This window comes from Diadema antillarum, unplaced genomic scaffold (genome assembly GCF_040938485.1).
Source record: "Diadema antillarum isolate AM-2024a unplaced genomic scaffold, OU_Dant_1.0 scf00000180, whole genome shotgun sequence".
NCBI classification, from domain to species: domain Eukaryota; kingdom Metazoa; phylum Echinodermata; class Echinoidea; order Diadematoida; family Diadematidae; genus Diadema; species Diadema antillarum.
In genome coordinates, this window is record NW_027271069.1 from 677,501 (window position 1) to 805,000 (window position 127,500).

At 38.8% G+C, this 127,500-nt stretch overlaps 6 protein-coding genes across 6 annotated transcripts; 2 read left to right on the forward strand and 4 right to left on the reverse strand.

Moving 5' to 3' along the window:
• Window positions 1-4,577: 4,577 nt before the first annotated feature.
• Window positions 4,578-11,678, reverse strand: LOC139723001 (uncharacterized). Its single transcript, XM_071634279.1, has 5 exons — window positions 11,573-11,678; window positions 8,815-8,863; window positions 7,594-7,677; window positions 6,720-6,821; window positions 4,578-4,709 (listed from the first exon to the last, which is right to left on the reverse strand). Exons 2-5 carry the CDS (start codon window positions 8,836-8,838, stop codon window positions 4,578-4,580), a joined length of 342 nt encoding a protein of 113 aa, XP_071490380.1. The 5' UTR covers window positions 8,839-8,863; window positions 11,573-11,678.
• A 7,377-nt stretch (window positions 11,679-19,055) lies between these two features.
• LOC139723064 (protein PTHB1-like) lies at window positions 19,056-48,467 on the reverse strand. The gene is made up of 23 exons (XM_071634338.1): window positions 48,339-48,467; window positions 45,842-46,013; window positions 44,511-44,658; window positions 43,630-43,694; window positions 42,737-42,850; window positions 41,647-41,900; window positions 41,161-41,248; window positions 40,188-40,283; window positions 39,257-39,386; window positions 38,366-38,547; window positions 32,739-32,815; window positions 32,189-32,245; window positions 31,338-31,440; window positions 30,754-30,861; window positions 30,019-30,159; window positions 29,499-29,594; window positions 24,791-24,963; window positions 23,215-23,367; window positions 22,688-22,870; window positions 21,644-21,839; window positions 20,784-20,865; window positions 20,122-20,354; window positions 19,056-19,204 (listed from the first exon to the last, which is right to left on the reverse strand). Exons 2-23 carry the CDS (start codon window positions 45,948-45,950, stop codon window positions 19,056-19,058), a joined length of 2,937 nt encoding a protein of 978 aa, XP_071490439.1. The 5' UTR covers window positions 45,951-46,013; window positions 48,339-48,467.
• Window positions 48,468-50,700: 2,233 nt separating this feature from the next.
• LOC139723002 (2-oxoglutarate and iron-dependent oxygenase JMJD4-like) lies at window positions 50,701-59,562 on the forward strand. The gene is made up of 6 exons (XM_071634280.1): window positions 50,701-50,974; window positions 53,055-53,220; window positions 53,531-53,662; window positions 55,669-55,936; window positions 56,852-56,995; window positions 59,059-59,562. Exons 1-6 carry the CDS (start codon window positions 50,719-50,721, stop codon window positions 59,560-59,562), a joined length of 1,470 nt encoding a protein of 489 aa, XP_071490381.1. The 5' UTR covers window positions 50,701-50,718.
• Window positions 59,563-62,936: 3,374 nt separating this feature from the next.
• On the reverse strand, window positions 62,937-72,239 carry LOC139723065 (U6 snRNA-associated Sm-like protein LSm5). The gene is made up of 5 exons (XM_071634339.1): window positions 72,125-72,239; window positions 70,062-70,157; window positions 67,847-67,874; window positions 66,340-66,412; window positions 62,937-63,242 (listed from the first exon to the last, which is right to left on the reverse strand). Exons 1-5 carry the CDS (start codon window positions 72,159-72,161, stop codon window positions 63,210-63,212), a joined length of 267 nt encoding a protein of 88 aa, XP_071490440.1. The 5' UTR covers window positions 72,162-72,239; the 3' UTR covers window positions 62,937-63,209.
• A 6,015-nt stretch (window positions 72,240-78,254) lies between these two features.
• On the forward strand, window positions 78,255-114,447 carry LOC139723066 (DNA topoisomerase 2-alpha-like). The gene is made up of 33 exons (XM_071634340.1): window positions 78,255-78,670; window positions 83,358-83,588; window positions 84,673-84,760; window positions 85,552-85,615; window positions 87,358-87,503; window positions 88,189-88,286; window positions 89,219-89,431; window positions 90,286-90,459; window positions 91,182-91,283; window positions 91,620-91,757; window positions 92,572-92,628; window positions 93,503-93,742; window positions 94,197-94,433; window positions 94,934-95,042; window positions 96,053-96,162; window positions 96,929-97,021; window positions 97,799-97,913; window positions 98,373-98,494; window positions 99,358-99,506; window positions 100,077-100,308; window positions 101,120-101,319; window positions 101,764-101,902; window positions 103,343-103,538; window positions 104,548-104,783; window positions 105,247-105,330; window positions 105,968-106,177; window positions 106,917-107,040; window positions 109,770-110,012; window positions 110,362-110,739; window positions 111,402-111,518; window positions 112,093-112,218; window positions 112,870-112,964; window positions 113,971-114,447. Exons 1-33 carry the CDS (start codon window positions 78,632-78,634, stop codon window positions 114,163-114,165), a joined length of 5,100 nt encoding a protein of 1,699 aa, XP_071490441.1. The 5' UTR covers window positions 78,255-78,631; the 3' UTR covers window positions 114,166-114,447.
• Window positions 114,448-125,092: 10,645 nt separating this feature from the next.
• Window positions 125,093-126,960, reverse strand: LOC139723003 (uncharacterized). Its single transcript, XM_071634281.1, has one exon. The coding sequence runs from the start codon at window positions 126,857-126,859 to the stop codon at window positions 125,093-125,095; it is 1,767 nt and encodes a 588-aa protein (XP_071490382.1). The 5' UTR covers window positions 126,860-126,960.
• Between the last annotated feature and the right edge of the window lie 540 nt (window positions 126,961-127,500).

Sequence of the window (127,500 nt, forward strand, 5' to 3'; positions counted from 1 at the left end):
TTGCTCAAATTTGCAATTTTTACTTTTGTGCCCTGGAGAAGAAAAACAAAGGTGTTCACTCATGCGTAAAATATCTCTTTTTGTTGACCTACCAGTTTGATAGCCAATTAAATTACCTTTGATATGGTATATAATACATAAGCTTTTAGCTAAATTTTCTATGAGAAATATAAAGTTGAAAAAGAGTTTACTTTCTTTTTTTGCTGAGTGTATATGTAGTGCATGTGTACCATGTCATTAGTAATTCATGTAAACATGTAGGCAACACAGGAAAACAACACACAACTGAAACGCTTGATGTTTCATAAAGCACCAACTTTTTACTTTTTAATATTTCCTTTTTCCCCCTTCTTCCTGCTATAATCTCCATAACCCTAGTCTTCATCAGCAATGGTTCAGATTTTTGTGTAATGTGTTCAGCGAGTCGTTAAACAGTATCGACACGAGGAGTCACTGAAATTAGCTATGCGATTGTATACATGTTAACACGTGGGGAAAATCAGCCGGCTGATCACTTATATCTTTGATACACATCGTTGTATACTGACAAAATCATCTTTTGATTGTTTAACAAGTCACTCAAGTAATGCCTCCTTCCTACAAAAGATTGACATTTGATAAAGCTCGAATGAATTTGTGCCTCATGTGAAGATGCAGTAAACATATGCTCCATCCTTTCTACATTATTCATCTGTCGTACTTTATTCTTTCATTTCAGATATCAAATTATAATGTACTTTAAATAATCATCAATAACATTAAATACAGTAAATCATGTAGATTTGTTTCAGTACTTTCACTGGCAAGCGGTATACAATGCATATTACTTCAGGCCATGTGGGAATAATGATGTACAGTGTACTGCACAGGGTGTACTGTATCTATTCATATACATATATGCCTCTTCAGAAAATTGGAAGAGAAGTTTGGAACCTGGCTGAAGGTACACTGATGAACACTTCAATGCTTGTTTCCACGAATTTTACTCATTGCAAGAACAGAATCATTTATCTCTCACAACCAGTTATGCATGATTTCCAAAATTTCCAGAAGATAATCAATTTGACACAATTTCTCTAAAATATATACACAACTGTATAGGAAAAAGTAAAATGGAGATAATGCTTGGTACATTCAGATGTATATGGAAAGACATAGGGCTTCTAGCACACCAACAAATAGATCTACGACATATAACAGAATTCGCATCATTAGGAAAAAATGTTTCAATGTCATATTCATAAAATATTTGAAATTTCATCAATATTCATGATATCTAACACAACACACAAAAATAAAGATTGATACAGTGGACTCCCGTTACAACAAAGTGCTCGGGACCAAGAGTTTTCTTATATCAAAATTTCACTATAACCAGAACAAATTAACAATAAAGAACATACAGAGCTAATATTGTTACAGCCTAAATTTTTACCTCATTGTAGCTGGAATTTCGATATAACTGTGTTTGTTATAACAGGAGTGCACTGTAATTGCCTTACATATAACTTTTGCATAGAAGTGTAACACAAGCACTATAAATTTTCACAAGACACACACGTATATACAGTTGCTGTTCAAGGCATACAGTTGCTGTTAAAGGCAGCTGACAAATGTCTATGCTACGCCACACACATACTGTACATGCTATCAATGAACAAGCAACTTTTCATTTTCATCATAAAGGGACGGCATCTGATGTCATGGTATGCACATGTTGCATTACTAATCAATGCATTTGCGATGTGTTGTCAAAAGCATGTCAATGCACATCATTCTACAAATTGACCATTACGGTACCAATAAGTCACTGTAAGAATTTATAACTTTTCATGTAAATTACTGAAATATTCCACATGAAACAAGTCTTTAAAGCTTGACAGTTACATAAATACAGTTAATCTCACCCAAGTACTTCCTCCCAGAACTTGAACAATGTTTCCAGTTTAGCATGCCTGTACAGTGATGGGGCATTAAACTGCACATTGCTTGAATATGAGACCGTTCTGGAGCAAATAATTTTCACACAACAATAGATATATAATGTACTCTTAAATAATTCCCACAAGAATTGGAACAATCATCCCCCGACATTCCCACTGATTCTCATTGATCATTTACTAGCCATCCCCTTTAAATCAACCATTATAACTTCGAACAATCAAGAAGCACTTACAGCAAACTGCATTCATTGCAACTGTAGTACTGATTTTTAACCTCTTTTTGAAAACAGGTCCCTGGACTTCACTCACGCACTCACTCACTCCAAGATGTTGACACTTGGGTCTCTTCTTAAACAGAACTTAGTGGTCTCGTGTACAAGTGTACCTCTATCCGTCATCCTTCGATGCATTGCAAATGATGAGTGAGGCGCTACAGCATCAACCCATCAAGTCATGGGAGAATCGTGCTGCTGAAATGATCATCTTGCCCTCATTAAATATGCAAGTCTGAATATTACTGCATGTCTTCCATTTAACAAATAGGAAGGAAAATAGGAAAATGATTACACTGTATATATTTATGAAATCTGCACAAATATTCCAGGAAATTTACCCCCTCCCCCCACCCCATAAAAAAAAAAATGACACTCTTGAAAAAGAAATAGTAACTTAAATCCTTTAGAATGTGACATTAACTTATGAATCAGTTTTACATTTAGTCATTAGAGAGCTGTAGATTTTGACGCGCATACGTTTGAGCCGACGCTTGCGCTGGACGTTCTCCTCTCCCTGCGTCGTGTGGAAAAGTAGCTTTAGATTACGCTGGGACGCAACGAATAAAAAATACAGTCGCGCCCCCATATGATCAGTGCATGAAGAAGCTCTCTACGTCGCAAACTGTGCGGACGTGAAAATAGCCCAGTACGCGTAGTAAACAACTCAGGTGACGCAAGCTAAAAATAGATTGACTTTACGCGCGCTACTGCGCAAGCTCAGATCATGTTTTTTTCCTTTGAACGTCCGCGCGTCTAAAGTCTAAGGCTCCCTAATAATAAAAGGCTTTAGAACATTCTATTTCTGAGACAGAAACAAACAATGAATGAACAATATATGAACAACACGATGGATAGGGAAAACTACCATAAAGATATACAGAACAAACAAAAGAATGCAGTTTTGGAGACTTTGGGGATCAAATGTTGCAATTTCAAAAATATGCTGACACACCACAATGTTTCATAATTTCAGTTAATCTTTAGGCCTTTAAGCCTTTAGGAAATTATGAAGTCCCACCATTTTCTCTCACTCCACAACTATAGCTAACAGTGACTAGGACCCCGTTTACAGTGCGGGGCTGGGCCTAGCCGCGGCCGAGCCGCGACCGAGCCCAGCCTCAATTGCGAGGCCGGGCCCCGCAATTTTGTCCGTTTACACTGCCGGGCTCGGCCGTGCTTTTGATTCAAACCTTTCGATATTTTGTCGTAGTGGCACTCTGCTTGTAAACAAATGCAATTTGGTATTGTCTGGTTTGGTTTTCAGACACTTTGCCAAATGAATTCCGTGGCGACGAAGTCACCGTTCGGGCAAAGGCCTTTGCCGAAGGGAAGAATCCTTTGCAGGACAAAACCACCTAAAACTATACTAGTTTTCGACGTTGAGGGGGTTAATATCCTGAATAGCGAAAGATACAGGCAGAGGGTTTGGAAGCCAGACTAAAATTGGCCACGCAATTGGCCGCGCATTTGGCCTAGTTTGCGTTTACACCAAGAAAAGGCCGGGCTCGGCCATGGCCGAGACCACCTCCAGAGCGAGGCCAAATGCGAGGCCAATTTTGACCTCACATTTGGCCTTTTGCGCATTTACACTGAAGCGGGGCTGGGCACGGCCGCGGCCAAGCCTCGCACTGTAAACGGGGTCTTACATAAGTAGCTTTATCAAAGCAGTTGTCATCATACAAACCATATCACTTGCACATCTTTCAGCATGGAACAGGGTTAAAACGGCTCTGAAATTTCTGAAACGCTATGCATAGTAAGATTGCAAAAAGGCATATCTTTGGAGCAAACATTTTTGATAGTGTTGCTTCAAGGTAATTTTCCAAAATTTACACCACATAATTCTACATTGCTCATGAATGCAAAAGGGAATGGATATATGCATTCTTTCAAGTAATGTTTTCTGTCACAGTGATAAAGCTCAATTGTTCAGTCAAGTAGCATGTAAAACACTAAGCATGTACAATTTCCCATTGATAACTATCTATGTGTGTGCATGTTCTCATTCTTATGAAGAAAAATAAAGCCGTCAAATTAGGGAGGATTTATATCAAAAGTCATTATCTTGATGACATATCAGCTTGGAGAAAACTTTTGAAATATTTTGATCTCTTATTACTGGCCATCCCAATTCTACTTTCTTTCAAGTGATTCAAACTAGTAAGGGCTACTTTACATGACATATCAATTATATGATACATGTATATAAATATATGGCTTTGTTTTTGTTCTGAATCAAGAAGCATCTGGCAAAACCATAATTCTATAGGGGAAAATGCCCACAAAAAACCCCAAACAAACACATGCTTTCATCGATAGTCAAGAGCAACAAAGAAAAGTGGATACGTGAGAGATGTTGTCACGGAGACTGGCTCTGCGCTGCCTGCTTGGCATTGAGCATCTCCAGGACGTGATGCATTTTGTAGAACTCTGCGTAATCCCTCGCTGTCTCATGTCTGTCACCGGTAGCCTCTCGAGGAGAATCTGATTTCTGGAAAAGTTGGTTGGCAAAGAAAAGATGATAATACAATACAATAAAACATAGGCACACATGTACACTATACTATTTGAAACTAAATTTATACTAAATTGCATGCTCATTGGTCCCATTCATAGTGGAACTCCCCAAAGAGGGTTGGTTTTCCGTATGGCGCGCTATGAACATAACTGCCATATCCGAACTGGTTCATCTACAGTCACATGCATGTGTGGGTCTGGACTACTAGTATTATAAGAGAACATTGTTTTAGTGGTGGGTGTCTGTTTGTTTTGATTTGTTTGGGTTTGTTTGTTTGTTTGTTTGTTTGTTTTTGGAGGGGCGAGGGGAACTTTCTGTATTGTTTATTTGGGATTTCAATTACTATCAAGATGGTTACATCAAAAAAATTCATGAATCTACTGACACAAGCTTGAATAGTTAACATGTAAGCAGTTCCTATTCACGGAAAGCAACAATTATGTAAATTACTACATATTACAGAAATAGACAAAGGTTATGATTCATATGTATTGTGTGTGTGTGTGTATATATATATATATATATATATATATATATATATATATATATATATATATATATATACAATGTACACCATTTCCACATGCAGACTGTTTTATCAAGCACTCAATGATAATATCCAGATTGTCATTTCAGAGATGGAATTGATAGGCTGCGAGACTGATCACATTACAATTCTTGTTCTGGTTGATATAAGGCTGCAACACCCTCAATTGCTTTGCTAAATACCCAGTGAGCTCGATACAGCTCTTGGTGTTTTCACATACCCCATTTATACAGGGCATTTAGACAACTCCAGGAGCGTTCCTGAAGCACTCTAAACTCTGTATGAACACACAACTGTAGCTCTAAAGTACTCTAAATCATGCTCATCTTGAGGATAGGTTACGTAGAACTCCTGAAGTGCTCTAACTCCTGTGTAAATGGTTACCAACATATAGAGTGCTGTATGCTGCAACTGACAACCATATTTATGCTCTATGCATATGTTCAAGGTTACCAGGAGAGTTACACCTCTCTCAGGCACTTCATGTTTGGTCTGGGCTAGAGGCCACTCTCTGTATGATCACAATCAAAGGGGCAAAAGTCAAAGTGACTTTGCATATGTGACCCGCTGCAACAAAAGGGTCCTAAAGTCGCGGGAGGACAATTTTCTGAAAATGGCATGACATTATTCCCTTACTCTTCTACTTTAATTTCATATGTAGCACAACTCATAAAAGTACTCGGTTGCGGAGATATCGATGATGTTATTAGCGCATGTCAAGTGGCTGAGGAAATCATAGATTCGAGAAAAATGCCTTCAAAGTTTTCCTTCCGACGCTATCATGCTCAAGGGGAGGCGAGACAGTTTTCACCGCTTGACAATAGCAGGCATGCTCCTAGCGACCTCCACGATGTTCATTCAAGCTTAGCGCCAGCGGTCTACGCGCAACCAATCAGTAATCAGGATGCCACGCACTGACCAATAAGATCACTCCCTCGTTGCTAGGGGCGGAGTCTAGCTGCAGCGCTAAATCCAAGTCTTCGGACACGTTTCTGTCACGTTGAAAGTCAGAAAATCATGGCCCAGAAAATCACTGATTTCTTGCCTTTCCTTTGATCATTTAGCTTCGAAATTTCGGCAGATAATAGACAAAACAGTAGACTGCAAAATAATGCCAAAAACAGAAATCTGATTGTTTTGACCAATTTTGATGATGTGACTTCAAACTCGATTTTCTCGGCTCAGCCACCAGCGACTTTAGGATCCTTTTGTTATAGCGGGTCACATATACTGTAAGTGGAGTTCTGTCTCTGTTCAGGGGAAATACAAGGTTTATCAAAAGATGCACATCACAGTTCTCCTAAACTGACAATGAATTTTCAGTGACGTGAACACTTCTGAGCTTGGATAAGGAAGTCATATCCCTTTTACATATGAGCCATTTTTGGTGTTCAGTGGATATGCGAAACATGTTCACACATAATGATTGCACTCACCACATAAATGTAGTTGACATCTATGCCAGCACTGATGAGGTACTTGGCCACCTCTTCATGCCCACAGCGGATAGCTCTCATCAGCAACGACTCTGTCCCCCACTATGAGCAGAAAAATTATGAGTTTTGAAAGGTCATAATACGAGTTAAAGGCTGCGAAGAAAATAAGCAATGTGAATTACTGTATGTCTCTTTGATATAAGCAATCTTCAATATCAGATGCCATCAAGAAGGCAGGCTCTTTGTATCAATGTGTGTTTAAATAACATCACATACATTTCATCAAAAGAATCAAATGACTGACTACTAAAATATACACAATTATCTTTAGGAATTTTAGGAATTATTTTTTAAAAACATTTAACACTTAAACACTATGTAACCAAAACAAACAATAGGAACTTTCCTTCAATCTGCATAATGCATCATGCATGGACTGATGTAGAGTGAAACAGTCGTTCTACTATCTATTCAGAAAGTAAACATCGGTTTAATACATATGTAGAAATTTGACATGAAAGCAATTAAGTCAGACAACAGTTTAAATCAATCTAGGCAAAGCAATTTTCCAAGTAAAACACTTGCATTATCACCTGGTTAGATACACGGTCTCAAAGTGGCTCTAATGTCATTTCTTTCAGAGCATTCAGTATAATCACAATTTTTCTTTGTGGCTATTGCTGCGGTTTTCGTTGAGATTTAAAAGATCTTCAAGTATGTTTTGGGTTTGTTTGTTGATTTCTTTTTAATTCTTACAAATTTGAAGTTCAGGTGAACTGAATGAAAGACATCCTCATGTCATATGTGACTCAAGTCATACATGCTGGCCCATTAGATCTCTGAATGGTAAAAAGTATGATCTGCATTCACCCACCGGCACCTCATTGATGTTTGCTCCTAATTTGATGGCAGTGTTTAGGTCGTCCAAGTCTCCTTGCTCTGTAGCATTGATGGCACGCTAAAACACACAGGATGATTCACACAAAGTCACAGTAAAAATTGGACAGAGTGAGACTCAAACCTGAAAAGTCTCAACATATGTGGAAGCCAGCATGGAAAACGATTTTGACTTAACCCACTGAAGACTAGTCCTGAGTATGCCTGGACAGGTGTCTATGGGGAATGTGTGTTAAAGCAATATCAGCTCGTCCTCAACATACTAATGGATATAATGATAAACTCCGGTCCAATATGAATGGGACCTTTACTGAACGTTAACAATGTTTTATAAAATATTACTTGTAATTTGCTTGAAGAGGGCAAGTGTGCAATGAAGTAAAGGATGGATCTTGCCCTACAGCTAGGATACAATTCAACAGTACTATACATCAACCTGCTGTCATTTCAGCCCCAATGTTCCTACACAAACGAGCTTAGTGCTATAGAACTACAATGAAATAGGTAAAAACCATCTATGATGCAAACATTGATTAATTCATATCCATGGTTTCAACAGTATTTGGTGACATTGGAAACTAATAAAGGCATTTATCCATAAAGCATGATGATTATATATTTCATACCTTTCAACTATTTAAATACTAGGGTTGCTTGATGTTACATTAGCCACAGAAGAAGTTAACATCCTTTCTTTTTGATTGACAAACACAAAGGGTGTGTTATAGGCCCCCTATCATTGTTTGCTACTAGAAAACTCAGTGTCATCCGATATCAAATGTTATCTTTATTATTGGCCATGATACTCTAACAGCCCCTTCAAAAGCCAGTAATTCCTCTGAAAGGGCACTTCTATTCATAATGAACAGAAATCAAATGAAATTAAATTCTACTTTTATATTCTTGGAGAAGGGAGTGGTTACTCAAAACAATTTCTTTAAGTCAGCAATGACAATTTTAGCCTGTGCAAATCAAATTGGCATACATGATTATGAATTCATTCTTATGACATTTTTTTAGTTGAAAGCAAACACACAGTGTACAATGCTTATAAAGAGACCTAGATACAGTACTTGGGTACTTTTAATTTACATACTAGTTTTGGGCTTATAACTGCTTGTATGCTATGAAACTGTGCACACACACAAATGGCAATCCTGTCTTAGTATACTGAATATATATACCAAAATACACTCACCTCTTGAACTTGCATTTTGTACATGTTTGCAGTCTTGTCGTAGGTTGCCCTGAGAATGAGGGAAAGGAAAATATCAAAGTGTTAATTATCATCAGGCAGATTATGATTAAGATTGATATCCAGATTTGGGCATCATTAAACTATGAATGAGAAAAGTAAAAAAAAAAAAAATACCCAGAAAGGAAAGGATCACTACACTTAATTCAATCTTATTCTGGTGATCAGTTAGTCAAAGCGAAATACCCCTGCTTCACACAAACTGGCTTGGCATGAGGTGTCATATCATTTGGTTAATCACTGGGACAATACATTCATAGTCTGAGTCAATATGGAGATAAAAAGGGAACAGTTTGAAATAAAAAAATCAGGAATTTCAAAAGAGATAACTGTCATATTCATAATAACTTGGTAAAGATTCTAAGCCATGGCAACTCTTTGATGAACATGATATGATTATGATTTTTCAATGGCTCTTATCCACCCCAATAATAAATCAAAGTTCTTCAAAGAAAGAGAAAAAAATAGTCCCTACAGAACGATACAGAAATGATATGTGAGATCAAATATCAGGAAGATATGACGTTTTGAAATTTCCTATTTTTTCTTTGGAAAACATCAGTTGGCCCTACTTATAGCATAATATTCAAATCAGCAAAATTGAAAATGTCATGCTCTCACAATTGTGTATTCATTTCATACACAGAATTTACAAAAATCTCATATTTCAGCTGTGTATTATATAAACATGTCTTAAAACCACCCAAAAAAAAACACAAAAAACAAATCTTTACTCTCATGTACCTTATGGTATGGAACATGCTTTTACTTGTATTAGAAATAGTAATTTTTCTGAATTTCATAGCATTGGACACAAAAAAAAATTGTGAGGGTATATCATATGGCATCATCAACTTGCTCATCTCCGTTCTCTGTCACATTTGATATGCTTACCTTTCATGTGCAAAATAAACCATGAATTACTATGAACCATGTGTATAATTCTGAAAGTGATCATCGTTGATTATATTGTACCATACAGAAACAATAAAATGAAATGAAAATGAAATGAATATTCATAAGGACTTAATTGTCAAGAAATGTTTTCCGAAATAATGTGGAATTTCAAAATGTCGTAACTTCCTTCGAATTGGTTCTTATCAGATTTTTGTCATTTTTGTATCATATTTTTGGGGTGTACTTCTTCCTTAGTCTCAGTCTTACGGGGGAGGCGGGTGGGGGTCTTAGGAAGGAGTAATCATGAGGATGAATATTTCTTGATACAAGGCCTAGCCTAGTCACGGCTATAGAACCTTTAGGCTATAGTGTCTAGGCCTATCATAATTCAAAGGCCCTTGATCAAAAGATCGGTCTGTATCTGGTCATCGGGGATACAATATTGTATGTTCCGCAGAGACTAGCTAGGCATCTATGTTGCTTGGTTTCACAGAATCCCACACCTGTGGAGGAGAGCCATAAATGTTTTTTTTTTTTTTTTAATTATATATACAGTTGAACCTCTATTATCCGGCCTCCCTTTATCCGGATCTCTCTATTATCCGGACGCAATCTCGCCGTGATTTCTTTTTAATAATTACGGGAAGAAAGGGAGATTCCCAACTCCTTGAGAACTCCTACCCAAACACACATGAATTACATATTACTTCCAATATGATTAACATACATTGCATCAAATTTCCTTCCAAATTGCTTACCTTCACACATTTCAACATCCCGAAACATCCCCAAATGTAACAATGAAAAGGTTGCAGTACACACATTACTACATGTGGTACTACAATGGGCTACATCAGTACATGTGTATGTATATGTACATGTATAAAGCATTGAGTCTCCCGTATCCGGCCAAATCCCTTATCCGGATGAGCCCCGGTCCCGACTTGTCCGGATACGAGAGGTTCAACTGTATATATTTTAAAACTCCTCCGTACAGACAGATATTTTCTGTCTACACAAGCCCCAACTTTAATTGGCATAAACCCTTTAAAAAAAAAACAGGCAACAATTTGCACTGAGCCAGACAGACATTTCACAACCACCTGCCAGTGTTTTCAAATCTGCATCTTCTCAATTTGTCATGAAATTTGTTAGAGGTCCGACATTAAAATTACCTGTTTGCACGAACCTAGAATTGTACAGTTTAGTCAGACTGACAAATTGTGAGAGACATAGAGGATGTAAATCTACCTATCTCAGGTGGTCTCCCAAACTTCGGCCAAATATCAGGCATCTGATAGCCTAAACCATGCAGGGCTGCTTCAAAGATTACTCTATGCTACGCAACCCCGCAAGTCCCCGGGGCGCTCCTTGAACGCTTCCATTCGAGCTGGTAGCAGTAAAAAACTCTACGTTGTCGTTAGGTTCCTACAAGTACAATGCAATGAAAATGTATGCTTTGTGCAACATACTTTTTAGGGCGTAGAGTTTTTACTGTATTAATTTTTAGGTTGATGTTGCTATCAACAGTTCAAGGAGCTGATGTTTTATCATGACAGTGCCGAGATTGAGAGGAGTGTTGTTACAATTTTAACCCAAACCCAAAATCAAGGGCCAAGACTAAACAACACAACATGCACTAACTTAACTTCACAGATCCCACCCAAGGTAGAAATCTAGATCATGTAGATAGCCGGCCCGGCTAGCTAGTGTGGATCTAGGCTAGTTACACTTTTTGGCGACTTCACCTTCCACAACAACAAATACAAACGATTTCACACGTTAATTTTACAGTGCACTTTACCTTCGTACAAAATAGGAATGATGAGATACAGTGTACGTCGATCAGGTGCTCCCAGTTTGACTCCGACGTCCAGAAACACACAGGTGGAGACCGAGGGTACGCAAACGGCGACAAAGAAAGTTGTGGTTTGCGACCGGTCAAGCGTGACGTTACTATGGATCCTCCATGCTGAAGTTGGTTGCATGCAGCTGATGATCTCAACAACTATGATCGTTGAGGGCAGCATTCTCGGTGGACATGTACATGGATGGTAAGTGGAAGAAAGAGAACTAATTAGATAGATAGATAGATAGATAGATAGATAGATAGATAGATAGATAGATAGATAGATAGATAGATAGATAGATAGATAGATAGATAGATAGATAGATAGATAGATAGATAGATAGATAGATAGATAGATAGATAGATAGATAGATAGATAGATAGATATTAGATAGATAGATAGATAGATTGATTGATTGATAGATAGATAGATAGATAGATACGAGTAGATAGATAGGTAGATAGGAAGACAGATGGATACTAATGTACATAGATATATAGATAGATATGGATAGATAGATAGATAGACCATACATAGATAGATACGAGTAGATACATAGATGGGTAGATAGATAGATAGATAGACAGATAAGATAGAAATTGATGGATGGATGGGTGAATGGATGGGTGAATGGATGGATGGATAGGAAGGTAGATAGATTGATAAATAGATAGATAGATAGATAGATAGATAGATAGATACGAGTAGATAGATAGATAGATACGAGTAGATATATAGATAGGTAGATAGGTAGATAGATAGATAGATAGATAGATACGAGTAGATATAGGTAGATAGATAGATGATAAATAGATAGATAAATAGATGAGTACATGAATACTTGTACACCTAGTATTTATGGTTAAATGTGAAACATCTATAGGCCTACAAGTACATACACACATCCATGTATTGCACAATCACTTAATGATACATACACCTAGTACAGTCTACAGATCATTCTTGTTGCTTTGTGCATCTCTCTTGAATCATCAATCATCAATTAATATCACTGAGGACATAAAAAATGAAGACAATAATGGTATAGAAACTGAGACTTTAACATCACACGTTTTTACACAAACACAAAACACATTTGAAGGCCATGTGGCTGAGACTGAAATTAGCATTTAATCAATCAAGGCAGAAGTATGTGATAATTATGTGAAGACTATTTACAATCTCTATGTACAGATGACAGTTTGAAGACACACAGTTGAAATCTACATCTGATAAGGTGACATAATAAAATGTGTTACTTATGGACAATCATCATCAAAGCATGTACACTAGGACTGGTACATTGACATTTCAGAGAATCTCAGTGAATAAAATTTCACGATGCTTGTATTACAATGTACTTCCTAAGTATACATGTATGACACACAACTAGTTGGTTCCAGTACACAAGAGATGAAAAGAAGAGATTTCACTGCATTATCACTGTATTAGCATCCAACAACTTTGGTTGCACCAAATTTTCAATGCGTCATGCATAATCTTCAGGGTTTCAGATAATCGTCACATTGTCAAACGGCATTCAAATCCTCACTGTTCTGCTAGACTTTTTACCTCTGCTAATATCATGGAGCTAGAAACTCTTTTTGCGGTAATTATAAAGGTACATCATGTGAAGCAGTGATCTAGACCACTGCTTTTTTGACATCATGTTGGCACAATGTAAACACACAAATAATATCACAACACAAATGCTATGAAATCACATAGTACACTTAACACAACCGTGTATAGGGGGACAATTGCTAGATTGTAGATGAATATTCATCACATCATAGACAGCTGGCTAACATAACCACAGGTCATGAATATTCATTTAGTGGATTACATCCTTGCCACCTGAATGAATTTCACATGCAATTCATGCACTTTGTCTATGCAGTTATTTTAATATAAAATTTCATTTCCACATGAAAGAAATGGCACTGATAATGAACTAGTTCATCATGAACCCTCTAGAGTCATCTGACAGGCTTAGAAATAAAGAAAAATTGCATGTCCAGTACATAAAAGTCTGCACTTCACATTTAAAGATCTACAGAATGTCCAGCACTTTGATGCTGTTGAATACAATCTCTCTTATACCAAAGTTATCCTTTTCAAGGTGAAACTATGAATGAATGTGTCTTCTGTAAAAGATGAAAAGAGTATAAATCAGAATCATATTGTTTTTTTATCACACAGTGATATTAGATGATTGAAAACAATCAAGAACTAAGTGCACCTCCAATATCAAACTGAAGATCAGGTTTTCATAATTTGGGGAGAACTTTGGTCACATATACAGTATATCAAGAACACAATTAGAAACCATCTAGAGTGCACACTCGACACCAATACAAAAGTGGTAATTACAGCAGCATACTAGCATGAAATCCAACTAACCGTACCCCCCCCCCAAAAAAAAAAATGCATGCAATTCCTCTAAGCATAGACCTTTGTTCAAACTTTTCGCCTCATGAAGTAGTTTTTCAATTCACACCACAATGTACTCATGACAGCTTTTCTAATTCTTTTACAGTATTTAGAGAAGGAAAAATATACATTCTGCATTAATATATGCCTTAGTTTCCCATGCTGTATTTAACAAATGAATGAAAGCATCACAGTACTCTGTACACATTGCAAAAAAAAATATATATATATGATCAGCACAGAGCATTTCTGTGTGTACAACAATGGACCACCTCAAAGAAATCGTATCCTGTGCCCTCTCTGCTTCACTGCATAAACATCACAATATCAGAAGTCATAAACTCTGACCTTTAACCCCTGTCACAATTTGCTCCTAAATCCACCCAGGGCACTACAGACAGCCATGCAAGCTTTTTGTGTAACGACTGAGATAGATAAAACTACCACAGTTATTGCATGATTAATGACCTTTTTACAACTTTGCCTTCCCCTGTATCAACCGACTTGAATAAAGGCCTTCCCTGGAATGTAAACAGTGCATCACCCTTTCATACTGCATATCGTAGTCAAAGTTGAAAGGAATACATTCGTGTGACTACAAATATTTGTTGAGTATTGCATGAACAGCCAAATTTAGATTGAGACTGTGACCTGTCACTCTTAAGCCTTATTAACCCGATGAGGACTGGCTGATTTTGCTATAGCATGTATTTCCCATAGACACCTGCCAGAGTATGATTGGGACTAGCCATCAATGGGTTAAGTGCCTCAATATCTACTCTGTTTGTTGCCCTCCTTGGAAAAAAAATTAACAGAACTCTTCTCAAAACATTATTTTATTCACTCTAACTGAAAAGAAGGGGGACAGGTACAAAGATAATTTGCTTCTTAAAATCCTTGATGCAGAAACATGGCAATAACGATGATGTTTACATTGAGCAGGTGATAACTAATTCTGCGAAATACACATAACTTCTTTCTGGGGAAAGCCCCATTTGATGTTTTAGTGGGTTATTCCAAACAGATGAAAAGGAGGGGCTCATCAAACACAAACAACATAACATAACATAACATAACAGCCATCCTGTGCACTCAACATGACAGTAAATATACATGTACGATGATGCATTTACAGTTAACAGCAAGCAGTTGAACAATTTTTGTCACACAAGTAAATCATTCAGCTTCAGCATAATTCCCATTGTGATAAATTAATCTAATTTAAAATAACACTAATTTAAAATAACACAATTGCACATATTTCATACCTTTCCACAAAAACTAGACATCAGTCAGTACAGTTTCAACTCAAACAATCAATAAACTTAGTTGGAAATGCAATGACTAATTAGAAAATTTATGCTCAGCTGTTAGATCCCACTTCAAGCAATAGATCTGCATGTAACAGAAAAAAAAGTACAGATTTGTATGTCTCTACAGCTTTTGTTTGTTTTTCCTACCGACAGCAATCATGATCAGAAAGCAAATGCACACAATGAAAACATCAACCCCTGATATGTATAGCTAAACCTTCTAAACTTCTACACCAGATTGTTAGGCTTGTGACTTGTTTTCTCATCAATTGCACCAACTCATATTTTTCTTAATCCATTCTGGACATAAACCTGGCTGACAGTAGTCAATCAGTTTGGTACTTCTCACCTGATACAATATATACAGACTCCTTATGAGACTACTGACAGGCCACTTTATAAATCAGTGGCAATAAGTCATTACATCACACTGTTCACTTAGAACAGAAAAGGCACTGACACTGTGCAGTCTATAGATGCTATATAATGTTCTTGTAGTTCTTCGGCTGTCAACATGGAATGAACACACAAAATCTGCATCTCTACACACACTCAGACAAGGGAGAAAGATCTTGAAACTTTTGATCACTGCACAACTACAATAGTTAAATATGAGAGAACAGTGAGTTTGGGGGGGTAGATTGAATATGTCACATTGAGGGAAGCTATTATGATACAGAAACAAGATGAATGCAATCTACTTTCAAAACACACTCCTTCAAAGATTGCTGGCATGACATTTAGTGTTAATGTCTTGATCCGAGACTTCTCCTTGGTTGACGTACAGTGTTATCATCAGTGATTCAGTAACACAGACAAGTCAAAAAAAAAAAAAAAACTCCAGTGTCAGCACTTCATAGATCAGTGCATAATTATACAATGTATATCAAGGTCAGATATAATGGAATATGGATCATATGAAGGCTTGGACTTCAACCTGCTTCCATTACATTTTGTTCAGACAGAAGACACTGTGCTGCACTACAGAAACTCAAGTGTAGGGGGTATGTCCTGTTTAAAAAAAAAAAAAAGTTTTACATTTCATCATATGTGACCCTGCACCTCAAAACAAACAAAAAGTCGCCAGACATGAATTTTTAGTTAAGACCATATTCTGAAAGAACAGACTTTAAGCTTGAAAATGATGTATAACTCAAATCAAATGGACTCTCCTAACCTATCTAAATATTGGAAAGAAAGCACAAACTCAGGAAAAGTGTGAACTGAGAAAAGAGGCTCTGAAGTACAGTGTCTAGTCAAGCGCTTAATCTTTACCAAACCGTGCTGGCTGTGCGATGAATGAGACAAAAAACAGGAAGTAAACCACCAGAGTAACAACAATGAAGGGATTATCAGATTAAACTGAAATTAAGCATGCCTCATTAACACATTCTGTCCATAATTAATGCCAACTCTCTAAGCATTAGCACTGTTCTTTCAAAAGTTATTAGAGTTGAAAGTGAAGAGTGTGGACAAGGTTTTTAAGAAATGAAAAAGGGATTCTAAAGACACATCTAATCACACTATTCTACCAAAAATGTTCGAGATAAACTGCTAAAAAACACACTTTCCTGCCCGTTTTATGATACCAAATTTTAGCATAATGTAAAAGAACACCCGTTCTTTCAGAAAATATGAAAAAGTCAAGTTCGGCTAGGTTGACCCACTTCATCACTTATTTTCAGTCCTCATGCAAAATCAGTGTGTGCGACTTTATGTTCGTTTTGAGGTGCACGGTCACATAATTATGTAATACACAAGGAAACCAATGTTGACCCTCTACCAACTCGTTCTATGCAGATCTTCTTTCATGGCATCAACTTGCATTTCATGAATACAAGGTCATGGGCATGAATCTTCATGACAATGATGCAGAATGACTCATACACAGGTGATTACTAACATTGAATCAGCTCATTGGGCCAAGTGTCTTGCATGTCTCAAAACATTTTAAGTTTCCCCTTGCATCGATGCATGTTTTTCTCCCTGTGGCCAATGCAAATAATGAATCCACATAATGACTATCGCATGTCACCATTGTCAGCTTTAAATCCTGTTACAATGTCACGATCAAATATCAACAGTGTACACTGGCTGCAGAGATGCACAACATAGGTTTTAGTTTCTATAGGTCTTAATTCTATTATTCTATCATTTGGCACCATATCAACATGCGTGGGCAGTGAAAGTACACAGAATATATGTCCCATATACAATGTATGCATAACTGTATTCTATGCAAATTCATAACATTGTGAATAAGTTACTGCAAAAAATCTGATAAAAACAAACAGAAACAAAAAAACAAAAAGCCTCTGATCAGCCTCATCACGTTAGGTAAGCTTCCCTGCACTCTATATAAAATGCAAGACTGGCCAGGCAATCAATGTCAGTGCCTTGACATACAAAGGGATTTAAGTGTGTTCTTCATAAGCATTGAGTATTGAAACTAAGCTGCTGGAGTGTGTGGACCACTTGAGATCAAGTTTACACAAAGCAGATGAAACATGCATCAAGGGAATTACATTCGTAGGTAGATATCAGATTGGGGAAGGGAATTTATTTTAACCCATTGAGGATGGTTTGATTTTGCTACAACATGCACTTCCCATAGACACAGAGCAACCAAGTCTCACGCATTCTGAGACTCAAGAATGACACCCATTTTTCTCACGCATCGGGCAAAGTCTGCAATTTGGGCCCATATTAAGGAGCATAGCTCAAAGGATTGAAGTGATAGTTACAATTGAAGGTATATTTTCCTTTTGTCTTTCAAAATAAGTAAAAAATAGTCACTTAAGTATGCACCTGATTGCACCATTAAGAGCTAAAAATTGAAAAAGGTCCCTACCGTGGGAGGCCACGGTGGTGTGGGGGGGGGGGGGGGGGGGGACCCCTCCCACACCCTCGCTTGCGCGTTCATTCGCTCGCCGAGATGCCGAGTCATGAAAATCTCACTCATAAAAAATTTTTGAACTTGGCATCCCTGTAGACACCTGCCCGAGTACACTCGGGACTCGTCCTCAACAGGTTAACATCAAGGTTCTCACCTTCTACACTGCAATAAATAGGCCCCTCAGCAATCATACTCAACGACAATCACAGGATCTTTGGGTTTGTTTTGTTTGTTTGTTTGATTTCTTTTTTGTTTTTTTGTTTGTGTTTGTTTGTTTGTTTGTTTGTTTGTTTGTATGTTTGTTTGTGTATGTAGTGGTTGTAGTTTGTTTGTTTTGTTTCATTTTCTTTTTCTTTTTTTGGGGGGAGGGGCTTGGTGCAAATATGTCACATGATGACTCCACAGCTTAACTCTGTAACACCTTCCATCAATGTTTCCCTGCAAACTTTCAGGAGTATGATGATATGTAGCAAAACCAGGCAAACTCGGTCCAAACTGGATGGAAATCACTTTCCTACAGGATATTTGTGCAAGAAACCATGAAACTAGCTGCCCATGTGTTACACAGGTAGTGTGCCTCACAGAAGAAAGAAAACATGAACACTATGCCAGATCACAGGTGAAAAGCATTGTGGACTTCTTCCTAAGACCTGAAATTATTTTCATACAAAATTATCTCTGAATCCATGTTCACATGGACAGTCTTCCGCAATAAAAGTTCAATGAATGCAAATACACACAAAGTGTCCATCACAACTGACTAGAGGTACGCAAACTTAAAGGAACAGATCACGATTATAACAAGATGGAATCTGGTGAGTGAGTCCCACGGCTGCTGAGGTCTGAGTCTTGATTGAGATCATCCTCGTCCCGATTCTTGGAACTCTTCTTTTTCTTCTTCTTCTTCTTGATTGGCTGGAGAGCTGGCAGAGCTTGTCCCCCAACTGTCAAGACAAGAAAGTCATATCAGCATTATTGATGTTGATGTCATTTCTGCTGTAAAGGGATAGTACAGTATTATTGGTGGAGATGAGGATTGAGCTTTTATATTTTGCGAGATACCAAGAAACCACTTATGAAATGATACAGAGCATACCATTCTAAGAGGAATTCAAAGCTTACTAAATGAAAATCGCTTGTGGAATGGCTGAGACATCCAAAAACAAAGTAAAACCAAGCAAATCTAATAAAAGGAGGGTCCTACCTTTTCTTAAAATCTCAGCCATTTCAAGACCAATTTTCATCAAATAGACATTGAATCCCTCTCAGAATTACATGCTCTTTTCATATTTCATACGAAGTCTCTGATTATCTCACACACAAAAAAAAAAATTGTAGAAACCTGAACTTAGGTCTCAACTAAACTATAAATCCCTTTAATTGTTGTTGTTGCTATCATCCTCATCATCATTTTATTGCATCAACAACCATTACAACTGCTACTTACTTATCATCATCATTACTCTAAGTAGTTTTAGACATAGTCAAAATTATACCATATTGATTGTTACTATCATGATTCCCCAGAAGTTAACTTTACTTTTCTTTCTTTGCTAGTAGCAGCCTTCAAAAATAAGAACTCTTCCCAGATAAACACTAAGGAATGAATTCACTAGGGTGGTTTAAATCTAAACCATGGTTTATGCAAATTTCTTATGCGTAAATACAATTGACAGATTACGTATACCAAGACAACCAGTAACATACACGTGTTAATAAGCGCATGTCAAAGGTATGCTTATTTCATGCTCATTTCAGACCATGGTCTGAAATTTAAACCACCTTCATGAATTTGAGCCAAAGTGTATGCCACTTTTTAAACCAATTCTAGTCTGATGCCTCTACAGGACACAGTACCTACCTGGGGCTCCAAGAGGCGGTAGCGAGGTACTCCCCCGTACACCTGGCCCACCCAGGGAGGGCAGGTCTGCAGTCGAGCTCAGACCCCTCGGAGAGGCCATGGCAGGGTCTGGGCCATTACTGAAGGGGTTGCTGTCTGGGGCAGGCATGGGGTCCACAGAGGGTTGGTTGAGGGGTGGAGGCTGTGCTGCCTGTAGTGATTTTGATGGTGGTGGCCCATTATGTGATGGAGTGCTTGAATTAAAAAAAAAGCAATGCATGACATTACAATTCATCCAATCACTATACCCATTATCAAAGTCATGCAGAAAGGTCATCTCTCATCAAATAGGGACTGACTGCTGGCAGAAATACCAAATTCAAAATCAATATCACATGAAAACTGAGAAGTTTTCCTTCAAGAATACAACAGCCTGAGGTGATTCCTAAATGACCATGATGTAGTGATTTCTGTTCTATAAATTACGCAACATTGCTCTGTGAGACAATTTGGACACAAAACATATCAAATTTGGCCGATATGACTGGTGACAATGTAGATAATTGAAAATTAAGTGTCTTACAGAAATGAGCATTAGTGTTGGCATGAACTTCACATAAGTTAGTGATGAATACTATAGGCATATTTGTCTATCATAGAAAGGAACATTTTTGAGTTTCTACCTTGCATTGGATGACGGCTCCTCATCAAAGAAATCTTTGTTACCACCAGATGTATTGTCCACTGTCTGTCTCTGCCTCTCACCTGAGGGTCGGTAGATAACATGCACATGACATAAACTTGTCAGGTCAGAATGATAGGGTCATTAAGTTGCCACTAAAGCCATAGGGTTCGAGACACCTTAATGGCCTTCTAATTCTCAACCCATGAACTCATACATGGAGAATTATAGCATACCTGCAGGTGCCACACACAGAATCACATTTTTTTTTTAAAGCAATAAATTAATAAATTACAGTGCTTATCATAGTTTTTAAAGATAAACTGTATGAAAAAGACAAGTTTGGGAGAGTGCAAAATCTCATTATTTGATAAAAACTCAACTGTGCAAAGATGTTGTACAAAACTGGTATAAAAACACCCAGATAGAGTTCTTCTGGCAGGATCAATCACAAATACTAAATCTTTATTTTACAAATGCCTTTAACTAAATGTCACTTTAATACAGGTCAACATGTTTTCTCCCATACTGAAAATGTATCAACCTTGAAAATTGAAATTAGGAAACCTTTTTTTTTTCATTACAAGTCATTTTGACAACTTAAACTACATATGCAGGATATGCAGATAACAGGAAAAGAAAAACATGAACAAAACAATGCAAATTCTTACAAACTGCTGGGATATCAAACCAACAAACTGTGCATCATCACTCATAGCAAACACATCACATTGGGAGAAACCAATATTTGGAAAGCAAACCCTTAGTGTCCACAAGCCATGAGTGTAATCCATCTGAATAAATGTGAGTGCTTAATCCACCCAAATTGCAGATATTAATTAGAGGAGGTTATGAGATTACCTGGTGCTTGGCCCTCTACCTGCAGCCGGGCTCCTTTCGCGAGCTTCTCCGTCACCTGGGCGATGTGCTTCTTCAGCTTGGAGATATCCGTTGTCATAGTGAGAGGGGCGGGGTTGATCGCTTGGTCCTTTGCCGTCTTGGCCAGGCACGTCCGGAGGAGGTTGGTGACAGAAGCATCCACAGTCTCCTCCCAGCCCTACAGATAGATGGAGAGTGAGGGATACAGTCATGACAGGAATTAGAATGTGTCTCTGCTGCTGACACCTGTAAGCCTTTTCATGTTCAGTGAGGTTGCACTACCCTTTATCAACAGGATGCAACCTCTTGCTGGGTTCTATATGTATCAAAAAGTGATATCCGCATGTTTTGACTTGTATGGACATTCTTGCAGTGCAATTTTGATTTTGTTAAACATAACGTTTTGGTAACATACATTTGTAACATCTTATCGTGTTTAAAAAATGGCAAATCTCAAGAATCAGTGGAAAAAAAAAAGGTCATGTCTCCTCTTGTTCTTGGTTCACATTTTAAATGGTGACAGCAACTTAGACATATCAGGTCAGATAAGCTATAAGCTTACAGAAAGGAAACCACCTCAATATCCCTACATACAGGTCTCTATCTAGATGTCGTAACCTTTATAGCGACCATTATAGTGACCACTGAAAGTAGCGAAACAGTGACAATTGAAAGGAAATCAAATAACCACAGGCCACATTTCACAGATGTCTGCTATACACACGACCTTTCACAAATAATTTCTCTCATGGAAAGTCAATAGCAGCCACATATTGGAGGAGCCACAAAGATTTTTAGATATTGCAAAATATGAAAAAAAAAGAGAAATTATTTGTATTACATAATCAAAATTTAAAAAAAAAAGATTAGCAATGTAGAATATCAAGTGGAAAACAAAAGCATCATAGCATTTTTCCTCATATATCAATCTATACACAATTGGGGGCAGGAGCCAACCCCACCACACCAAGAACTCTCAAATTACTCCTGCCAGGTTATGGTTTCATCATCGATATTATTCTTTACCTGCTCTCCATCGCATTGCACTTGGCTCGACAAACTCATCTCCAGGATTTCCCTCTCTGTTTCGCTGAGCCCATGCATGAGTGTCAGCAGTGCTGTGATGATGCTGGTGGCACAGCTCAGACCCATGGAGCAGCGAACCAGGGCCTTCTGGTTTTCATCCACACCTTCGGCTAGTTTTAAGATCTTCAGAATCAAGTTAAGATATGGTATAAAACAGATACATAAGGATATATCGGAAACTACTGACAGAGAGTAATGAGACTTATTCCATCAAATCTGTTGTGGACACATCTCAGTATATCAGAGTTGATAAAGTGACATATTATATTCTTAAAATTCCTATCATTAATTCATATCATCAATTTCACACTCCAATAATATCTCTAAAATCGCTGCAGGAATTGATATGAAAATAAAATACAGTTTTGCTTTCACAAACTATTATGACCACTCTGACTTGCAAGCTACTAAGGTTCCAGATAGTACTGATGGTAGTTCAGATAACAGAGCTATTTTGAATGAGTTACCTGACGATAGGTCCCTTCCAGCAGAGTGTCCAGATTGTTGAGTGGAGAGGGAGTCTTGTCCTTGAATCTGGTCAGCAGTCGTCTCTGGATGGCCCGGAACTGCTTTGCCCTCTGGTCAAGAAGCTCCTTGTACCTCTGAGCATGCACGCGCAACTATACAGTATGTCAAAAAAAAATTACAATCAGATTTTTGCATTGATAACACCCAATATGATTAGACTGTCTATATGCTACTTCAGGGTCTTAAAATATAACATCTTAGTTGTATTTTGCAGAAAACCCCATTCAATTTGGTTAAGCGGTCACAGAGAAATATGGATTGTTGTAAAGCATGTAATGAGTCTGATTCTTCCAAGTTTAGCACTTGGATGCTCTTGTGTGTGAACACAATAGACAGAACTTGGAGGGAAGAGATTCCTGACATGCTCTACAATATTCCTCATTTCTCTTTGACCACTGAAGCAAATCAAATGGGGTTTTCGGTAACATGTGGGCAATGAGCTATAATTTTGTACCCTGAAATTGTATTTGGATTGATTCAATATCTTTAAAGTTATCATTGCAGAGGGTCCCATTGTAATTTTTTTTGGGGGGGACATTAGGTATAGTTCATTTTTAGGGGGAAGGGGGAGATTGGAAAGTAACATGGACGATGATAACAATCATAACAGCTTTGATGGGAGCACTGTGGTATAGTGGATAAGACTCATGACTTTAAAACGGAGGTCCTGAGTTCACATCACAGAGATCTACTGAACTACATTGGAGTTGTGCAGGCGTGCCGAAGACAACCTAATTTTGCTGTACCACAACTGTCCCCAGATCAGAGCCAAAAGCATGAGTTTAACTTATCACATCACATTTTTTTTTTCACAATCACAATAAGACATAGTAACATTATAAAGGGCAGACAGTTCATGTGAACATAACAGTCTAGCATTCATTTGTGTATGAATCTTAGTAAAAATTTCTCAGTAAAACTCCTGGTGAACATCAATTCCCTAAAGGCTGATGAAAAATGCTTTCTTTCTCTATTCTGCACATGATTTTGGCTTTGCAACTGCATCATAGAATACAACACATTCAGATAATAACACTGACAAATGCTGACAAGTGCGAATCTTTTAAGTGATTTCTACATTGCAGAAATGAATTACAGGGTTCCTGCATCATCTCCAAAAGTAACTTTAACAACTTTTTAATAGTTCGTCAAAGATCAGGTTCCAATGTAAACAAACTTACTCAAGAAATGCAATCTTAACGTGGAAGCACAAAACATTCAAACATGATTACTGTTACACTTCCAGTGGAAATGTGTAAAAGCATAATTTTGACAATCAAAATAGGCACAAATATCAATTTTGTTCTATTTGAAGTCCTTTTCATGTCAGTTTTTGTCAGTTATTTCTCTTTTCTCTCTGATTTTTCATGCCCGGAAAATGTTCTGAAGTTTGATTAGTTTTCAAAGATTCAAGATATTCTTGGCCTGTGAAATGTTTGAAAGTTTTTATGAATTCTCCAGTTTTTCAATGGCCACATGAAGCCTGAACTACAGTACTCCAGGCTATATACCAACCTCCAGGTGGGTGTCAATGAGCTCAAAATATTCCTGCATGGGGAGAGGGGAGGAGTACATGAGCTGGAAGTCCTTCACCCCGCTGTTCCTGTGGTAGATGGTAGCTCGGTCAATGAACTCATGCATCACCAGCCACATGGCCTCAAATATGTCACACTGCAGTCGATAGCGCTCTGTAAACAAGCAGTAGGTTAACCTGATCATTACCACTGATGACTTGCCAGTAACATGGTCATAATGATAATGATAATGAATAACATTTATATAGCGCTTAATACTGATGTTTCTAAGCGCATCAAATCGGGGAAAAATAATATATATAACGTAAAAACAAAATACAGCATTATGTACATATTATGATAACGACAGCAACAACAACAACAGCAAAATTAAGGTTGTGTAAACAGATGAGTTTTCAACAATGACTTAAACCTATCAACATTTTCAGCGTTACGAATATAAAAAGGGAGTTCATTCCAAAGAAGTGGGGAAATAACTGAAAAGGCCCTATCACCATAACGTGTACAGGTGCGGGGACCACGTGATAATTGGAGAGCGGAGGAAGAACGAAGAGAACGGGTTGAAGTGGAGGAGCGGAAGGAAATTAAATCTTTAAGATAAGATGGGGCAAGATTATTACATATCTTGTAAACAATAAGGAGGATTTTAAAAGTGATACGTTGATGGATGGGGAGCCAGTGGAGGGATTGGAAAACTGGAGTAATGTGGTCAGATCTTTTTGTAAGGGTCACAAGCCTAGCAGCTGTATTTTGAATTCTTTGAAGTGGTGCAGTACTTGAAGCAGGGAGACCAACAAGAAGGGAATTGCAGTAGTCAAGATGAGAGGAAACAAATGCGTGAATGAGACGTTCCGTGGAAGACTGATCCAATAATTTACGTATTTTACCAATTTTACAAATACCCCAAGCAGCAGAACGACATGAATTCTTAATATGTTGTTGAAAGTTCAGATGCTTATCTACAATAACTCCGAGATCTCTGACGGACTGAGAGATGGGGATAGTACTATCTTCAAAGGAAAATTCTGTTAGAGAGCTACCCCGCCTGAACTGAGAATGAACATATAAAAATTCCGATTTAACACAATTCAATTTCAAATAATTATCGTGAGACCATTGCTTGATATCATCAACGCATCTACTAAGCTTGCAGAGTGCTTCGACTTGGGTATTTGGTTGTATGATTATGTAGATTTGAGTATCGTCGGCATACATAACATGTAAAATATCGTTATGAGAGTTGATTACTGAAGACAGAGGGGCTGTGTATAGAAGAAATAGTAAAGGACCAACCACAGACCCCTGGGGGACACCATGTCTAAGAGGGAACGACTGAGAAAATGCACCGTTCACAGTAACCATCTGGTGGCGGTCGTGTAAGTAAGATGCAATCCATCTCAAGACTGTTCCCGTTAGACCAAAATTAGTCTCCAATCTGTTAAGGAGAATTTCATGATTGATAGTATCAAACGCAGCAGAATAATCTAAAAGCAGAAGAGCAACTTCATGGCCTTTGTCTACTGCTAAGAGGAGGTCATTGAGTACCTTCAATAAGGCGGTTTCGGTGGAGTGGAAGTGCCTGTAGGCAGACTGATTACTAGGAAACAACTGGTGTTCATCAAGATGATCTCTGAGTTGGCGAGCAACCACTTTCTCAAGAACTTTACCAAGAAAAGACAGATTAGCAATGGGGCGAAAATTATTCAAATCATTACGGTCTAAGCTGGGTTTCTTTAGAAAGGGCAATATGAGCGACCTTTTGAAGTGCTTAGGAACTACGCCTGATGACAACGAGAGATTCAGAATGTGAGTTATTGCAGGAAGAAATTCATCCAGACACTCTTTTAGTAGCCATGTGGGGAGAGGATCAAGAGAACAAGACTTGGACGGAAGAGAATTGATGAGACGTTTCATTTGTGACTCAGTGATTAAACCAAACTCAGAAAATACACACTCAGTGTTTATATTTATGCGAGAGGAATTAGAGAGAGTGATTTCAGGAGACACCGGGAATGAAGATGCAATGGTACTAATCTTGTTGTCGAAAAACTCAGCAAACTGATTGGCAAGTGCAGGATTTGAAGTATGGTCAGGAAGAGAAGAATCTGGATGTGCAATTGTGAGTCTTTTGATGATGTTGAAAAGTTGTTTGGTGTCTGCAGCAGCAATCTCCTCTCTTAGGTGCCTTGACTTGGCGTCGGCAAGGTGGCTGTAGTAGGACTCACACTCTTGCCGATACAGCTCTCTGTCAATGCAAAGACCAGACTTGATCATGCGGCGCTCTGCACGGCGTCTACGCTTCTTAGCCTCGTTCACTTCTGTCGTGTACCAGGGATTATTTGGCCGCACTGTTACAGATCTAGTCTTGAGCGGAGCGTACTTATCAAGAAGTCTTGTTACATCAGAGTTGAGCAGCAGGACAGCCTCGGAGGGACACGCTGACTCTCTGATCTGGAAAAGTGATGCAGCAATGTCATTTTTAAAGGAGCAGAGGTCCATAGACCGTAGATTTCTGGAGGTAGTCTGCTTCTTGGGGTTCACTGGGCCTTTGAGGTTGAGAGTGGTGATGATGGCGGAGTGGTCAGAGGGCAGAAATGTGACAAGATTAACATTCGATACAATGTTGTCAACTTTTCTGCTTAGAACTAGGTCTAATGTGTGTCCAGCTTTATGAGTTGCCTCTTTAACATGCTGTTGAAATCCTAGAGAGTTAATGGTGCTTAGAAAAGATACAGCCAAATTATCCGAGCAATCGTCAACATGTATGTTGTAATCCCCAAGCAGAATGGAACGATAGTCATCGATTGCCACTGATTCCAGAAGTGTAGGGAATTCTGACAGAAATAAGTTATTGGTTAAATTGTTCTTAGCAGAAGGAGGTGGTCTGTAGATGCCATATACTCTCAGAGCAGATGAGTGAGAAAGGTTGATTGTGACATCAAGGAGTTCAAATGATGAGAACGTGAAAGTGTCATTTATGGAAATACGTGCAGATGAACGGACAAGCAAGCAGATGCCGCCACCTCTGGAATTCGTTCGAGGGCAGTGTACAAAATCAAAGTTTGGAAGAGAGACCTTCAGATCCGCTATTATCAGATTGTCTCTTTGTGTACCAGTTAACCAAGTCTCAGTTATAACGAGAATATCGAGCTTGGCATCAACTACTAAATCACATATGTACGCAGACTTGTTGCTCAGGGAGCGAGCATTCCAAACACCAATACGAGTTACAGAGGATTTGTCACTTACTGTAGTTCTTGTCTGACGATCTGTTGAAACACGAGATGAAATATGTGGTTTGTGAGCTCTGCGACCACGATGTGTACGACGACGTCGTCTGATGCCAAGCTCACAGACCCTTTGCCAGACATCTTGGTGAAGAAATTGGTCGGTACCTATGTTAAAATCGTTTAGTGCGCGAACATCATATCTTACACGATGGGGTGGATCAGAGTCATGATGCACACGTAGGCTTACATTGTCACGTTGGTGATGGTCTAGCTGAGTCGGGCCAGGATTCAGCTGTATGTCCCCACACAACAAGATAGAAAGCTGGAAACATGCATGGTGGTTACTGTAGTATGCAATTGGATGACCATGGTACTTCCACGAGTCATGTTTGGTGGTATTCACGCACTTGAAGAGGTCCAGAGGCTGAATGAACTGATCCTCTGCGGATGAATTGAATGGTGACAGAACTGCACAAAAGATGAAAAGCCACCTGCAAAACCCCTCCATTGATGATAGCTCAAGTACAAGAGTCAGTACACACTGAATACAAGAGTCTGTCTACACAGGAATTTGTGTCAGCTCACAAGAATGGATGAAAAGCTGCTTGGTGATCACCTCCATAATATTATTTATGGATGGTGGCTTTAAAAGGGTTAAAGGAGGATGAACCAAATATATAAATATGTGGGTTGAGTAAATGCAGAAATATTAGTAGAAAACATTAGTGAAGTTTGAAAAAAGTCAGACAATCTGTACAAGAGTTATTGAAGTTCGAAGTGTCGGTAAGGCCATTGCTGGATAACAAGACTACAATATGTGATGTCACCGAAGTACAACAATATTAAGAAAATAAGATGAGAATTTTAAAAAATGTAATTTTTGTTTAAGTATGCATTCCTTGTTTAAGGGTTACATTATACCCCAGGCCTTTTGTTTCACCTTGCCTACGAAACAGAGAATAGATTTCTGTATGTACTGTACAATGATAAATTGATATTCCACACTGAAAAAAAGTGCAGCAAAAGTAATCAGAAAAGACAAGCAGCTACATTACACACTTGCCATTCTATGGAAATGGTATACAACAAATTGCTGCAGTTATGAAGTTTGCCAAGGAGCTGAAAAACACCTGACATTCCTTTCTTTGTGTGACAGATTACATGAAAGACTCAACTTGAATAGATGTTTACAAAGATCCTTGCCTGCACAATCAAGTCAAAAATGTAAAATAAACACAGTTTGACATCCAAGTACAGGGATTAGCCTAGATTGTGCAGTTATTTGTTAATATAGGGCAACACTACTCAGACAAGAAATCACTCACATGTGAAAGTCTCTAGGCAAGGGAGCAAGAAGGAAGGGAAGGGAGGATTAAGAGATGAAGAAGCTGCACAGATATTAAGCACGAAATTCTGGACTGGAAGTCAATCATACAATAGAAATAACCCAATACTTACGTGATGACTTTGAAGCCAGTAGTGTTATCTTGGGCCCACCATAGATCTGTAAACCGAGAGCATTGCCAGATCCAAGACCTTCTGGTCCTGTCAAGTCTACATGAACACAGAGAAAACAGGAGTGAAATATAAATCATCATCATCATCACCATCATCGTCATCATCGTCATCATCGTCATCATCGTCATCATCATTGTCATCATCATCACCATCATCACCATCATCACCATCATCATCATCACCATCATCATCTTCTTCTTCTTCTTCTGACTTCCAGTAAATGGTGGGGAGCAGACAGGAGCAGGATGATATCTGTCCAGTCATATTCTGTCCCCTTGCACCCATATGCAATGTCTCAGAGAGAGAGAGACAAAAAATTCAGAAAAAGAAAAAAAAACATATCTTTGAGACTTCAAGCAAATTGGAAAGTAGATATGACTGTCAGGAGACCACTTTGATGCAATGCCCTATGGACATCTTAAAATTGATCATACTGGTTACCTCGCACATGCACGCTCACCTGGAAATATATCAATGAGGTTGGCACAGTTGCGGTTGGAGTCGAGGGTGATCTTGTGGGCAGCATTCTTTGCCGGCTGGCAGGGCTTACAGACCAGCTTAAGCGGCAGCTTGATATCACACTGGACCACACGGGGTGCTCCTGGTCAAGGGAGGGGCATAGTCAAAGTGCAAGAAAAATGGGGGAGGGGGAGATAATGAATGAAAACATACAAGGCAAAACATTTCTTTTTTAGTTTTTGTTGTAAGGTTCTTAATCTTAAGGAAGTAGTCTTACACAGGCTTATAATGAACAATTTTAATATACCAACAAGAAATGAAACAGACAGGCCAAGTGATTGCCACATTATTCTTTTTTTTTTAAATGCTGATAGCCTGGATCTGAAGGATTAATATACCATGCCTTATAGAACACAACCTACTCTTGTTAATGTTATTTGAATACATCTCTTGAGTAGGCGTACAAACAAGATTTGTTCAAGATATTTCTTCTTTAGGACCACTTATATTTCAATATCGATGTGTTGTGATCAGCATTAGATCTAATATCTTTTTCACTGATCAAACTAAACACTACATTATGAAGACAGCACAAAATGACATAATTTTTCTGATCAAGCCTACAAAAATCATCTAATGGAGAAGAGAAAAGACACCTCATCACTTTTCAAAATGCTTAACAGCAGCTAGATCGCAGGACTGGCTGAAATGGCATCATTTGGTGCTGAAGTCATACCTGATGATGTGGTGTACGTGGCCGTTGCCTTGGCAACCAGAGTGGAAGGCAGACAGTGGCCCCGCATGAAGAAAGAGATCATGATGGTGGTTGGATTGGATGCATCCCCTGCAGAGCAGATGGACAATTTAATATTTTTAGAGGGTACTTCACTAACTGTTGCTATTGATTAAAACAGGCCATGTGGTCAATTGCATCTGAGTAGATAAAGCTACAAAAACACACATTTGAATACAGTTTAAGAAAAAATCTTACAACCGCTTTTTACAGAGTAAAAAATAAGAAGACGAACAACCATAAACATTATGGTCTTTAAGAGTGCTGTACAGTAATTGTGCTTTGAAATATCACATTCTAATTTTGATAAACTGCCATTATATTGTACATTAGTAATATTTTATTGTACATCAGAGCTGGATATCATATTTCATTCTATTCTGTGTTTGATGCATTTTGATCCAGTTTTGACTGAGAAATTTGAAAATAGATTAGAATTGAAATTGAAATTGAATGCTTTGGGAACCAGATCACCACATCAGCAATGATAGATTTGATATCATGTTCATGAAATGCAGTCAACTTACCTACAAAGGAGATGGTATGTGTGCTCTGTGTGACGGCCAGTGGTAATGGACAAAACAGGAGCAGTCGTACCCCTGAAACCCCCGAGTGGCTTTTCAATGTAAGCTGTCCATGGAATGAAGGCAAGGCAGAGTGTTAGGAGGGTTAGATTTGGTAATATATTTTCTCACATTACTCAACTTCCACCACATTTTTTTGATAAAGGTCCATCTTTCTTACCATAAATGACACAACATACAACTGAAAGGCAGAGGAATCTAAACTTTTCTATCATTTTTTTCTTCTTATGTGACTCGTCATCACATTAGCATGGTTGGGTCGCAGATAGTTAAGTTGGGAGAATGCAAAAAAAGGTACTTTAGCTTTTAAAAGAATGAAATTTTATATTTGCTAAAAGATGAAAATTTAGATTACGATATCGTAAATTTATCCAAAGCAACTTTGTAAAGTACAAAAATACTTTCCAATTTAAAATCATTCTGCTCTTTAAAGCATGCTACTATGGTTACTTTGGCCCTAACCTATTGTGTTCAGGTGCCAAATCTTCTGTTGTATCTAAACTTGAAAAAAAGATTTTCTAAAACCTGTGTCTGGTGGCCTGCTTGATCTGACCATTTCAGCTGTGAGTGTTTGGAAATGAAGTCGAACTAATAACATACTGTAAGAAAGCTTAAGAGTCTAGAGAATTGAACAAATGGGTATTGAGGAGGAAGTATCAGACAATGAAAAGCAATAATGGTGACCAAAAGACACACATTGAAAGGCATATATAGATGAATGTATTGGCTTAAAAAATGACCAGTTTAAATTTACTAGGAACCATTGAGGGAATTTATTTCTCAAAGATTATCACCTTCACTGTTATTGAAGGCACAGGATCGTCATCAGTCACTTCCGTTTCTCCAGCAACCTTGAAGACAATAAAAAATATTCTTGATGAGAACAGGAATTGGCAATATATGGGGACAACATTAAATCAAACAAACAAAAATTCATCAAAATGTAATTTTTTTTAGCTTTTCTCATAAAAAGAAAACAGTCAGGATAACTTGGATACTTATCTAGAGTTGATAGATCAAAAGTAAGTTTTCTATATATTTCATGCACACACACCTAAAACATGTAATGACAAATACACAAACAAGCAACCATGAATATTGTAGGCAGTAACATGTAAATTTAAAAAAAAAAGGATTATCTCTGAAGATAATACCATATCTATCAAGACAGATTATCTACATGTGGCACAGTTTTTCAACATATGTGAAAGACTGAAGGAGCAAAGTTAATTTCAAAATCTACTTGATTTCTGAGATTCTCAGCACATCACAGCTGTGAACTGGGGACGACCATAACCTGAGCAAAGTCTTCCTTTTACTTTTTTCCTTCCACGGATCACTTACCGACGGATCATCTAAATTGGATGGAACAGATGCTGTCATCGAAAGCTCATCCTCAGCCATTTTCTTAGGAGCAAAGTCTATGGTGATAAAGACCATGATACAGAAAGATAATTCTCAAGATGAGCTGCGCAATAGAAAACATACTTATAGGTGTTCTAACCATTATGATCTGAACACATACTTATAGAAGTTCTAACCTTGAGGAAGACTGTTGTTGTTGATGTTTTTATCTATTTTTACCTCTGCCAAGGCAGGAGGTTAAGTTTTCATCGCCGTTGGTTTGTTTGTTTGTTTGTCTGTTTGTCTGTGTGTAAAATAACTCAAAAAGTTGCAAACGGATTTAGATGAAACTTGCAAGAAAGGTTGAGGATGACACAAGGAACTGATTAAATCAATTTTGGTAGTGATCCAGGAATTTCTATGGATTTTATGAAGGATTTTAAGGCACAACAGAAAAACCCGAAAGAGAGATATCTTCGTCGCGACGATGTCGTATTGTGCATGTTTGATGATTTGCATGTGAACAGGCGTCACGTGCATATGAATAAGCAACCGTGCATATGAATACACGTACTTTCTTTTCATACCTTTGTTTATTCGTCCCGACGATAAGCGACGATAGAGAAAGGATTCCCTTTCACTAATCGTCGCTCTTCGTCCCGACTTACTAGCTATTTTCAAAGTTCGGCTTCTATTGTGCCTTGCGTTTCTTTTGTTAAAAACGTCGCATATCGTTCCCGACGAATCATTGTTCAACCGTCGGGAAATGTCCTGACTATATGGCTTCGTTTCAACGCCGCTTGTGTTCAAGTTTATGTTTTGTTAAGCTTTACTTGTCACAGCATAAAGCCTATTATCCGTGTGATCTAAAACGTCGCATATCGTCCCGACGAATTACCATTACTGTACCACCGAAATTCAGTCTCTGTTCCATCGTCGAGCAACGTCCAAAACGCGTGGCTACAGCTAATCCGCTGGGTGATGTGATTCGCAATGCCGAGTACGATAATGGATGGGAAGTTTTGTGTTTTCACGAGAAAAAAAAAATGTATTCTCGCTGCTATAGATAATTGTGAATAACAGGCCGACTTTCCGTCTTTTGTGCAAATTCTATAAGTTACGGCGATGTGAAAGGAGCCTTGACCGCAGTCGATAGACACTGAATTTGTATTATCTTGTCTTTACGCGTAGCAAACACGGCGGAGAGATTTTGTCCGGTGTACAAACGAAAACTTGACCATCGTTGCAAAACTTATTTCATAGTCGCCGTTCGTTGTCAAACTCCGACTACTTCTGTCATATTTTTTGCCGTAGAATACATTGATTTTTTTTTTTGTTACTTGACACAACATTTGAATCAAATATTTGTATTTTAACAACGTGTTTACCTATTTATTATGTTGCGGCATTTACTTCAATTGGTCGTCGGCCTTCGCGTGGTTGTATTAATTGTTACAGACTGTACATTTATGTCGTCTTGTAAAATTTTAGAGCGGGCGGAGAGATTCTGTCCAACGTTCAAACGGGAATTCGACCGCAGAACTTGTTTCAGCTGTCAATCCTTGCTGACTGTTCTCATGGTTTGTTATGCTAGAAAAGGGGTATCGATTTCATGCTTGATATACTTTGCAATTCGTTTGCTTTGTACAGCAGGCGACGGTTTTTTTTTTTTTGTATTTCCTCTCTCTCTCTCTCTCTATCTATCTATCTACTGTCACGATGATGATAGTCGTGTATTGAATGTTATAGGATATTACTAAGTGATCTGAATAGCAATTGCTACTGCTGGCATAAGTTAACTGAACAGATTTTCCTTCTTCTGATTTCACCTCTCCCTCATTTCTCACTCTTGTTTGCTCCCTCCCATGAATGATGAAAACAACAACAACAACAACAACGACGACGACAACGACGACGACAACAACAACAACAGGTTTAACCGCACAACATATCAGATAAATGCGTTCTGGCAACCAATAGATTAGTCCAGATACTGGACGATTTCAATTGTCCGCATTCCCCGCACTAACACACGCATGCACATGCATGCACCCACACAATGCGCCCAACCGCTGGTTGCGACACTCCACCAATGGGAACTCCCGAAAAAAAAATCAGGAAGGGTGATCTTGTGTAGTGTACATACAGACACCATCAACGTACGTCCGTACGAATACAGTCAAGGAAGTGGACTACCAATAGACCTACATGACACGCCTCTTTAGGTAAATGGCCACAACAAATCATAAGAGAAAATAATGGCGGGGGAATAAACAAAGACAACATCTCTGGTGTAAATTTCTACGAAAACAGGTGGCAGACAAAAACAGGTTAAAAGCAGTTTGTAAATCACCTGGGAACACCGACCGAACGGCATAATTCTATTAAAATGTCGCCTTATCTTTACAATAAAAAAACACGTTGAACAGTATAGGTGTATTACACATTAATGTTAACACTAAAACAAAACAAAGGGGTTATTCGTCGCTTCATGCTAACAATCGAATCACGTGTCAAAAAATAATATAAAAAGGTCTCGAATGCAGAGGAAAATATCGCTTTCCTAGATGCCGCTGCAACAAGCTGAAGTTTATAGTGTAAGAACTATACCTACCCAACAGTAGGCCTACATATCATAGCAACATAAATTTGAAACTTCTTTCGATCTCACACTCATAAAATCTGCGTACCACTGCGTGTGAAAATTAAAATGAACATCACCGACATATCAACTGAGAAGTTCCTCTAGATACTTCTTTCTGACTTGGCGATCATCATACAGTAAAAGACGTGACTATCATTTTATTTGTATCGAATGTAAACCGTTTACCGTAAACGAAAAATACTATACAGAGTGGCTTCTCCGTTTATTGTCTTTGCCGAAACCATATGGAGCTAAGTACGAAACCAAACAACACGCACACAAGGATGGCACGTTTCACTGAACTTGACACCACGTGTTTCGCACTTCGGCACATTGCGCGAAATGTAGCGATTACATACTTGTTGCGGACTTACTGACTTTGGTCAAGGAGTGAAAATGGAATACATTAATAAAATATTGTAATATTGAAATACCGACATCATGAAAATGTTTGAAAACAACAAATGATTATGGAGTACAGAAATGAAAATACCAAACAAAGATTTTCATACGGAAGCTCTCCAGAACAGATGAAAGCGTCTCCCCTTGTATGGCACTAAAAGTTACCCCCAATAAGCTGAGGTTAGTGAGGTATACACCAGGGCTCGACACTATTAACGGTGGCCCGGTGGACCGGGGCCACCAAAAAAAGTCGGATGGTTGCCTTTACTATTGGAAATGGACAGCGGAAACAGTCGACTCTGTAAGACGCTAAATGTCGGATGTTTGCTTTTAATTTTGGAAATGAATAACGGTAATATTCGACTCCGTATGATACCAAAATAAATGTCGGATGTTTTCTTATACTTTTGGGTTTAAATAACGGTAAGATTCAGCTCCGTGCTGTGCTAAAATTAATGTCAGACATTTGATTTTGCGTCCGGAAATGGATAACAATAATATTCGACTCCGTACGATGATGAACGATGATGAAATAAATATCGCATGTTTGCTTTGACGTTCAGAAATGACTGCTAATAATTTACAACTCCGTATGATGATAAAATAAATGCCGGATATTTGCTTTTACGTTCGAAAGTAAATAGCAATAACATTCAGCTCCGAAAGATACTATGATATTAATGTCGGATATTTGCTTTGACCGTCGGAAATGAATAACAATGATATTCAACTCCGCATTGTACGATGATAGAATAAATGCCTGATATTTGCTTTCAAGCCCTGGACTTGCGGAAAGATATGATAATGTATGTTCGCCACTTTTTTTTTTTCATGATTCATTCTAGAATTTCAGGAGTCTGATAGCCATCGGATCTCATTACGATGTTTTTGTATTGTTTACAGACAAGTATGGCAAACATAAGAGCAAGCCTTCATAGAAGATGAATTACCCCGGTGGCATCATTGAACGACAATTCAGGTTCAATGGGCAATCGTCGGGACCACTCGCGACGTTAGAAAAAAATAAAAACCTCAGTATCGAGCGGCGATTTAAGTTGAATGAGCAATCGTCGGGACGATTTGCGACGTTTGAAACTCATACCAAACGGTGATTTAGGTTTAATGGGCAAGCCTAGGGACGATGTGCGACGCTTTAGCAATTACCAAACGAATATATGACCAGTGATTCAAGTTGAATGGACAATCGTCGGGACGATAAGTGCGACGTTTGAACAATTATGGATTAACAAACTCGCCACAGAACGGTGATTTAAATTCAATGGTCAATCGTCGGGACGATGTGCGACGCGAAGCCATCACCAAATCCCTTCACAAAACAGTGAGTCAAGTTGAATACGCAATCGTCGGGGACGATGTGCGACGTTTGAACAATCATTGAAACGCCTCGCCGATCAACAAAAGATCTCCTTAATTGATTAACCGCGACGAAAAGAGACGTCTTCGTTCCGACTCGTCGGGACCATCTATTGTTTACTTTTTTAATGAGCGAAAAAGAGCGCAGTAATGAGCACATTAGGCCAAAAATTTAGATCGTTGGGGACGATTGGCGACGATCTTTTGTCTCATATCGTCGCGACGAAGATATCTCTCTAACATAGTTTTTCTCTTGTGCCTAAATATTTTTGCAGGTAAGGTCAATGAACTTGGGAGTTGAAGCTACGCATTTTTTTAGGTTTGCATAGGCGTACTACAGTGCATGCTCTAGTTTCTGCTAGGGCGAGGTGCGCAACACAGCTGGAAGTTAATGACATACCAAAAGGCTTCTATATTTTTGAATGCGGGCAATTTTCAGTATGCATACATATGGGTGGAACTCACTGATCTCTATGGAAGAACGAGATCAGCTGTGGAAATAAGCTGCTTGGCGGAGGTCTGCGCTCTCAGAGTGCTTCTCTAATGTTTACTGAGATCAATAAAGAAATTATTTCACATGAAGTGGTACATTTAATACTGCCTGTATTCTTTCTAACCAGTCACTAACATAGAGGCCTTCAAAACTTAATTGGCTTCATGTTCGTATAAAGTTTTACTTTTTCTTACTTTGAGCGACAAAATAATTTTAAATCGCACCAACATGAATAAAATGAGTCTCGACAGTCTCAGCAAGACTATTGGCCAAAAGACGAGATTTAGTTTGTGGCGTATTAGAAGAGGGGTAAAAATTGTGTCTTGGTTTGTGGTACATTGGAATAGAAGGATAAATTATGTTTTGGGTTTGGTATATTAGAAGAGGGATAGCATTGTGTCTTGGGTTGTTGCATATTAGAAAAGGAGTAAAAATTGTGTCTTGGGTTGTGGTATATTAGAAGATGGGTAAAAACTATTTCTTGGGTTATGGTATGTTAGAAGATGGGTAAAAATTGTGTCTTGAGTTGTGGTATCTTAGAAGAGAAGCAGATATTGTGTCTTAGGCTCCAGTATATTATAACGGGTGCAGAAATTGTGTGTTGAGCTTTGGTATATTGCAGGGGTAAACATTATGTCTTGGGTTGTGATATGACAGTAGAGAAAGGGGGTAGGAGGGGTCAGCAAGTGGTCCAGAGTTGGTAGAATGCTCCACCTGATCTGTGAGACGTCTCCTTGATGGCTTTCTGCAGGTCTTTCATCTCCTGGTCTTGGCTGCTGTAGTCAATCTCACGCGCCTCCGAGGCAGGAGCCACAAAGAGGGAGGGGTCGGTGCCCAGGTAGCAGCAGACAAGGTGGCCCTGGTCGTCAAGGGTTACGACCACACCCTTCAAATCTCTGTGTGATGACACATACAAACACAGGGAAAGTACATGCATAATATTATGTATAATCACAATAATGATGATGAAGATGACAACAACTACAACAACAATGGTAATGATGATAACAATAATAATACGGTCTTCTTAATCCATGATAGCCTCTTCAGTGTCAACACTGTTCTACCACAAGGCCCTGCCATTATAATTACACTGCCAGGTACCTATTTATACACACAATATTACAGAGTATGTTTTCAGCATACTATGAGGACACAATGCTTCTTCATTTCTTTTAATGAAATGATCAGTAACAAGAGACTCGTGATTTCTTACTGTTAGAACTTTGCTTAATTGTCTCTCTCACTGGCACCTCAACAAGTTTTCCTTTGACTACTGTTCCTCTTTTTATCCTATAATGTTGTTAAAGATTTGTATTTTTCTCATTAACATTCAACAAACTTGTTAGTAGTTGGTAGCAATACACACTGATTTGACTTTCTCCACCTTAGGGTTACTCTTTTAAAATGACAGGAAAAAGAGGGAAGAATTTATAAATGATAAGGACAAAATGTTATGTAGAATTTCAAGCTGCAATACTTCCAAGTGCCTCTACCAAACAATTTTCATTATTCTGAATACACCATGAATGGCAAACTGTCCTCCAAACTTTCTGCCAAGATTATCACACTGGAAAACAAAGGAGAAGAGAATGGAGAACTCACTGAAATTGTCCCACGCAGAGTGACACTGGGACATGCTCCAGCTTGGCTGCCCACTTCAGCGTGACGTCCTCATAGACTAGCAGTTGCCCTGTATGCGTGCCCACCATGTAGTTGATGCTGTTTTCAATCACTGATCGTGATATAAGAAATGAAGATCAAATTAGGATCGCAGGTAACTCAAAATCAACTTCCTAAGGTTAGACAGAGAGTGCAGAGTGACGATATACAATTTCCTTTTTATCTTCACTACTGACTGTCCACTAATAACTGCTCTATAAATCTTCACTCATGCATCATACTCAAACTAAGAACATTGTCCTACAGAAGAGCGACAGTGATCAATGGCAAACTAAAAGTCTCATCACCACAGCTCATGCTATCATAACCTTTAGATACCTGGTGTCAATTTACCTGTATTAGTCTGTCATTAATTTTCGTGCCATGTTGATAAAAATGTAGATGAGTACATTAACTAACTCCTGTAACACAATATTGGATGACTTATGTTGCCGAGAATATATTCAATTCGATACAATTCCTTTATTCAACAGGCTAAAAAATATATACAATACAAAAATTCACCTACACATACTGTATTACACATCAGGGGGGTGTTTCATCAACGTTTGTCAGCGCTGACAAGTTGTCAGTGCTGACAATCACCATAGTAACAGTCAGTGACCAGAGCATCTCATCCAATCAAAACCAAGGATTTTGCTGAAATTGTCAGCACTGACAAATATTGATGAAACACCCCCCAGAGTGTCATAACCTCAAAGTTTGATGTGTCACTTTGGTGAGTTCTACGTCCAAGAGAGATGACTTCCAACAATCGCATTTCAAATCTTTTGAATAGAACATAAAGTATGCTTCCTGCCAAGCTAGATATTATGTGTACAATAAAGCATTGCGTATACCAGACGGCACTCACATGAGGCATATACATAGAAGCAGCTTGGGTTGTACTCGACTTTCTTGCTGAAACGCAGTGTTCCCACATCCTTCAGGCAGACAATTGACCTTTCACCTGAGGAAAAATAGAATGTTAAAGAAATCAGGCTTCAATCAGAGCAGTAGCTCTACATGTGTTTCTATGTGTCTGTTTGTCCGTATGTCGGTATGTATATATGTATGTACATCTGTCGGTTTGTATGTAGCTATGTATGTTTGTTTGCATGCGTGTATGTGTTCAGACAAGTGTACAACCATCGAAGCATGACAAAAGGCAAAAATACACACTTGCTAACAACAGACACTTAGCAATGGAGGAAGAACCTGACTGTCTACACAGGGTCAACAGACTGAATTTTATGGTATACAGTGATATTAGTGTGAGGGGTAGAGATGAGTTTAGTAGTTTAGTGACTGCACAAAATGGCTACAAATAGATATTGGTATAAAGAAGAAAAAATATCAATTTCTAGTGAAAATGCAGGTCATCAATCATTAAGTAAAACATAGTGGTAACAGCTGCACATGGGGCTCAGTGTCAAGGGTGTTTCTTCTCTTTGCAAGCTTTGTTTTGCTGGGTGTGAGAAGGTGTATTTTACCAGGAAATTGTGTAATTTGTGGCATTTTACGTTCATGATAATGGAGAAGTTCTCCACCAGTGACGGAATAAAGGAAACTGCTTTGAGATACTAGTAAACAGTCAAATTTGAGGACAAATTACTTTAAAAATGGTCATAACCCCAATACAGGTTTGACATTTAATATACACTTACCACATAGCTATACTTTTGATTTTTCTTTTTAAATTCCCTCAAGGGGTAAATTTTCCCCCAAGAACACAGAAATCAAGTGGTGGATAAACATTTAAAACATCCACATTCACATATATCCCTTTGCTATACCATTTCCATTGAACACAAAATAAAAAGAAAGAAGTGGTCAACTTTACTCACCAAGAATAAGTACGGAGGGAGCAGCATTTGCATTTGTCACAACAACCATGTCAAGGGCAGGTTCTCCCAAATTAAAAGTCCAGTCAGCCTGGAAAGCCAAAGTGTATGAGTGTATAATTTAATCTATTACTCACAAAATCATTCACATTCAATTTACTTACAAGAAACAAGTACCACAAAACAATCTGCACATGTATTGTATATACATTCTTCTAACACCTGGCCCCAAAATGATTGTGATGTTGACAAAACTGTTGACAATTTTATTATAACCATTGTTCAAATTTTGTATATCTAACAATACTTAACATTGACTATACTCATTAACTTTTTTACACTGGTTGTGTCTATCCTTGACTCACATTTTAGAACTATTTGGAAGCACAAAAGCCGAGTTTTTGCTTCATCTGCAAATGGTAAACAATGCCTCTAAGGTTTTTGTTCCTTTGGGGGAGTTTTTTTATCAGTGTGAAAAGTTAGTTTTACCGTGATCCTCTTGCCAGAGGTGATCTTCTGAGACTCCTCCTTGGTCTTGGCGTCCGTTGCCACGGCGAGCACCTGATACTTGTAGCTCTCCACCTGCCAGGCCGAGGAGACGGTGATGAAGGAGTCGGTGCGGGGGACGTAGGCCAGGGGACCTGGCAGGAGAAAGCCGGGCAGGAACCGGCTGAAGGCAAAGCTCTCCTGCTCAAAAAAAGAGACGGTCCCGTCCATCGACTGCACGCACACAAAGTCCTTGCCTGAGAGATTAAAAAATACGCACAAAAACAAGAATACAGAGAATATGCGGTCAAGACCAAGTTGATATTGCGTCGGCTTAGAAGTACAAAGGTGATGAGATAATTGACTTTGTACTGCACCAATGCCCTCCTGGTACCAAACTGACAATTTATGAGTATATTTTGCGATACTTCTATGTAATTTTATTCTATATGCTCTTGCAGGGCATCCTTGTCTCTAACTTGAGAGAATGTGTCTGAAGTCCCTGTTGCTGGAATAACTTCTCATCTGATGCAATGTCAACAGTTTTCAAACCAGCTATGAGCAAAGTTATTACAGGATAAAATTGGAGGGGGGGGGGGGAGGGGTGTCAGATACTAAAGGTTCCAGTCTCTTGTATGGTACGATGTGCCTGGCTGATGCCATGTACTGACTGCTGCTAATCACCTGGGCTGAACTACAAAATCAGCATCTTTCATCCGTTTGTCTTTTGTGGATATGTGGGTAGACAACTTTACCAGGTTAACACCCTGCTCTTTAAGATAAATAAATGAGGTGACATCTTTATAATGCATGGGTCGTGGCTGACCCATATATGGGACCTCCATTCTATGTCCTATCTGAAGGACAGAGTGTTTTGCCTCTTACTAGAGGGGCTGGTATGACTACACACAATTATGCTCAGCTAGACTCAGGAATTGAACCCAGGTCATTTAGATTGGGAGGCAGACACACTACCGACTGAGCCACAGCATCACCTTTTCATATAAAGGTAATCAACATCCACTGATTTCGATTCAGAAAGATGTCTACTTCATACAGACAACTAAACACATAACTCTCTGGTGACTCTCACCTTTGACACCACCAAATGGTCCAATGACCATGTTGTATGCTGTCCTCTGCAGGTTGTGCTCATAGATCAGCTTTAGCTGGTATTGTGAGCCATGCTCTACTGCCCCGGTGGTTCCTGAAAAGGATGGATTACATATAAACAATTTGTTTTCTCTTTTTTATCATTCAACAGAGACAGTGCTGACAGCAAAATACATGCACCTTCCAGAATGTCTTTTAAGAAGAGAGAGAGAGTGGTTTGAAGTTGTTTATATGTATAGCATAACCACTTTTGTGTGACTTAAACCCATAATGCTGAAGAATGGGTTTATATTGTGCACAATCTGCTAATTTTCATTTAGAATACTTTGTTATGAGAACACGTTACAATACAAGGTCCCCTCAGACTTTCATCATTTATGTCTGTCTGATGTGACTTATTAACCAAATTAACATACCCACACACTGGTCAAGATACTGTTCTGGTATGATTTGTTGTCCGGCCTTAGTGGTAGGAACTTCAATCGCCCACATTTTTTTCCCCTCCAGATTATGAAATATTGTGTTTCACAATTTAATCAATTGGTACTGTAGGATCATACTATACAAGTGACATTTATTCTTCATCATGTATCAAAAAATGTATGCTCTCATGTTTGTTTCTTTTAAAAAAACATACAGAAAGAAAGAAAACATATCACAGTAATTATAGCATAAAAATGTGTCATATGAACACAGCAGTAATATAAACTTGCAATACTCATTGCTCAGGGCAACGGTATCTTACTAATGGGCGAGTCCTATGTTAGAACACTTGCCTACTAAATGTTTTACACACGAGCACTCTCTATTGAAAGGGCAAAATGAAACATGATATGAAAGAAATCCATTGAAAAGAACAGTGACTCCACTTACCAATGACTGAATACACTGCTAACTTTCTGGGATGGAGTACTGCTAGATGCAAGGCCTCTGACACCCTAAAAGACAAGGTCAAAACAGGAGAAAACAATATAAGTCATCTCATACGCAAGATATCTGATGTGGACATATTGTGACATATTATCCCTATCAACCCAAGCATAAAACAGATCAGCTAACAACAGGTCAGAGGGTGAAATCTTGCAGCAGTGACTATCCACACATAATCACTTGTCGAATACCTCTTATACTTATTAAAATACAACAAAGACGGGCAACAAATACATTTTTATAATGACAAAGCTGACAGTGCTCTGAAGGGAAATTATATCTGCTACATCGAAAGTAAGCATATTGATTGGAATTTGGTACGGATGCCAGTTTGAATTTCTTTCTTCTTTGAATTAAAATGAAAAAAGAAACAAAGAAAATGGAATTTCATCAGGATTCAAACCCGAAATCTCCAGATTGCTAGACGGGTGCTCTTACCTACTGAGCTATGGAAGGCCCTACGGTGTGGTGCTCATTAAAAAAAAAAACGATAAATTATCTATGCTTGTGTGGTCAGAAGCTTGTAACATAAACCTCACATAAACCAAAAAAAGATAGGAATCAACTTGACCACAGGAGCAGTGAAATCATGGGGTTCTGGGACGAACATCACACTAAGGCCTACCATAGCTTAGTGGGTAAGATGTCCGGTCTAGCAATCGAGAGGTCTCTGGTTCGACCTCCCAAGTGAAATTCCCTGTTCTTTGCTCATTTTTCAATTATCATATCATAAAATGTTTTGGTCAGCTTCCCTTTCTCTGCATTCTTTGAATTTTTACGCATAACAACCTAGCTGAGACCCGTCGGATGGAGGAGCCACTCACGAGACAAGTCGTCCAACAGCGACCTGCAGGATTGGTTGCTGGAGCTGGGTCTCCAGGAGGACGTCCTCTGCCTTGAGGTTCTCCCCCTTGCCTGGCTGGGGCTGGTATATACGCAGCACTCCATTGAAGCTTCCAACGATTATCTTATCTGATCATAAGGATGACAAATTTGCACAGAATGACAACATATACAGATCTACGCATATGGTGTCTAGCAATGTTGATCATCGTAAACACGCTTAAACACAGACAAGTGTTGTTATTAGGGGATTTTGGTGGTGGTAATTTTGAAGCTTTATCACTTAGTTTTTGTAATTGTGGTTGGGGATGTTTTTGCTTGAACTCTAAAACTATCATACTTACATAAAGGATCAAACAAGCCTCTTACTTTTGGAGAGCAAAACTATCCCCCTAGAAATAAAAATGCTATATGACAAATTCTGATTTTTGTGAATCAGTATTTGATTCATGCCTTTTAGAAATTTGTAAGATCCTGTATGTTGTTTTTCCAAAAGCACAGAAGTTTACCTTTTTATAAGGTATATAGCAAAATAAATCAAAATTACCAGTACAACAACAGCACACAGTTCTTCATCAACATCACAGATTGGTACAACAGACTTGATAAAAATAGTATCATTTCAACGTTAGCTTTTAAGTGAAATGAGTGGCACATCCATAAACAGACGAGCAGTATTAGCAGTAAAGACATGTCATAATCTAAAAGATCTAAGAGCAACATTTAAGGACAACATGTTATGTACATCGTCACAGAGCGTACTAAATCATAAAATGAATGATTCAGTTGCGTTGCGGGAAACGGACGATACCTCCCCCCTCCAAATGAAGAACAAACGTGGCTAATACATACTTTTTTTTTATAAAAGCTGCAAAGGTGTGACAACATGTATTTCCAAAGTTTGTGCACAAAGCTGATTTTAAGGCCATGCCCCGATTGAAGCTCCCAATCAGTATTTCATCATGACCTTCATATACTGTAAAAGTGGATATTTTCGCAAGAATAATTTCTCGCGCTCTGCTGAGTAAGAAGAATCTTGTGTGTTCTTAATTCTGTGAAATCAACACAGCACATAGTGGTACACATAACAAGCAAATATATATGCTTGCTTTTATTTCCGCGCTAGTTTCTGGTTGCGCAAAATGCTCAAAATTTTCAACACTGCAAAAAATTCAACTTTTACAGTATTACACATCTGCATTACTCAGTACATTAGCATCCAGCATCCTAATTGCCTGACAAAACCTAATATTATTTGTCATATCTTATGAAGCCATGCTCATAAATATTGCATGACTTATCAAATACTAACCATTTGGTGAATTACTATCTATACAGGCCACAGCAAGACTGCCTTGGTCGAAAACTTCATCCGAGCCAACAGACCGTGTCCACCAATCTCGGGCTTTGAATAACGACATGGTCACACCTCATCCACAGGATACCATGCGGTCAACACATCACAAATATTCGCTTGAAATGATCTGAAAGAGAAAGACAAAGAGAGCATTCTCAATAGATTAGAACAATTTTAAGTCCTTCTGATCGAGCATCCAAACTGGATGTGATCTCCTGAATCTGAATTTTATAATAATAGCAGCTTGATCACTAGTAACATGTTAGCATTCCTGTGCATATTTTTCATTTTTGCACTTACACATGTTCACATTGTGTTATGTACATTTGTATGTACAGTGAAACCCCGTTATAACGAGTTCAGTTATAACAAGGAACCGCTTATAACGAGGTGATCGCGTCGGTCCCGTTTTCCTTTGCGTGTAAACCTATGGCAGAACGAATCGGTTATAACGAGTTCGGTTATAACAAGGATATTTTCAGTGCATCTGATAAAGAAAAACATAATATCCTGTAACTAAAATCTATGGAAGGCTGCACACTGGCACTAATCCAACGGTCCCTGACCAGTAAAAATCACTGTCGGACCAGTAACTTTTTCAGGTATGGACCAGTAAAACATTTTAAAACTGGGTACCTACTGGTTCGACAGACAGGTCGGACCAGTAGAAAAAATGGGTTAGTGTGCAGCCCTGCTATGGTCATTAAAATATCTCCAGCAATTGACCAGGATTCTACAATTGCTACCAATGCCATATATACATCAAGAGAAGTACTTTTGCTTTTTGTACTAAACATACTGTACAGTGTGAATGCTATACATGGCAAGCAATGTTATGTGTAATCATACTGTCCCCTCTTGTCAGAGGGAAAAAATGGAGGTACTGTGTTCCAGCTCATGCACGTAAAAGATCCTGCTTCATTCATTCATCACAAAGAGCAGGGTGCTTACCAGGTTCAGTGAAGTGGCCAACACCTACCCACACAAAAACAGTTTGTTTACCTTCAAGTCTGCACTTTAATGGAAGAAGAGGAGATGAGGCTTTACAAGTTTCCAACTTTTTTTTGTAAGATATTCATAAAGTAATGAGAAACCTCTTTAAAGGAAGAGTCTTATAAAATAGGAAAAAGTATATAATTCTGAGAGGAATTCAAAGTTTCTTTGATGAAAACTAGTGTAGATCTGGTAATGAAATAGCCGAGATATCCAGGAAAACAGAGCCAGAGGTCAATAAAAAAGATGGGGCCTATTAAGCCTAGTACTAGTAGTATAGTAGGCGCCCTACACATCGACAAGGTACATTGCAATTGACACCCCTCTATTTATAGCATTGCGCGTATTAAAAAGAATGAACTTTCACGCATGAGACTACCCGCAGTGGTTTTGCATTATTCACTGGGGAATTGATTATGTCCAAATATTACTGGAAAAAACCCGATAGTAAACAAGATCAACGGCAAAACAATGATACCGTAGATTACAAATGCACCATTTGAAAAGCATTAGTACATTACGTGCATTTCACACGTAGTCAAGGGAGGGTAGGGGTGTTGGTTTCAATATTTAATAGTGCACCAAAATAACAAGCCACGCATTCGAAGCAGTTATCTTGGACTTATAGGAGCGTGACGGTGTACTGCAAATCGCATTTTTCATGCATGCTTGTGAATTCAGGGTATTTTCTTTATATGTCATGTCTCACTACACTGACACTGTGAGTAAATTTCTGGCAAATTATGAGATATTTTAAGTATCTATTGATAGAAAAACATTGCACTCATTAAAATTGGGGTGTCGATGTGTAGGTCTATGTGTTGGACGCCCAACTACACAATATACAATGTACAAATACCTATGTGATTGTAGGGTCTACCTTAACCCCTGGGCGCTCCTTTAACAACACAGTTAGACTTCTATAAAATAAAGTTTACTGTGGGCATGCCATTTATGGTGGTGGGACTTGGGAGCGTTCGAGCTGGTCACTGCACAGCAAGGTCTGCTTTTTCATCTTTTGATTGGGACCACTCTGTTTTAACTTAAATCACTTACTTTGCAATTACACTGAATTGAGAAGTAACCCTGAAAATCCAGCTTATGTGTATTACTTACTGAACAACCCCTAGCTGTTAGATCTGCTTCTTCCTTCCACCATTTGATATGTGCAGTATTGAAACGGTCTAACGTACGTTTGTATGGCTAGCGCGTAGGCCACCCTGCCCTACGGCTACACTACAGACACAGAACCACTGCACTGTCAGTGTGTCATCTGCTCGCATCGCTGCAATGCGGCGTCACGGTACCATGTCAACGCACACTGGCTCAGTACGTTAGGTCCCCGTAAAGAGGTCTACTACGTTTACACGGAATATTCAATGACAATGGAGTACATTCTAGAGTGAACACAGACATCATTGTGACCGAACCTAGAAGCAAGAGGAACAAAACATAATACCTTCAAAGCCCAAGGTAATCAACCCAAGAAGATGATATTCTCTAATCAGAGACAGACAGCGACATTTTTGCATCGGAAGATGCCAGATCCAGTCGGCGGTCCGTCACTTCCCAAATATGCCTGCTTGCTCAGCTTGCGTTTTGCGCTAAATGGATGTTTGCTGCCCTCAACGTGCATTTTTTGCACAAGTTCGATCCCGTACTCGGTATTTTGGGATACTAGTAACTGATTTTAGACGTTTTATGATACTAGTATGGTAAATTTCTCATGAATAGGGTAAGCGTGAGAAACGGTCGAGTTTTGAGAAAATATCACCACACCTCTTCTTATGATCAACTACATTAAATTTCTATCATCTTTACAGGAAAGGCATGACATAGAATCCAATTTAAGTGCTTTCTGGTGAATAATGAGATTGGTTAAAGAAAGGTGTATCACGCTAAAATCTCGAAATGATTCTTTTTTTTTTTATTAAAAAAGATCATTGTGTATAATTGTTTTTTTCGGTAGAAATTCTGAAGTTAACACAAACTCTGTTTGCTGAGTTATTTTTATACTGGCAAGTTGTAAGTATGTTGCAAAAGAATATTACATTGATATCTTATAGTCATTGCCGGTATATAAACCATAATCTTGTTCTGTTGCTGCTTTACAGTAACGATCTTGCACAAATGCAATAGGGTAGGTCCCTATAGACGGAGGTGAAAAAATGTGATTATGAAACCATGATCAAGATCTCCTTGACACTTTCTGATGTTGATATTCTCCACAGATAATGGCAGCGGTACAGGATGTCTTACACCAATGTGATTATAACAGAAAGAAGGCTGTGGTTTTGTTATTTTTTTTTTTAGTTATCCCTTCTTGATTCTGAAATCTAATCACTTCCCAATAGATATATGATCTCAATTTCTGCTTCAATCATACAGAGATTTCTGACAAGAATTTGATACAATATTAGACTGATAGAAATATGTTGTTGGTTTTGGTTTTTTTTTTTTTTTGGTTTTGGTTTTGTTTTTTGTTTTTTGTTGTTTTTTTTTGTTGTTCAGGGTATAAATTAGTAAGTATGTTAGATCAGTTATATCAAAAAATAAGGGGGGCATTAGTGCTACGGAAGGACCAAGGTTTAATGACTTTCAACTTTCTTCCTAGCTTCTTCCATTTTTCCTGTATTATAAAAAGTCCTATCGACCTGCTAATTATTATCCCCATCCCCTATCATTTTAATTAAGTCAATATCTGTTGACTCCTGTTTAAACTGCAGAAAACTCCATTCTTAATCTGCACTTATTTAAGGACAAGGAGTTACTTGTGCGATGGCAGCATGTTCATGATCATCAGTTCCTATAACTTTTCAACATGCATGTGGTTGTGACCACAATAGCTGTTCGAGAAAACATGTGAAAATTCAAAATCCTCCGGCTTTCTAATAAGTTTTTACGTTAAAACTTAATGAAACAATTATGATTTGTTTGGTTTTTGTTTGGTTGTTTTTGTTGGGTTTATTTGTGACAGTTGTTGTTGTTGTTGTTGTTGTTGTTGTTGTTGTTGTTGTTGTTGTTGTTTTGTGGGGGGTTTGGGGTTTTTTCTCTTTTTTTTGGGGGGGGGGGGCTTTAGTTTGAAGTACTCTGTTCCCCTGTCCTCTCTTTTTAAGTGTCCTGAAATCGATTAAGCATCCCTTCAAAATTGATATTCCAATTTTAAAACGAACGAACTCGCAACACAAATAAATTCATTAGTCGTATGTCGTTTTATTTGGGTTTAATCGAATTTTACCTCATAGTTGAATATTGATGATTTTCATTAATCCTACTCAAGAACGAAACAAACTTGCAATGTTATCAGTCTAATCGATTATTCTTCCACTTTTTCAAGAAGAGTCACAACGCAACGAAAGTTCACATAAGTTTTTCGTTCTTCAAAGTCATTTTAGCCGACTTCCGCGGTTGATCCCATAATCGCTGTGCACAGTCATGAAGCTTGGTGAAAGGGAATTTCCCCAAATTGGGTACGTTCGTAGTTCGTGCTGCAAAAGAGGATAATGTCCTCAAAAGTGATGGTTAAAATAGCATATTTAGATATTCACTAATATATGACGATTAAGTAAAATTTTTAAAGATTTATTTTGATATAGAAAATAATCATTATACATCTTCTTCTTTTTTTAATTCCATTTCAAATGTCTTCATTGTAGTCTCTAACATTGAAAGAGCCTAGTACTTGCCTACTAGAGCAGCACAGTGAATCCTCCACGGCATCACTGGTACACTGGGGTAGTACCTAGTGTGTAGGATCTTTGGTATAATACAACAGTTCTCTGCAGCTGCGCGCTGCGTTTTTGTCACTTGACACTGGGGAGGAAACCTTCGGCGCGATCATGTCAACAATATTTGATAATTTAAGGGAGGACCTGGGTTTACCTGATGAATTGCAACAGCTACGACAAGAAAGCAAAGAATGTGGAGTGGAAGTTATTCAAGACCCAATCAGTTATGACGATTTTTTTCGACGGTTTCTTCTACCAAACAAGCCGTGTTTGTTAGGTGGCAATGTAATCCAGCACTGGCGAAGCATCAACGAATGGGTTCAGCCAAACGGCACACCAGATTTCGACTTCTTGGAAAGGCAGTTCGGTAATATGTGATGTGATGGAAGAGTGTGAGGATTGGTAATTTGATTGTAGATTGATTATAGTTCTGTAATGTACTAAGATTCATGGATGTTTCTTTTCCTAGAAGTGCTATGTAAGGAACCATTTTAATATTATTAATTCACCAAGCTCCGTATACACTTGGTATAGTAGGCCAATTGGCAATATAAAAATCCTGGAATCTACTACATGTAAATTAGCATTCATCATTTGTTGCAAGGTAAGGCAAGTTTCCGGTGGTTGTTTTGTGGTTGTAAGACAATCTCTTGTGAACAAAGCATGCATAGAATAAACCGCACCAGCGACCCCAACACGTACCGAGTCGCTAGTTACAACGCCCCGCGCCGGGGTTAGCATAGAATATGAAGACATTAGTAGAGATGGTCTATTGAAGCAATAGATACCCAAGTCTCAACCAGCTCCTCAGCACATGTCATGCAGTATTGAGCTTAGTATTTAATAAACTCGTAACCTGAAGAATTGACCAGGGATTACAGAATCTACCTCTCCTTGTACCCAGATGATGATGATGATGGTGGTGGTGATGGTATGCGTTAAATATGCATCTCCTAGCTCCTACCTTGGCCATAGGAGGAATTCAGTTCAATACTTCCCAGTGTGGTTACTTGGTGTGACTGTGAAATAGAGGAAGTAGATCAAACACATATATATGTTTGTTTATACTTTATCTGTAGATGTAGTAATGCATGTAGTACCGATTACACTGAGAGTTAATTATACACAGCCTACTCGCTGTAAAAACGTGCGTTGTCTGGTCGGGCTAACTGAGAGTATGTCCACCATATGCCCACCAAAAGGACACAGTGTCACTATTTCAATTTTTTCATAATTCACAATTTCCAGTATGTTTATAACCTCCAGATGGGCAGTATGTACAAGAAAGATGAAACAGAATTAATTGTGGTATCTCCAAAATATTTTAGTGTTTCACACACACTTTCATACACATTTAATGTGAGTTGTAAACACATCTAATGTGTGGGTTATACTAACCACTAGTCAGTTGGGTTAGTTTGGGCAAAATGTTTATTCTTCATACAAATTAATTCTCATGAAATCAGGATCATGAGAACATTTCTAATTCACCTCACAGAAAGATATTTATTTTGCTACCCCATGTTTCTCTTCATGGGTTCACACATTCTTAAGGCATGTTGTATGTTCACATAATCTTGCTGTGTATATCCTTCATAAAGCCATTACATGAAGATCAAATGTACTTCAGGGATGCCAAGTTCAAAAAAATTTTATGAGTGAGATTTTCATGACTCGGCATCTCGGCATGCGAATGTGCGCGCGAGCGAGGGTATGGGAGGGGTTTTTTCCCCCTGTGGCCTCCCACGGTATGGAGCTTTTTCAATTTTTAGCTCTTAAGTGACTATTTTTTACTTATTTTGAAAGACAAAAGGGAAATATACCTTCAATTGCAACTATCACTTTAATCTTTTGAGCTATGCTCATTATTATAGGCCCAAGCTGCAGACTTCACCCGATGCGTGAGAAAAATGGGTGCCATGCGTGAGATCGTGAGTGAGATGGCCTCTAAATGCTTGAGTCTCACACAGAATGCGTGAGACTTGGTAGCTCTGGTACTTTGACCTTTCTAGATGCACAAGGAGTTTCATTTGTATGAATTATTACAATAGTTGCAGCATTGTCACTGATCATGATTACTAGTGTAGGTTGATTTTGTGCTCATTTCTGAATGGATATCTACCTCTCAATAAGGACTTCTCAAGTTTTACATTCCTATCATTCACTGCGGCACTCTGTAAAGATCAGGGCATGCATCCAACACATGACTTTTAAAACCAAAACAAGAGCATGTCCACATTCCATTTATCACAGTCCTTAATATTAAAACTGTTATTATAATATTATAATATCACACCAACCTATGGCTTTGTTGATTGAAGTCCAAAAATGTCAAAGAACTTTTTGTCACCTTGAGTTATAGACAGGTCCAATATCTGTACCAGTGGACACCGAATGACATTCACTCAGTGAAAGTGTCCTATTTTCTTGTGTCATTTGTCACCTAGGAAGTGCAACTGTTCCAGTAGCAAACTGTGGCAAGGTTCAGTATTATGCCCAGCCCAAGCAAGACATGAAGTTCTCAGATTATCTGAGGTACTGGAGAGGCCACATCGATGCAGACTACCAATCATCCCAGGGATGTCTGTACCTAAAAGACTGGCATTTCACCAGGTGATTAATACTCGGATGAGTAATCAGAGATTCTCTATGCTAGATATGGTGAACTCCTTTGTGTATTCTTCCTCCATTAGGAAGTGGCAGGTTATCATGTGAAAGAGTAGAACAAGATTGAGTTTCTATTAAAATACTTGTCAAAACCGTTGATACAAACAGGCAATTTCTTTTGTGTGCTTATATCATAAGGAAGAGACCTACATATATGTCCAGGTTGCTATTATGTTGTCATGTCTTACAATGCCCTAATACAGCTTACATAGTGCTGTCATGTGCTTGACTCCAGTTCCATATTTTTCCTTCCCAGGGCATTTCCCGAGTACGAAGCCTACTCAACACCCATTTACTTTTCGTCAGACTGGTTAAACGAGTACTGGGATCACCTCTGCAACTCAGGAGATGATTATCGTTTTGTCTACATGGGTCCCAAGCACTCATGGTAATTTGGCGTTAATTGTCCCCGCCGAACGAGTTCGAGCAGGGGACTATGAAACGGGCTCCGTACGTGTGTGTGTCCGTGTGTCCGTCCGTCCGTCTGTCCGTCCGTGTGTCCGTGTGTCCGTGTGTGCGTCCGTGTGTGATCAAAATCTTCAATTTGCTACTTCTCTGTCATTTATGAGCCAATTTTGATTCTGTTTGCTTTATATGATAGCACTACATGGGAGCTTTGAAACTTCTACACAGAATTTCAGTCGTGACCTTTGACCTTGACCTTTGACCTATATTGTACATTTTGCTACAAAATGCTACTCCTTCGCCATTTCTAACCCGATTTCGATTCCGTTTGCTTTATGTGATGGCACTAGGTGAGGGCTTCAAAACTTCTACACAGAATTTTGACCTTTGACTTCTTTGACCTTTGACCTTGATTTTTTGACCTATATTGTACATTTTGCTACAAAATGCTACTCCTTCGCCATTTCTAACCCGATTTCGATTCCGTTTGCTTTATGTGATGGCACTAGGTGAGGGCTTCAAAACTTCTACACAGAATTTTGACCTTTGACTTCTTTGACCTTTGACCTTGATTTTTGACCTATATTGTACATTTTGCTACGAAATGCTACTCCTTCGCCATTTTTAACCCGATTTCGATTCCGTTTGCTTTATATGATGGCACTAGTTGAGGGCTTCAAAACTTCTACACAGAATTTTGACCTTTGACTTCTTTGACCTTTGACCTTGATTTTTGACCTATATTGTGCATTTTGCTACAGAATGCTACTCCTTCGCCATTTCTAACCCGATTTCGATTCCGTTTGCTTTATGTGATAGCACTAGGTGAGGGCTTCAAAACTTCTACACAGAATTTTGACCTTTGTCTTCTTTGACCTTTGACCTTGATTTTTGACCTATATTGTACATTGGCTACAAAATGCTACTCCTTCGCCATTTCTAACCCAATTTCGATTCCATTTGCTTTATGTGATGGCACTAGGTGAGGGCTTCAAAACTTCTACACAGAATTTTGACCTTTGACTTCTTTGACCTTTGACCTTGATTTTTTACCTATATTGCACATTTTGTTACAAAATGCTACTTCCGGCGGGGACATATGTTACGCACCGCGTAATTTCTACTTTTCCTTGTTTCCTCTCAGACAACCTCTGGTCCAAAATGGATGGTCTCTGCCATTTTACTCTCTAACAAACAAAATGCTGATATGCCACTTCCCATGACATGTGTTAGTGTATGTTCAATTGTGAGCTGTTGGTACGAGAAAATTTGTGTTACCGGTATTTATTTGACTGGTTCATGCCGTCCTTGTATCATCCAGAATCCTAATCTGCAATTCGACAAAGCAGTGTGAAATTACTACTTCTTTCAGCAGATAGAGATTGATATTGAAAAGACAAAAATAGTTTAGGTGCTAAAGGTTAACCTCCACAAGTCTTTCTTTGCAGTATTATCCACAGTATGGCAAACCTACACTTTGGTGTATGATTGATCATTTTGCCTTGGGTTCTAAAATAACCTCACATATATGAAAATAATGGTTATAGCATGTTACATGACAGAGTGTTGAAATGATATCCAATGAAAATAAGAAAGAGTCCAGGGCCCCATTTCATGAAACTTGTTACCTGTATCTATAACAAGTTACAATAGTTGTTATAAGCCACTGAAATCCTTGCATCTGATTGGCTGAGAACAAATTTGTCATAGAAATATGGCAGTTGTTACTGATAACAAGTTTTATGAAATGGGGCCTAGATATAATGAAGAAGAAGATTGTTGTAGAAAGATGTAAATATGTATGGTGATTTCGGGGATAATCTGAAACTGGAGCACAGGTATGCTAAAAATTTTGAACATGTTACATGCATCTAACTTTAATACTTTATTTGTTTGATCTCTTATAAAAAAATTCAATTTTTGATCAGCCATTTCATATGACTCAAAAATCTTGTGATCATATTTTCATGTCTGAATTGGATATTTAAGGACACCTTTCCATGCAGATGTCTTCCGGTCCTACAGCTGGTCTGCCAACATCTGTGGAAGGAAACGATGGCTCCTCCTCCCTCCAGGCGAAGAGAACCACCTCCGTGACACCCTCGGCAACCTGGTTTATGACCTCAATTCCTCAGAGCTGTGCGACGGCAAGAAATATCCCCACAGTCATCAAGCGAGGGAGCCCTTGGAGGTGATTCAGGAAGCAGGTCAAGTCATCTTTGTTCCGAGCGGCTGGCATCATCAAGTTTTTAATCTCGTAAGAAGACGATTCTGTTGTGGTGACCATAGTAACAGCTAAAAGGCCATGTAAAACATCAAATGTTATAATAGGTAAAGTGTATACATTGTTTGAAGGCTAGCATTCAAATTACCTGACTTACCTATGATGGCGTCCAGTAAGTCAATACACTTGTAGAGGGCCATATTAACAGGTTTAATCCTGAGCCTGGAAAGTTCAGTATGCTGATTCCGGTCCCCGAGATCTCAGCCATCAATGGCACCATTGCGATGAAATTTGGCACGTGCGACACCTACGTCTTAATCTACGAGATTGTGTCTTAACTTTTCTTGAAAGTATCAATTTTTAATTTTAATTAATTAATTACCATATGCAAATTAAGCCCAACCTCTTATTTAGCTTGTTAAAGACTATTTTGGGTTTTTAATCAATCATATTGATGAATATTTTAAAAAGTCAGGTTTTTATGAGTTTCATTACAGAGCACTGTCATCATCTTCACTTTTATCCTGGGGGCTTTGATTCTCAATTCCTCCCCAAACTTAAATGGCTAGTCATTGTTTTCCAAGGGATGAAATCATAGCAATTTTTCCGTACCATAATAAAGTCACTCATTTTTTCACCTTAGATACATTTTGGATAATGAACAAAGTGTGCAAATTCTGTACCCTGAGGGAGATTATTTATGTTGCTATTTTTGTGAGTCTTATTTTTTTTAAAAATGCTCACATATCAGGGGCGGATCCGGGTATTCTGTAAAGGGGGGGGGGCAACTAATATTTCTGGTGCCACTTCCGGGTTTCATTTAATTTTTTTCTTTTTATTTCTTTTGTTTTTAACAAAAAATAAAGGGGGGGGCATGCACCGGTTGCACCCCCCTCTGGATCCGCCACTGCATATACAATGTAATTTTATTTTTGTTTTAACTGCTAGGAGGATACGATATCCATCAATCATAACTGGCTGAATGGCTGCAACATTGACATCACATGGCGGTTCTTGCAGGATGAGCTCAGGGCAGTCCAGAAGTCCATTGAAGATTGCAGAGATATGGATGGCTGGGAAGAACAATGCCAGGTTGTGCTAGCAATTCCATCAACTCTACAGCTCAGAAATTCCTCTTACTCATCCACACAAACAATTTTTAGCACATGCAGAGATGCCAACTATTACTATTTTGCAGTATATTGCACTGTATTTTATGTGCCAACGATATTGCGGGTTTCATGGAAAATGCTGTTTTCCTAATTGCACTACCACACATGTCTATTGCAAGAAAGGTAAACATAATGTACATGTTTATTCCACCAAAAATGTGCCTTTTCAACCCTCAGAATACTGCAATGCAGTTTACAATGTTAGCATCCCTGGCTGTACATGCAATCCTTTCCAGTTATTCTTCCATAACTATTTTTGTCGAGCCCACCGGAGGTGCGGGGAGACTAAGGGATCGTTTGCGGCGTCTGTCCGTCCGTCGGGTCCGTCCGTAACACTACAAAAACTTGAATAACTCTCTACTGAGGACTTCAATTTCGATCAAACTTGGAGGGAAGAGTGGTAATACAAAGTTACACATTTTAGCAAACATGAAGGTCACCTCAAGGTCAAAGGTCACAGGCAGGAGTCGAATTTAAAGGACAAGTTCACCCTCATATACATGTGGATTGACTGAATGCAGCAATGATATTAGAACACATCAGTGAAAGTTTGGGGGAAATCGGACAATCCGTCCAAAAGTTATGAATTTTTAAAGTATCTGCACAGTCACTGCTGGATGAGAAGACTACTACAGTGTATGATGTCATAAGCATACAACGATATAAGGAAATAAAAAGAGAATTTCACAAAATTTTACTTTTTGAAAAAAGTGCACATTTCCTGGACTTGTCACTGACGTATGTTAAGGGTAATATTATTCCTCCTTACCTTTTAAAAGAGGGAAGTCAAGTGTTCTTTTATTATACGAGAAAATTGAAAATATCTTGAATTTTCTTTATATTTTCTTTATAACGTTGTACACATGTGACATCACAAGCTGTAGTAGTCTGCTCATCCAGCAGTGACTATGCAGAAACTTCAAAAATTCATAACTTTTAAACGGATTGTCCGATTTTCCTCAAACTCTTACTGATGGGTTCTATTAATATTGCTGCATTCACTCAATCCACATGTCTATGAAGGTGAACTTGTCCTTTAAGGGCCCAATTTTAAGTTTTTACGGCGCGTGTCGATTATGGCTCATAACTTTTGATGTATATGTCCGTTTGTTACCAAACTTGGATGGTAGATGTCCCTTGGGGAGTTGAAGGTCACCACAAGGTCAAAGGTCACAGACTGGAGTCAACAAACTTTTAGGGCCCAATGTTAAGTTTTTACGGCGCGTTTCGATTATGGCTCATAACTTTTGATCACTACGTCCGTTTGTGACCAAACTTGGATGGTAGATGTCCCTTGGGGAGTTGAAAGTCATCACAAGGTCAAAGGTCACAGACAGGGGTCAACGAACTTTTAGAGCCCAATGTTAAGTTTACGGCACGTTTCAATTATGGCTCATAACTTTTGATCCATATGTCCGTTTGTGACCAAACTTGGCTGGTAAATGTCCCTAGGGGAGTTGAAGGTCACCTCAAGGTCAAAGGTCATAGGCGGGGTCAATGAACTTCCAGGATTTAGAAAAACATTAATTTCTTCTACGCGAATGGGCGAGGCACATTTTGGCACTTGCCTTGTATTTTGTATGTATGTTTGCTGTTTTTCATTTATTTTAAATGAAAGTAAAACTCAAAGTAGGCCCTAATCAGCTTGTGTCCTCTCAAAGCTTTGGATCAAGTAAAAGACATTTATTTTTCAAGCAAAATGAAACTTGATGACATATTGATGAGTATCTTTTTTGTACTTTACTAAAGAAAAATAGAAACTTGGGTGAAACAAGGACCTGGGATGAGAATGTTGACATAACAAAAATAGGGGTATGTTGGCATTCAGAGTTTTCTGTGTCTCTGTTTCTGTTTCTTCACTTGGTTCTCCTTTCTTTCTTTTTCTGATACCGTATGTATTTCAATTGCTTAATTTTTTTTGTACAATATGTATTACGTTTCCAATTCGGTCTCTTCTTTGTAATTTTGCTTCTTTTTCCGTAGTTAATTATGAAAGCCAGCACTGGTATGGACTACCCAGAGTTCTTCAACTTCTTACATCTTGTGGCATCAAACAGACTGAGTATGCTCTCCAAATTGTCACATCAGCTCAAAGCAGAACACAACGCTGAGGAAGGATCGTGCAGTTTGCATTCAAAGACAGAGATTAATGCCCAAGGTCTCAGCTGTGCGGAGTCTTCAGAGGCGATAGACAATCCTGAACACAGTGACACTTCCAGAGGAGTTGGACAGTGTCAGGAAGATAACGTTCCCACTTCGTCCACCGCTTCATCCTCAGTCATTTCAGCTGGTGCTGATGCGGATGGGAGACGGAGGAAGAAATACCTCATTTATGATCTTTGGAGAGTGCAGCAGACTTTGGAGGACATGATTAAAAACAAGGACTTTGCAGATGTCGATACTAGTAGATGTGCTCAGGAACCAGCAAGTTTGCTTCAAGAGATTTTAGTGCATTTAAAGGAATGGCAAATAGGCAATGATATTTAAAAGAATGTTCCTGCTTTGTTTTACGAGTCATTAAACAAAGTTGATATTGAGAGGAGTTGACAAAAGGGAAATTTCAAGATTTTCTTCACATGTGAAAAATTTATTACAGTGGACTCCCGTTATAAGAAAGTCCTCGGGACTGGCAGTTTTCTTTCGTTATATCGAAATTTTGTTATAACCCAACAGAAAAATAATAAAAAACAAAGAGCGGATAATGTTGCAGCCTGAATTTCTACCTCGTTTTAACTGGAATTTCGTTATAACCATGTTCGTTATAACGGGAGTGCACTGTACTGATAATCGATGGGATGTGTCAGATTGCAGTCTTCCGATAGGATATGCTTTATTTCAAGGGAAAAAAACTCAATACAATATGTATATCTATGTAGATTTTGATTCATCCAGGTAGTATGCTAAAAGCGTGTAAATTAAATCTGTTTGACTGGACTTACTTGTGAAAATCATGGAGAGAAGAGTTTCGTGACATACAGACAATAAAGGCAGTAACATCGCCCATTTACCAATCGCGGGTGAATGCTCGCCAGCCAGACGTGTCAAGAAAGTGTTCTCTACTTAATTTTCACACGCAAGTCCAGTCGAACAGATTTAATTTACACGCTTTTGTGAAGAAAAAAAAAATTGAGTTTTAACAAGTCCTTGAAAATACCTACAGTCCCTTACAGTGCACTCCTGTTAAAACGAACAGTTTTAACGAAATTCCAGTTACAATGAAGTAAAAATTCAGGCCGCAACATTATCCACTCTATGTATTTTCATTGTTTATTTGTTCGGTTATAATGAAATTTCGATATAGCGAAAGAAAACTGCCGCTCCCAAGCGTTATAATGGGAGTCCACTGTATAGCATCAGGGGCGGATCCAGGAATTCCGTACAGGGGGCGCCTCTACAAAATTCAAGGGGGGCACATGCCCCCCCACCCCATTTTTTTTTTTTTTTTTTTTTTTTTTTTTTTTTTAAACAAAAGATAAAGGGGCGCATGCCCAGTGCGCTCCCCCTGGATCCACCGCTCTTCCTGGATCCACCACTGAGCATGACAGTTGAATACGGTGTACACATATTTAGCATTCTACTGGCTTTGATGTTCCATGCTCCAAACTGCTCTTCAGTACAGTTTGGCTATACATGTAGTAACCAAAGAAGTGGTTCTTAATATTAAAGGGGCTGTACAGTACTGGTTGAGGTGGGGATTCATGGTTTTAACATTCCTAAGTGAGATAATGAAAAACCTCTTATGAAATATGAAAGAGCATGTAATTTTAAGAAGGATTCAATGTTTATTTGATGAAAATTGGTTTCCAAATGGTTGAGATATCCAAAAAAGTGATAATAATAAAAGACTACATGCCCCAACTTTATTAGGATCTCTTTGTTTCACCTTGTTTTTGAATATCTCGGCCACTTCAAAACCGATTTTCATCAAATAAACTTTCGATACCCCTTAGAATTGCATGCTCTTTGACATCTCATAGAGTGGTTTCTGAATATCTCGCAAAAAGTTAAAAACTAAATCCTCACCTCGACCAGAACTGTACACACCCTTTAACTGTTTTATGCTGTATTGTAGTGGAAATTTTGAAATTCTGTTTGGAACTTCGTGGTAATATTGTAAGGAACAAATCCATACAGTTTCTCTTAAAATGTGATGATGATAATGATGATGATGAAGAACAGCTTTTATATGGCACCATTTGTTTGTAAAGAACATTTATCATTTTTCATTCATTATTTCACATATTTTAGGAAAGAGTTACACTGTACACGTACTGGTGAGTGTCTTTCTTATTGCATAGGACTGCAACTTCCTAAATATCTTGAGCATGGTCGAAGAATACTGTACTTAAAAAATGATATGTTTATGACAATTAAATATATGAGCAATACATCACAATTTTACAATGGCTTTTTTGAAGTCCTGATAGAAATTTTCATGAGACAAGCAATAGTCCGAGGGTGTAAACTGCACAGGTTTGAGAACTTATAAGTACAGTGCACTCCTGTTACAAGAAACATGGTTTAAAGTCGTTAATAAAGCGAAATTCTTGTTACAAAAAAATCAAAAATTTAGGTTTCGAAATGATCATTATACATAAACACTACAGCTATATACTCTTCGGTTATAATTAAATTTTGTTATAATGAAAGAAAACTGTCAGTCCCAAGGACTTCGTTTTAACAAAACAGGAGTGCACTGTAGTTTTCAATGTTACACAACATACACTTACTACACTGAGATTATGGGAATGTAGGATTTTGTAGGTGATCATGAGGTGGTCTCATCCACATCAGTCACCTCTGAGGCAAGTTCTCTCACAGAAAACGCAAGCTGTAGCATTCTGTCACACTCAATAGTCAAACATTACACGTGAACAAGTGATTGAAGTCTTTGACAAGGGTTTATTTTTTTCTTTGCTACAAAAAAACACACCAGCATAAATAGTACAATATGTACAAACTTATACATCTGAGAGGAGTTATACCATTTCCATCATGGATATGAAGCAGGCTGTAGGGAGGAGGAGATTCAACATGAGGAACATTATCTTTGATAGATTGGGAACCATCCCCTCGTAATGCTCATCATTCAATGAAATATGACTTTGCTTTGTTTCTAATACAAGAAGGCAGAGGCCAGGGGATGGAACTAAATTTGACAACAAAATATGGATTCCTGTATTTCTGGGGGTTTTCTTCCCCCACATATCAATATAGTGCACTCCCATTATAACGGACACAGTTACATGTATAACGAAATTCCAGTTACAACGAAGTAAGAATTCAGGCCAGACCATTATCCGCCCAATGTTTGTTACTGTTTATTTTTTTAGTTATAACACAATTTCAATATAACGAAAGAAAATTGTTGTTCCCGAGGACTTCGTTATAATGGGAGTCCACTGTATGGATATATTTTTAAGAATAGCAACAAAACATAATTTCACAAGTTCAGAAATTACAAATTGACTATCTTAGATGCTTGATTTTCCTGTCAAGAGACAGTTTGAACCTTACTAACATTTTGGATAAAATCACAGCACATACACATGACACATGCAAAAGAAATAGAGCTTTCATTTTTTAATAAAATTGTTTGTGCTGGAGAATATTTGGTTCACAGAAAGCCACCTATGGAAAAAACGAACAAACAGGAGGCAGTAGAACCTTACCATAATTACAAGTACAGTAAACCTTGCATAAGTCAACCTCGCATATGTCAAATAATTACCAAAGTCGAAAGTCTTTCCAAGTCCTCTTCTCCTTATATTCTATTGATTTTAATCCCTCATAAGCTGAATTTTCTGTAAGTCGAAGCCATTTCTTCAGGTCGACTGTACATGTACTTTGACATCATTTAGCCACAATATACTGTAGTACACGGTACATGTGTGAATTAAGAGAGTGCTAGTTAACCTAGCCATGTAGGACAGCACCAGATGCACACACTGTACTCCATTAGTGAAAGGTAACTTATACAAAACTGCCAGGAATGTCCTTCATCCCCTTTTCATCCTTTTGAGATTACAAGTAGCAGGGACAGTAACGCTGAGTATGTTGTATAACATTCACTAAAGTTTGCTGGTCTCTCTATGATACAAATCCAGGTTTGGGGTTCTACCTCCTTCTTCCACTCAGATTTCAGGCCCTTCACTGCCAGGAATCAACTAAAAGAAAAAGAGATTGAACAAAGAGATACATACATGTACTTTTGTCAGTGAAAAGTTATATAATTACTACAGACTCTTGTTATAAGGAAACAAACTCTATGAGAGAACAATCATCCTTGTCCCAATGTGATTAACTTGTCTATTTTAATGTTTGTCAAACACTGATACAGGTGTACTGTATATCTACTTATTTACACAATGATTTCACTTTTCAGACGGAGTTGTATGACAGGAGTCCACTACACCCCAATGTACATACATGTACATGTATGTGTGTGACCCACCATCAAATAGGCCTAAATTCTAGACTGACAAAAAGCTGCTTACTCACAAAGATGACCAAAAAAAATTTTAAAAGGTTTATAAAATAGGAAAGTTTGATCTTTCACGGTTCAGATTTCCCTCTTATCTCAGAAATAAATAAGCCCTGCTCCTTTTGCCTCTCTTGAATGTTGATATGTAAATACATTGTACATAAATGATATCAAATATCAGTGGATGTTTGGCACGATCTTCTCTGAATGATTCTATGAAATCTACAGATTTTCTCCTCTTTTAAAGTACTGTATACAGTACGACACTATCACACATCCATCACACCTGTACAATTCTCCCTATCGCCAATGACGTAAAAAGTACCCGGATGTTGATTTAAGCGTCATTTACGGTGCATTATGGGATAGTCCGGTAGCAAAGTCACTTCCGTTCGTACGCGCGTGATACGTGACTAATGCTATTTACACACACAACCGACTGTATTCTACGTGTACTTCCGGTTTTCTCGACTTGAATTACAGCTTTAATATGATTTGAAATTTCTCCATTCTTAAGAAATTGCTGTTAATACGACTATTGGTTGTTGCTGCGAAGCTGCCATGTGTTGTTTGCACGACAATAAATGAAAAAAATCTGCAGAAATAGGACCCTTACTGGCATGCGAGACGTGACGTGGCCGCGTGGGTGAAGTTTGCGGGTGTATGGAAGCAGGAGCCCGTCAAAAACATGGATATACGTCGCGTAGCAATTCGAATTACTACGCGACGTAAATAATTACGTCGCGTCGTAATTCGAATTACTACGCGACGTAATTATTTACGTCGCGTAGTAATTCGAATTGCTACGCGACGTAATTCCGAATTACTGCTCAACGACTTAACGTCACGACATAAAATGAATTAGTGTCATGTTGTAATTCCCAGTTCTACACAACGTAAATAATTACGTCGCGTAGTAATTCCAATTACGACGCGACGCAAATAATTACGCTGTGTTGTAAATAATTACAACACGACGTAATTCCGAATTACTGCTCAACGACTAACGCAGCGAATTAACGTAGCGACGTTAAATCAACCAATGGGATCGTTCGTAAAGTGAAGCGCATGCAATATCCGCTCACTGCGTGCTGGTGAAAACCGGAGCTGACTGACTATACAGCAGGGTGGTGGAAGTTCCTTTCCACCTCCCTGCTACTAGTATACAGCGAGCCATATGCCATTCCGTTGACAGTACAATCCTATGAAATGTTTATAACCTAAATTATTGGGCCTACATTGCATCAGAAATATATGTATGCAAGGTATACCAGCTAACCAAGTACTCTGTACTGACAAACATGCTGTAGGAAATGAGTGTCTAGCCCTTTGGCACGCGCACCGTGATGCATCACTGAGCAAATAACGAACGTTTTCATTGGTTGATTTAACGTCGCTACGTTAATTCACTGCGTTAGTCGTTGAGCAGTAATTCGGAATTGCGTCGCGTTTTTATTATTTACAACACTACGTAATTATTTGCGTCGCATCGTAATTGGAATTACTACGCAACGTAATTATTTACGTTGCGTAGCATTAGGAATTACAACATGACACTAATTCATTAAATGTCGTGACATGAAGTCGTTGAGCAGTAATTCGGAATTACGTCGCGTAGCAATTCGAATTACTACGCGACGTAAATAATTACGTCGCGTAGTAATTCGAATTACGACGCGTAGTAATTCGAATAACGACGCGACGTAATTATTTACGTCGCGTAGCAATTCGAATCACTACGCGACGTATATCCGTGTTTTTGACAGGCTCCTGCTTCCATACGGGTGACTCCACAGCGCAGTATGTGCACGCACGACTTACTAGTAGTGGTAGTAGGCCTAGTGCCTACGTACTTACTTGGAAGAAATTGCTTCGGAGACAGGATAAGTTCGAGATCACGGTTCGTTCCCGATTGTGTTCGCGACATTTCGACAGAGAACAAATAAAAAAAAAAAGATGGGCATTCCATGACGATATCCAGGTGGGTGAATATTTTCCAGCATATTTTCAGCGTATGTAGAGATGACTGATCTGTGATGTGCACATCGATCGCATGATCAAGCAGTACGCTGTACCGGTATGTGTTAGCTTATGCGCTGCGTGCAGTGGTGCATGCTAATGCAAGGCCGGCCGCCGGGCGGGGACTCGACTACAGTGTACGAGTATGACAGGCCTGGCCACTCGCTGGCTCGGGCGGTACAGCCGCCTAGCTACTGTACTAGTATCCGTGGTCGGCGCGGCGCTATAGGTAAGGTACACGTACGCGCACGCTAGCGTTGTGCAAATTATGCTCCGGACCAGAAGTGCCCTTGCTACCAAGTGCACTAAATCTTGACGAAAAAGCCACATCCGGGTACTTTTTACGTCATTGGTGATAGCGAGAATTAAGTGTAGTTGTTCATTACACCGTCACCTAAAAACTGCACATGTTGCTACACACACCTTCTAGACATGTTGGGGCTCTGTCTGTTACATTGGAAAAGGACTAACAGCTTAGATTACTGTAAAACGAGGAATGTTCGCAATGCATTTTAATTTCGCGAGAGCCAAGATTCGCGAAATTTAAATGCACATGAAAGTTCTTGTTTACACTATGCATTGAATGTTAAGGCAACTCGCAAAAATTTCATGCCACACAAAAGGCTGTCGGCTCCAAAACGCCAAAAATTTTGTGCCACGAAAATATGGTGTTTTACAGTAGTACTAGTACATGATGTACTTAGGAGTGAAGATGCCCTCACAAATTCATTAGTTATCAACATCACAGACAGATTACTCACCATGGTGATGTTGTTTCCATTCAAGAGGATCTGGTCAAGTTTTGTCACTCTCCTGCCCTCTGCCGTTGTTTCACTGGGAAATTCAAGCAGAAACATAGTAAATTCATATCTGCTATCTTCATGGTAGACATGAAAATATGACACCTGCTATGACCCGCACTGACCTATTCAACAGAGCTGCATGCAGAGTGGGTGTTATATTATTCTAGCTGCCTCTTGCCTAGTACCCCAGAACCTGGAATATCCACAGCAGAAAACTAAATTCTGGGTCAAGTCAAATATCTTACAAAGAGCTTTTCATATTGAACCACTTCTTCAAAAATTTATTTCCATAGTGAATAACTCCTACAGAAAACTGTGCAGAAGAACTCAAACTGTGTTGCATTTGTCTACAGATCTACAATGTATGAACATGTTTTTTGCGACTTCCAGTTAAGAGTTACTGTATACATGTACAATTTGTACGTACGTATAACACAAAACAGAATCATTACTACAGGAGTATGTTACTTATCATAATTTATCATCAATAAGGGAAGATGGGGAAGGGGAAATATGAACTTCATCATATTTTTGATTGTTTCATATCTTGACAGTTAGTCTGACTTTTTCCATCATATTCATGTCTGATTACATCAGAATATATCCTATGATAACCATATTATATGAAATACATTACATATTGTAAAGATGGAAAATTTATTTCAAAGTAAGTTTATAATTACATTTTTCATGCCCTTTAATACAATCAAAACAATATGCTTCTCATTGTATGGCATCATGCCAGGGCTGCCAACACTGGAAACTAGTTGAGAGTGAGACTCCCATAGGCCAATGCTATAATTTAGGAGTCAAAATGAGTGAGATCAATAGAAATGCATGCAAATGAAATAAAGTTTTAGAGTGAGAAAGGACCAAAATGTGTGAGTCTCACGCTCAATGCGTGAGAGTTGGCAGCCCTGTCCTGCCCATGTGAATTTATGCAATTTAAATACACGTAATTTGTCAACAGTAAGCAAATCTAAAATGTGAACATGTTTTAGTCAAATAGATCTAAATCCTACACGAGTGTATGATAATTTTCAAAGATTAGTGTGTTTTTAATAGTCACATTTCATGCAACATCATAAAAATGTACAAACATGTAGTTCTCACTATATACTGCCCATGTGAACCTAAACGTATGCTATTACTCATAATGTGTCAACTGGTAGCAATGTTAAATATGACACTTTTTTTAAGTGATTGAAACTAATCCTGCAAGTAATTTTCAAAGAATTTTAACAGAAGTTCCCATGCAGTATCTTTCAACCACTCGGTGCTCAATGTACATTACACAGTATTAGCCCTATTTAATACTGGAATCAAATCTGCCCCTTCAGTGCACTCACTTGTTACGAAATTTAACTGTTTTAGAATGACAATCAGGTGTTAGCTAACAATGATATGTAGGGTAATTCTAGAATGACTGATTTTATCTTAAAGTCCACTTCCTGATCATACTTACAATTCAATGACATCCTCTAGAACCATGTCTGATACAAGTCAGTCAAGGGATTGACATCGAAACCATAAGTACAACACACAAATCCCTAAAACCAGTAATGCACCTTCATTCAAGTACCTGTCTTGGTCACGTAGTGTTGTAATCTTGAATAAACCTACTCAAGTGGTATTGGTAATTCTCACAGTACCTGGGCTCTATAAAAACTACTGGTACTACAAGTTTTCTGTGACAGTTTTGCCACAATACTAAATTAATGTTAATTTTCTTTTTAATGCCACATACTGTGCAGCTTCAATTTTGCTCATTTAAAGGGGAAGTGGCCTCATATAAAGTCCTTGCATAAGTTCTCCACATATTCATTTCTTAGTTCAAACAAGACTTTAAAGACAAAGTACACAAAATTGTAGGGGAACTGTTTAAATAAAGGTTTTGAAAAGCATATTTTGTTGCATGAGTTTATTTCCTTTGCTTTCACTTGCCCTTTCCCTCTTAAAGGAGAAGTCCGGACGATTTTGAAAAAAATTAACCAAAATCTACATAAATAAAGGACCATAATGACTAAGTTTCATTGAAAAAGACCCTCCCAACTCGCCACAATCGATTTTTTAGCATCACTAATTTTGAATCGTAACCGTTCGATTTCTGTACGCCGGCGAGAAAGATCACGTGACAGCGTGACGTTTCATCCTCACATTGCTTTTTGCTTGGAGCGTCAGCTGGCTCGGGGGAGCCCTGCTTGAGCAACGGTGATACGGGCCAAGCAAGCGGTAGTAGCATACCGCTCAACAGTCTCTGACCACACAGCGGATGCACGCGGCATGATCTATTGCTTCATTAAAAAAATGCCGATGTGTCAAGTGTTAGGGTGTTGTCAATACTTCAACTTTACTAGTAAGTCTTCAAATTGAAGAAATATTTCGATTTTAAATTGATATCTATCCACGATACTACCTTTACATGATCCTGAATGCTACAACACGCAGCCCGATTACGCTGTGTGTATTGGGCTGCTGGTCGTAGTTACCGGCGCGGCGCGGCGGCGGTACCAAGCTGGCGCTGGCGTTTCTTCCTCGGTTCAAGTTACATGTATACTGTCGTATTTTATCACCGTCAGACACACTTTTCAACAGTCTCGGACAACAAAAGAGGCAATAATTCTGACATTGACAGACTGATTTCAGATTGTTCACACTCAGAAGTCGAAAAAACGATCGCGGATTGTGATAGCACTTGGCAGCAGCAGACGTAAATGTATGCCTGCACAGCCCGACAACAGCTAATGCATTGTAAGTGATGGGGTGGACACTAATAAGTACGACAGTATTATAATACATACATATTTCAATTTAAACGAAAATGTTATAGCATTGCAACTATTTTACATTAATCTTTGAAGATTTTATATAGATATATAACGAAGATTATTTGAATAAAGGAATACAGCGTTTGGCAACAGCACTCCTAAATCGGTGTACGGTCTCCTGCAGTAGCGCCGACAAGGCACACATGCAGATACCGCCCGCAGTCAGCAGTGCAATGGGAGATCGATGCGTAGCTGGGCTTCGCTCGCGGTGCTCTCAGCTGAGGAAACTGCGCCCGATACGTCACGCGCAATGCATCCTGGGACAGATAGTACGAAGGGCAGCTCGCGACGGATTCGAACATGAAGAATTACCTTATTTAAAAAAAAAAATCATAGTAAATGTATCTGATGGTCTTTTCTCGTCGGGAAAAGGGTAATAGGTTCATGAAATATTGTTCTTTACACACGAAACGGCTGATAATCGTCCGGACTTCCCCTTTAACAGGTAATATTGGTCCTACATACTGTACCTGTACTTTATAATGAACAAATGAGGTGTGTTGATAATGTTTTCACCCCAACAAATTTTAGGACATTTATACGTCTTGGTACAAAATTGAGTTATTTATGCATATAGACCCATCCCCCAAAAAAAACAAAAACAAAAACAAAAACAAAAACAAAACAAACAAAGAATAATAAATAATGATAATTCAACAATGTACATGTATGTATGTGAAGAGGTGGCAGAAACCACAAAATTACAGAAATAATCCATACTGTATTTGCATTTTTCAGGGTTAAAATAATCTGTTATACTCTCAAAAGTCTTAAATTGACTCAACACTAATTACAACAGTGCCGCTGTACTTGTTTTGTGACCACAGCAAGATGGTCCAGAGGAAAGGATACTGACGAAGTCATCAAAGCCAAGAAGTGTGCCAACGATTTCTTTATCAGTCTTCATGACTATGTGAATCCTGGAGCCGATACACTTGTCCACAAGTTCTATTGGTAAAAATCAAGACATTCTTAATCAGGATTAAAAAAACTGATCACTATGAATGAAAATGATCATATGTTATGATCATCAAACTTTGACTGAGTCAAAGGATGGATTAGTAACAATCCAAGCAAACTCACAAGAATACCAGCTGGAAACATTATCATGATTTTTATTTCTGATAGTATTTTTTTTTTTTTTTTTTTTTTTTGGTCAAAAGGGGCCTGAGCTTTCGATCCCAGCAGAATCTTCATCACAGGCAAAATGACAAACAGGCAGGGAAAGCAATCACATATTTTAAGGACTACATGCAACAAGAACAGTCATGGAGGGCTAGGGACACAGAACAAAGAAAACAAACCGGGAAGGGTTGGAGGTCATGGGCAAGGAGCCAAACAGGTAAAGGGAGGGGGATTAAAGCAGGAAGGTGGACAGACAAAAGGGAGAGGAGGGTCAGTGATGATCCCGAGGACCATGGGGGCAACTTGTGAAGGATGAAGATGAATAGGGGGGCAACAGTAGTTTTTGTATACAAACATTTAGCGCTCTACACTCTTTGAACAGGCCCTATAAATAGTAAATGTGATTCAAATGACCATTTTTACATTGCTCATATTGGCAACTACAATGTGTTCTGGAGGAGTATCATTCAAAGGTTTGCTCCAGAGATCTTTTCTTATACATTGTAAAATGGTTGAGCAAGGGATTTTTTTTTTCCCCTAGTTTGAAGACATTAAACTTTAGGGACTGTAGTCCTGTACAGTACTGGTTGAGGTGGGGATTCAGGTTTATAACATTTCTAAGTGAGATAATGAGAAACCTCTTATGAAATATGAAAGAGCATGTGACTTTAAGAAGGATTCAACGTTTATTTGATGATGTTTTCAAATGGCTGAGATATCCAAAAAAGTAATAATAATAAAAGGCGACAGGCCACGCCAGTTTTATTAGGATCTCTTTGTTTCACCTTGTTTTTGGATATCTCAGCCATTTCAAAACCAATTTTCATCAAATAAACTTTTGATACCCCTTTAGAATTGCATCCTCTTTGACATCTTATAGAGTGTTTTCTGAATATCTCGCAAAATATTAAAATCTAAATCCTCACCTCAACCAGAACTGTACACACCCTTTAATCATCCACTGTCATAAAAGTTGTGCAGATACACAATCGCTTGATATTTTTTGCATTCCTTGGATACAATTAAACATATCATTTGAGCATTGTACTAAAGACAGAAGACTAGATAGCTAGAGACGGAGTGTCAAGTTCTCTGTCACGTTACTTCCATGAGTTATGATTTCACACTCGCCTAGAACCTAACATTAGTCATTACTGTCGTTAGACCCTGGCTGACTCTGCACTGGAGGCTGCCATGTGATACACAACAAGCTGTATTTTTGTCATCACACACAGTTGCACTTCTATCTAATCGAGTAAAGACATCTGTAGAACCTGGAGCAAGTCTACCGTACTGATGTTGACTCACTTAATCAATTCATGGTCACTGACACTGTCACTGGTATGCATGTAACTAGCTCTACTTAGGTTAGAGTGTGGTTTAAACTCTAAATAGTTACTATGTACAGTAAATACTAGTAGAAACCTAGTATCATTCAATACGGTGGAAAGACTCAAGTGAAACAGTCAAATCTAAACATTGAAGTGAACATTGCACAAGAAGCTGGAAAATAGTGGAATTTCATTACCACAGAGAATTGCATAACACACAGTTGTAGCAAGTGTTACAGCCTTTACAGGCGAAAATTTGGGGACAGAGTATTGTGACTTAACTTTTATTACCGTTCTATTTTTAACACGTTTATCTGTCTAGATCTATCCATCCTCTCGATTCTAGTTAGTCTATTTCTAGTAATTTAACTACAGCAGCGTACTTCTTACTGAAGCATGACTCACTCTTGAGGTAGCGGTAGACAAGTAGACTATTCGAATATCATAAGATTGGTTTACCTAGCGGTAGAAGGTGAGAAGGATTAGAGGCAGTCATCTTTAGTTGTCGCCTGGCACAGCCGATACATCACAAAGGCAGAAGCCGAAGGTGGATCGTGGAGGTAGGGTACCGGAGAAGCGCAGCCGGGAGGTGGAGGGATCACCACACCTTTGTCCACTGCACAGAGTACGGTACGGTAGGCAATTCAACTTGATCACCAAGCAAGTAAGTGGCAAACAACTGACGTTTTATGCTGGCCGGATGCAATGGAAGGTTCTCAGCAAGAAGAGAGCAAGAGCGAGATACAGAGTGCAGGTCTATTGACCGAGTATTGTCGACTAATCTCACTCCACGCACATGCAGACCCTCGTTGCTCCGTGGCGGCCGTCTGTGTACATGCCGACGCGACAATGTACGACGCGCTGCGCTAGCGCTCTCAATCTCAATCATCCCCGAATTTTGATGCATTCATCACACACTGGGACACGCGACGCAGCATCCAAACAACGCTGGGTACGAGTATCGCGTGCGGACTACAAAGTGACTGAAATTTACGACAGAATTTGCTTGGTCGATTCTATGGTGTTACTTTCGTTTCGAGACGGAAGGGATTCAAGTCACGAGTGAATTTCACCGTTCAAGTGCTATAGTTCAATGTCAGTGGAAATTCGACAGTTTGGATGAAAACATTATTTGAAAAGTCAGATTATCGCTTAGAGTGTATAAAATGTCTTTAATAAATGATAAAGGATAGTTACAATGCATGATGATAATGCTAAGAAATTATTGTAAGACAAGTTGATGATAAATGGTAATGAATTAAACGAATTATGATCTTGGACTGGGTGCAAAAGTAAAACCGAGTTTAAGTTAAAACTTACAATAACTTTGGATAGACCCTACTGGGTGGCTAATCATCAAACTGTGTTTCTTTTTAGCCAATCTTAATTCAGGAAGGAATAGTATGAAAGACAGAGAAAAGTAAAAGATATACTCGGTATCTGCAAGGGATAGGCCTATAGTCCGTGCATATTCCTCCGTGCGTATTTTTATTCTCCTTTGATATGTAATGTAAACATTGATACAAAGGTTTAATCAATATGGGCCCAAACATTACAATCGTCAGGGGGCGATCCGTTTTCATGATGGGAGGGAGTGAAACATGTGCGAGGGAGCGGGAGGATGGTGTATAAGTAGCTGAATAGGATAATTTCAGGAGGGGGTATCTCCCCCCTTCCACACTAGGGAGATTTTGCGTCTTCTGACCTGAAATTCAGCGATTTGATGCAGATATTTGTGAAATATTTAGAATGTATATATTATTCCAGCAAAAAGGAAGGAAAATAAAAAGGGTCTACTCACAGGGAAATTTAGTGGTTAAATCGCGAAATCTCATCTCTTATTTCCGCGTGTGTATGCGTCATCACCGTAATGGGGATAAGTCTATACTGTTTTATGGAAAAAAAAAACCAAACAAACAAGAGGAGTGGATATGTCTGTGAATATTCTCGGTCATTCAGGTAAAGTATCACATGAACTATAATCGGTAAATCTAGTCAACTGGACTTACTTGTAATTTGGAGTCAACAACCAATTGCCGCCAAAGATCAGTCGGCCTGATGAAACGTCCCGAAGAGGACGTGAAACGTCGCTACCCCAAATTACAAGTAAGTCCATGTTGACTAGATTTACCAATATACTATACGTAGTTCAAGAGGGGGTTGGGCTTGTGTATTTTTTTTTTTTTTTAGAAATGAAGTAAAGCGATCTGATGCACACTTTTTTTGGTGAAAATTTTCATTTGGGCCCAAAGTGTATAGACTATAAGTCTACAGAGGGAAACGGGCAATGGGAGGTTGGGGGCAATATCATACCCTTCCCATGAGGGAGCTTTTGCATTTTTAGAATAACGAGATATGGCGCATTCCCACATTGGCGGAATATCTGAACATTATAATGTCAATCAGAAAAGTATAGTAAAAGTCTGTGCATTGAGGGAGGTGAGAGGGGATTGAGGAGGGGTTAGCCCTATCCCCCCCCCCCCTTTCACATTGAGGGAGATTTTCCATTTTTATGATTGTAATTCACACAATTTGACTCGCTTTTCTGGAAAATTATTGTCAATCATCAAAGTGTATGTATTGTCTGCAATGTATATGGAGGGGAACGGGCAGGAGAAGGGTGTAATAATTGTGGGAGAGAGCTATTCCCAACCCTTCCCTGGTTGAGAAGGCTTATAGATATATATATATATATATGTATACATATATATATTTTTTCTTTTTTTAAATTGATATTGAGGTACAGCAGGCATATATCTCCCATATGCATTTTTTATGGAATATTTGGGAAATTATAGGTCTAAGGTCAAGAAGGCATAAAATCTGACATCGGAACTGAGTGAGGGGAGGGTTAATTGAAGAGGATATATCCCTATAGTTTATGAGGAAACTTTGGAGTTTTTGAATTGGTATTAGGAAGGAGCGACAAATCTTGTGCGCACTTTTGATGAACCTATCAGGCAATTCTAAATTTTGTCAATATGAAAAGTGTATACCAAGACTTGAGAAAGAGGGAAAAGCAGGGGAGGGTGTGAAACTTATTTGGATCGACGCCCCTGACCAAAGTCGTGTCGTGATATCAATCGCTTGTACATTTTGTTTATATTATCAGTGCAAACGTCTACCGAACGCGCGCGAATTAGCAAAAAAAAAAATATATAGGCTGTAGAAACGTAGGAGTCTGCCAAAATTTTTAATCTTAGTTTGGACACCACTCACTCATTTTTATCATAAAAAGAGAAAGGAAAGCAATCCTAAAAGAAGACAAAGGAGCCCAAGGATGCCACTTATCCAATAGGCCTGATTTCCTCTCCTATATCTCACATTCGTTATATCCCATATTAGCATTATACCATGGAAAAGGTTGAAAGCGGCGGCTTCACCATTATAGGCCCATACTATATGTAGGCCTATGATTATATATACACGCAACTTTATTTTTGCCCTTTTTTTCCACCTTTCAAAACTTGGGAGGGGGAAACAATGGGCATTTTATCAGTATATATATTTTATCAGTATATATACGAACTTCTGTGAGATGATCCGTTGACTATATGACAAAATCAGAGTCATTCTCATGATTATGGAGAATCTCTCCACACAATTCTTCATACCCAAAAGATTTTAACGTTGTATGATATATATAAGTATATTTAAAGTAATTTTATGTTCTTTTATATGGCATAGAAAGCTTTTACCCAATTCTCTGCTGCGTTATTTCAATTTAAATTGCCATTTATATTCATTCATACCGTATACCAGAAATGCTGAGAATTTTCACATGCCAAAAGTAAAAACATCGTCATTTCAGAAATCTATGTTTTATATCAAGGTCCCCTCACTGGAATTCAATGCCAGATGATATTCTTAAAGTTACCTCTTTTAATGTATTCAAAGGTAAACTTAAGGAGAATTTTATACTAAATTATCATTCCTATTAACTTCTTGACATGCTTGGCTGGCATTATTTCATCTAATGATTAACTCATTTTGTGTTTGTAACTGTCTTCATGTATTGTGTTTTGTGTATCATTGCTGTATTTCTTTTGTTTTGTTTTTACATCGGTATATTTGGTCATTCCGCGTTGTTTAAAAATATGAAAATGATTACCACCGATGTATTTTTTATTGATTATCCGGGTCGGCCAGATTTTAAGGAATTTTTTAATTCCTCGTTGGTTGCTTCCCTTCAGCTTTATGTATTCCATATAGATCCGTTTTTACTCTGTGCTTGTCATGATGTTAATCATTGTTATTCTTTGTTGTTGTTTTTATGCAGAACAAATAAATTCAATTCAATTCAATTCAATTCAATTCAATTCAATATAATAAATGTGTAATGTGATCAGAGGTCCATGAAAATAGATCTATGTGACATTTCTGATCTACAGCAATGAATCTATACCACTCACATACACGTGTTCGCTTCAGGGGCCGCGGAACCGGTGGGGGGCTGGGAGGCTGCAGCCCCCCCCCCCCCCCCCCCCCACACACACACACACTTTTGGTTCCTGAAAAAAAAAGGAAAATCGGGGGGGGGGGGGGGTCACAACACCCATGAATTTGAATATCTAAAGATTCCGCCCTTATACATGAAATTCCCGTCTATAAGCACCGGCGTAGCCCCCTATAGATTCTGAATAATTCTGAGTGCACAAGACTTATCACTTACGGGGCCTACATTCCGAAAACTTAAAAGTTCCCTCATGTACAAGGGGAATATCCCTTTTTAATCAACCCTTTCCTTTCTCGTTTCCTCCGATCATTTTTTTTTAATACTTTCCCAAATATTCCATCAAATATGCGTATACGAGATACAATGTATATCTCAATTTCAACTGTAAAAAAGGCAAAACCTCCCTCGTATGGGAAGGGTGGGGATAGCACTCTCCCACGCTTTCTCCCTGTTTGCCCCCCCCCCCCCCGCCCTGTGCATACAAGAAGTATAGACTATATATGGCTACACTTCGAGTTTTCCAAATATACGCCACAAAATGTTTGCACCAAAACGTTTAATTGCAATCAGAAATACAGAATCTCCCTCGTGTAGGAGGGAGAAAAGGGAATAGGGCTTATCCCCTCCCACCATATCCTGCTATGTCTCCTTCCACAGACTTGCACTTCTCTGATTGACAAATTTTGAGATATTCCAAGAGAAGTGTGCGCCAGATTGTTGAATTTCAATTCTAAAAATGAAAAAAAAAGCTCCATCGAAAATGGGAGGGATATCTTGCCACCCTCCCGTTGATTAGTCCCCTCTATAGACTTAGTACACTTTGGGGAATGACAATTTCCGAATTTCCCACAAAAAGAATGCTTCAGATCGCTTTATTTCAATTTCAAAAACGCAAAAGCTCCGTCGAGCGGGAGGGGGCTTCCCCCTCCCACCCCCCTCTACGTCATTAGACTTTAGAATAAGAGCTAAATGCCGTGATTTTGCTATTAACACTTTCCTGAAAAAAAGCCTTAATTATTTCCATTATCTATTTTTTTTGGGGGGGGGAGCTAGAAAAAATTCCAAGTGTTGCACCAAAAGTTTGCACCAGATCGCTGAATTACAGGTCTGAAAATGTAAAATTACCTTCGTGTTGGAGGAGAAATATCCCTTATGTACACCACCGTGTGCATGTCTTTTCTGTTTGATATTGCTTAACAGGCAACGTTCATGATGTTTATTGTAATATATAAGAAGTTTATTTAAATGCTACCACTTTATAGGCAAATTGTTCAATATCCTGCTTCCTTGAACAAGTGGGGGCGTTTCAAGTCGATAAAACACGCAAAATATGCATCAAATTGCACCATTTAGGCCTACAACATCAAAATGCAAAAAGTTCTCACCGTTGAAGATGAATCAATTGTCATACTTGTACCAAAGATCCTCATGTGTGTGGGATCTTTGCTTGTACGTAGATCATGGTGAGTGTTAACGTATTTAATTTACTTTGTAAGAGAGGGGGTGGGGGAGGGGGAGGAGAGAGAAAAAGAAATTCCGGTTGTGTTGTTTTTTTATATTGTGAAACCACCATACATTAGAAAGACAAAGCTTCCTATTCCGTGTAGGTTTAGGCTTATATGGTCGTTTTTATTTAAAAAAATTAAACAGTTTTAAAGCTTTAAAAAAATCATAATTTGCTTAATGAAAGAATAAAAAGTTAATTTAACAAAATTTTAAAAAAGATTGAATTTTCAATAAAGTATTGTTTTTTTTATACTTTTACAGTAGGGTAAATAAGTAAAGAAATGTCTGAATTACGACTAAAATTGAGCTAAGCGACTTGAGTTGTTCAGTTTTGTCATAGCACGTTGTGCCCCACAGAACTCGTATGAGTTCTTGTTGTGTCCCCGTACTGTCCCCGTCTCGCAGTCGGGCATTTCGTATGTGCGCGGGTCGTAAGTACGCTAATGTATGCAGGCGGGATGAAAAGCGCCCACACGCTGAAGGTGCTGAAGGATTCTACTGATCCTCGAGCTTGCTCTGCGCCTATGCGCCAGCGGTGTGCGACTTTAGTGTGTATCCCATCTGCGTGTAGCGTGTGTGTGTGTACCGTGTGTGTTACGTGTGCGCAAACCATCGCCGGAACAGTCATGTCTGCGAAATGACATCCTAGCCAGTGACTGACCACTTTCAAACCCAAAATCAATAACTTTTAAGTCATTTTGCGACTAGTTGTCTCAGGCATTTGGGATTACATGATGTCAAGCTTCACATGAAGCCTGAATCGTCACTGTATTAGATAGATTAAGAGATTGCTGCCGCCCTTATCGAGGCGGCAACTTCTACAATTTCGGGTCCTGCTTCTGGCGAACAAAGCGCAGCGGCTTTGCGACTGTACTAGAGGGCCGCCTGGTGTCGAGTTAACCTGACTTCGCTTCGGATAGAAGAGGAAGGATAAGGAGAGGGCTTGAGTCGCATCATCACACAGAACTGAGACTGAGAGCATAACTACTCAACAGGAGACTAAAATGGCGAGTGACGGACCCGGCGGAGATCTGAAATGGGTGGTAAGCATACCATCGTGTAGGCTAGTAAAGTAGTATGGTTGGGGCACCACCTATCGACAGGGCACCTTCCCATCGACACCCTGCGTATCATGGCTGTTTGCGTATAGAACAAAAAAGTACGCGCGGGATTAAGTGTCATTAGCTATAAAAACAATAAAAACGAAGAAACGAAAATCAAACTCAAACAAACCAAGCTAAAAATTACACATCCGATCAGTAACGACGCATGGCTGTGAAATTCACGTGTATTACCTATGGCCTGTGAAATTCACGTGTATACCTATGCTGTGAAATTCACGTGTATACCTATGGAGGAGAGGGGGTGTCGATCGCAAGGTTCCCTTTTTAGCTGCGCGAAGAAAACGGAACGCACGCACTAAAATTGCGCTATTTTAAAACGGAGATTCATAATCAACGAGACGGTCACGACATTCAAAACTGCAGTATTTATGGCATATTTGAGGTAAGAATTAGGCGGATTTGTATTATATTTTTAGAATAAACAAGCTACAGATCCTTTAACTGCGACCAGCCCCAACACGCAGTGTTGGGGCTGCGCATTGTAGCAGACATGATCATGACAGGCGAAGTGTAGCGCCTAAAAATCAATATGAAATCGCAAAAATTCTGCAATATGAAGACTTACAGGTGAAGATGTAATGTTGAAGACTGACTGCGTTCAACTTTTGGTTCTGGCAATAGTCCCTTTCTGCTCGGTTTGATGAGTTAAATGCGACTCGGTCGAGAGGAACTCGGGAGAACTACATCTTATACGGTCAATGGATTTGAGATTTGTGCGCATGCGCTGGCCGTCAAGTCGTGTAGCTTTGTGGCAAGGCTTTATCATACTGTTGGCAAACCCTCTCGCTGTATATTGCGTTGCTTTCTGGGTGGGTGCGCGCGCGCAGGCCTTGTCAGAAGGCTAAACGCATTGCGACTCCGCCAGCACATGAATATTTACGTGCGCAGTGTACTGCATACTGATTTCGAAAATGGTGAATGGGATGGGGAGCTAGGACTACGGACCCGTATATGGCCGTGAAAAAAAAAACGTTTTTTCAAGATCATTGGACCAGTGTGAACAAGAACAAGGTGAACGAAGGGTATTAATTAGATAAGAATCTTATGTATACTATAAAAGTACGTTTTTTCCTCGTGATATTCGAAACTTACGGAGGTGCGAAAATCTGTGACAGACTGTGTATGTTTTTTCAAGCTTACCGATATAGCACTCTATTGACTCAGGACGCTCCCACAGTGTGTAACTGTGTATACGGAGCGTCCCGGGGTTACAGATCCTTAGGGTGTCGATACGTGGTACCCCCAACCCTACTAGAATCTAGACATTATCCATTCTTTATTTCTGATGCTACATTTAATGCGAGGTACTGATTTGAGTGATGAGACGAGTGAGCGAGGCATGGAAAAATGTTCACCTGCGAAACTGCACGCAGTTTGCAAGCGAGTGTGTGTGTGTGTGTGTGTGTGCGCGCGCGCTTGGACCTCGACTCCCACCCAGGCTTGTTTTCAAATGTCATGTTCATGTTGTATGGTTGAGTGTTATGGAAGCAGGAGCCCGTCAAAAGCATGGATATACGTCGCGTAGCAATTCGAATTACTAGCGACGTAAATAATTACGTCGCGTCGTAATTCGAATTACTACGCGACATAATTATTTGCGTCGCGTAACAATTCAAATTACTACACGACGTAATTCCGAATTACTGCTCAACGACTTCATGTCACGACATTAAATGAATTAGTGTCGTGTTGCAATTCCCAGTGCTACACAACGTAGTACAATGCGTTGTAATTCCAATTACAACGCGACGCAAATAGTTACGTTGTGTTGTAAATAAATACAACACAATGTAGTTCCGACTTACTGCTCAACGACTAACGCAGCGAATTAGCGTAGGGACGTTAATTCAACCAATGGGATCGTTCGTAATAGCGTGTGAAAACCAAGGAGGAGTGAAGCGCATGCAATCCGCTCACTGCATGCTGGTGAAAACCGAAGCTGGCTATACAGCAGGGAGGTGGAAGTTCCTTTCCACCTCCCTGCTATACAGCGAGCCATATGCATTTCATTGACAGTACAATCCTATGAAATGTTTATAACCTAAATTATAGGGCCTACATTGTATCAGAAAATATGTATTCAAGGTATACCCGCTATCCAAATAATGACAAACATGATGTAGGAAATGAGTGTCTAGCCCTTTGGCACGTGCACCATGATGCATCACTGAGGAAATAACGAACGATTTCATTGGTTGATTTAACGTCGCTACGCTAATTCGCTGCGTCAGTCGTTGAGCAGTAATTCGGAATTACGTCGTGTTGTAATTATTTACAACACAACGTAATTATTTGCGTTGTGTCGTAATTGGTATTACCACACGACGTAATTATTTACATTGTGTAGCATTATGAATTGCAACACGACACTAATTCATTTTATGTCGTGACATGAAGTCGTTGAGCAGTAATTCGGAATTACGTCGTGTAGTAATTGGAATTGTTACACGACGCAAATAATTACGTCGCGTAGTAATTCGAATAATGACACGACGTAATCATTTACGTCGTGTAGCAATTCGAATTACTACGCGACGTATATCCCTGTTTTTGACGGGCTCCTGCTTCCATAGAGTGTCCAACAGTAAACACTTCGACACCCTAATGTTTTTCTGTGAATAGATATTTAAAATATCTCACAATTTGCCTGAAATTTTACTCACAGATCACATGTATAGAAAATACTCTGAATTCACAGGCACACACTGAAAATGCGATTTGCGGTACACTCTTTCAAGATAATGGCTTCGAACGCGTGGGTTGTTATTTTGACGCACTCAGTTTCACGTAGTAGTTTTGAAACCAACACCCGTGCACCCCTACCCTCCATTTACATGTAACAATACACAATGTGAAATGAATGCAATGCTTTTCCTATGTGCCATTTTGATAATGCACGGTATCATTGTTTTGCTGTTGATCTCGTTTATTATCAGGTTTTACAGTAATATTTTGACATCTTCTACAATAATCCCCAGTGAAGAATCCCCAGTAGTCTCATGCGTGAAAGTTTGTTCTTTACCCGCAATGCTATAAAGAGGTGGTCGGTTTCAATGTACAGTGTCGATGTGTTGGACACCTACTACTGTATACTGTGGTATGTCTTAAGTCAGTGTTGTGAAGAAGAAGCACTCGTGTAAGTAGAATCTAGACAGTTCATGGTCTAAATTCTACTCTACACCCCTATACATGTAGACATCTATGTATTATCAACCTGTCCATCAACATGCAAGGCCAAGGGTTGTATGTGAACACGTCAATTTAGTTACCCACGAGTTGTGTTGTGGCAGATGTCTTTTTGACTGGTCACTGTATTTCTACCCCAGCAGAGTACACCTGTAGGTAACCTCAGCAAATCTTCGAGCCGAGGGGTAGACCCTCTAGAAGGCATGCATTGCCAAAAATAAATAAGAAATAGATAAAAAATAATAAATTAATTAAGTGAAGCCACGAAGCTTAATGCAATTTTTATCTGTACAGTTTGCTTTAAGACTTCCAGATGACTTGTAGACCTTATGCTTGGCATTTGAACATCTACATGTATTCTTGATTGGTGATACTACTAGACCTAGAGGTCTAGTTCTACAAAGTTTCAAAATTAATAGTGATTGCGATGAGTAATAAAGTTTTTCACAATTCATAAAAAAAAAATCTCAATGCATGAGGATGATGACATAGCTTCATATACAGTAGACCTAAGAATGCTTGATTGGATGCTCCAGTAAACAAAACAAAAGAAGAAAGCATGTATAAATTCTAAGCAGGTGAAAAATGTTGCTAACTTACCAGATTATGTGAGCCTCCTATGTCATCATCCTTGTTCAGTATAATTTGTTATGGGTTTTTCAGAGTATTGGTTTATCTACTCAAAGACCACAATGAATTCCACGAATCTATTTCACATATCAATTTATGTACTACTTGATGTGAAATTAAAAGAATTGTCTGGAATTCTCCTTTAAAAACTGGGAGCAGATGATGGACCAATACAGTAGTTGTAGTTCTAACCATCATGCACTATGAAACATCAGCAGGGCTGCACGCTACACTGTAACCCATTTTTTCTACTGATTCAACCTGTCTGTTGGACCAGTTTGTAGGTACCCAGTTTTCCATTTTTCACTGGTCCACTCCTGAAAACGTTACTGGTCCAACAGTGATTTTGACTGGTCAGGGACCATAGGACCAGTGCCAGTGAGCAGTGTTGCATTCAGTGTACAGTATACATACTTGTTACTCTGTGTGATAGGATTAGGAGCCAGAACTTACCAGTCCATTTAATGGTACTGTATGCTGTCATTTGGCTCATAATACCTGTCAGTGTATACAGCCACACTATATCTTTGACATCCATCCACAGGCATTTCTTTTGTCATAGCCATGGCCTTAATGGACGGATGACATTAGACCATTAGCATTACGGTATATCATGTTAATCCCTCAGGCCTGACCCCAATACTGTGGTGGAGTCTGTAGCAAAACTTTGCCTGGTGGAAAAAAAAAAGAGAAACAGAAAGGATACATTTTATTCATTAATGCAGTTGAAAATTCTACATCTAAGTTGGTGACTTACAATGGCTGCCCATGTCTTTCATCCTGTGCCCAGACTCTATTTGATAAGGAGCGAGAGAAGGAAAAGGCAGCGGCAAAGAAGGCAGAAGTCAAGACTGAGGTGAAGGAGGAGATCCCCGACCTTCCGCCATTCGGTTCCGGCGATGGCAAACCAGGTGGGAAAAAGAAGCTCTCTGTGGAGAGGATCTACCAGAAGAAGACCCAACTGGAACACATCCTTCTGCGTCCAGATACCTACATTGGTTCAGTGGAACCAGTCACAGAGGTACAGGTCCTGCCACTTCTGGGCCCTGTTTTATCAAAAGATAAAATCGATTTTAAATTTCCTTACCACACAGGCTGCCATAGACTTACAGTTGAAATCAACTATATGATCAATTTTAACTCTTCATAAAACAGGGCCCAGGAGTAACTTTAATTGCTTTTTTTCTGTCACAGTTGTGTTCCTAATGAGGTTTTTGCACTTACAGTCACAAAGCTCATTTTCAAGCAGAACTGATGTGACGCCATGGTTACATGCCCTCTTGATTTGATTGATTCAAATCTTTGATGATCTTTGTTTCATTCGTGCTCCAGTACTTCGTTTTAAAGGAAACCAAAGCTCAAATATAAATGTGGATTGAGTGAAAGTAGCAATATTAGTGGAACACATCAGTGAAAGTTGGAGTAAAATCCAAATGACATCAGGAAGTGTAGTAGTCTCCTTATCCAACGATGATGGCACAGACATTTTTAGACTTCATAACTTTTGAATAGATTGTCCGATTTTCCTCAAACCTGTACTGATGTATTCAACTGATATTGCTGCTTTCACTCAAATTCACACTAATATTTGGGCTTTGGTTTTTCGTTAAGTGAAAGGTTTGCAAATAGAAAAGTGAGGATGTAGCTGGTGGAAGAAAATTTCAACCTTACACCACTGTACATGAGTGTTAGCTGCTTTCAAGGACGTGTCATTAAGTTTGGTATTTGGACCATAAACTCAGTGCTGTGTGGAAACCTGTGTTCTGTCTTAGCAAATGAGGATCACAAATTGTAGATTTCTTGTCAGACATGATTTTCTGTTATTCTACACCAAGAGATATGTTTACTCTCTGACTCTGACTGTACTAGATGCTGATTTGCAGAAAATGAATTACTATTTCATGGAGTTTATGTATGAATTGTATAATTTAAAAGGTCCTATTGTTATATCAGAAGAAGTGGAAGTCACACCAAGAAGTCATTACCTGTTCCTCGTGTACTGATATCATGCTTCTGCAAAAATATCCTTTCAGGATCGTTCTTTCCACAAGATGTGCATCATAGAGAATACTCTTAACCAAGAAATCATTGACCTTTTCTTGCAGACAATGTGGGTAGTCGATGACGGGGTGATGGTCAACCGACCGGTCACTTTTGTGCCTGGCCTCTACAAGATCTTTGATGAAATCTTAGGTGAGACGGAGCTCTACTTTCTATTCATATTTTCTATCTCCATCAACTGGGTCACAGTGTCTGTATTGATTTACTAGTGAAAGCCGAGGACATGTTGCCAATACAGTGGGTGTACCTCCAAACTTCAGTTGTGGTTTAGATAGTAGATTTTTAATGCTTTTTGGAGGTTAACATATCTTGAATATGCTGAAAATTCTTCTATAGATCCAGAACTGATAGTGCCATGAATGTGTGGTACAGATTGTATGCATATGTACATGTAATTTCCAGTATAGATGAAGACCAGCTAATGATAGCAGTGTGGCCCACATGGATCCTTTGAGGGCTCAAAGTTTGCCGAAAAGCAGATAACCTGATTCTTGACAGGAAGTTAAAGGTGTGCTTGTGTACAAATGAGAAAAGTGATGTTTGGTTCATGGAGAAAATGCATACATGCAGTATGTGTGTACAACCGTACATGTTTGCCAAATCTATGTACATGTAGCGCTATTAATGGGTTTGATGCTAGGATCTCATGATGTTCATAAAGAGCACTATGGTCAGATTCCAAGAAGCAGGTTGTGTTAAAATGCAATTGTGCTCAATGTTATTATTTATTGTTGATTAATTGAGACAGATTTATCAAGTTTGCAATATGTAGATATGCCATTGAAGGTGAAAATCCAAAGTTGTACAAGTACAACTTGTATTGTAGATGATGCTGACCCTGTACCAATTTCCATTTCAATGTCCAACTTTTTTAAACAGTTCATCTTATATTGTATATTCTGCAATGCATCTTCTCCCCACAGTGAATGCTGCTGACAACAAGCAAAGAGACCCAAATATGAATTGCATCAAGATCACCATTGACAAGTAAGACCCTGTTTGATTAAAAAGTCTTTCAGCTTTTGATTGTGTAGCAGTTTGCCACCTCCTTGTATCATCAAATCAAACACGCTTTGCTGGACTCATTTGCTTTTTGTTGTTTTCAAGAGTCAGGTAGAGGAGATACAGCTAAATTCTCACAATTCTTTCAGTTATGACAGTTTTGTACAGTTTTTAGCATGTCCATTCATCCTTTTATTTTTCATGTAATTTATCTGTCAGCATGGATTTTACCATTAATGTACTGAAAAGAATGGATCCATTTCTTTCAAATTAAGAGGCTTCATCATTGCATCTTTACATACAGGGTGTATCAAAAAAAAGTTACACTTTAAAAAAAATTGTCTAAATTCCATTTCAAAATATTGGGAAGATTTTTTCATATAAGTGGATGCCCAATAGTCTAATCTATCAAGTGCAATCAACAAAACAAATTTTGTTCACGCTTGACTGAACACCGACGCTCTTTGTCCAGAGTGTGAAAAATGGCTCGCGCCAAATTGAAAGAAGATGGGAAATTCAGCCAGAAGCCCAAATAGGTGTTCTCATTCAAACAAATTGCTCTTTTGCTCACAGTTTTGATTATGTTATGATAGTTAAGGAATTTTCTGACAATTTTCTGTCACATTTTAAATGATTCCATTGTGTTACGGAAGGTTGATTAACAACATCAAGATCTTTTAAGCACGGTTATCACAAATCATGCACAGACATATCGAACCCACATGCCAGTCACTCATTCAAGAAGAAAAGTACAAAAGTAATGCATCGTCAGATCATTCAATCAATACAATCAGTCAAATCAATCCAATCAATCAAGCATTCAATCAATCGATCCATCAATCAATCAATGAATCAGTCAGTCACAATTGTATGTATGTTTTATAAAAAGTAGCAGATTGACATAGGGAATATCACCCCCCCCCCCCCCCCCCCCGTGGCTTAAAGGCTAATCAATGTTTGAAAAACTTATTTATTTGTTGATTTATTCATTCAATCAGCCAATTGATTATTTCTATGATTGAAAAGTGATTAATTGATTATTGAGTTGATTCACTAATTGAACGACTCAATGACTAACTAGCAATTATTTTGGTTGGTGTAGTGATGGGTTGATTAATTGATTAATTGAGTGATTGATTGATTGGTTGATTGATTGGTCAATCAGTTGATTGATTAATAGGATGAATGATTTGAATTTTGATGAATTTAGTACCATTACCACATTAATGAATAACTGCCATATGGTATTGACATGTCCGTTTATTGTGAAAACTGTGCTTTGAAGATCTTAAAGTAATTACACACTCTAATTTTCATCAATTGATTCAGAAATGAAATCATTAAAATTACGATAAAACTGACAAAAAAATCTCAGACTGTCATAACATAATCAAAGCTTTAAGCAGAAAAGCAATTTGTTTGAATAGGAGCACTTATTTGGACCGCTGACTGAATTTTCCATCTTCTTTCAATTTGGCGCAAGTCATTTTTCACACTCTGGACAAAGAACGTCAGTGTTCAGCCAAGCGTGAATAAAAGTTCATTTTGTTGATTGCACTTGATAGATGAGACTATCGGGCATCCATAAATGTGAAAATATCTTCAAAATATTTTGAAGTGTAATTTAGACAATTTTTTCAAAAGTGTAACTTTTTTTTGATACACCCTGTATATGCTGAAATTTTTGAACACGATGCAGTAATGTGTTTTCTGTGTGTCTTGTGTAGGGAACAGAATCTGATCAGTATCTGGAACAATGGCAAAGGCATCCCAGTGGTCGAGCACAAAGGGGAGAAGATGTTTGTGCCAGAGATGATCTTTGGACACCTCCTCACATCCAGTAACTATGATGACACAGAGAAAAAAGTAACAGGTATGTGCCATGATGCATTCAATATGTCATACAGTAGTGTTTTTGCAGGATTTGTTGCAAGATTCCTTGAGAAAATATGATGAATGCCACCATCAACGCGAATGTTTATTTTAAAGATGTGATAGTTCTTCTGAAAATTGGAGGTCAAACTGTATAATGAGTCCTTGCACCCTATTAGTACATAGATCATAAGATTCAAGAATTGTTTGCCAGCCAAAGAACACTGAGTTGCTCTAATCATACTTTGCAAACAGTGTGTGATTGTGTTTTATAAATCTTATAGGCATTTTGTACGGTGTTTGAAATATCTGAGCAGCAATGTTCCACATGCTTACAGAGTGATGTGAAATTGTACAAATTTAGAATTAGGGTGGAAAATAATGCTGAATGCTTCAAAAAGCAACAATCTATGAGTGGCCAGATGTATAAGTCTCTAAACTCTTGTCTGCTGGAAGTGTTTCAGTTTTTTCATGCATTTGATTATCAACACACTACTACATCAGCAAAGTTAGGCAGTGCCTGAAATTGAGGCAACACACTGTGTGAACAGTGTTTTTAATGCGTAGTTCTGTTTTCTGTCACTTTCCTGTGCCACTGATGTATTGTTTGCTCTCTACTTGAGCTGATACACTCCAGTTATATTCTTTGATGTCTTTCATTAAGCAAAATGATCTTGTGTTGACAGGTGGCAGAAATGGCTACGGTGCAAAGCTGTGCAACATCTTCAGTACAAAGTTCACTGTGGTCACCGCATGCAAAGAGTACAAGAAGAAATTCAAGCAGGTTAGTCAATAAAAATTATCTGTCGCTCAATTCCCAGCAGCATTTGCTGCAGCATCTCTTGAAATGATTCAGACAACGCTGTCAAAATGAACGGGAGTTCAGATGGGAGAGTTTGCTGTGTACTGTAAAGCAAGAAATTTTTGCAAATTGAAGCCTATGATCTTTTTCACAGCATGAAATTTTAGCTACTGTAATTGCCACTGGCATTCAATGTATAATGTAGACAAGAGCTTTCGTATGCATTTTTATTTTGCGAATCTTTGCTCTCACGAAATTTGCGAAATTCAAATGCATGCGAAAATTTATGGTTTCACAGTATATATCCCGGAACTAGTCACTGCTGCATTTTGTGATCAGACAAAGAGATAGGGAGGGAGACCATGACAGACGGAAATATCAAGTTAGCATTGTAGACATCACAGGTGGAAAGAAATAATGAAGGCAAGAAAGACAGTTAGAAAGGTACATGTGGAGGGAAGGCATTCTGTTGCATCAGTTTTTACCATTTTACACAGTCGAGCACTTTTCCTTTTGACTGCTTTTTATGTTATGTGTGTTTAGAGTGTTATGTATTTTCTTTTCTTCTCTTGTCATTTGCCTCTAGAAGATCTGCCAAATATTGATTCAGATTTTAGTTTCTATTATGTCAAGTAAATTAGTTCCATGGAAGGACGTAGCCTATTTCCGTGAGTTATTTTCTTACTTGAGCAAGAAATGATAGAAAAAAAAAGAACTTGATCTAACAGTTTTCAGCTTATAAAATTTGTTAATATGCAGTACAGAATGTGAGAAGAAAAGAAAGAAAAATAATCTGACACATTTTGCATTTTTCTTAGAAATGGATAGATGAATGGTAGTTTGTATTATGGTGTGATACGCAATTTCAAATATTCTAATCCTTACACTTTTATTTTGTTGCCATACCGTTTCAGTCGTGGCACACAAATATGTCAAAGACGAGTCCACCAAAGATCACTCCGTTCGACGGGACTGACTTCACAGAAGTGACCTTTTGCCCTGACCTTGCCAAGTTCAAGATGGAAGAGCTGGATGCAGACGTCCTTGCACTGCTGACCCGTAGGGCCTATGACGTTGCTGGGTGTAGCAAGGGATTGAAGGTGTTTCTCAATGGCAAGCGCCTTGGGGTAGGTACTCAGCAAAACAAAAGCCAAGGTAGTTGGCTTTTATTTTACTACCTTCTTGATTGTTAGTGCCTGAATGTCATAAATGAACTGTTATGATGTCAGAGGAAGAGATTTTGTGCAGTTTAACCAGTTGTGTGTGAAATATTATGGCATTGCTTTCATTCTTTCAGGTCTTTCATGATTTGAGTATATGAGCACTATCATGCTTCATTCTTTCCAATTACTGGATTTCATTATTTTGTGTCTCCTATTAAAAGTTTTACTTGCTTCCTGAGTCGCCAATGTGTGGAAACTCCCTACTAGCCCAGTTTGGGTTTTTTTTTTTCTCTTTGTTTATGATGCAGTTCTCCCTCATACAAAATGTGTGATCAAGGAACGGAATCAATCGCTTCTTCAAGACTAGAAAAATATGGGAATTCCATTAGCTTTGTGACAAATATACTTGCAATATGTACCAACTACTACACACTTCTGACAGTGTTTTTTGCCTGCATCCACAAGTGACATCACTGATATTGTTCAGAAACTTTGCATTCAAGAGATTACACAGATTTGTTTGTTTTGTTTTCATTGGCATGATAATTTTTCAGAGCATGACAGAATACAGTGCACTCCCGTTATAACAAACACGGTTATAGCAAAGTTCTCTGCACAACAAAGTGTTCTTTGTTCAATGTTCTTTCTGTACTTCACTGTACAGCTTTAACAAAATTTCAGTATTGATAACAAGATAGAACTTCCAGTCCCAAGGACTTTGTTATAATGGGAATCGCCTGTACTCACTTGATGAAAGGCATTTGGTAATGTTCCATTGACTCACAGTATATCTATCTGCTCTGGGGATCTCAATGTAGGTCAATGGGTTCAAGTCCTATGTGGACATGTACGTGAAGGACAAGGAGGATGACACAGGGCGTCGCCTGAAGGTGGTCCACGAGCAGGTGAACCCAAGGTGGGAGGTCTGCGTATGTCTCAGTGACAAGGGTTTCCAGCAAGTCAGTTTCGTCAACAGCATTGCAACCACCAAGGTAAGGTTGGATACAAGGCAACCTCATTATAATGAGGACCTGTGAACTCATGACAATTACCTTGTTATATCAGGTTTCTCACTATATCAGGATACAGTGACAAAGAAATATAGTGTTGGGATCTGCAAAACCATCCTGTTTGAGGAGTGTTTTGTTATATCCAACATCTTTATTACAAGGTTCCACTGTATGGGGATTGTCATGGCCAATATTGTTTGATGTTTATAAAGCTGTTTGTTTGTTGAAGCACTTTGTTAGTTGAAGCTCTGTGGTATGTTGGATTGGGCTCTGGAAGGTGTAGGGTTCAAATCCTGCCTGATGCTCTCGTCCTTGGACAAGATGTTTTATTCGCCATGTCTCTCTCGACCCAGGTGTATAAATGGGTACCTGGCAGTGCTAGGGTAATAATAATGACAGGGCCCCCTGGGAGAGCAGTGCTAGTATTTTAGAGGCTACCCTGGGTAAATAAGACCATATCTTACATTACAATCATTATCATTATTATTAGTGACCTGTATTCTATCAAAAAATTTATGCTTTGCAGAAATTCTGCTATCAGTGTTGGTTTAGATTATTAAAGAAAGAAATGTAATGTAGATATGTATATCTCATATTCACACCCTTATGTCTTTGTATGTGTTGACATGTAAGAACTCTTGCAGTTGGCTCTCTGTGTTGCTTTGCTTTAGTATTGACAGAAATGCTTATGATACATTATGTAGGGTGGACGCCATGTGGACTATGTAGCAGACCAGGTGGTGAACCAGCTGATAGAGACAGTGAAGCGAAAGAACAAAGCAGGGATCAACATCAAGCCATTCCAGGTTTGTATTACATGAATAGGTAGAATGGGTAAAATATGAGAAAATTTGTTATTGTATCCTGATGACTCTTGATTCCATTATGGCATGGCATTGTATTTGTAATATCTTTACAACTTAACTCTATCTTTACATCCACTGGAACCATTCTTGATCAAAAGTCAGGTTCTCACTCTTGACTTTTTGTGGCTGTTATAAAATTGTATAGTTGCCTTTGTATTCTACAGTCTGGGCTGGAGCTGTACTGCCTTTCTTGTTGTAGGCTCCTCCATTTTCCAGGCTAGATTTTATATCAGTGTCATATGAAATATGATATGGCTTTGTCTTTTGTTGCTGCAGGTTCGAAGCCATATATGGGTGTTTGTGAACTGTTTGATTGAGAATCCATTATTTGACTCGCAGACCAAGGAAAACATGACCCTCCAGGTCAAGAAGTTTGGTTCTTCGTGCAAGCTCAGCGAGAAATTCATCAAGGCTGTAAGTCCTGTCTCTTTTGGTGTTCCTTGCTCACCACACTAAGGCACAACAGTAATATGTCACATTAGACTTTGAGAAATGCAGTGTGAAGCCAAAATATGTGTGAGTGTATGAATTTTATTCTTTAACTAATTGTTCAAGCTAAAATGTATCAAGTGCAGTAAGCAAATTTGCAGCACTTGCTTCATACACATGTATTGCAGTACATGTAAAGACTCATGTCAGAAGTCCCATTTTAGAGGCAGTATGCTGACATGCGGGCCAAGAGGCTTTAAAGTCTTTTTTTGTAAAGTCATCCATTTGTAGTCCAGGGTCCAGCCTCTGTGACTTTCAAAGCTATCTATTAAAAAAAAATGGAAAAATGAAACCATCTCTTTGATTTTAAATAGATGCAGCAAAAGTTCAATGAGATTATAAGATAGAGGAAGTGCATTTTGCATTGACAGCAGTCAGCACTAATAGGAGAGTAAGAAGAGATAAACGAGAGACAAACAGTTGTTTCAGAATATCACCTTCTTTTGAGATTCCAAAATAAGATTGCAGAAAGGTGCACACAAAGTGATTTTACCTGTATTAGTTTTTAACAGTAGATTTTGAAAAAAAAAGAAAAGAGACATGTAGATATTTAAGTGATGTAAAGATTTCATCCATGTTCTACTTTATAGTATATTGCTTTCAAGAAGATATGCCATACAAGAGTAAAGAGTGAAGTAATGTGTATTTTATGAAATCTCTTTTTCTCTCTCCTCCCCCACCCCCCCCCTGCCATTTTTTCCTTTTTTTTTCTTCTTTCTTTTCTTAATCCTATATTCAGGCCACAAATTGTGGCATTGTGGAAAACATCTTGTCTTGGATGAGGTTCAAAGCCCAGGTGAGTATTTGTCTTTCCAGTAAGATTTCAAAGTGATATGACTTGAATGCTGAAATGATAAGTATCACAGATAGAAAGAGATGGGGACAAACGGACAAAAACACCTGCCATATCTTTTCTCCCAAAGCTCTTGATTAATGAATGTGGTTAAGGGCTTAGATGTGTTTATGGAGTGGTAGTCTTTGTCTTTTGATTTCTTTCCTCATGTATGGAATGACATCTCTCAATGTGCATGCTTTGCCAATTGTTGCGCAAACCGCTGTTGGCAAGGTCGCTTCTCGTCTCGCCCACCAGAAGTAGAGGGGGAACTAAGAGATCTAAATGGAGTTCATCCATCCTCTGTCTATCATAAATGTTATAGGGGTTAAACCTGTAAGACTCTAATGTGACAAATAACTTCCAACTGCTTGTCCATTCACAACCAAACTTGAGTCGAGAGATGCATGTGGGGTCTGATGCTGTCCCAGAATCGGACACAGAGGTCAAAGGTTATTTAAGGTCACAAGTTGTAGGTTACCTACATGTGCAAGACTCATGACAATTAATCTTTACATCCTTTATCCACTGGCAACCAAACTTGGGGCAGGTATGGAATGGGAGTGTCTTAATCATATAGTGCTGTATGAGAAAGTACCTGCTATTTCAGGTCAAAGGTCATTCAGGACAGCATGTTAAAGTTTGATGAAGAGACGCTCATATGACTAATTCCAAATTGACGCAAGTGTATGAAGCAAAGTCTGGTCATTTTCTAAATACACTCTATATTGCTTAGAGAGGGAAAGAAGGTATTCTTCAGCCTTTAAAGATGCTACTTGAGTCTCACTATTCCATAAAAAAAAATAATAATAATAATTTGATATCTTGTTCCCAATAGAGCCAACTGGACAAGAAGTGCCACTCCTCCAAGCACTCCAAGATTAAGGGAGTCCCCAAGCTGGATGATGCCAATAATGCCGGCGGACGCAACTCATCAAACTGCACCCTGATCCTGACTGAGGGAGACTCGGCCAAGTCTCTGGCAGTCAGCGGACTGGGAGTGGTCGGGCGTGACAACTTCGGGGTGTTCCCCCTCAGGGGAAAGGTGTTGAACGTCAGAGAGGCCACCCATAAGCAGGTGAATCAAGTTCTTGCAATTGCATGGCTAAACTGGTCTACTCGAAGTGCTGGGTGTTTTCTAGTCTGTGTTCTAGGGGATTTATCTGTCTTTAGGTCAGATATATTACTTCAGAACTTACAATGACAAATCAAAGGAAACAAGTTGATATGAGCAAGTAGCATGTTCTTTGGGCCCATTGTGAAATATAAAGCTCTTCTACTTTACTCTTGCCTGTAAGCCTATAAAGTCAATGAGTTTCAAGCATAACCCCTTCTATATCAAAATTTTGACAAAGTTAAAGCTTATGACAGCAAAATCCCATATGTAAATCAAAGCTGTCTTTCTGTCACCTTCTTCTGGAATTAAAATATGGTTTTCTTTTACTTTTTCACTCTTATAATAGATAGTTGTCCTATTAGTACCCTCAAGTGATGACATTTCTTTCTTTTTATTTTCATTTTTCGTCTTGCAGATCATGGAGAATGCTGAGATCAACAACATCATCAAGATCCTGGGCCTGCAGTATAAGCACAAGTACGACTCTCCCGAGTCGCTGCGCACCCTCCGCTACGGCCGCCTCATGATCATGACCGATCAGGACCAGGATGGATCCCACATCAAGGGACTCCTCATCAACTTCATTCACAGCAACTGGCCCCAGCTGCTCCAGCACCAGTTCCTTGAGGAGTTCATCACCCCCATTGTCAAGGTGCCTTGTTGTGTTTGCTCAGTCCCATACATTGATTTCTTGTCGTGACAATCTTTTCTCTATTCCCCCATTTCTCCCCCCCCCTTCTGTTCTCTTTAAAAACCCAGTACAGATGCAAAGAGCTTAAATCTCAATACTCCATGACATCTTAGTTAGCATTTGTACAATTATAGATTTATTTTGCCTGTTAGTGCATCAGCTGTTGTGACACTTTGTCATTTGAATCATAATGATGTGTCTGTTTCACGAAATGTATTGTTTTCATAAAGCTGTTGTGTTGATAGGTGAATTATATCTGTGTCTATGAGGTTTGTATTTTAAAGAAATGAACTAATTGACAGGCAAACTCTTTGTGCCATTGAAAATTGGACAAAGGCCTTTAAGATTTCAAAGAAACTGTGCTAGTTTATGAGAGAAGTGAAGAAGGGCAGGGATGCAATCTGATGTTAAAGTCATGTCTGTAATTCTCAATCTCTCCCCTCCCCCATCCCATCAATCAGGCAAGCAAGCCTAGCGAGACAACGATGTCCTTCTACTCCCTGCCAGAGTTTGAGAGATGGAAAGATGAGACGGCCAACTGGAAGACATGGAAGGTCAAATACTACAAAGGTTTGTCCTCCTCTTCTCAGGTTATGAAAAAAGGGGGAAAAGCAGGAGACTGCTGAGTTTCAATGTAAGTTTTTTAGGATATCATCTGAAATGATGAATTAGATTGATTACTCAGTATTTGTTATGTGTGTGAATTGCAGAAAAGAGGTTTTTGTGGGTTTTTTAAAGTCAATTTACATGATTGTAATTACATGTTGTCGCTCTTGCACAAGAATATATGTGTGAGCAGAAATATTCTGCTTCTTGTGTGGTTGGAAAAAGTTATAGAAACATAAAATAGCATTGAAGGAAAGGAATATCTCCACTCATTTGCTCTCTCCCTAACTTCTATAAATATTTTTTTCAGTTTTGATTACACAGCATTCAGTGACCAATCCTACTGCAATTTGACTTACAATGAGAATTGTGCCAGACACTTGTCGTTGTATGGTATACAAATGATACACGGGTCTGAGTATGTCAGTAGGAATTGTGTGCATAAGGTAACTATGTAATTCTTAACCTACAAGGTAAAGCTGAGTGGGTGTAGACTAAATTCCATAATTACTGCATGCACACTATTCCCTCTGACTTGACACATGAATAGACATGTGCATCATCTGTTTTATAGAACGGGAGACAAATTTTGCAAGAAATCCATGGTTTGATCATGTAACCTGATGTCAGATTTACTGGATGCTTTTCTTTTTTGGCTTGCCACAGACAAAAACATGCATCTAATGCTTTCAACCATGCATTAAGTAATTACTGGATGCATGGTATATTTACTGGATGCATGGTTAGCTAACCAATAGGCATCTCTAGCTGAATGCGCGTATGCTAGCATAATATGTGAACTCTTGCTACAAGTTTGCGATAACATGTTTACAGTGGCTATTGTTAGTGAGGCAACATGCAGCCAGTAAAGATCTACACCCAGCTCTCGACCAATTAGATCGCAGGATTGTTTTTACCTGTTCTGTAATATGGCATGATGTTGTGATATGAGACCTGTCTCTATCTGTCTCTAGGTTTGGGAACCAGCACAGCCAAGGAGGCCAAAGAATACTTCAGTGACATGCAGAAACACAGAATCCCTTTTGAGTACACAGGCCCAGATGACGATGCAGCCATTGTTTTGGTGAGTACATGATACAGTGGCTGATCCAGGTGGGGGTGCACAGGGCACGCCCCCCCCCCCCCTTTAATTTTGTAAAGACGCCCCCCTCTTTACGGAATTTCTGGATCCGCCCCTGCAATAGGTGTATACAGTCAATGACATCGCTGTGGACTTCTCACCATAAGTATCACTGCAGTGTGATTTCAAACCTACACACTTGTATGTGTCATTGATGTTTACAATATCTGTCTGCAGAAGAAATCACAGAAGTTTGTTATTGAGCGTAGTCACAAAACTCTTGACGTTTGAATTGATTGAATTGTGGCAGATGCTTTATTTGGAATGTTTGAGTACAAGATGGATTCTGTACCAGCTGAATTCACACACACACACATGCATATTTGCATTGCTTATCAATGAGTTATCCATCATTTTCTCACATGCGTATACTGTAGTGCTATAAACAATGTCAACATTGCCAATACAAAGTGATAGGTAATCCATATCATGTACTATAGTATGGGGTTTTATTTCACCTAAGTAACTTGCTAGTGTTAGTTTAGTTACATTATATGCAGAGATAAAAGCCACTGTGTATCATTTGGAGCAGTGTCAATAAAAAATGTTCGTTATCACATTTGATGTACCGGTATATGCATAGTTCAGTTGTACTAAAGCTGTTTTGGGTTGTTTTTTTTTTTTTTTTTTCATCTGCAAATGGTAAATAATGCCTTTAATGCCTTTTCTTATATTTCAATGACTTTTTTTTCTTTGGTTTCCTTTGCAGGCTTTCAGTAAGAAGAAAGTAGAAGATCGCAAGGTGTGGCTAAGCGAGTGGCTGGAAGAACGGAGACGGAGGAAAGACGCTGGACTTGGAGAGGTAAAAACACAGCAGTGATGGGTCTGTGGATTCGATAACATTTACTAGCTCAAAGGGTTTGTCTTTCATTTGCTAAACGACATTTCCCAAAGATATTTTGAGGATGAGAGTGTGCATTCCAGAGCATGTATCGTAGTGAAGATCTTATTTCCTTCGTGTGTGGCATTGAGAATTTCAGAGCATTTGCTTTAAGTGTCCAGGGCGTCATCCAGTGTTCTGTCACACAAGAAGCCTTCCTCAGTTGTAATTAGAGTTTTTGCATTGAACATTTGTATAGCTTGAAATGTTGTGTGGTGTTTGTTTGTTTTTTTCAGACATGAAAGCTTGCACTTGTTACTGTGGTAACCCACTAAGAGGAACTAGATGTGCTTTGCCAAATCAATATATTGACACCTCCTAGTCAATCTATTTTAGAGGAAGAAAGAGGACAGATTGGGAAGGTTGAAGGTAGTTGTGTACATAGAATGAGCTTCCACTGAACTGTGGATCCAGCAGGAGTGAAGATGTATGTTGAGGGCTAAGACTAGACACAAGAACGTTCACAAAGCAGTATTAGAACTGTGTTTCACTAAATTCACATATCATGCTTTAAAGATTGACAGTGCTTCGTGTTTTCAAAAACATTGACAAAAAGGAGCAAGTGCTTTGATGGTCTTTTTCGCTACTCTGTATCAAGGTGATACACATTGACAAAAGCAAGTGCTATATTGCTGTACTTTGTAACAGGCATTGATACGAATTACGGTAATTACTCGCTTCTTTGTCCCATATTTACAGCTGTACCTGTACCAGAAGGACACAGAGAAAGTCAGCTACAATGATTTCATCAACAAAGAGCTGGTTCTCTTCTCCAACGCAGACAACGAACGTTCCATCCCCTCCATGGTTGACGGTAAGATCAGCGAACACTCATCTACTGTATACGCCATATATTTTGAGGGTTGTTACTTTTGTGAATATCGCGAGTCAGGAGCTATTTGTGAATTTCACAATGAACATAATTTTGATCCAGACATGAATGCAACATGTATGTGTACATTTCTCTACCCATTGCTGTACTCTATGATCGCGAATTGAACCACTCACAAAATCCTCAGGAAGTCCCAATTTGCACAAAATTAGACTCCCTAAATATATGACGTACACAGAACTTCTGCTCCCTCTCTCATCTACAACCATCAAAGACATTGTTTTCTGTCGTGTATCCTTCTTATACAGTGTAGTGTGTGTTTTTCAAACACGGAAGTTGACTCTCTGTATAAAATGTTCGATATTTGATCTTTCACTAGAATGTTATTCTATTGTGGCCTAACCGTGATTTTTGTCATTTCATTCTGCTCGGGCTGTGCAGGCTTGAAACCCGGTCAGCGCAAGGTCCTCTTCACCTGTTTCAAGAAGTACGAGAAGAAGGAGGTGAAGGTTGCCCAGATGGCTGGTGCAGTGGCAGAGCTATCTGCCTACCATCATGGTGAGGTAAGTATCACTGCCTCGGCTGCTTCCTGCTTCCACACCTTGATGGGGCATAACACTGCCTACCTATTCTTTCCCTTGACTCATGTTTTATCCATTTTCTACTCCCCCCCCCCCCCATCTTTTCTGCCATGCCATGCTCCTCTATTCCTGGGAGGACAAAGATGGACATATATTATGTGAACAGTAAAGATGTCGCTGTGTGAATGTTGTGAAAGAAGCGAAACCCAGTGGGTTATCTGTTGTTCGATCTCAAAAGCCCATTGCATGTATATGGGTGAGATGCTTGGGATGTACCCTTGTGAGTAGTTGCTACTTGACATACAACCTGAGTAGTCTTGAGGAAGTTTCAGCTATGAGTAAATGGTGTGCAAATAGTAAGCTGATGGTACAGAATTTTGCATGAGTTTGAAAGTCCTAACTTGATAATCATAACGACTTGGTGGTATTAGAACACTCAATCTTTTGCATTCCTCGTCCATTTCAGTAATCTGCCAGCCATATGTTTGAATGAAAATTTGTTTGCATCCCGCCATCTTTAGTACAAAGAGCATGAGGCGGAAGTATTGCCAGTCATGACAATATTGTAAAAGACTTCATGGAATTGAGAATGTAATGGGGCATTGCAATACCAACAGAGTTCTTCCAAACAATTCATTTGACCGAGAGAAAAGAAGGGGAGAGTATGATCATGCGTTGAACTAGTACATACTACCAAGTGATTAATTCAGTAGAATTCTCAGTATGTGTTATGGTGAATTGAGGCTGAGTAGATTACAGTTGGGTGGATGAAACATCGATGAAAGCTGACATAAAGCGGTTCAATAGTTTACTGACCCCTTCACTCCCTAACTCTCCATGGGCAGCAATCCCTGATGAGCACCATCATAAACCTGGCCCAGAAGTTTGTGGGCAGCAACAACCTCAACCTGCTGCAGCCCATCGGTCAGTTTGGCACCCGGCTGCACGGTGGCAAGGATGCTGCCAGCCCCCGTTACATCTTCACCCAACTCAGGTGAGTTGTTGTTCCTTGCTTCCTGTGGGCGTGAGGAAAAACGAGAAATAATAAGATTGTGTGGAAATTCTTGATTTTCATTTTCTTTTAGTATGCAATCAGAAAACACTTGTGTATGTTTTCAAATGAAGATGAACAAGGTATGCCAATAATCATTTAAAGATAAGAGTTGGAAAATGCCACTAACCTCTTTTTTGTATAAAAGTGCATCGAAAGTTAATAAATTGAGGTATATTTACATGTATGAATCCTTCCAAGTTGCCTATGATGAAGCTTGATTGCTCATAACACATCGCATGGACGTGGAGGAAAAAAATGGTTCACTATCATTTTCATTATTGCCGGGAAATGTAGCTCATCTGAGTTGTGTGTAGTGAAGAAGTGATAGAAATCTAGTGGCTTCAGAACCCATTGTAAGCGAGCCCAAATTCGTGCAGGGTGCATTCGGGTTAACACCTTGCATATACATCACGGCTCCATACTTTAAACAGGCAAGTGCCCACTCATATTACTTGCCCAACATTTGAGTTATAGTACATGATTTGCTCTCCTCTCCTCTTCCACCTCCAGCCCTCTTGCCCGCCTAGCCTTTCCTGCCCACGACGACCTCCTCCTCACACACCTGTACGACGACAACCAGCGCATTGAGCCAGAGTTCTACGTGCCCATCATCCCCATGGTGCTTGTCAACGGCAGCGAGGGAATCGGGACCGGCTGGAGCACGCGCATCTGCAACTACGACATCCGCGAGGTGGTTGCCAACGTACGGCGCCTGCTGGCCGGCGATGACCCCGTTCCCATGGTGAGCCTTGTGAATAAAAAATTTAAAGGTCACGCCACCATGTACACTGGATTTGTTAAGGGTCTTCAAATGAAAAAGCTCACTTTTCAATTCATATAGCTCATTTGCTCCATCAAGGTCACACATGAGTAATGCGATTGAGATATCATCTATCTTTTATTTGTGTCCCTTGTACTCTGTTACAGAAACTGACAGAAACCTGTAATAGCTTAAGAAATTAATTGGAAATTCACCCTTTGTTCTTTTGCTAGTAAACATGTTTTTTAACTTAATTTAACTGATGACATTTTTTTTTTGTAATTAGTCTACTACCTTTCTGATAGCTGTTGCTACTGTCAGCTGCATATCAGCAAAAAGTTACAGGACTCTTAAACATGGTAGCCATTTGTAGACCAGCACCTCATTGGCAAATTCAGAATACCTTCTTTTTTTGCAGAAAATATGTCCTGAAAACAGAAATTCTTCCTTTTTCGTTGAGGTAATCTGTTTCCAATATCCACTGAAGCAATAACGAGCGACATTTGAATGTACATGATTGTTGCTCTGCAGCAGTAATTTGTGTAAACAAACTTGATGCTGCACTGAACACAAGTAGCCCTGAACTTACGTGGAAAAGAGATAAGATGCTCTAAGTCTACATCAGTATTGATGATCATTTAGTCAGGAGTCCTGGGAATGTGAAGCAATTCTCACTTTTATCTTACCCTGCTAAAAGATGTCTACCCATGTAGCTCTCAAATAAAGAGTTGTACTACTGTAACTTATACATGATGTTAGTCCATGAACACACGTTTCGTTTGTCTTGCTCCAGCTCCCGTCCTACAAGAACTTCAAGGGCACCATCGAGGAGTTTGAGCCGAACCGCTTCGCCGTCAGTGGGGAGCTTGCCGTCATTGACAACAACTCGGTGGAGATCACCGAGCTCCCAGTGAGGACGTGGACCCAGAACTACAAAGAGTCAGTCCTGGAACCGATGGTGTATGGAACAGAGAAAGTCAAGCCATCTATCTCGTACGTACACAGGAGTCATATTCTACCCCTCCCCCCCCCCCTTTTTTTCATTTTGAGGTGTATGAACTAAATGCATATTTAGTGCCTTTGGGAATCGAGAGCTGTTATAATGGTGTATAGTCAGCCATTTTTTTCCAATCAATGACAGCTCCTGTTAAACATGTGGCCAACGCACAATTTTTGGAAGTCAAGTAAGGATGTGAAACTTTGATATTCTTGATGCTTTCTCTTTGATTCCCTCTTTTGGTTGGAGGATTTCATGGGAGTCATGTATTGTCATGACGTGTGAATGTCTAGGTCAAAAGTAAGATCAAATGATCACTTGAAGTTTCCTGTGCAAAGTCATGAAATTGTAGGAAAACCTTGTAATTTTTCAGCGGTAGAGGCTTGTACACACCATATCCAGTTTTCAGTCAGTGCTTTATCCTCTTGACCCAACCACAGTGACTACAAGGAGTACCACACAGACACCACGGTAAAGTTTGTGGTGAAGATGAGCGAAGATCGTCTTCTCAGGGGAGAGGAAGAGGGACTACACAAGATGTTCAAGCTTCAGACGACTTTCTCCCAAGCCAATCTCATGGTACGGTGGTGAATTCAGTTCAGTTCATTTCATTTATTTCCACATTGTGAGTGGGAAAAGAGATAACAATGACATTAGAAAGTCTGCAGCTTACATTATGTAAGGTACATGAATATATTAGAAGTGGTGGAATCAACCAAATACCTACAGGCCTTTCAGAGGCTGATCCCTGTAAGATGAGTTTACTAACAGTTGTTTGAAAAAAAAAAAAAAGGATTACAGAATACAATGCAAAATACTAATACCATTACATCAATTAAAAAAGAAGTGGATAGACCAGATATATTCATCTAGAATCACCACAATCTCTATATTATGCAATATTATTTTCTGATTGTTTTTTTATGCTGAAATGCCTAATAGATAAAAAAATAGATAAATATTTTTTTTTTTAATATGATAATAATAATTGTAATAATAATAGCAGCAGCAACAACAACAACAATAATAATAATAATAATAATATTAATAATAATAATAATAATAATAATGAATTAAATTAATAATAAGCAACTCATTCATGCAGGTGTCAATTATATGTAAATGATAGTATTTATCTGATCATGCCTATTTAGGGTATCATGTTCAGCAGAGCCCTGCAGTTATATTCTCCACTACACCACAGCTTCCCAACAAAGCCCTGTATAGTTGTTTTGGGTGGGGAAAAATATACAAATTATGCATGTGGCATATGCAGTGTTCAACATTAACTTTTTTTCTGTGGTAGGCTTGTTTGAGCCACTAATATCTTTAAATTTAACATGTCTGTGACTTGAAATCATATCAAACCATATCAGTCTATTTTGAATCGTAGTTGTCTGACCAGGCCACCAAAAGATAACCTCTTTTTTTGGGTGGGGGGGGGGGGGGGGGGGGGGAATTTGGTGGCTGAACATCAGTTTTCGGTGGTCATGGGCAACTGCTGATGTCAAGCCCTGATGCATGTATATCGTGATTTTTATGACCACAGTGACCTGTATTCTAAGTGCTCTCTCAGTATTCTAAGAGGATTAGGTACCATTTCACTTGTGTAAAGCAAATGCATATTATCAATGCAAGCAGTTATGACTTAGATTGCATGTCAACATTTTAATCCAGACCTCCAAATATGAAGTCAAACTAATGAACTTTGCGCCAGTCATCATGTTGTTGAATTTGAAAGTTTGATTTGTTTTTTAGTGCATGTACTTTACAGCAGATATTATCATATTGTGTTGGTTTGTATGTCTGATCATGTAACTATCCCTAGTGTAGTGATCATTGCTTTAGTCAATCATCGAAGACTAATGTTGAAACATGATATGTCTTATAAACTGTGCAGTTTGTTAGATTCTGGTATAATAGATGTTACACTCTGTCCAAGTATGCGTTTACATATTTGTATTGTTCTTGTATTCATGTTATTATTTCATATTTATATTTCTTATTTCCGTTTTCAAGGTGCTGTATGACAGCCATGGCTGCATCAGACGGTACGAAAGTGTGGAAGACATTTTGAGGGAGTTCTTTGCCTTGAGGATGGAGCTCTACCACAAGAGGAAAGCCTACCTTGAGGGCTTCCTTGAGGCAGAGTCCTCCAAGCTGAACAACCAGGCTCGCTTCATCATGGAGAAGATTGAGGGCAAGATCGTCATTGGTGAGTGCCAGAAGCAGAGGTGCCATGTCTACCTGATACTGCAAAGGCGCCCTGAAAATTTCAATATTTCCTCATGTTTTGAAAAGAAAATGGAAAAATCTCCCTAATTTGTTTATTATTTGTGCTCCACTGACTTGCATGTAACACACAGGTTTCTCCCTGACTGATCTTTTATATCTACCTGATTTTGAAGGCTGTATGTTAGCAGCCCTGCAGAAGAGTTTGTGAGCTTGTATCTTTAAATGAAAACCAGCAAGGCATGTGTGCAGAACACTGTAATGTCTATGAAGTTAAATCTTTCAGATCTTCTTATTTTGGAGTGAGAACCTGTGAAAGCTTACCACAATCAAATTCACTTTCATCACATGAATTGTAGATCAGAGAGTAGTTGGATGAGTGAATCCTGAAGAAACTGGGCAAAGCAGAAATTGCACTGAGGCGTTGTCACACGATGACAGTGACATTTGATTTGGATGACGTCAGGAATATGACTTTTTTAAAAATCCAGTTATGTACATTAATTAACCAAAAACCAACGATTACTCTTGATCAGCACAAAATCTGAAGACCAACCTCATGTTTTCTGATGTAGGGATTCAACTTAGAGATGGAATTATGTTTTCACAAGCCCAGCTTGTGTAATGCAAGAGCTTACTTTAACTTTGAAAGTGAGTGGGGGATTTTTTTTTGCTTTTTTGCTTTTATTTGATTTTTTATATTGTAACTGATTTACTTTTCTCTAGTAGAGCAGGTACGTTGGTAACAAAAAAGAAGGCAAAACACACATGCCATATTTCAAACTGGGGATGATTTGCTCATTTTGTAAACATATCAAGGCAAAAATTTGTTGTGTCTGTTTGTGTAAAGAAAATAAATAAATCCTTTCTAGTGTGTTATATGTGTTTTAGAAAGTAGATAGTTTACTTGTCATCATCCTAAGACCACCGTCGACACATATTTAGTAATTGTGCCATTTCCCCTCAAACCCCCCCCCCCCCAATCATGACAGAAAATAAATCCAAGAAAGAAATGATCAGCAAGCTGGTGAGCCGTGGTTACGACTCAGACCCCATCAAGGCGTGGAAGGAGGCCCAGCAGAAGGGCGAGGAAGACGACTTCGACGACGCGGCCAGCGACGTGTCCGACACGGACACGAGCCACGACTTCAACTACCTGCTGGGCATGAGCCTCTGGAGCTTGACCAAGGAGAAGAAGAACGAGCTGCTGAAGCAACGGGATGAAAAGGTCACTGGGGCTTTCACTTTCTTTAGTCTTAACTTTGAAGTGTGAACAGGGGAGATCGTTCCATGGTGTTTCCTTTGTATTCTGTCTTGATCAGCGGAGAAGACACCCCTAACCATGAATGAGCTCTTTCAACATGCCTTTTACCATAGAATTTTACATCATTTAGCCACTTGACTTGATACATTTTGTGCGAAAGAGTGGGTCAATTCTGCAGGCAGTTTCTAGTCATGTTTACAGAAGTTTGTTATGCGTACAGCCTGGTACAGTTCTACTGTAATCCTGGAAATGATCTCATCTAAAAAAAGAGTAATTATCCTTAAAAAAGAAAGAAATGATTTGAATTCCATGATAGAGTCTGTTTAAGCACCCACGGTAGTTTTAGATTAAAAGAGAAAGTTTGTTGCCATGGATGAAATGCCACTGATGCCACCATTTGTGATCTTTTTTTCTTTTTCCCCCACAGGCAAGTGAGCTCAGCGCATTGCGACGGAAGACAGCCAGTATGTTGTGGACTGACGACCTCAATGCCTTTATGGAGGAGTTAGATGTGAGTAAACCAAATCCTTTTGGCTTAGTGTCTCATGATCTCGGAGTCGATTCCGATTGAAACCTTGATTCTATACTGGCTGAGGCTTGATAAGAAAGCATGACTACAGTGACTGTTAGCGTATTGCCAGCCACAAAGCTGCATGAATCGGAGATCAGTCGTGTGAACAGCGATTTCATTGCAAATCATCAATGAGAATATGCCCCTCTGTGTCTTGTGTATGATTGTGGTCAGTACTGCCATTTCCCAACTTGAAAATTAAAACTAGTAAGTTTTGTCCCCACTGTATTGAAATCCTCACTGTCATGTTTATATGGCTGTATTCATTACTTCACAGTCGAACTTGATCACAGAGTGAACTATTCTATTGAGCAACCCAATTTGATTAGCTGTTATGGAGATTCAGTCCCAGTGGCGGATCCAGGCGGGGTGCACCGGGTGTGCCCCCCCCCCTTTATTTTTGTTAATACAAAAAAGAAAAAAATGGGAGGGGATGCACCCCCCCCCCCTTTTAATTTTGTAAAAGCGCCTCCCCTTCATGGAATTCCTGGATCCGCCCCTGAGTCCTTTCATGGACTGGGTCTTCCTTCTGATGGTTATAGAGTTTACCCTCTTGCTTTTCTTTTTCTTCATCCAGAGGGTGGAAGCTCAGGAGAAGGAGGATGAGGAGTCAGGAGTTACGGCTGTCTCTTCCAAGGCAACAAAGGTGGCCAAGGGCAAGTCACGCAAGCAGAAACTCCTCACGCGAGAGGAAACCAAACCCTCGCCGTACGGCCGGCGCGTTGCCCCACGCATCGACAACCTTGTCAAGAAGGCAACCGGTGGCGGCGACGGAAAAAGAGGAAGAGTAAGCATTGTGTTTTAAACCCTTTCTTTGCCAGGGACTTTGGACAGTGTATAAAATGTTATGGGGTTTTCTGTGCCAATCAACACTCAAAGCACACAATGGTTAAAGCAGAAGGCAACCTCAGATGCCGAGGAAAAAAAACCATAAGATTTACAGTTATACTGGAATATGTTCGTCCAGAGCACATGACAGAGTCACATGGAAAGAAGGAAACAAGCAATTTGAAAATATGTCCTTATCTTGTTCAGCTGCGTGCAGAGTACCGTAATATGAAATTCTTGGGTCTACTTTATTGTCACATTAGACCTGATGCCATTGTCCTTGCATCACATCATGTTCTGATTATTGGTATGTGATAGCAAGCAGTCAGCTGTTAGCACTTAATTCATTGCTGTGGTAACTGCAGTTAATCGATGTCCTTGCAATTATTGCACATTTGTATGTTTTACAAATCCCAAGGATTATTTCATTGATTGAAAATATTGCCTAAGACATTCTGCATTTTGATGGTCTATCTATGAATAAATATTTGGTTTTGCTGTGACAACTTCTTCGTCACCATGGGTTAACATATTTCCTAACCTATGAATGTGTTTACTGTACAAATATAACTTGGTCAGAGGTGAGGCAAGAGGTCAAAGGCTACTGAGTCAGCAATACAGATTTTATGGTTCAGAAAAGATATGTCTTGTGAAGAATGAAATGTTATTAGTACCTGTCTGTTTTGTACTCTAATCAGAAACCCAAAGAAAACAGCATCAAGATGGAGGAGGGATCGGAGCTGTCGGGTCTCATGGATGATGACAAGGACTCGGAGGCAGCGTCCGACAAAGCGGCTGTGGCCAAGCCTAAAGCAAAGACTGGTATGTTATCTCAACGTCTGGCAGGGTTGATTCTGAGTAGGAACTTGCACACAGAAAGGGGTGTGTCCAGTACGCCATGCAGCTCTCTTCAGAATCTATCATTCTTTCTCAGTCATTCTGCAGAATTACCCTACCAGAGATGTGTAAACAAGAGGTTTGGTTGTACTAGGCTGTTAACCAGTCATTCATTTGAATCATTCAGCACTAGAAATATAGATGCATGTTTATGCAGAAACGTCACACATTCACGAGGCATTGAAACTAAGGAGAATATCTCATCGTACAGCTTAGTCAGGCATCAGAGTGAGGATGCTTGTTCACAGATCAGGAACCGTGCAGTGCTGGTAGGTTGCAGTCAATGTTGGGAAGCGAAGCAACATCAGTGGAGCTGCACCCCTTTGGTGTGGTCGGCAGCCCTTGGACGAAGGAACTCTCAGAGTCAAAGCCTTCCGGCTTCTCACAATATATGTCAAAATGCTAAGATGGTTGCCCTTTCGCCATGTTGTTCAGTGCAGACGCAGAAATCTGTGCTAAGGCCTGCAATAATTAGATCGCATCTTCAACTCCTTAGGCATGCAAAGAAGGTGTTCAGATAATCAGCCCTCAAACTGTTTGAGAAGATTTGTCTGGCATGCTGCAAAGGTGGTGATGAATTGCTGGAGAAATTACTAAGAGTGATAACATTAAAAACTAGCTGAAAATTCACAGGACTGCATATTCTTAATTATATGAAGATGAATTTAGAAGGACATTAGGTGACTATGTGTACACACAAGTACTTGCCAAAATACTTTGAATATCTTGCATAAGTACTAGTTACAGTAATCTTGTTAAGGATGAAAAAAATAAAAATGTTTATGTGTCAGCCTCAGGATGTTATTACACTAGAGCAAGTGCCTTCTCAGCCAGACTTTTTTCCTTGCTGCCTTGTAATTGATATTTCTTGTTTTGTGCTGTTGCTGAATGTCGCAAGGTACTGTGATAGCGCGATATTTCTCAAGCAGATAACCAAGTATTCATTGGTAGTGTGTGTGAGGGAGAGAGAGAGATTAAGAATGGACTTGCAGCTGAATATAAATGTTATGAACAGATGGTGAAGTATTTGAAAAATGCTGCATTGTCCCAACTGAATGTACTCGATGCAGTAAATATTCTTGCAAGTTTACCTTTTTGCTGAATAGTCTTTCAGAATCCAACCATTTTTTTTTTTCAAAAATGCAAGGTATGGTGTTGATTTTTTTTCTAGATTATTGTATTAATATGCTAATCATAGGTGATAGCATTGTACACATGATGGGGGTTAAACATACATACAAGGGAATGTGCTAACGATTATGTAAGACACGTGTATTTTAGCTTCTCTGATAGATACATCCAATGAGTGACACTGAGAATATAGCAAAGGAGATGCAGTACATTTAGAATATCAACCATATGAAATTTGATACGGATTGTAAACTTCTCAGGAACAGGCAAACATAGAAAATTGTAAAATTCAGACTTCAGAGATTGCAATAATGTTGGAATGGAGTACTATTGTTTAGTTGGTGTGTTACAAGCATTTGGGTTGCATTTTTCAGTTCCTGTTGACTATCTACTCATAGACGTGATTAATGGTATACACCATTCATCTATGCAATCACAGAAAGTATCAGAATAAGAGTTTCAAATGCCAAATATGTGTATCATTGAGGTGCACACTTGAATTATTTTTGTGTGAGTAGAAGCTGAAGTAATTGATACACTCACCAAATGTGAGTTTGAGCTATATTTGTCCCAAGATGTCTAAGTTTGTCTTCATTTTATGAAAGATGATGAACGCACAAAGGTGTGCTCAATGTACAATATTTGTGGAATATTTTAACAGAAGCAATTCTAGGGTAATCATGTACCACATTCGACTAGGAAGCATGCTAATCAATGGTTCTCTGAACACTGATTTGTGAAATTGGGTAGCCGTAGAGGCTTGTATATGACTTGACAAGTGTCAGATTAGGGTTCTGTGCTTTGGCAAACAATCTGTGTGCTGTAGCTGTAGCAGGTGTGTCATCGTGATGTGTGCATTTTGTACACAAGACTTGCTTTTAGGCAAACTGAGAACACTATTTAGTGAGGTGAATGAATACATTCCCCAGCTTTACTGCCCCATTGGCACCAACCATTTGATTTGGATTTTTTTTTTTTTTTTTTGTGGGGGGGGGGGGGCTTGTGGGGAGAGAAGAAAATGAAAAATTATGTGTGCTTCCATGTCTTGTGCAATGTGTAGATGAATAAAATTGTATGCAAATTTCACCAGAACACTTGAAATATTGCTTCTTTATGTCACTGGAGCAGAAAGTTTGAAAAGCAGTCATGTTTGGCTATGCAATTCTTAAGCTGTAGCATAATGCCTGAGAGCAAAAGCTTGGCATTGATCCTGTAACATGGAAAGACAATGAGTTAATGGAGGAAGTCATGTTGGGGTATGTAACACAGGTACTGAGACTGAACAAATACTGTGTTTAAAGCAAGTCTGGACAATGAGTCTAACTTATTTTATCACTGTTGAAATGTTACCTTTGCCAATTTGTTAATGGCCCAGAACAGTTGTCAACTGACAATATGATAAAAATCATTACCAAGTGTCAAAGCAGTTGATATGTCCATTTCACAATAAATTAATCAGATTCTGGTAGTGATTGCTAGACTCCTTCCCAGCCCCTTTTTCTCTTTGTCTTTCCACATTACAGGACCAAAGCCTCGGGCGCCCAAGGCACCCAAAGCACCCAAGGCACCCAAAGCACCCAAAGAGCCCAAGGCGCCACGCCAGCCCCGTACCCCTGGTGACAAGACCAAGAAGACAAAGAAATCAAAGCGCAATCCGTGGTCAGATGAAGAGGAAGAGGAGTTCAACGACGACATGACCAGTGGAGATGCTGCCCTCGCAGCCCGCCTAGCAGCACAGGCCGACCGCGGCCCTAGGAGAGCTGCAGGTGAGTTGCGACAGATCTTTTAGTGTATATTCGTGTCTTCTTCTATTTGGTTATTTTGTGTGAGTGTAATCCGTGGATGAGTTGGAACCACAGAGAGGAAAGTAAGATTTCATGGCTATGCATCATTTCTAAACATTGCATCAAAAACATGCAGTCTCTGTCTATGTGAAGTTAAGAAAAGATGTTTCATGAGAGAATTTGAGACCCTAGGAGAATAATTCCAGAAAGAAAGTTATTTCAACACAAAAAAAGTCTCCTGCCTTTAGAGGCATCCATCTGAATTCTGTTGTCCATGGAAACCATGAGATGTCGTAACTGTTATGACATGATATCCACAAACCCATGACAGCAAAAACCACAGTGAAGTACACGTTCAGCGACGATGAAGAGAGTGATGAGAGTGGAGGTTCTTACGTCACACCAGCCGCCAGGAGAGAGGAAGTCGCCTATAACAACAGCGACATTGATGACGACGCTGACGAGGTAGCCATGTCTCAGCCGGCAGAGATGTCCAACGACCTGTCCTCCCATGCCTCGGAAGATGGGGCAGGGAGCGACGCATCGTACGAGCCTGCCGTTAAGGCAAAGAAGAAGGCTCCCGCCAAGAAACCGGCTGCAAAGAAGCCTGCCGCAGCCAAGCCAAAAGCAAGCAAGAAGCCCACCAAGGCAGTGAAGTCAGCAGAGACCATTGACAGCGATAATTCAGACAGTGACGGCTTTGATAAAGGTTAGTGTACTTAGAAAGGCCATACTGATCATACATGTATTTAAACATTGCTGGTATTATCAATCAAACTTGAGAGCCTGTGTTCTGTTTCACTTGCTTTTATTGTGTTCACTTGTGTGGATTACTGATGCTAGGATGAATGGAGGCAAAAACCTAATGATACATCATGAACAGTGTAATTTCACAAATCATCAGTCAGTCAACCATATAGAATATCACTGTGGACAGATGTGCAGTTGATCATTACAGTGCTGTAACCCTAACCTTGCAGCAAAATGACTGTACCACATGAATGTCAACTCAATTCGAAAGGTCTACTGTATACGCCATATGTAAAGTGAGTCTAATTTTTCGCAAATCGGGCCTTCCGGACAATTTGGCGAGTGGTTAACTTCATGATCTTGCAGTACGGTACTGAACAGAGAATTTATTTGTGCACATCACATTCAGGTCAAGATGAGAGTTAATATTTATGCATGTTTTTAAATTCACGAATAGCACCTGACTCGTGAAATTGGCAAAAATAAAAACCTTGCAAAAAAAAATTGCCGTAATCAGTATGTTGTTGACCTATGACCAGGCTGTGTGTGAATGTAGCTCAGCTCAAGCAATCCATGCATTTGCACATCACAAGTATCTCTGTGCTCTTGCCATGTCTTCAGAAGTCTCCAGCGTCCATTCATCACTCCAGAGTGACTCGGATTCACCTCCCACTGCCAAGCCTTCCAAAGCCAAGGCCAACACAAATGCCACCAAGGCAAAGGCTAGCAAGAAAGCAGGTAATCCCTCTTGTCTTCAAATTCTCTCATCAACATAATCCTTACTGTGCCATGAATAGTTTGAGTAATTACTCCTTTCAACATCAGATTGCGTGTTTAACTTTCATATCAGTCTATTTTTACGTTATAACAAAACAAACTTTGTTTGGAGTTAAAATATTGCAAGCATTGGTTCTGTAGTACCATGTCAGGACTCGGTTATATGATAGTTGAGTTGGATTTTGAATTTTTCAGTAATTCCAGTCATTAGGGTATCTGACAGCTTTGTCATAAATGTAAGTAGTAGATTTACTAAAGATCTATTGGGGGAAAAAATGTTTTTTTTTTTTTTTTTTTCAAATAATTTAGATGCTATTTTCTCAACAGAGTAGACATGCAGCCATTTTTTGTATTTTCTATGGCACCCATATCTGAACCAGCTAACCCACAGAATACTTTCTCATCAGCAAGTTTTTCTGGGTCATCAAATTTCTGTGAGGATTAATATTCATTGGTAGACAGCAGTGCAGTATAGACATTAGAAAGATGTGAGTCTCAGTCCATGTTGCTCCCTACTTGCCTTGTCCCGCTTCAGATGGAAAGACATCAATGAGCACTGTCTTGAAAAAGATGAATGCTCCAAAGCGGAAGAAGGACTCAGATTCCGAGTCCGACTATGCACCGAAGAAGAAGCCGGCGAAGAAGACGGAAACGAAGAAAGGTCAGAGTTCTGAGCAGTTATGAAATCATGTGTATTCATAGTTGCGGCACTTTGTGCTTGAAGAAATGATATACTACGTGTAATTCCTGTCCCCACAAGTAAATGTCTTGTATTTTCATTTATTAGTTGTTGATAGGTACATTTGCCAATGTCTGAAAAGAGCTTAAATTGCCCTACATCAACGTAAATAAACACTGAATTGATCAGTGTTTTCGTAGTAGCCATCACAAAAGAAATCATGGGCATACGTACTCAAGCAGGATTCAAACTTATGACCTCCTAATCTCTAGACAGACGTCTTCTCTTCTAGACCAGTGAGCTTTCGCCCAACAGCCCCCGCTGGTTCTAATCCTAGCAGGTACTGCGTAATTATTCAAATTAATGAAATTCATGAAGCAGCTCGACTGAAGAATTTCATGAATTTGGATTAAACAACTTTGTTGGACATTTTATACGGAAGATGAAAAACAGGTTTTGGCTCCAAATCCAGTCTTTGAGTTTTGCCATATAATTTCAGCATGAGGTATATGGCGTGGGCTTTTCCAAGATTTGTAGTATATACAGAATGGGAATCACCTCTCTCATCCTTCCCGTTGTAGCTCTGTGGTCACTGTTCTCATGTCTGTTCAAACTTGTACTGATTTCTCATAGCCGCTGCAAAGAAGAAGCCTGAATTTACAGACTCAGACTCAGATGATGATTTTGGGGTGAAAGACGCAGCTCCCAAGAAGTTGCCAAAAGCAGAGGTTTGTGTCTTCATGTATTGCAAAGTTTACTCAGATGTGTCATTTGAATGCTGGTCTGTGACACATCATGTATAATTTTACAGTTTGGGATATCACTGGTATAATGTGCAAACACTACTGCTGGAAGCGCTTACAACTATGTGTCAGATACACTCTTACAGATTTTTGTTTCCCAAATTTACTGATATTTGCGTTGGCCGTTGATAGTCATGCAATACCTAGCCAATAACTTTTTTACTGCAATGTTGCTTTTGGCTCAACGAGCAGCTTGCCATACTGTGATTGATATGCCATTCCATCATTAGGCAGAACTTTGTTTGACATAGGATAAGAAGAGAAGTTTGAGAATGTGTACAGCTTGGAATAATTGTATGGAGAAAGGGTAAAGTCTCTACTTGTTAGTTTCTAAACTCTTTCTGCCCTGTGGCTAACGTGCTTACACACACTGACAGTAGCATTATTGAATGATGGTCTTGAGAGAATTGTAAAAGGGAAAATGCTTTCTTCACAGTGTTCCTCTCCACCCAGTGTTAAGCAGTATTCTATAGAAAGTTTGAGAGTGATTGTGCTTGGGTTTAGCAGGTGTGTTGCCGGGAGTTTCAGCTCAGTGGGAATACACCCTTAGAATGGAGTGAGTGCATGTTTTAAGGGCTGGTTTGACTCGCGTGCAGGGGTTATGATTTATCGTCTCTGCCTTTGAGCACCACAGCATTATTGAAAAGGTATTGTATTTAAAATATTTTTAAAAAAGGTCTTGTGTTGGAGGTAGTGGTAGTAGTGATGGTAGAAGTGGTAGTGGTAGTGGTAGTGATAGTGGTAGGGGTAGAGGTAATGGAAATGGCAATTTAATTGAAGTGATTGTAGTAGCAGCAACAGTTGTAATAGCAGTAGTTGTTATAGAAGTACTAGTAGTAATGGTAGTGTTACAAACAGTAATGATAACAGTAGGGCAGTCTTTTCTTATCCAGTTGATACATGGAAGTTCTCTCTGAAATGTCTTTCATAGCCCAAAGATCAGTCGCTGAAGAAGTCGCACGCGTGGCTCTATGGCTGTGACGATGAAGATGACAACGCATCAAAGAAGACAGGGAACGGAACAATGGATGCTTTGCCACCTTCAAAGGTCAGCACCCTCGGAAGTGGTCGGTCAAAAGCCACGGTAAAGTACACCTACAGTGACGAGTCAGACAGTGACTATTGAAGAGGCGTGAAGAGAACACAACTTTCAGCATTATCCCCCGGCGACCTGTGAGTGCTGTATCCGTGACAACGCATCATCAAAGTGCCACAAAAAGTTGATTGTATTGAAAGTTTGCTAAAGACTCTTTGCCAGGTGAAGCATCCCAGGAGTGTTCATGGAAAGCCTCTTGACTAAAAAACCTCTGTTACTACATCACCTCTATCTACCAGTAAGGTCTTGATGTGAATGCTTGCAATGATGGATGCAACTCAGCAAGACGATTTGCAGACATGTTTATTTAACCTGGTGGTAAGTGTCAAAATACAAAAATGAGAAATGGAAAACTAAATTCGTTATTGTATACCTCATGAACTACATGTATCTCCAACATTTCTTTGTATGAAAAGGACATTTACCTTCTTATCTTACTATCACATTTTTTTTGGCCATATCTTGCTCAGCAGTTTAGTGTAAGGCATAAACTTTCAGTAGCGGAGTTCTATCATGACTGTTCAGTGTCAATGTTTTGGGGCTGCCGTGTCCCATCACATTACCATGGACTTAGCTACCCTCCCTGCAATGTGCATTGTTGATTTAAGATACCAGTAAGCTTTCCTTCATAGAATGTAGCAATTAAATGATACAGAGGGAGAAATACCAGTGCACAGCTCAAGTAGGAGTACATTTACATCCTAGGAAGTATTAACTTACACTGATTTGCAGTTTAAGTTTGAGTTGTGTCAAAGCTTTGTTTGAGTCAGTATCTCAAAATCTCTCAGACACTGCAGCATGTTGATGCCCAATAGGGTCTACTCAGGGGGAAATGTATTCATTTGTTCCTTTGTTTTTACTTGTCCACATGAGTAGTAACTGAAAAATATTTTGAATAGTTCATTCTGAACCAACTGCTTAATATGGCTCAGATGAAGTTTCATCGTTTTGTGTAATCCTGAGAAGACTAGAAAATAATGCAAAGTGAACCAAAAATGTTGTAAATTGAATGATAATGCAGTGAAAATGGTACCAAGTGACTTTGGTAATAGTTTCCTCTCTGTGCTTTTAAAGTGTCTTCATTATCATTGTGAGGTTCTGTCGAGAAATGAAATCATGAGAACATTTTATTCTTGAAGTTTTTTATTCTGCGAGCTTATTGAGAGGAGGAATAATGTGCTGGACGCATTGAAGAAACTTTGGCATCTCACGCATGTCAAAAAAAGTTAACACCTGTTATGAAATAGTGTAAAGTTAAGACTTGAACTTATTTATGATTTAAACTTGCCTGGTGTAGTGAACTTCAGGGGCTGCAGGTTAGTACAGTTTACTGTAAATATTTTTTAATGAAGCGGCAGCTCCACATTGAGAAATAGAGTTGTTTGAAATGCTTGTTGGTCTTATTAACATGTTTTTATTTTCAGGCCCACGTACATTTTTAAGTTTTTATGGATAGAAAAGCGTCATATTTATATAAATTCAGCCAGAGAGGGATTTTGTCTCCACAAGTGCTTGAGTTTTACCAACTGATTTACCAAATGATGTTATGACACGACTACTGGCAATGTGTGTGTACAGCAAGTGTTCAATTCCTTGTCCATCCTATTTCATTGATTCAAATTCTCAGTGTAAGGATGTTTACTATGGAGTCCTGTAACTGCATTTCCACTGCATACATACCCTCGTTAATTCAGTTAGCATGAACACAGAGTCTAAAACTAAGACTAAAGGGCAATATCGTTCCATGTTCAAGGTGACGCAAATGAGGAGAGGTAAAATCAGACTTATCAAAATCAAACTTGAAATAAAAATTTGTTAGACATTTTAAAGTGTCACAGTTTTGGGTTTTTTTTTATCTCACCAAATAGTGATAATGGTCACAGGCATGTATGTCCAGTTAAAATGGTGGTACACTCATGGTGTACACAAAAAATATCCTAAAAGTTATGATTTTAATGAATGATTTAGCAACTACATTTTCTTCCCCGTAATAGTCACTGCAACTACATGTAGGTATTTACAAAATGATAAGTTCATGTGAAGGATACTAATAATTCTTACCGACTTCATGTTATAGATGGAATTTCAGTGGAGAGAAAGCAGGAAAACCTCCTACAATATGCCTGTGCAGTTGCTCCAAGAAAAGAGAGAAAAAAAAGTATGATTTTTTTTTTTTTTTTGTGTGGAGAGCATTATGATGATATTAAAATTGTGTAATCTCTATATTTTGTGTCTGATTTGGTGAAACTTTTATCATTCTAGTAATTTTATTAGGCAATTCCATCAGGTGAAGTCAATTTGAAAATGATATTGAATTGCACTGTGAACAATATTCCTCTGTCATGGAGGATACATACAATCAAGTCTCTTGTAGCACCAAATCCTGATCACATCACTGTACACAAGTACTGAATGTATTAATGTGACTTTTCAATGGGTCTTTTAAGAAGACATATACAACAGAAAGAAGGAAAAAAATCTATCTCGTTATAAACATTCCAACCTCTGCTGTAGGGCCTTATGTCATTCCTCTGAAAAGGCTGGAACATGTTAGATCTTTTAAATGAATGTGTTCATAGAGCTGATACCATTTTTTTTATATAATAGTAAAATAGGCTGTGTATACTAGTTTTATGAAAGCAAAACGTTGAAAAAAATCTTTCCCCTGTCCTTTGCCTTAATTCATGAGGTTAGAGCATGTAAATAGTTATATGATATGCTTGGTATGACATGTGCAATCAGTTTTATTATGCACTTCAACTCGCAGCTATTGTGACAATGAAGAAATGCTGATAACATACCAATATTTATCATTACTATAATTTATTTATTCCGTATTTACAGATTTGAAACATTTTCAGACAACGTCTATATTTGTGCTATTCAGACTATATATACGTGATGTATAAGTTATTTCTTTAAACTGTTTTGCAACTGTTATGAGCACATAATGTCCAAAGCAGACATTTTTTTTTTCTTTGTTAGTGACTTTTTACAGCCTTCATGAATAGACCATTTTACTGATAGTTTTAGTAATAACTAAATAGTCAAATATTGTGCATACTTTTGAAACATCAGTTATTCATGACAAAGAAAAGCTTGCCCCTGGCTTGCCTTACGGAGCTGCAACTAATACATGCACACTGGATTTCAAGTACATTGTATGGCAATGTGGTTGGTAAGAACAAGTGAATTGAATTGCTTTTCGCTTGACCGTCATGGGGGAAAAAAAAAACAACAACAACAAAGCAAAATGTGTATAGATTATGATTGCATGAGGAAATGGTCAACTTGGCATTGATATTACAAAAGGAACACACATTTTTGATGAGTGAGGTTTTAAGACCATGAGATAATACATTTGTACCGGAAGTCTCTTGTAATTTCCGTCAACTACGTACACATGTATACTATGTAGACTGGGAATCCAAATATAAAATGGGAAAGTGTTAATCTGAGCACTGATAAATGATATTTCCCTTAGAAAGATCTAGGCCCCGATATTCACGCTGATATTCCTTTTGTAGGGAGAGGACAGTTTTATTAAAGCAATCAGTCGTGTTTCTGAACTCTTTGACAAGCATCTCCAACAAAATGTCATCTAGTCAACATGAGGTTCTATTTGACCTGATGATTTTTCGATGGAGAAGTTGTTGGATGTTCGCTATTTTTGTTATACATGTGTCTGTAACACTTATAAGCTTATTCAACATTTGTGTGCAAAAGACATTGAATTTGATAATCCGTCTTCTCTCCATCACAAAACACTGCTGAAGATTCATTGTGCAGAGGTATTTTTTATGTAAATTCCCGTGATAATCTTGCTGTATGTGATTTATTTAAAATTTGCTTGTCTTTGCTTACACTTAGAGTGTACAATGTAAAAACTGTGACACCTTGTACATGTATCTAAGGTCATACAACTTTTTTCCCCTATTGAAAGGAAAAGTTTACATGGCACTCAAATGTTACCGAGTCAATGTGTAGTGTATGGATTTTATTTCTCAAGTTGCCATTTGCAGTCACCGATTGCAAACATTTTTTAAGTCTTCTTTTTATGTTTCAGGGTCTTGCTGCAGGCCAGTGTAAGAATGAACATAAAAGTGTATTATGATGTTAGGTCCTTCATCTCGAGAACTAATCACTTATATCAATTACTTTGTCCTTGTCTTGGTGTAGACATCAGTGTTTTAAGAGCCTTCTTATGTGTTTAATTCTATTGATTTAATGCCTTTTGTCTTTATGTGATTGATGTACTTTAATTGCACTCTTAAGTTTGCCATTTTTTGTGAGTAAGCAGTATAAATAGTTTTACATTATTTTTGCAATTTTTCAGTCTCTTGGAATGATGCAAAACTGAGATGTTTACTCAGTAAATGTATCTTTTCTTATCCCAACAATTTGACCACAAGTTGTTATATGCCCTGAACAAAGGCTGTAAGAAGGGCTTTGTAAACAGTTGTAAGTAGCCATTCTTTACATTTTCAAGAAATGACGAACAGCCTAATGAATAACTTGTATTAAGTAATGTTCATCTCTATGTGGTGTATTGTATGAGAAAGGTGTAGATAAAATGTACAACTGCTAATGAAGACAAGGTTAACATTAACAGATGGATCTGCTTGTATTATACGCTTGTGCTTTGAAGGGACGATGTCTCCGTAATCAAAAAAGGAACCATTTACATGTAAACCACTTGTTTGATATGGTTTGAGGAAATGCTTGCAGTGGCATTGCAAATAATGTACATCCAGTTGCTGAAGTGTCTTTTGAGCTAGAAAATTTAGGATTTTTCACAACCCACTTTCATTTGGTGCGTGAAAGTCATCTTCAAGAAAAGTCGACAGGAAATGTATTTATGTATTTATTCATCAAAATTTGGAGGCTGTAAAATTTTGTAAAGTGCAAACACACATCACCTGGCCTCGGGTATAAGTCCACCAGGTGAGGTCGTTTGTGTGAGTGCATGCAATAGGGACACTAGGTACAGTGCTTTATTTAGCGCTTTTAAGCAAATGGTATCCTGTCATGAGCAATTTTCTGTAATTTTTATATTTGTATATGTATTAATATGTGTGTCCTTTGAAAAGAAATGGTGTCAATAATTTATGAATATGAATGTAATGACAATGTTGTACATAGCTGTGCTAAATTTTGTACATACAAAATGTGGAAAAAAAGATACATTTTTGTATTCAGACACGAGAGTGTATCAGTCTGTGATTTGTGGTGTAATGCCTGAAGTTCCTCCATAAGGCCATTGAAAGAGAGAAGAGCGAAGGGAATTACCAGTAGAAATTCCTGTTTGCTACACTTCGTGAAGAGTGAAGGTTGTTTTTAATCCAACGTTCATCTGTCATGTCTGTTTTCGTTTATCGGTTTTCACAGAAACCTCTATCTCTCATCTTTTTGCCACCAACCCTCTTTTACTGAAGAGTTTTTCACCCCAAATCTTTTATCTCCTTCCTCACCTGTCTCTCTCCACTATCACTCGGAAACAGGATGTGTTTTTTTTGTGTGTGTTTTTGTGTGTTTGTGTGTTTTTGTGTGTTTGTGTGTTTGTGTGTGTGTGTGTGTGTGTGTGTGTGTGTGTGTGTGTGTGTGTGTTTTGGGGGGTTACCAACTAATATGCAGACGGTGTTTCCTGGAAGCACATACATACGATAGAATCAAGACTCCTTCATAAGAACATCATCCAATAAGAGCATTCTTTTTTAATGTTTGGGAAAGAGAAATACATGTACTTTTTACATTAAAACAACTTGCAATGAATAGTACACACTTAGGTAATACAATACATGAAATGGCAGGAAATTTAATAGTCACTTTATAGTTTATATGACAGGAAGACAGAACTAATGACTGAATATGTGGCCTTGGATCACAGAACCAACATGGAATTGCCTACAATGTGTAGCAAGACCTCGTCATTTCGGCAGATTTTGAAAGAAGTTTTCAGCTTCAAAAGGATGCATAACTTGTGACACTGTGATGTTCCGTAAAAACTGATCAAATAATTATTTTTTTACTTTTAATCCAACCTCTGGGAATGGTACTACATGTATAACACAGGCATTAAATCACACTGACTCCATTTTTACTGTACATTTGAAAGTTTTATGAAGGGATTATCCAACTCTTTCAAAATTTTGTGCTACGTACAGTGTATACAGTATTGGTGCCATTGTTGACTGTTACTGAAAGTTTACAGTACTGTAGTACATATGTGGGGTTTCATACATTGTATACATCTTCATGTACCCCATAAGGGCAAAAGATGGGGAGAATAAAGAGTCGGACAAAAGAAACATGGGTCTACACAGAGAGTTTCAGTTAACCCCAATATACGGTACTACATATTGTACTTTCACAGCTAATGTGTCCAATTTGCTTCCAAACCTCGGGAAGAGGAAGATCATTCCTTAAGAAAATACATGTACACCAAAACGTGGAATCCCACAACATTTTTTCAGGCTTACTGGGAAAAGACCTGGATGAATTTTTGTAGGTTTTGCAATTCAAGATCACATATTATGATCATAAATTTTCTATTGACAGAAACACAATATTGTATCAGCAACATAATGTTTTTAAAAAGTAAACAAGTAAAAAAAAAAAATAATAATATCCTTTCAAAATATCACTACCTTTATAATACCTAATACAAGTTGAACTATCCCAAACATAATCTACTTTAAAGGGATGATACAGTATTGGTGGAGATGAAAATTGGGCTTTAACTTTTTTGCGAGATACAAAGAAAACACTTATGAAATAGTACAGAGCATACAATTTTAAGAGGAATTCAAAGTTTATTCAATGAAAATCGGGTTAGGAATAGCTGAAACATCCAAAACCAAAGTAAAACAAAACGATCGTAGTAAAATGTGGGTCCCACACTTTATTAGGATCACTCTGTTTTGGATATATCTCAGCCACTTCAAAATCAATTTTCATAAAATAAACATTGAAATCCTCATGGCAGTACATACTCTTTCATATTTCATAAGAGGGTTTCTCACTATCTCACCAAAAATGATAAAAACCTGAAGTTAAGTCTCAACCAAAACTATACGATCCCTTTAAGAATACAGTACAAGTGTATCATAACCATTGTACCACACAAAACTACAAATGTACAAGACATGTTGCCCAACGGAAAGACTTTGTTATTACACACCAGTTCCTAAGTGATCCATGTAATATTCAAAGATACTTCGGTCATACATGTGATACAGGTTAGCACACCCCAAAGCTGCCCAGGCATTGTATAGGCAGGCACACCTAGAGAAAGAAAGAAAAAAAAAAGTGTTTCGTATAGCAATAAAACATAGTGACATGGCATTTACAATTCACTTTGACAACAGTGCAATATTACCGTAAGTTAACTTTAAAAGAAAATGGAAAATTAGAGATGAGGATATTTTACAGCACCAATTTTACAAAAAGATATCAATCAAAAACCACATGTAGTGCTAATTACATGTAGATGAGTTCATAATGTCCCCACTTCCCAAGTCTCACACTAAACCTACACACAAATCTTCACACTGAAATGATCAATTTTCTGTTCATACTGCATTTGAAGCACTGAAATCAACAAAAGAAATGCATCAAATTATGTGCATCATTATGTTGTGACAAATGAGCAATAACTTACAGAGACGATGGAATGAAATTGCTGAATTTCTGATCTACAGGTACAAACTTGTCTAACACACTCCTTTTGCTATGTATGCTCTTGAGAAATTCCTACCCTTCTTAAAGTACTGTAAACATATTGTAACCTAGTACATAGCTAAAATCTATTGTGTAACATGCCCTCTAATCCTAGGAGTTGAATAATATACAGTAACATTTTTATTCTAACTTGTTGTATTTAGCACATCATATCATCTACACAATACTGCTAAAAAGACATTTAATAGATTAAGACAAATCAAAATGAAACAAAGTAACAAAGTGATAATCAAAAGATGAAATAATATCATGTAATGCTGATACTGCAGCTTTGGCTTCTGACTGGTTTCTTTGGCTGTAATACATGAAATAACATTGTAATTTGAAAGAACCAATTAGGACGTCCATCAGTCTCAACAATACATTCAATGACTCCTGTCTTCAATCATTTGATGGAGTTTGTTATTTTTCAAGTATGTATTGTAGGGCAATTGATATTCAGTGAGATCAGGGTCCCATTTGATAGAGGGTTGCTATATGATAGCAACTCTTGCTAGAATGGCACGTGCCATCATGGTAACGACAATGAACCCCGCTTCCTGAATTGGCTGAACTTGCAATGGGAAGTTGCTATTTTAGCCAGAGTTGTTATTGTAACATCTTTTATGAAAAGGGGCCCAGAACCTCTTGCTGTACATGGCTTTTGTGATCTCCCATGGAAATCCGACGTGGTACAAGGAACACATAGCTACAAGTACATGCATACAGTATACAATGTACTACATTTGTTCAACTTGAATGTTGTATCACTTGTATGATACTTTACCGATTAACCTTTCCCCTTTCCACACACAGCACTGAGCTTTCCTTTCACATCAATGCACAAGGAAATACTTGTACACTGTATATATTGTACATACTGTACTTACGTGTATGCTGTAAATATCACATTCAGAAATTATTCAAAAGATACCATGCAGTAAAAACAACAATAAACTACATCTACATATAGGTCATATAATTCACACATTTTTTTTTTTCTGGATACATGTCATGGTAAACTTGGCACTTGAACTTAAGATTGGGAAGACAGAGGAATATTGCATCCATGCGTTGTTGCAGGAGTATGGCAAGGTAAGGATTGTTTGTGAAACTTCATGCACTGAGTTTTATTTCAGATACAGGGCTGTAGGCTAAGTACTTTTAACCAAAAGAGTGTGGAAGAGTAAAACACACTAGCTGTGTTTCTTTACCAAGGCTTATTCACAATGGAACATTTTACAAATGAATATTGTACAAGGCACTGTCTCTAACAAGACTATGTACAGTACAGTTTGTATTAGTTTACAAATACAGAAACTCATCTAAGGCATCAACAATGCTCAGCTCTCATTTGGGATTCCAGTAATATCAATAAATGCTGAGTGGATTTATAATAATGTACATGTACTTCAGACCAACTCCTCACCTTGTACACACAGTACATGTATCTTTTCTTCTTTTTTTGTCAGATATGGGGCACAAAAAAAAAAAATCATAAAATCATTGAAGTAAAGGAAAATTTGAACTTTGGGGCAAAAAAAAAATACTTTGTAATCTACAAGAGTTTGTTCTATCAGAATTCTTCATGCAATCTAGCAAATTGCATAATTTTCATTATCGCTAATGACCAAAAAGCTTCTGCGCAAGCTGCAAAGCCCCGTCACAGATGTACTGTGGGATTCCTCAAGAGCATTGTCGCTTCCAGTTGTCTTGCGCATGTCTCAGTTTGCTTTTCTTTGGTTGCTGCTTTTTTCTTCAGTTAGAATTAAGCTAAAAAAGAGTCTAAAACTTCTAAATTTTACTGATTTGCAGTCACTGGAGTCATGGTTCACAACTGCGAGGCTTCAATTTGTTGGTCTCATAATGGAAAGCAAAGAAATCTTCAACAAAATATACCCATGGATTAAAGATGGGACATGACCTTACACCATGAGTGTACATGCAGCCAAAACCGGTTGCTAGTTTCTTGATTGAGCTATCCAATAATGCATCTACAGTGATGCTCACCACATGGCACCCAGGTATTGCCATACCGACAACTGAAAATGTATTTTGAACCACACGTTGCTATACCACACACTGATGAGACGGAGACAAATCATTATGGAGTCGACTCCCCATCTAACACTTCTTAACAGGAAAAATATGAATAATATACACCTCCGTGGCTAATCAATGGATATACAGCTGTACAATGTGTATATTGCTTGTAATATAAGAGATCAAAATATGAATTAGTTGTCTTATAATCACTTACAACGAAACCAATGTCAATGTTTACATAATATTCACATTAATGGCTCTTTCACGCACACACACACACACACACATACACACAGAGTTGAATACAAGTGATGGCACAGTCAAATGGCTGAAATAATTATGTCACATTAAATGACACACACTGTTGAAAAGCCAATCAAATACTCTAAATAAGATTCAGCCACTGAGTACAATATGAAATTTAGTAATACTGTAACACCAGAAAGATTCGCAGCATTTAACTTCACAGACTACATGTACGATCATCAGCCTTTTTCGCAGCATACATATTTTGCAAATCGCCTACCATGAAATCGAACTTCACAAGTACTGTTGTACACTACATGTACACTACACTTTGTGTTTTGTGGCTCCTCGTGAAATTTATGAAAGTTTAAGGCACATGGAAAATTTCTGGTTTTACAGGATAGCTTATGGTATACAGATTTAGTGCTGTTGTCGTTCATGCATGGCATTCACATGATAGAGGAACAATATTCCTTTCTACATGTAGCTCTGCAGTGCTCATTTTTTGCTTTAATACACTACTAATTAATCTCCACGCTATCACCAGCCTTAGAGAAATCATGAACTAAAATTTGTACATTGTACCACCTGGACAGATGACTGCAATAATGAGTTGTGAAAGATGCTGCGAAGTAAATCTCAAAATCCTGCATGCTGCGATGACTTTGTGTCGGACAATTTAAAGCCTGTCTGTCCAAAGAAATAAAAAATCTCTGATACCATGGTAATAACATGCAATCGAATCAACTTCAACCAAGATTATCAACACCAACAGGATGAAATATAACATGAATAAGTTTCAGCAACCCGCTTTTTTGATTGAAGAAGCCCCTTGCACCATAGTTTTACATGTACTTTTTAAGGTTTGACTCTCTTCAAACTTTGACATGTTTTCTTGCTCTCTAGGGAGTTCACGTCACTACCATGTCCCTTGTGTGAATCCATCTCAAAACTGACTGAGCAATGAAGCTGCTTGCAAATTTTTTAACGACTGAAGGATGGTCAAATCTCCTCCGGTCGAGAATGCCAGCTCCTGGTCACCCCAATTGGCCAGTGTCATGCGGAAGGAGTTCTTGACCCTGTAGCCACTCAGGATGGTCCTCACCTGTCGTCCATCGTCTAGGGAGTGTTGGGTGATGCTGATCTTGTTTGGGGTGTCGGCATTCTGCCAGGCTGCATACACGAAATTACTCTGGTTGCAAGCCACAGCTAGGTACACGCGACCCTCCTCTGCAATCAGCAGCTTCTCGGGACCCTTGTTCTTCAGATCGGGCCAGTGAATGCCCTTGCGGTCGTAGTCGATGAACAGCACCCGTCTGTTCCTGTCGCAGCACATGTGGTAGAAACCATGGAAATACGATGTCGCGTGGTTTGTGATTACCTTGCCTCTGGTGTCTATGTTGATGATGTTTTGGTTGTGCATATCCTTGTTCGCAACTACAACTGAAGATCGCTTGTTGACGCCGACGGAGGTACATGTTGTTACACTCACCCATTGTCCAGCAAACATACCAAGGTTGTCAGAGATTTCATCATCACTGTCTCGGACTAGGAATAATTCATTTTCATCATCCTGCAGAACAATGTCATCATTGGCCAGAACAGTAAGATCTCTGAAGTGTCGATTTTCAAGCATTGATGCAGACTGAGAATGATCCTGTTCCAGAATCTCAACACCGTTGTTCAGGTAGCCTATGACCAGCTTCCCATCCGATTTGTACATCAACTTGGAGACAATACCAGAAGCAGTCACGTCCACCGTATTCCAGCTCCGTGCCATACACAACTCCCCCAAATTTGCCCCACCAGCCATCTGCAGGTACAGCTCACCAGGTACAAAGTGCAGGCAACGCTCCAGGAGTTGGCACTCCACGTCACCTGGGGTGACTCCCACCTTCAATAGACCTTTCATCCTGCTCAGAATGGCTGAATGTTTGCTGACAATTTCTGCATCATTCCCAGACTGCCGGAGACTCATCCACTCCTGGAGAGCATCTTGCAGATCATCCTCAAGCTCACAGCAGCTTCTCTGTTTGACAGCCATGGTATCTCGCACCTTCTCCTTCATTGCATCAAGCCGATGCAATAATTCTTCCTCCTGAGTTTTGATCTTCAATCTAAGCTTCTCCGCCTTTCGTTGCACTTCTACTTTTAATGAGTTGAGTGCCTCAAGCCCTTGGTCCTTGTTCGTGTTCACTTGATGGTGAGCTGTCTGGATCACAAAGTTTTTCTCCTGGCACTGGTCCACAAGTTGGCCCATGGTTCTTTTCACATCGGCTGCTTTCTGCTGCAGTTGAACTGTTTTGTGGCGTCTCATGCTGATACATTTTGAGCAGCATAGGCGATCGCAGTCGGTACAGTAATGCTTAACAATCGTTCTAGGGTGCTCTAAACAATATTGACTCCCCTCTACACCGGATGACTCAGTACCATTACGCTTTTCCCACTCCCCAAGTTTTTCTAGCACGCTGTTAATTAGGGCGCTGGATTTGAGACCCCCTACGCCTCCCCGTGGCAGACGGGTAACCTCTCGGCAGACCGGGCATGTGATGTGGTTCGCAGATTCGCGGCCGGATTGCACGTAGCTTTGTAGGCACTGAGAGCAAAAAGTATGTTGACAAAACAAGAATCTCGCATCGCGAAGTCTTTCCATACATATTGAACACTCAAAATCCTTGCTTATCGAATCCATCATGCTTACTGGCTTTGCCATCTTGACCAGAGGACCACACCTGTACGTACGACCACTTCCTGGCAGTTCAAGGGACTTGGCTAGCTAGCTGTCAACAAACCTTCGATGGGATGCACGCACTCGCACGTGGTGTAGTGGCTTGGTGGATTGCATTTGCTGTCAGCTGTGCACACAAACAAACATAATACAACGTACATGTACAGTGTACAAAGTACTGTACTTGTTGTACCAAAAAAGTGTTATGCTCATGACCTATAGAGGGCGAACTACATGATGTTCGTGATCACAGTCAAGGAGTGGGTGGCGAGCGGGTGAGGCGCGTGTGCCCTATAAAAGGCCGAACTACTATTTACACAGTAGCTCTTTGGATTTTGAAATGAAATGAAATTAAATTAAAAATTAAATGAAATACCTATGCCCATGGATACCTAAGGATGATTGTTGTGTAGTTACATGGCCAGATGGAAGGGGGGGGGGCTTCTGCATCATTTTATCTTTTTGTTCTGTTTCAGTTTTGGTTTAAAATTGGAGAGTCATTCACTTAATATCATATTTGTTTGGTATTTTGGTTTTCATAGGTCCTGAGACATGATAAAGGCCTACGGTGAGAGCAGCAATCTTGATACAATGTCGTGGGCTATACTTACGGTTCTGTTTCTTTT

Coding starts and splice junctions, on each gene's coding strand:
- LOC139723003 (XM_071634281.1), bottom strand. CDS start 126,859: ATGGCAAAGCCAGTAAGCATGATGGATTCGATAAGCAAGGATTTTGAG.
- LOC139723002 (XM_071634280.1), top strand. CDS start 50,719: ATGTCAACAATATTTGATAATTTAAGGGAGGACCTGGGTTTACCTGAT. Junction 55,937..56,851: donor ATCATCAAGTTTTTAATCTC/GTAAGAAGACGA, acceptor TTTAACTGCTAG/GAGGATACGATATCCATCAA. Junction 56,996..59,058: donor GCTGGGAAGAACAATGCCAG/GTTGTGCTAGCA, acceptor CTTTTTCCGTAG/TTAATTATGAAAGCCAGCAC.
- LOC139723064 (XM_071634338.1), bottom strand. CDS start 45,950: ATGTCGTTATTCAAAGCCCGAGATTGGTGGACACGGTCTGTTGGCTCG. Junction 44,659..45,841: donor AGATAGTAATTCACCAAATG/GTTAGTATTTGA, acceptor CCTTATGATCAG/ATAAGATAATCGTTGGAAGC. Junction 40,284..41,160: donor TCCCTCCGTACTTATTCTTG/GTGAGTAAAGTT, acceptor ATTTTTCCTCAG/GTGAAAGGTCAATTGTCTGC.
- LOC139723065 (XM_071634339.1), bottom strand. CDS start 72,161: ATGACTGCCTCTAATCCTTCTCACCTTCTACCGCTAG. Junction 67,875..70,061: donor TGGCTTTGATGACTTCGTCA/GTATCCTTTCCT, acceptor GACTTGTATCAG/ACATGGTTCTAGAGGATGTC. Junction 63,243..66,339: donor ATGGAAACAACATCACCATG/GTGAGTAATCTG, acceptor TTTTTCTTTTAG/TTGATTCCTGGCAGTGAAGG.
- LOC139723066 (XM_071634340.1), top strand. CDS start 78,632: ATGGCGAGTGACGGACCCGGCGGAGATCTGAAATGGGTG. Junction 95,043..96,052: donor GAAGGTCAAATACTACAAAG/GTTTGTCCTCCT, acceptor ATCTGTCTCTAG/GTTTGGGAACCAGCACAGCC. Junction 99,507..100,076: donor TACATCTTCACCCAACTCAG/GTGAGTTGTTGT, acceptor TTCCACCTCCAG/CCCTCTTGCCCGCCTAGCCT.
- LOC139723001 (XM_071634279.1), bottom strand. CDS start 8,838: ATGTACAAAATGCAAGTTCAAGAG. Junction 6,822..7,593: donor CAAACATCAATGAGGTGCCG/GTGGGTGAATGC, acceptor TTCTGCTCATAG/TGGGGGACAGAGTCGTTGCT. Junction 4,710..6,719: donor ATGTCAACTACATTTATGTG/GTGAGTGCAATC, acceptor CAACTTTTCCAG/AAATCAGATTCTCCTCGAGA.